Below are 144,179 nucleotides of genomic sequence, written 5' to 3' on the forward strand. Positions count from 1 at the left end.
TGAGAGGAAAAGTACTAATAAGAGTTAAACCTGTGGAACAAGCAGAACAAAGGCGGACTGAAATGTCGCAAATGAATCAAAAGCTAATGTTTCTTTAGACAGAACTCACTCATGTGCGTTGAACCCACACTCGCAGGGTAGTTTCAGTCATTAGTTGATTTGGATCGGCCTTGATAGAAGAGGACGGCTGCTTGTGAATGGCTCATACAGCCCATTCTGTCTGTCTGTCAGCAGATTAGTAGGTGTTTTCAATTAACAAATGGTATTAATGTGATTTTATTTTTCGCCTATCGAAAGTCACGTTTCTCCAGAGGCCCCCTGTTATATGTTACTTGACAGATTAAGGAAGTAGTGTGCTTGAGTTTACCTGAGGGAAATTATCAACTCATGGGATGACAGGCGACTTATGTTGTTTGAATGGTATCACCTCCAAGCAGCTGCTCTCCTGTTGACTCTCCTGAGTCTGAAATGAAAGCATGTAGTCTTGTGTGTGTGTGTGTGTGTGTGTGTGCTTTACATCTCTGTCCTTTTTTGATCTCTTAAGATTTACATTTTTTAAAAAAAATCTTAAATCCAAGGTCCAAGGAGTCAATTACTGGATTATGAAAAGCTTGCCAGCATTTATTTCTATGTCACAAATATTTTTGGGATATTTTACTGATATTTTCATGGTTGATTAGTTAATTTTTGTGGAATACTTCACTAATATTTTTGAGATATTTAACAGTTTTTTTTGTCAGATATTTCACATCGCTTTTAAATGTTCATATACACCACTGATACTTTTGTAAACATTACTGAAAAAGATATCTGACAAATAATCCCTAAAATATTAGTAAAATAGCAGAAAAAATACTAAAACGTGTTGAGAAATATGTATAAAATATCCTCCCCAAAACCGGTCTGAAAATTATAAGTAATATATCAAAAATATATTTCAAAAAATTAAAAAAAAAAAAAAAGGTAAACATAAGTGAAAAAAAATTGTAAAATTTTTTTAAACATTATTGGCAAAATATCAGTCAAATTGCCAAAATATTGAAATACAGTTGAAAAAAGTAATAGAAATATCCGAAAAATTATCAGTAAAAGATGCTAAAACATCAGCATATTATCATTGTTATTGTAAGCATGTGAGCATGTAGCTGTCAGCATTTGATTTGCGGGCGTTAACTGTTGCATTTGAATGAAGCTTCTCAACTCATTTGAATTTTTCAATAATGTGGACCCTCGGGGGTGATTTCTGATATATATTCTATTATCACTGTGGATTTCTGTTTCCTCTATAAGTGAAGCTGTGATGCGTTCTTCGTGTATGAGGGCGTACACGCACATAGTCACCAATTCAATATATTGAAGAGTTCTGCGTATGGATAACCTTCAATATATCTGTAAACATTTGCTATCTTTGAAACTATTACCATTCCCAAAGGCAATAATGTCAAATTGATTGGTAGCATCGTTCCCGTTTTATACTGAAGTGATGCATCATTGCATCCGTGCGCCAGCTAATTACTCTCCACTAGTCTTGGACGTTATTTCCCTGCCGTGTCTTTCCCAAACACAATGTCAATAGTAATTAGAGATAAATGCATCTTCTCATATCTTATTCATTTAGGTTTGGTGACCTCCAAATGGTGATGTTTCACTGTGGTTTTGCGCTTGCTTCAACAAACAGGACATGACTCTCGGAGCCATTAGTACACCACAGATTGTGAGCTCCTCGCATTGTTTCGAGTAATTACTATTTGGCAAATGGATTTTATCTACACGCTCTCCCTGGTGGTGTCACAGTTCCTGTTCTTTGCTTGGAAAGAGCAAATGAGATGAGAACTGGCAGGGTTCACCACGTTTACGCCCGTACGACAGAGACAAACCATTACATTAGAAAGCACTTCTTCTTTAGGATCACATGAAATCAGCATGGGTCTCCATGCTCTGCAATTTTTGCTATAATATCCTGTTTCTGTTTATGGATTCTTGCCTCTGTATTGAGGGAAATTGGGCTTTTATACCCTGAACATAATGGTAGATTGTCTTTTGCTGACCTATAATAGCAGGTATTCATTACCATTTTCAATTATTTTACCAATGACTCATAGAAGCTTTTGAACACTCTGCTGATTTTAGTGTGGCACATTTTATTGGACCATTTTGATCCAAATTTCTTTGCTTTAGATGTGGCAATTTAGAAGAGGGAACTACTACCACTAATTATCTCATTTTACTTCTCATGCACGCTCTGCTCTGGTGCTTTTGCATCATGAAATGACTTTTCAGAGCATTTGCACCTGTGTATCATTAAATATCGGTGTATTTTCTACTCATAGCATCCAGTGCACAAAGAGATAGCAACACGCCTGGGCTGTACTCACTGACAGAGGCCGGCAGAGTGTCATTATTTTCTCCGGAGGCCTCGTTTCATCGGAGAACAGAGCCATCAGACTGCCAGTGGGGAACGAGTTCATCACTGAGCCTCACCCACATTCATCCACCTCAGTACAGCAACAGAGTGAGAAATGTAAACCTCTGAGGTGTGTGTATGTGCGTGCGTGTGTTTCATCAAAGTGTCAGACACAAAACAAGTTCTAAACAAGTAAATACTGCGGTCACATACTTCACCTGTGCACCACTTTGCTTAATTTCACCACCTTTCCTAACATTCGGAAGTCCGTGGTCGTCCATCTGGCTCATTTACACTCCGTGAAACGACATGCACTAGATGAAGCTGTACACTTTCAGAGCTTTGTGGAGAAAAGTCTTTTTTTTTTTGGGTCAATGCTTTCTGTGCAGCCCTTTTAGGACCACGAAAGCCACAGAGGGGAGATGTGCTGCTCTCAGGCAAAGCGTCTCTCTCACGAAACCATCAGATGCACTGTGATCAAGTGGTTTTCTCTGTGTGTCCTCCAAACAGCTGAGTCTCAGCCCATAACCCTGGAAGACTTGGGACATAGTGTGAATATAGGCTCCTGGTTTAACCCCCTCACCAGGGCCAATCAGAATAAAGGCTTTCCACAAAAAAATGTAAAATGACCTCATCGAAAATACCGACTCATCTACTCCTTCTTCCTCATGGAAAAAGTCAGGATATGCTATGGAAAAGCTTAACTAAAAATGTATGCATACATTATTCAGCAAAGAACAAATATCCACAGTGTTGAACAACGTTGTACCTTCAAACAAAGTGAGACAAATTATCAACACTAGAAATGCAATTTACTGCACGTGTGAAATCATCCATAACTTGATTTTTTTGTTGTTGGGGTAACTATTTTTAAAACATGTCTGACCTTCCTATGTCTTCTTCTTCATCTGCCTAAGACTATTGACTGATGCTAAATTAAACTGCGCCTGATTGTTTCTCTCCAGCTTGATGAAAACAGCTGCACCAGATCAATATATCCATTTGTAAAGTAAAATCTAATTGGAAATTGTTGCCCATTTGTGACTGCTCTCAGACACAGAAGCGCACCCTCTGGCTCTGCCTGGCTGACAGGCAGAGCCAGAGGGTGCTTTTGGCGAAACCAGATAAGAGTCGTTTGTTATCTGCCTCATAATGAGAAATCAAACAGATTCCTCTGCTTATGTGGATCCCTCTTCCCGAATATATTGGCAGCGTTTAATTGTGTTCGCCAGCTGAAACCCGCTTTTGAGGTTTCATTCGTCATCAGAGAAATACAGCTGCTCCAATCCGCTTATCAATGTGTGTCTTGGTGATGTTTCCATGGAAACTGTGTTTACTGCCCCACGGTGTTCTAAAAATGGTTCCAAAGTGATAACGGCGCCATACTAGTGAAAGCACAGCAAAGAAGTGACGGACAGTGACGATGATTGACATTGTAACAAGTGAAATTTAAATGTGTGCATAAACCATCCGTTCCAAATGCTCTTTACACTCTGTTAAAGCATCTTCAGTGTCTGCATTTTTCTTATTAGCATTTTAGGATGTCAAAATGTTTGCCTTTGCCCATTTTAGTTGATTATTCAAAGTCTTGAGAAAAAAGGTGAATTAAAAATATCTATTCTTCTGTCTCTGCCACCTCCTTGTTCCTTCTGTATCTCTTTTTTTTTTTCCTCCATCCACTCCACACGAGGCTTGCCGGCTGCTCTGGAGAGATGCTGAATATGTTAGCTGATGAGTACTATTTAGATAGAGGCAAATGAGAAATTGAAGTTGACCTTGTGGCAGTCTGTGCTCAGCATGACGTCTAAATAGTGGAACTGAAAAGACAAGCTAATGCCATTATTTCTCTTTCTTCTTCCAATAATATGGATTTTTTTTTTTTGTTGGCACATCAGCCAAACCTGGACACCTTAAGATATTTCCTTCCATTACATGAGAAGATCTTTTGTGAGTCTGATTATGCACCTGCTGTGCCAGCGGCCTCTTAAAATCAACCTACTGATTATTTTCCATCAGCGCTCTCAGTTGAAGGTGAAGGACATGACTAAAATCATCGAGTAAATTAGCTTTTTTTCAAAAGATGAAAGTAGAAAGATAAACAAACCACTTTTATCCACAGTTGTCTGCCAATTATCTTATTGTATCATGTGTAGTTCTCCATACTATATTATTATGGCAGTTTTTTCTCACACTGCGAATCCTAAGATGTATTTTGAAGAAGACAATTATCAGCTGTCTTAGATGGAGGAGCCAGTTAGAGCACTGTTCCCATGGCAATCAGCTTAGAGGAAATAACTTTGCATTCATCAAGTTTAGAGCAGGATTTGACTATCACTGGGGGAAAGTTGGGCTTCAGCAAAGCTCTGAAATCTTGTTTAATCATTTCAGTGGGATCAGTGTGAAGGAACTCTTTTTTTCTTCTTCTAAAAATCTGATTGCTCCCTCTTGCACCGTATGTGATCTTGATGGGAGGGATTTCTTTTGTTTTCCTCCACATGCTGTTTCGTAATGAGATTTCAATAATGTTGCTAATTAAACTTCTGCTAAATACGTAAATCTGTGATCCGCCTTCACTTGTGGCGGATTATGAATATGGTGAAATTTAATTTGTTAAAAAAGCAGAAATGCTGTTAAATGAGAGAATGCTCTTTCTGATCTTCTGACACTGTGTGATAAAAATGGCCGTGAATGAATGTAAGAAAAAGCTGTTATAGTCCCTATTAAATTATTCATAGATTCTGACCACTAACTTGTCAGAGAGTGAATTCAGTCAACCTTTGACTTAATGAAAATTGAGCTGTTCCAAAGACACATATAAGACCTGGAAGCTGTCAGGTATCGTCTCTGAATATCTCTCATCACTTCACTGGACAATCCGACAGCTCCACATCGAGTCCACCACCCATCGAGAACTAAAGGCTTTTATTCCAAACTGAGATCTGCACCATTTTACTGTAAAATATTGAACACTGAAGAAATTCATGCATCAAAATGTACTCCCTCCTGATAATTCCACACTAGTAGCTAAATCATTACTTTTGCTTATTCAGTAGCACCATTTAAAATGATATAATCAGTTTAAGTCTTATTGCTTTGGAGCGTTTTACATATTTTTGGCATTAGTACCTCTTTCAGGAGTCACCCTTTATTAATAGCTTATACTTTGGTACTAATGGCGCCAATAACTTTTAATAAATCATTTATACCTTCGAGATCAGATATAAACTGATTAATGAGAAAAGTGTTTGGGTTTTAAATGTTTTTTTAGTTAATGATTTATTAACCATTAGAAAGCCGTTAATTACAACGTATGAACATTTTATAACATTGCATAGTATTTTATTCCAATATAGATCTGGCATCTTGAATTGAAATGCTGAAGGTTTGGTCACTGTAGGAAACACATGCAGCAATGTCTATCAGGACATCTCCAGTGAGTGGTGACAGAAGCATCTTTTTAGACGAAGGAGCATCTTATAATCTATAAACTAGTGATGGCACTGGCTATATGCAGTGTGCTGTACCTCAGTCGCAAAGGAGGAGATATGCTGAATCGATATATGGATGATGCAACAAACTATTCATATAGTAACGATGTCTTATAGTATATAAGATATAGATGATACAGATGTCTTATGTCATATAGTAACATTCTTTGTAAAGTCGGTCAGTGGTGATATATTTAAATACAGTATATAAACCAGTCTGGTTCTGTATGTTGCAGAGCCAAAGAACCGGATGCACAAGTGGATTAGATTTTGTAATGTGAATGGTAGTCACATTATGGCACCTAATCTTGTAAATATTAATGAGACATGCTATAAGCGAATTATGGAAAACTAACAAAAACATGCCAATCTGAGGTAGATTTAAAGTTTGAGAAGCGTTTAATGATTAACTCAAGGAAAAAAAACAACCTCTCAGATTCCAGTTTGAATTTTGAAAGAAATTTCAGAGTGAGTGCAGTTGCGACACAGCTGTGAATATCGTGAACCTTCAGTACCTTCTGACAGCTTAAAGCAAGACAAACGTGATGGGCAGGAGAAAAGACATGACAAGTGTCCATTCAAGAAGACACTGATGCCAGATAATAGAGAGCAGCGTTTCTGTTGGCTGTTTTATTTCAGGATAACACGCAGCAGCGAAGCTCACAAGCTGAAAACGTAATGTTTTAAATCTAAGTGGTATTTAAGTTTAAATGCACCACAGGGGCAGAAAATAACACAGACAACCCTCTCTAGTACAGTACGCTGCTCACTTCAATGGAACTGGATTGATTTTGAATGTGACAGTCAGTCATCTTTAATGTGTTCTTCCATTTGACAGGCTGCATGCTAGTCACTTTTATGAAGGCATGTTTGTGCAAGCGCATCATGTCTTGTATTCTAACAGTGAGCCTTTAACTATATAGGCCTACTTGCACACACACCCCTCTATATGACAACAGTCGTACCGTTCCCCATTTCGTCTGACAGACCTGGTGAGATGTTACAACCACTTCCATTTCACAGAATTCTCGTTCCATAGGAATTTCCCGTCCACAGTTTTAAAATTGTCACATTAGGGTGGAATGTCAGCACACATTAATATTCAACACAAGACTCGGCATATAAGAGATTAGTTTCCCCATAAATATCTAAAAAAGGCAAGGAATAAGCGCTGCCGCTCTGCCAGTGTCCTTCTCATGGGTAATTGGTCCCATAACATACGTCTAAGCTCCACTGAAAGAAAAAGAAAACTGATGTAAACCAACTCAGCAATTGAAATTGCATTCAATCTTTAATCTATTCTTGCATCACTTTGACAGCTGCACAACTCCAGTGACAACGCTCAGCGAGACAAGCCTGCAAGCTAGAAATAGATGAATCGTGAGCCAGTGCCAACATGGAGCAGACATTGACCGGGGAAAAAGTACGTGTATGTGTGCTGTTTAGGGTTCGGGTGACTGCACAGAACTTGGTACTCAGGGGAGACGCGCTGACATGCAGATCCGAGTAAAAACATGAAGGCTTCCCTGTCGCTTGAAGAGTAATTGCTTAACAAACTGAACGCAGTCTTAAGCGTTCGATTTGATGTATACATCCTGTAAAAGTGCTGTGACATTTTATTCAGCTGTTTTGGTGTGCGATGGCAGAGTGACTGTGGAGCGTGTATGGGGGGTCTAGACTGGGGATCAGCGGGTTTTCAGTGCTCAGTGATGGAGAAAGCCTCTGTGGCTGTCAGGTTGCTCCCACTGATGAAGCAAAGCTGTGATTGACAGATGAGTCTTACTGAAGACCAGTGCTGCTCTCTTCGCTTGGCCTGAGGGATAACACGACCTAAAGATCAGCATCCTCGTGGGCATTTAGGCTGTTCATTCACCCACAGTTCACAAGACTCTATAGCTCCTATACTATATATTCAGTGGAGCTTTTCAAACGTTTGTCTGTATGTCTGTGTTGCAGCCAGATTGTGTGTAATCTAAACATGTTTATCATTCTCCTGTCTGCCACATAGGCCTCAAAATAGCTCCGGCTTGCTATGACAGAGAGATTATGATAAGTGTGCTGGGTGTTGTGGCACCAAGAGAATTCGCAAATCCTTCCCCCTCTTCAAGAATCCACTCAATAAATCCTTCTGCATTCTTCCTCTGGCATGCTGCGTTGTCTCATCAAAACAGCTCCCACCACAAGTTACCTCTCTGTATCCCTGCTAGGCCCGGGATCAGCTCCATGAGTTGAATTATAGAGCGAAAAAGTCATTAAGTGGGATAAAGATACAAGGAATCGATGGAGCAATAGATACTCTGCAGCTCTCAATTGTCTCCAGTCCAGTGCACATGAGCATCAGGGTGGTAAAGCCTGCTTGTTGTTTCCAGGTGAACTCTCCAGCCAGTCCACAACTCCTCAGTTATTGAGGGAGATCAATGACAACAGCCTACCAAGACTACAATGAGCATCCAAGCTGGTTGCTGCCTACTTGTGTACAAATATAGATGCAAATGTTACAGTAGGCTGAACTGATCCGCATATTAAAGAGAGAGTTTACAAAAGAGGAAATCTTCTGATTTAATTTTAAAGCTATAAATAGTGCTGCAAATCCTTTTAGACAACACAATAAAAACCCTTAATTCCCCGCAGAATAACAGGCAGTAACGACCAATCTTTGTTGTGTGTGGGCAGCTTTAAAATAGCGCCTTCGCCTGTCTTGAGCCTGTAATTTTAATAGCTGTGCGGAAACTCGTGGGACAGACAGTTCTAGTCAAAAGGATTGTTCTGTCTTATTCTTTCCGTTCACAGAAAGAGGCACACTACATCTCCCTCTCCCCTTAATGACACACAGATTTGACTTGTTCTCCTTTAATTATGTGACCCACCTGGCCCATAGTCTTTCCTTATGGAAACTAATGGCCAATTGAAGCTCTGGTTGGTTGTCATTACACAGGCAAGCCAACCGGAGCTGTCTGAGAGATGGGAGATAAATGACTTGAGTGCAAAGAGAATTTCGGCCCTCGCTGGGAAGAAATGTATTCATTAAAGCAACCTCACAAAGTATCTGGTTTTATTCTAAATATCAGATATTATTTTTTGCCTCGGGTCGGGGCACAGTGACATTCACGTGCTGCTCATCATGGCTCTGGCAAGATGACGTCCAGTTTATTTGTTTCCTTTTGTTTTTAAAAGGCAAAACGTGAATATAGAGCTGGCCTGCTGGTGAATAATTCACACCAGGCATCCAGTATTAATGGAGTCAAACATGCCGTAGAACACACCATACAGAAAAACCTCTGACGACACACTAATGTTAAATCCCCAGAGCAGAGCCGGCCATACATTCCCAGCCATAAGAAACAATGTGACACATGGGATCAGCAGTAAATGAGGAGAAAGGGGTGACTCGTCCTCAGTCAGACAGGCCAAGATGATCTGGAAACTGGTCGGCAACCAAGTGTCAGACTAAAGTGTAATATGGCCCCAAGCGTGTCACAGCATCGAGGCATGTGATTTGCTGAGAGTAATCTCACAACAGGACACCTGTGTTTGGTTTGATCTGAATGAGACACTTTTTTTTTAATTTTATATTTTAGTTTAGCTGTTTCCTCCACGGCACATGCCTGTGTGTTCATGTGGAATGAGTCATTCATGCCTGTGGTCCGTGAAGCCTCACAGCCCACTCACATCCTCACTTTGCCAGGTTCTCATGCAGCCCCTTATCAATACCGAGAGCATTATGGAAGAATAAAGAATAATTATCACTAAACCTGCGTGCTGGCCTAATAAACCTCTGTCCCCTCACCCCTGGGCTTCAGCCAGCCTATGGTATATTTCCTGCCTTCTGTGTCTCTGTCTGTCTGTCAGCTCTCTTCCGTCTCGCTCTGGGAGGCCAACCTTTCAGCATTTCCAATGATGTGCCTCGGAAATCTGTTTCCAGGGCAACCGGGGTACCAAATACTCTTCCAGCGGCTTCTCTCCGGCGCGTCCTTTGTTTACACTTTTCATATCTCAGTGAGGATGTAGGTTGCTGCTCTAAACAGACAAGGATGGGAGCAAAAAATAAGCACTTCACCTAAAAATACAGCTAAGGATGATGTCAGAGTATCTTACGTTATACGCCCACACTATTTATCTGGGGGTTTTTTTTCTTCTGATTTCAGCTGAATTGCATCCCTGGATAATTGTATTACTTGCACGCAGTAACAAGTGTACATTTTCACAAGAGGGTGCAGATTTACATGAGACTGCCCACATTATCCATATAATTTCTTGCACTTAATTACACCACTGGTGTACATGAAGCATTTTTAAAGCCAGTTTATCCTGATGCGCAGCTGCGCGCACTCTCCCGAGACGAACGCTGTAAACATTCAAAACTGAAACCGTAGTTATGTAACAGACACCGAAGACAATGTTTGACTGTGTTTCTGATGATTACCTCCCTACGTTTATCGGACTTATTGAAAACCAACTCACGTTCGCCACTTTTAAGTGTTGCGCTTGCGCGTAACGGAGCCGGGAGCTGTCCAAGTGCTGAAATGAGAAAAGGCGTTCCTCTCCCATTCCTCAACAGAGGACGGTCCTCCACCTGCGAGAGATTTCACTTCATAAGTAACAACACAGGCCAGCGGGGTCGTCTTCACAGTGCGAGCTTTTAGATCCGAGCCAACGCCAGAACAGGAAGCCTCCAGCGGGCGCGTTTCGGAGTTTCGTCTTTTCTGCGGTCTCTTCCACAGGACTGATGTTTCTTCCCATCTCCGCTTCGAGAAATCTATTTTTGGGAGTCAGAGTTTCATGAAGCTGAACTATGATCTGTAGCTGCGTTGAGGAATGTCTCCTGTATTTTTGTGTGACACAAGAACACCCAAACGCCCACGACTTGGTCAGGAAGAAAGCGTTTCCCCTATTTGGATTATGTGTTTGACCAATGTAAACATATGGAAGAAATAAAAAAGTGAGCACATGGGAAAACCACCAGGAATGAATCGCTCCTATATTAAGGTTTTGGCAGCTTTATTTACATATTTCATGGAGACGAACAACTTCAGGTAGGCTGTTCTGTTTGGCAAAAATATTCGATTTTATAGATTTGAAATAAATTGTTTCTCCCTTCTAAAGTTTGGGAAATGATACGATTCATTTACGTAATAACAGGCTTAATTAGAGATTCAATGTGAATCGGACAGTGACGTTTTTCTGCACAGACTAAGTTGGTAATCGCTTGAGTGCTGCTTTGATTGGGATTGACTAAAGTTACTCTGTATTTTCAACTGTTTGAATTGTTTTTGTGAGTATCATTTGGTCCTTAAAATATCCTTCAAATACAGAATATCCCTTTCTGCCTGTTGTACGATGACTTTTATGGCGACATTTACGCACGTCAAGGCACATTTGTAATGTAATGTTCGTAATGTGGCATCATGTGGCCATATTCCTGTGATCGCTCGTACAAAATGACAGCATGCAGAGATATTTGTGAGGTGATCTTTCTGTGATGTGACAGAAAACACAGCTCTGTCTCGCTTACAGGAGAAGCCCACGACGTCGAAATCACCCAAGATTCGTCTGATACGCGTGTGCGCTTTAACGCATTTTTTTAGTTTCCCAATGCTTGTCCATCACATCCAGGCAGCTGCTGGGCGACAGATAAGGTTTAAGACGTGGCTTTCAGTGGTGGCTTCTGTGTGATGAAATGATTTTTTCTTTCTCACTCTGCGCGTGTGTGTGTGTGTGTTCCAGAGTTGTGGATGCCAAGGAGCACGATTCCAGATCATCCTCCAACATGTCTCCATCAGACTTTCTGGACTCACTCATGGGTCGCACGTCCGGGTATGACGCACGAATAAGGCCGAATTTTAAAGGTTTGTTTATCCACGTGTCTTTTTGGAAATCTTCACAGACCTCACTTTATTCTGAGACTCACTTTCACCCCCAAACCACATAAGCACCGCCTTCTGTCAACCCTTTGATGTACATGGAGTATTCTTGCATGCAGGATGCTGTATCCACCTTCCCCTGAGCACTTACATTGTAACTGCAAACACACCAGACATTCTAACTATCTGGAGATCCCTCTACTGTTATCTGATTCCAAGACAGTGTGCTGCCAGTCCTTTGATAAGAGCAATCAATCACTTCTTCACACTAACATGCTCGTCCTGCCTTTGAATTCAATCATAAACTAACTCTCCCTCATCTTAACATTGCATACTTCTTTTCATTTGGTAAAATACACTCCATACTTCATTAAATAATGAATTGGAAACCAAAAAAAAAAAAGAAGGCTTGTAAATATCTAAAGTGCAGCATGGTGCAGGGATGCCACCATGACGGGCCAAGTGATGGATAGTGCCCCCGTAGCGAGGCTGCAGGCTAGTGGCTTCCTCTGTTGTTCCTGCTGTGATGCTGGGGGACAGACACAGCATCTGTCACTGGAACGGAGCAGAACGAGGAGAGGCCGGCCCGCTGGGGCTCAGGTCCACTCCCCGCTGGGTCAGGTGCGCTGGGATTTGTTGTGGGGTTTGGGGATTCCAGTTGTTGGAGCAGCCAGACAGCATAGCGCGGGGATTGATCGGCAGGATTCAGAAACACATGGCCCAGATCTTCCCCCTCCTCCATCTGGGAGAAAGAGGAAATGTTGACAAGATCGCTGAAATGGACTTAAGATGGGAGGAGTGCAGCCTGTTTAACACCAGCTGGCGTTTTCAAGGGAGGGATGCAAGGGAAGCAATTGTTTCTAGCTAATGATGAGAGGAGGACCAAATATGGATTAGAAGGCATAAAGCATGATTCTAATACAGCTAGTTGGGCTTGTTTTCTATCTGTATTTTGGGGCGGATGAAGCTTCCTGCCTTGTACACAATCTAGCATCTTATAGCTAGAAAACAAACACTTTTGCATGAGCCCACTGCGATGTAAACAGATGATTCCGGCTGCGAACCTGCTAGTCATACTTTGAAGAGAGTGTTGAACTGTATTTCTGAAGGCTGACCTAGATTTCCTTGCTGAGTTTGTTGTGAGGAGGTGCTGCTTTATTTTTCTGCCTCTGCTGTTAAATGTAGCTACCTGTCGAGAAACTGAGGCAAATATTAATACCGAGTGCCATGCAATATTGATGAGGAAAGCACAGGGGAAGGGCAGTGGGAAGGGCTTACAACTTCGCTTATCAGATAGAGAAAAGAGATTTGCTGTGACTTTAAATGGCATAACCTGCCAAGCCTCACATTTCAGTTCGGGCCACTCTGGAGTAAAAATGACACTTCTCATTAAAGCATGCTGGGTACTTTTTACTCACAGTGTTGGACAGAAAATGCTCTAATTTAATACTGGAACTAACAAATGACTATAGGGCTGCAACTGACAAATATTTTCATCATACAACCATCTTTCTTTACTAGATTACAGATAATCTAGATTACTTTCTCAATTTGTCGATTAATCCTGTCGTACAAAAAATTTCCAACATTTTTTTTTTATATAAGCAACAAATCATAAGATATTCAGTTTAAAATCACAGAAGACCAAGAAATTATTCACATGTTATAAGCTGAAACCAAGTTTGGCTTTTTTGTCTTAAGAATTTAATTGATCACCAAATAGTTGCGACTAATTTTCTGTCAATTGATGTATCACTTGTTCAGCTAATCGTTGCAGCTCTAAATGAGTGTGTGTGTGTGTGCCTGTGCATGCATCTGTCTGTGTGCACGCGCATCCTCTGCTGAATTAGTAAAAACAGGACGTATTAAAATGTGTTTACAGTATGTTAACCACAAAAGATCACCAAACAAGAGGTTATTACGTAATTCTAAAGAACATAACAAGCTGACACAGTTTGATGTTGTCACTGATTATTATATCTAGTTTGAATATAATTGCATTTAACAACATTCAGCAAAATGTAGAAAAGCTCATTTCGGCCTCTACAAAAGCCAAACATGGGCCCTCTCATGTTTTATGTGATCTTATGTGTTTGGTTTAACAATGCATGCAACATGTCAGCATCCACTCCTGCGGCTCTTATAAAATAATAAAAAAGAAAAATGGTGCTTTTTGGTATTAATGCATGCTGACATACACAGTGAAACAGCAGCTTGTGAACCAACAGACCCAAATTTCCTGATGAAACATCTTCATCGCTCCAAACCCAGTCGACCTCGATGATGTGGTTTAAGGCTCTTTCCTGTCATGTCATTGTCATTCCATTTCACAGGTCCCCCCGTAAACGTTACATGCAATATTTTTATCAACAGTTTCGGCTCTGTCACAGAGACAACTATGGTGAGTTCCTCTGGCACTTTGGCTGATTTCTACAATGTGTCAATGTGTTATCTATCCCTCAACCTGCAGGTCCACCAGTTAATGTTACCTGCAACATATTTATCAACAGCTTTGGTTCTATAGCAGAAACAACAATGGTGAGTTGAGCGTTGTGCTTGGTCCTGTTCTAAAGCCCTGACCCCTGCTCAGGAGTTAAGACTCAATCATCCTCTTTATTTATCTACCCCAAACATTTACCATTGCTGTGTCTACCTATTCACAAAAAGATATTTGAAGAGTCTATTGGCGGGTCCACGAGGCACACACACGTTATAAATGAGAAATCTAGCTATCCAAATAAGTATTGGCATCTGCTCCCATGATGCCCTTTATTCACATCTTAGTCCAGGTTTAATAATTCATACAATAAACCCTAACCAGTAAGCCACTTTAAGTACAGCCACTAACTGGGGGTTGGGGCTTTCACACGAGCTGATCAACAATATGTGATGTGATGTGTGAAGGCATGCTGCTGCCTACGTGGGTAAAAATATTAAACCTGCGAGGCTGCGCTGAAACTCATCATGATCAAAGGATTCATAATGAGTGATAATAACTACTTCAATCATGAATGAGGGATGTTAATTTGCACAGGAGCTGGAGCTCATGAGATTGCCAGGGAATTACGCAGCTTTAGACACGCATTACAAATATTTGGAACCGCCAATATGCTGATGAAATGTCAAACAACATAAGGGTCTCTCATCATCATGACATATCAATTACACTGAGCAACTGAGCTTTGTGGCACTCGGTTTACTACTAACTGCGCTGTCAGAGCTCTCCTCATCAGCCACTACATCTTATAAATCCATCATTCTATAATGGCTCTTACATAATTGAAATGATTAATAAGAAAAGTTGTCGTACAGTCAGTGTTTTGCAAATGCAACTTGCAACCACAGATAACTGGTCATGTGAATACATGAAATTTGAGATAATATTGGCACCGAGATGACAGCATTGCTGGATGATGTAGATTTCGCCAAATAGGCATTGAAATTCCTTCGCTCATCCCCCATTTTATTATTTGTCATAAGTCCTTATTGATATTATAGGACTGTTTTTGAAAATGTTTTGTGTTATCACAGCAGTTGGTAGTGAGTGAATGTGAAAATATGGATGTGGTTAGAGAATAAGAGGAGGAAGTAGTATTCAGATCCTTTATTTAAGTAAAAGTAAAGTGTAAGCAGCAACTATACTTAAAAAAATCAAAAGAAAAAGTTCTCATGACATTTGACAATGGACCCATCTGGAGCATTAATGTATATGTTATATAACTGTATTACTTATTATTATCATTTGTGCATTTATGGATAATTATCATTATCCAGTGTAAACAGCATTTTAATGTTGAAGTAATTAAGATAAATAAGTGTGAAAATATAGGCATTTGACTTCTCGGTATTTGATGAATATGCTTGCATGCTGTTTATAATTATTTTGTCTCTGACAAATGCTTTTTGTGCACTGGAATAATCATGAAGATGTGAGGTTACCAATGTAATTCTTTACCTCATCAAAAGGAGGATACATAATATAAAAAAAAACAATATTAACGACAGCAGGCATGCTTTCTCATAACCCCAATCACTGCACTACAAAATATGTAAAGCTGCTTGTCATCTCCGCAGGATTACCGAGTGAACATCTTCCTGCGGCAGAAGTGGAATGACCCTCGGCTGGCGTATAGTAAATACCCAGATTCCTCTCTAGACCTGGACCCGTCCATGTTGGACTCTATATGGAAGCCCGACCTCTTCTTCGCCAACGAGAAAGGAGCCAATTTCCATGATGTCACCACAGACAACAAGCTGCTGCGGATCTTCAAGGATGGGACTGTCCTCTACAGTATCAGGTGGACATGTTAGACGTGAAAATAAGGTTTACAGTAGAGCTGAGACATTAAGAGGATCATTCAGTTAGTTGATTGATATAATATTAATCTGCAAATATATCTGTAAATGTAATCGGTTGAGACAAAAGAAGTACAGAATAATGGTGAATGGACTGTACTTTTGTAGCCCCTTTCTGATGGGACGCTGCCAACCCTGCCATCAGGGGGGAAATAATCATTCACACACACTCACACACTGAAACTGTGTTCAGGAGCAATTTAGAGTTCAATGTCTTGCCCAAGGACACTCCGACATACTGATTGGAGGAGCCAGGGATCAATCCACTGATCTTCCCATTGGTGGACGAACCACTTTTGCTCTGAGCCACAGATGCCCATCAATAATAGCAACAAATTACTGGCTCTAGCTTTTCAAATGCGAATATGTTCCAGTTTTCTATGATAATAAACTGTAAATCTTTAGACTGCGCGTCAGACATGGACTATGGAGATTGTAAAAGTTGTTCACCGCTTGTGCTCAGCAGGCCAAGAGATTAAAAGAGAACAGAATCGAAAATAATGAAAATAATTGTTCGCTAGTTGAAATGTTACAACATTTGGCATTGTGGGTTTGTAGCTGAAGTAGAAGTCTGTGCTGAGGGAAAATTTATGCTGCAGAGAGCCAAACGCTCTGATGCATAGATCACCTCAGGATATGTTCACTTATTGCTTTTCTTACATTTCCTCTCAAACATCAAAGACTGTCAATCTGAGAAGTACAGCTTTAAATGGAGTCTATCTCATTACGATCACTCCTTTGAAATGGCATAATTCACTGAACTACAGTACTATCCCCATGTGAAATGTAGATTTTTAATAAAAGAACACTGATTGCAAGAGGGCAAGCTGATCTCAGCGGCATTGTTGAGAATCCACAGAGAAGATAAAAATGCAAGGCCTTCTCCATGTTGGTATCTCGGCATGCAGAATTTTCGGACTCCATAAAAGCATCATGGAAGACTCTGAAACATGCAACCCTAATCAGATGGGTGACATTTTGCAGGCCAATCAGCACAGAATCTGAGCATAACTCTTTATATATGAAAAAATGTTTCATTTCATTTCAATGCAACTTCAATCAGACACAATATTCAATTTGCTCTGCAATGGTGCAATATCAGGCAGATCAATTTTGAGTCCATTTAGGGAGCAGCTCGAGACTGAGCAGCGCTCAGGTGTGGAGACAGAGTGGGTCAACGAGAGTGATGAAAGGTTAGCCACTCTCTCCATTCATGAAAGAAATGACGAAGAAGAAGAAGACTGCGGCCCACAATGCATCACAGAGACAATAAGCTGCAGTAATGAAAGTGTGATAGGAACCTGGTGAAGGGAATCCTACATGATAAATCAGAGGCTATCACCCAGGAGCAAGAAGCACACAATACAAAAAAAGTACCATAGTTTTCAACCAAATTATTTTCAATGCATGTGTCGAACCACTTGTTCAAGGCTTAATAAATATATTTCTTTCAAAATCAAATAACATATTTGGTGTAGTCTGTTCAGTATATCTTACTGTGTGACTTTGTCGTCGTCGCCGTAGGTTAACTCTCATTCTGTCCTGCCCAATGGATCTGAAGAACTTTCCGATGGACGTCCAAACTTGTACAATGCAGCTGGAGAGTTGTGAGCATTGACTTTGTCTCAGTTTTGTCGCTGCACTTCCCAAGGTGATGTACGCGTACGTCACAACTTTGACTAATCTATTCTTCTCACTCTGTAGTTGGCTACACCATGAATGACTTGATCTTCGAGTGGCTGGAGAACGGCGCGGTGCAGGTGTCAGAGGGGCTCACACTGCCTCAGTTCATTATGAGGGAGGAGAAGGAGCTGGGATACTGTACAAAACACTACAACACTGGTCAGAGGACACACACACAACCATATGCTATTATATAACACTTCTCCTGGTTTGGTAGCTGAACAGCATTTGTGTTTGTTGCTTTTCAACAGGTAAATTCACCTGCATAGAAGTTAATTTTCATCTTGAGCGACAGATGGGATACTACCTGATCCAGATGTACATTCCTTCCCTCCTCATTGTCATCCTCTCGTGGGTGTCTTTTTGGATCAATATGGATGCTGCTCCGGCCAGGGTGGCGTTAGGCATCACCACTGTGCTCACCATGACCACCCAAAGCTCTGGCTCCAGAGCTTCTCTTCCAAAGGTGAGCCTGGTTTAGCTGTCTCAGCAGCATATGTTTTAAATGTACTGGTCTAATAGGGTTGCCTTAATATCAAATATTAATGTGTCAATCTTAGGAAATCACATAAAAAACTGCATCAATAATTGGATGCATTTATGAGGAAATAAGTGGTTTGTACTAAGCATGGCCTCTTGCTGGCATGACTATGTTATGTTGTTGCAGCTTGAGGTAAAAAAAAAAAGTTGCTACCATCCAAATCTTGTGGCAAAAATATTATATTATGTTAAGTTTTGCAGACACATTTGTGAATTTAACAGATGTTGTTATTTCAAAGTGGTCTGAGGGCGACAATTTGAAACACGACAGTTCTGAATGGATAGTACAAATGGTGTTATTTTATCATATTAAAATGTAGAGAGATCTCTCGTATCAGCCACTCCGCCCCAAGACCAGACTGAATTTGATTTCAAAAATACTTTTAAGTCTTTATTTTAAAAAACAAAAAGAGGAATGATGGTATGGTAGAATAGATGAAATGGTAGTATTACCTCTATAGGACAGGCCCATCACATTTCCATTACGTAGGTTCTGACTAATGACTGCTACTTTTGTTAAGGTTGCATTTGCAGTTTGGTTTATGTAAAAAAAGAAAACTAGACCTGTGCGAGGTTAATTAATGAAAGTCTTAAGTCATACTGCACTTAAGACTTAGGATATGGTGCAAGCTTGAACTTGGGTAAAAAGTGAATTCATACACCTATCCACTGACTAGTGATGCCTCTTTCATGTAATATAATTGCTGGAAAACATATGCAAATATACACAACCATGCATATTTATATCCTGGAGATATCACACATTCAGGGTTACTTAAAAGGTCTGTAACACATGTAAGCTACAGAGACCTAAAGACCCAACAGTAGAATAATCAATACATCAATTAGATTTTACAATTTCACCAGTAAGTAACCAGTCCTCGAGAGCTTAAATGGGTGTTTTTTGTTTCTTTCTAAGCGCATGACACGCATTTTCTGTTGTTTTAGAGAGCGCACAGATTCATGACCACGGCAAATATGATGACAAATAAACACTCCAAACAAGAAGACAATGCAAGAACCAGCAATGAATGGAACGAATGAAAAGCCGTTTGAAGCACTTAGAAAGACGCTCAGTTTTGCCTTGTTGAGATATACATTATGTAAAAGCCATTGTATTACTCCAGCGGATAAGTAACACCTCATTTGAGAGACGATTAAACCATAAGTGGGCAGCACTTTTAACCTTATTGGTGCAATTCACAACATTCAACAACAATTTTTCTCAGCAGTGAAGATGTTGCCATCCAAAGCATGTGGACATTACCGACAGCAGTGGTAGTCTATCGGGGTAAATTGCCATGCACATATTGTGAAGGACTCTACAAGCGCTGAGAGTCAAATCCTGATGATCAATCACTCTCCATCGGCGTCAGATTCCCACATAAAAGACACGTATACTGATAAATATTTAAAGAGAAGCCTTTGACGGCTTTGAGACAAGAAAACAATAACTCAATGTGCCTGAAGTGCCCTCAGAAAGCTGAGTTGTTTTCTCCACATGCTAATCAGCTGTCATGAATTTAGGTGGCCACACTGATGAGCAATATAGGCTTTCAACTTAATCCCCACTTTCTCTAAAGAAAGAGATCAAACCCCGTGCTAAAGCTACAAACCAATTCAACAGTTCTCTTTCTATCGGTAATCAAGCCAGCAATTATTCCCTGCTGTTTATGGCTGTGCAATCACTCTGATACACTTGTTAGCAAACATTACCTATAATTACAGTCATTTAGAAGCCTAAGTTATTGTCATAATGAGCAAGACAGAGGGAGGAAAAACAGAAAAAAAAAACTGTTTTTCCAAATCAAAACAGATATATACTGCATTTGAACTGTTAGCTGATGCTGTCACCTTGGAGGCTCTAACAAAGGAAATATGTTTTCTCTCCCAGGTCTCTTATGTGAAAGCCATTGATATCTGGATGGCTGTGTGTCTGCTCTTTGTATTTGCTGCATTGCTAGAATATGCTGGGGTTAATTTTGTATCCAGGCAACAGAAAGAGTTCCTTCGCCTGAGGCGAAGACAAAGGAGGAATCACAAGGTAGGCTCTCAAAGTCTTCACAAGGTTGCTGTTTGGTAATCAAACTTTTTAGCCACAATGACGGTGCGGCTCTAGGGAGGCCAGTGTCTATCAGGTCAACACTGCTGCTCCACTGGAATATCAGACTGGAATATCTCAGCAGCTATTGCATGAATTTCCATTCAATTTTTGTACAGGCATTCATGGTGCCCTGAGGCTGAATCTTATTGACTTGATCGATCCACTGACTTTTCCTCTAGCGCCACCATCAGGTCAAAGTATCTCAACATCACAAAATTTGCCAGATCTTCATGGCTCCTAAATGATGCGCGATCCTCTGGCGGCCATGACGTGTTTTTTAGTGAAATGTTTCAATCTATTGGATGGATTGCCTTGGAAAATGGTTCAAATATTAATGTACCCCTCAGCGTGGATTGTCAAGTCAAGTTAATTTTATTTACACAGCCCGAAATCCCAAATCCCAAATTTGCCTGGCAGAGCTTTACAGTCTGTACAGTGTACAACACACTCTATAATTAGACCTTTGATTCGGATGTGAAAAATCTCCCCCAAAAAACCCTTAATGGGGGAGAAAAGGAAGAAACCTCAGGTAATCTGACAGTGGAGGGATCCCTTTGCCACGATAGACTGACATGGAATAGACCACGTTGCCATGCTGATGTTAACGTGAGCTCCAAGCATCGCTGTGGCTGACAGAGAGCTGCCATCATGGCTGTAGACTCTCATTGGGATATTGAAGCAGTGTTACCTTATCATTACTTTCCTGAATTGAGATTCATCCCCTAAGCAGTCATTCTGAAAGGTTTATCATTAAAGTGCATCAGGTAATCTTGGGGATCTTTTAAATGTAAGTTCCCAGTAACACTGACTCGCTTGTCAGTAAAAAGTAAAGCATAAAATTTAAAAAGCAAGTAAATTCATTCTGCCCCCATGTGTTCTTTCAGGATGATGATATGCGTGAGGGCCGCTTTAATTTTGCTGGCTACAATATGACTCAGTGTTTGCCAACGAAGGACGGCTCAGCTGTTAAGAACGCTGCTCCAGCTCCAAACCCTCAACCAACAGCCCCCAAGGACTTAGAAACCACGAGGAAGAAGTTTGTGGACAGAGCCAAGAGGATAGACACTGTCTCCAGGGCCGCCTTTCCTCTGGCGTTCCTCATCTTCAACATCTTCTACTGGGTTACCTACAAGATCATCAGGCATGAGGACGTCCTCCAAAAGTAAAGACTTTACCCATGACAAATAACATTTATTCTCCATTTCTCAGATTGAGAAATGCTCGGAAAGCACAGTGAGACTAGATGGGACTGTGCATTGAGAGGCACCATGGTGATGATGGTGGTGTTCTTTCAGGGATAATGTATAATGTTGATGCATCATACAGTAATGCTCATGTTCTGATAACGTGAACAGCTCTTGAGACACAGATGCTTTTTTTTTTGTTGTTGTTGTACTGCTGCATAATACTTCCTGATGAGTCTGGTAAAAGGGTTTTAAACTAAAGGCTTTGTAACATGCTGGAGATGTCGGACCAAATTCTTTTTGAATCAATTCTGCCTTGACGTCTGTACAAACAAGGAACAAAGAAACATTCCATGGATTTGTAACTGTACGGTAGCTTAGTTAGACCCGAAAAGACTTTTTGTGATTGCAAAAAGGGTGTTTCTTAACAAGAATGTTTAGGACTGTTTTATAGTGTACTATTGCCATGGCAACTCCTCTCTGTTTATACAAAAATAAAGCAGCACATATTCCAAAACATACAGTCAGAAAGCACATACAGATGCATCCTTCAGAGATTAGGCAGCAGCGCACATATCAGGCATGAGTGTGAACACAGCAGATCATCAACATCTGGAATCGGGAATTGGATACTGCATTTTTATGAAATACCTGAGGCCTTAGATATCAAAGATTTGGTGGTATGAAGTGCTGCGCTTCTCTATTTTTTCAAGCATATCCTCTTGTTTAGTGGTCTATCAGAGCCGAATGCGCCGTTTGAGCTCTTCTACCTGTGGCCAGACATCCAAAGGTACTTCTTGTTGTTTCCTTATAAATAAATCATATATTCATGGCTAACTGATATCACTTAAAATCAGTGTTTTCAAATGTTACGAAGGTCACAAACTGTCCTTTTCATTCTAAAATTATTTATTATATAAATTGTGTTATATTTCACAGGCTAAGCTCATGAAAGTGTAATGGCCAATTTTGAGCAAGTGTATAGGCAAGCCTACAAACTGTGAACATGCACTGCATTACTCAATGTTGTCATATGCCCATACCCACATGAATTCATTTATATTCCAGGTAAATACTCCAGGTATATTAGATATGGTTTTAGAGTTTCAGAGTATGTTTTTTGTAGATTTAGTGGGATGAAATATTTATTGTAATGGAGGAAAGGTTGTTTATAAAAAAGAAAAAAATTTGCTTTCTGTATACTTCTTCAACCTACGCTGTGGACTGTTTCCCTTTGTTGCTGGATGGTGACGTATGTTTGAAGATGGATGCAACAGTGAGGACAGATCTGCATAGCATCCATAGTACAGAGCAGCTAATGGTCCTTGCACTCCTGATATACTGTGGTGAAGAACTCCTTTATTGAATGCTATTTCTGAAAAAGGTTATCTACCGGTCTGTACATCAATAAAATTGACTGTGCACCATATTACTTTGTTTCCTGTATTTTCATTTGACTTGGTTTTGTTTTATATTTTCATAGCATTTGTTTATAAGATTAAACTCAATACTGTTATTTTCTCAGATAAGAAAATGAAAAGATGGAGAGAAAAAAAAAAAAGCAGACAAAATAACCTTTACACACAAAAAAAAAAAAAAAAAACACGTGAGAATGTGTGGTTGCACATCAGATCAAAGAAAGCCACAAACACGGTCTCTTCTCCTCACCGAGCCCATAAGTCCGGGTGATGGCACATGCCATGGATCGCTGGGTGGCCTAGGGTGACACAGATATGATCTGACAGTGGGTTTCCATTAATGCATGATAATGGACTTCACACTGTAGCGTAGAGATGCCATCAGCTGGGCCTTACCTACCAGCTGAACAGCAAATACTGGTGTGGTGTTCAAGTATTATACAGGTTATTAAAGATGCTTCTTAAACTGTTTCCACCTGTTGTTACTACACGTGAGCTCAGACAAAATCCATGAATAATCCAAATATCTCATTCTTTAAGAGGCAGGAGTGACCACATCAACTCTTGATATACAGACGGATATCCTGTAATTACACTGTCCCACTAATAATGCTATTCATTACCACACTGAGTAATGATGGGATCCGTCAGCCTTACATTTATCCTAAAGATTAATATATAGCCTGTGGTAGGTATATTGAGGAGGCTGCATGAATCATCCAACTACTTTTTTTAATGCTCGACACACACAGGGATTATAAACTAATCAATAATACTAATCCTCACATGGAAGCACCATCCATTTCACAGACACAGCCTTATATCACCGTCCATTATTACTGCTGTTTGAATATGCAAGGATGCAATAGCCTTTATGCAATCACGCTCAGTATGACGGCTTATGGAAGGAAATTTATTTGCAGCTTATAATTGTGTTTAAAAGGGAAACAACTTTCCATCGCTCATTAAGGTTTAGGGAGGCTGCTTTGTGAGGTCTGAGAGAGGCAAGAAATGAGGGTTGCCATAGCAACTGAACAGCAATTGAGGAGGCCAGTGTGAGAGAAGGGCGGGAAATTAATGGAGTTAAGAACACTGGAGCATGATTCTGCCACAAGTGTCTCATATGCCTGAACGTTAATACTGCACTAAATTAAACATTAATTTCTGGTATGTTAAAGTAATAATAAAATCAGCTGCAAATTCTGCCGTATTCTGTGAGGTTTATTCAGAGGATTATGCTTCCATGGCACTCTTCAAACTACAAAACAGACACTGTGTGTGTGAAGGAGAGCCCATGTTATGCGTGGAATATGTGCCTTTTTAAAATGCAGCAAAAGCTGAAAAAGCACCACTTCAGTGCGACTAAAATTCCTCCTCGACATCTGAGTAAGTTATCGAGGAGGAAGGCCATAGGCTCTTGCCGAAAGCTGTTAAATGGAGTTCAACAGTCTGTATATTCAGAGTTCACTATATAATTAGTAGCTTGATATAGAAGCATTATTCATCGTGTGTGTACAGTTAGAGATTTGTGGTTTTAATAAAAATGTGTTGCAATGTGATGGGCAAAAGGTATATCTGTATAATATCTGGTGAGATGTCCTGAAAAAAATTAAACTTACAGGATAATTCACACACTTAACACACTTAATTTAAATGCTGCTAACTTTTCTTTTTAAAGCATTACCTCACACATGCTTGCATTGTATATGGACTGGTGCACTCTCTATGCATTATTATAGATATATTCAATGACCTCCTACTTTGTCTGACCCACTGAGTTCCAGAGCCCAGAGATGGAACCCTCTGACCCCGATCAATAAGTCAACTGCAGGCAGAGACCAGACCAGTGCCCTCGTCACGCAGCATCAATATAAACATGGCTTAACAGCACCATTCATCATCATGAGTGTCTCAACACATCATTAAAGGTGCATTCTGTGATCCACATGTAAAAAAAAAAAAAAGGTCAACCTGAAATATTAAATTGGAATATCACAAACAAAAAGACTAAATTTTAACTATTTTGTTATTTTCTAATTAAATACAAAAGCATTGCAGTCCATTCATGTCATGAATAAATATTAGATATTTTTTAAACTTTTTATCTCACAAATTTTACTCACTATCCCATATAATTTATTTATTTATTTATTTTTTTAAATCACACCTAACTTTTCATCCATTATTTTCTTTCAGACATGTTTTGCAGAAATGGGCCTCCATATTAAAGTGACAGTAGATTGCTGACATCCACAAAGGTGTCAAAAGATGCACAAGATGGGGTGTAGATTTTGGTTTCTCCCTATCTGAAATGTTTCATAACAGCAGCAACATTATTCATCTATCGTGTTTTCATTCGCCATGAAAGTGAGGGGACTTCAGCTGAGTGGAAACCCTGCAGCCCTCTTCCACCACTCAGAGTTAATAGAAGTTAACAGGCAATAATGGGATGACAAACCATATATTCTACTCCGGGTGGCAGTCTGGGCTTTAAGGGAACACCAATACAATTGAATTTTCGTTTTCACATGTGGCTCAATCCACACTGGCCGTTTGCTGCTTTTATTTACTGTACAGAATTCACAATTCTTCTTCCTTGCCAAAAGTGACAAGGGCATTTGTCTTGCAGCCAAAAAAAAAAAGAAAAGGTGGTGTTGGGGGGGGGGTGAGATTTGCAAGTTGCCCGTGCATGATTTTTCTGTTGAGTCAAAGGAGCAAGAAAAAAAAAGTGTTGATGTGTCTGATCAACTTGCATGGTGACTGAAGTTGTCTGGATATTACAGAAACTTCTAACTACACAAAAATAGACTTCACACTTCTATAACATTTCATTAACCCACAGCAGTATTACCACATTATGCCTCACCCATGTGAATGGTTAACTTTTATTTTTCAGCTAAGTAAAGGGGAGTCCTGTGGCAGTGAGGCTTTTACTTGCAATGAAGCAGACACATTAAAGGTGTAAAAGAGGGGGAGTTTATTTCTCCTCAGACTCAGAGTACCACACGCAGATAGAGTGGCTCCCGGAACAAACAAAATGTACATCCTCGCTTTTCAGCCCCCACTGGGAGAAGAATAAAAAGATCTCAGCCATTTTAGTAAACACTACTGGTCAAGCTGCCACAGACCTTCCAGCAAAGCCTTTTAAGTAGGGTTTGATGTTTACTTGGACGACTGGCATTTTACTAACAGCACTGACAGCCTCTGCAGCATCATAGGAGAAACAGCATCAAGCACTTTTTTTTTTTTATTTACGTTTCACAGGAAAATAACCGAACCATGGAGGGGAAAATACTACTAAAAGCTTTCAGTCAACTCAAGCCACTGAGCAGATGTAGAACCCCCGTGCTCTACCATCATCTGTTGTCTCTATTCTCAACACAAACAGTTTCTCACTCCACGATGAAAGTGGTCTCTGCTTCCTCCTAGATAACAAACAGCAGCAGCAGCAGACATTAAAGAGTGAAAGTTTGAGCACAGAGGGTCTAAAGGGACATGAACAGAAGAATAAACTGAGCAGAGAGCAGTATCACATCAGTATCAGATTAAGGCTGTGAAACCCAGGAGGTAATCCAATGGAAACTGGCTGAGGCTCTACACAGCAGCAGACACCACATAAGATATAAACCCCAAAAGGCTGTCTGGGCGAGCAGACACACAGCTCAGCACAGACACAACCGAGCCAGCTGTCAGTATAGGTGAAATGTGCAGAGTGTAAATGATAAACTGTCTTTTTAGTTAGAACAGTATTCAAGAGTTGTTGTTTTTTTTTTAACCCATTAATAGTGACTGCTTGTCGAGGAAACGCATTCTCAACAATAAATGTGCAGCGTATTAGTCGGGCAAACTCCTCGCAGTGTCTAAGAGAGCCGCCAAATCGCAATCGAGCTGGACTTTCGATAGGCTTTGTGTCAGCCTACGATACCTCCCCACATCCACCAGGGGGCTCAGCCTCATCCTACTACTGTCCACGTCCCCCTGCCACACCTCTCTAAGCCTCTGGAGGCCCATTACAGTACCTAGGTCAGGGGTCTCTTCCTGTCCAAGGCTCTTCCTCTTCTCCTCCTCTTCTTCAGTAAGTAGCAATGATACACACTCTCGGATCGACACCAGCTCTTTCTCCAATGCCAAAGAAAACATTTGAGCAGCACCCTGTCCTCTTGTGCCTCTGACAGGCTGGATGGAGCAGGACGCAGGGAGGTAAGCCAAGAGAGAGTCCAGGAGCTGGAGCATCTGTAGCTGGCTGCAGAGGAACAACAGAGCCACAATATGCATGTTATATAATATATGTTTTAATAAACGAAAACATGATACTTGGAATTTTGTTTCCTGTCTTTTTTTTATCATCTCTGTCATTTGTCAGATGCCTCACATCCACTGACCTGTTCAGAGTTAGTTTGGGGAATTTGTCGTTTTAAGTGCTCTGCTTGCCAGAGAATCCTAATCTCTTCCACTGACATGCATCCTAGTCAACTTCAAAGCCTTGTCAACTTTGAAACCATTAATATAAACTAAGCAGTGCCCACCTTCTTTAGTTCTTTAAATAAAATTGAATAATTCAAGAGAGTCCCTTGAAGTAGTGTTTGAACCAATGCAGAAAACAATAAAATCAGTTTACAAATTAATTGGAAATTATTCAGTTTTTCTGACTTCATGTGACACATGATCAACTTAGCAGCATTTAACATTTCAAATTATGCAAAACAAATGAAATTCTCCATATAAACCATGAAAATGGCCTCCAGACAATACGATATAACAGTTAAATTAAGGCTTAAGTAACTCAGTGTAGTTTTTGACCTCCAGTAGTAATATGGAGCATTTTTTGTCGAAGTAGCTGTTTTGTTTCTTCTTGTGCACGTGCACAAGGACACATATGCACGCATACATGCGTATGGGTGATGCAATAAATACCCTGCCAGTGGTACACTACCCCACTGATCTACAGGCAGCTGTAATGCACCAACAAATGCAACAAGACACCTGCAAAGGCTGGGAAGAAGAAGACTGGTAGCAAGGAAATATGAATATGGTTTAAATGTATTCCAAAAATCAAGTTTGCAAATCTTTTATTGGGAAGAAGATGGATTCAATCTCTTTGTTCGACCTCAAACATGTGCACAATGTGTTTTAGTAAGTAATGCTGAATGTAAACAGGGGCTTTCTTTGTTTACAAGAAAACTCCACAGGGCACCTTTAAGTTGAAGAGGAAAAATACATGATTTTACGTCATGAACTCATAATATGATCATGGTCAAAACTCAACACTATCCAAACCTATCGCACCTATCTGTGTGATACAGATACTGGGATCTGTAAATAAAAATGATTTACCTGGAGTGGACAGACAGTTCCCCCTGGAAAGGGGTGATCTGATGCCAGTGCAGCAGCATGAGAGCAGATGGTCCTGAAGTATTTATCAGTAGATATTGAGGGCTCACTTCTATCCTCTTACAACCCACTCTTTTCTGAATCCATCCATCTATATCACCTAAACTGTGATCGGGGGAGTCTATGTGGAAGACCCAGCGATCCAGCACCGCCATCAGACTCAGCAAGTCCTCTTTAACCTCATCTGGGCGTAAAAAGAAGACAATAATGAACAACCAGGTGTCAAAATTAATCTCAAGTTGTAGGCATTTGTGATTTTACCTGTTCTGAGTTCTGGGTTTTGCAGCAGTCGGGTTTGGAAATCACTGTGGATGTCTAAAGCAACTTGACCACAATGCAGCACAACTGGTGTTGGGTTGCTCACGCGGGCAACAGCATCTTGTTTCTGGACGTAATGGAGCAGGACACGGCACTTGACACAGCCAGAGTTCAACAGAGGTGTCAGCCTGGTCACAGCAGTCACAGCCAGTCTGCATGTGTTGAGATCACTGGGTCTGCTGGCATTGTGCTGCTTGCTTCTTTTGGCTGCGGGCTCTGAGAACGTTGATGCAGAGGAAGAGGAGGAGGATGATGATGAGGAGCAGGGAGCAGGGAGCCAGAACACTTGGCTCTGGGTTTGGATGACTGCGGGCATTGAGCTCTGGTCTGTCTCTGTCAGGATGGATAAGCTCACGCTGGCCAGTGGTCTGGAACAAAAATAACACATCACTAACAATTAGAGATCACATGGACAGTAGGTAATCAGAGTGGAAATCAGATACAAAAACACAAAGTACGTGTGAATGAATGTGTGGCTGCCTGCGAACTGTTTAACGACACCGATATCTCCAGGGGGTAAAATTACAGCAGCTGTACAAGTGCACCAATCAAAACAGCAATATACGATCTCTTGAGGCGATACTGCCAGTAGTAGTTTTCCTCCACATGTTCTCAAATAAAATCAAGGACAGGTGGACGGAGGAATCTGATAGCCTCTTGTTCCCTCAAAAAGAGCTCGGAGAGTTATTAAAATCACGTTACCATGGTGACCACCTAGCCGCCCTGCAACTGCCTTCGTGAAATTCATATAACAGGGGCAAACAAAGGGGGAAAAAAAACCCCCAAAACATTGGTTCTGTTTGTTGACTGAGATAAAGTGTTAAATAAGACGGCTTCATTGATTTAATCGTGCATAAAAGTAGAATTTTGACCTCACAGATGTGATTTACTTGACATGATCTGTCCACCTCAACGTTTTAGTTCTGACAAATCTAATCAGGCAGCAAAGATTCGGTCTGACAGCTAGACAGTAGGACTTCTCACTTGACTTAAACATGGAGTGCCATATTAATATTGCCTGTATCATTACCATACACACATGGATCCACTCAACCACATGAACTCATTATGCCTCATGAGACGTCACGATAAAATCACTACTAAGTGTTTAGTTAATGTCATGTTCGATTTAAGAAAGCTGGTGCCTTGGCCCCCTCACAGGAAAATATACACAATCTACTTCCATTAAAAACAAAATCATGTTTACACAGCGCTGTCAGTAGTTAGTATCACTCCCACAACCATTCGGTCCTCTGCGACGCGATGCCACAGCTTGTCAACTTGAGGTTTTGAAGACACTGATGGCATGTCTTGCATCTTGTCATCCAAGGCCTCATCCTTTGACTCATCATCACAGTCCCACAGAGCAATAAGGCCTTCCTGAACAGACAGTGTAAAGAATATAATCAGCGATGGGAAGTGCGTGACACCATAGCAGTTTATTGTCAGACATTTCAATTTCGGCATTAGCCCATTTAGGTACAAATGTAGTGGACTGTGATGGATATCTAAGAACAGACAGCACTGCAGTGCTACTTTGCCAAAATGCTGTATAATTTTTCCCAGGATCTGAATTTTGCTTTATTGTGTTTGTTGAATCAATAAGGCCATCAGTTTGTTGGTAGAGTGTGTTAAGGTAAGGCTAGTGAACACAGCAACAAAAGCAATTAAAAGATGAAATGACACAAAGACAAAGAAACATTTGTGGCAATTTATTTTGCTTCCTCACTGCCAGTAGCGGTATCAGGAATGCTGACTACCTTAGCCTTATGTAGATGCCATTTTAACTTAACATGAGTGACAAGTGCTGGAGCAAAACCTGACCACCTGAGGGGAGGAGGGCGGGACCACCAAGAGTAGAGCGCAGAGAGTAGAGTTGAACATCTTTAAATTCCGTTCAAGATGTTACAAAATTCCTTATTTTGAAGATTGAAATAGAACTTAAATGTGTGTCTATTTGCATCATTAAAGGCTGCGAATTAATCATTGTGCTCCAGTCCCTTTTGTCCTCTCAATGTTTTCTGTCCTTGAGCTGAGAGGCGACTGATTAAGCTGTATTTTGTTAGAAATTACCATGTCATAAGATGTCCTATCCCTGCACTATGGTAAAGGCGCATTTTCTATACACTTGTTGCTGCTTTAATGACCGTTACTTATGGAGCCAAGCCCCCTAAAAACATTAGCTTAATACTGTAATGGACTTTTTTTTTTCGCAGAAAGTTGTAGTTGCATATTCCCTTAAATAAACGGTACCTGCTCAGGCTGCGTGAGAATAGGTTTTCTTTGGGAGACCACATCAGTAAGGGCTTGGACTGACTGGTGCAGGACTCTTTCCTTCACTCGAACTTCTCTTTGAAGCTCCTGTAGCACGGTCAGTCCACTCTAAATGACAGATCATATATTACAAACTGAACACACACCGAGTGTCAAAATATGGTACTCATATGTAGATCTACATAAAATAGCCAAATTGATGTTACATACAATACAGTGTCTGCTCATTTTTGCTTGGAATCATAATTAAAATTTTGTAAAAATTATAACAGCATGATTGTGATCATTTGCTTACAATTTCACAAAAAGTCCACAACATTATTTCCCAGGTGTCCCACTTAGAGACAAACAACATACTGGCGCTGTAATAGTTTAGAAATGCTCACCTGTAGTCTGGACTCTAAAGCCTGAAGAGTGAGAAGATAGTTCTCTGGTTGAGCAGGAGGTGTCTTTGGTGCTCCATTGTCCTCCTAGCAATGTTAAAACATGTATTTCCAATTAGTGAATTCTGTCACAAATAAATGTAACTGTGTAGTAGCATATCCCATGTATGGAACAAGATGCCTTACAGCATATGAAAGTCCACAGAGGTCAGTGAGGAGGAATTTTTCCAATGGCTGTCCTGTTACACCCTGATCCTGAAAAATCAGCAGCATCTGGTCTGTTCCACATCCCAGAAAATCATCCACGTGGACAGAGCTGACACCTGACCAGTTAGAGGCAATCTGGAGAAGAGAGTTTGACAAAGTAGGCTTATAAAAAGTATAACTATAGAAAATGAAAAGTCCATAAATACTGAAAACCCATTTTTGTGTACCTGAAATGCTTCCCTCCATACAGCACACACATGCCCCTGTTGAAAGGATATGACCAACAGGCAGCCATTTCTTCCCGTGTTGACCACCTGAATACTTTCAGGTCCTTCAAAGGGGAGCTGACATACATCTTTCACGATGCCATTCTCAAAATAAACGAGCTGCTGATTAGACGTCGCAGCAACCACATCAGATTTCAGCACACCATCCACTTTTTCAGCCGAGAGCACCCGGATGCACCTTGTGATGCAGATATAGGGATGAGGCAGAATCATAGTGCCATCAAACACTTGTCCACTCTCAACAAAATAGCCCAGGGTCTGGCTCGTGGGCTGGTTATTGGAGCACTGATCTGAAATGTTTTGCTGTCCAAGAACAAATACCTGTTCCTTGTGGAGGGGAAGTGCTCCAACAACACTGTGGGACCACTGAATGGGAATTTGTTTCACCTCCCCTGCCTGCAGAGACGTATAGCAGACATGGCCAGCATGGCTCCACAGCACTGTGGGGCCCTGGAGGATGCACACACTCTCTTTCAGTTGATATGGGAGCTTAAACTCAATGCAGGGCTCCAGTCGGTTTGAGCTGCCCAGTGTGAGGAGACTATACTTGAAGCTCTCTCCTCTCTCACTCTTCTTTATCACTAAAACACACGGCGTGGTGACTCTCTTCTGAACATTTAAGGCACATGTACAAGTTACAATATCCGCATGTGTTGATCTTTTCCCGCTGATGACAGCCGCTCCGTCAGCTGCCTTCAGGAACATGTTGCTCCCCCGTTCAAATGAAAGGCTGCAGAATACTAACTGGCTTCTTCCACTGTCATTTGCTCTTTTACAGTTGAATAAGATAACCTTACCGCAGAAGGAAAGCCGGTGGGGATTTCGATACAAATCTCCCTCGTGAAATTTCTCCATTATGTGATAAGGAAGCTTCGGGTTCCTACCAAGTTCGATATCTCCTTATTGACAGCTTGAGTTAGCACGCTATTGTCATGTTGAAGGTCTAACAGAAGTGTACAAACGCACGACTACCTCAGTTGGTTGATATATTTACAAATTATAAAGAAATTTATCTCTAACCGTGTTGAAAGTTTCATAGCGACTGTTGTAGCGGCGCGCCAACTGAAATTGAACACTTCCTGTTAACCCAGGTGCATTATGGGTGACAGCTGGTGAACAGTTGTGAGTTGACGACATTAATTCACTTGTAGTTGTATTTAAACGACTTATCTCCATGCATGATGAGATTGGCGCCTTTCTCGGGATCTTACATACAGTTCGGCACTCCTTCTACTTTTACAGATCAAACAAACAACACAGCAGAGAGGTGTGGTCATAGCGGGAGCCAAAATGGCGACGACAGGACCTCAGTTTCACACATAGCACTGATTCATGTTAGCTAACCAGCTAGCTCAACAAGGAACTGCCACAGAGAAGGGAACTCGAGCACAGTTGAATAAATGGCTGAACTTGAGCAACACGAAGGAGAGCAGGTATCGCTAACCAGTCGCTTTGAGCACATTGTTTTCGCCATTTTACAAATTAATCTGTTGCAACCAAGTGCGAGTCTAACCTCAACGAACACTGTTTTGACAGGACATTGAGAGGAAAATTGAGGAGACGAGACAGAGATTCAAGAATGAGTTCCTTCAAGGTAACACAGTTAATATGGATAAGCTGTCATTAACTTGCTCCTCGCTTGTTTTTGCACCAATTGTGGGTTGTTGTCAGCGACACATGTTCGAATATTGCGGGTTAGCTGTTCACTAGTTGGTTGGTGTCACTTTATCATGTTTCTAACATCATGACCCAAATGCTGAGCCCAGTTGAGCTTAAGCAGATAACTAGCTAATACTAACTCTGTATTGCCATATTGCCTCTGTATTGACAGTAGGTGGTTTAAAACTAATTACAGCCGATGGATATAACGTTTGGCCCCCCAGCTGGACTTTCAGTTTAAACCACAGTCAGGTCATTATGGCCTTAACAGCGTTTCTAAGTAGTAAAGTCAGTGTGGATTAAAGGGAAACCTTGTGCCTCATCTCTTTTAACTTCTTTGTGCTGTGTTTACAGATTCAACAGATAAGTATGACTCCAGAGATGTGGAAAGGCTTCAGAATGATTACGCTCTGGTGGAAGGCTACCTGACATGGAGACTTTATGTTGTTGACGATGCCTTAAAAATGATTGATGAAAGTCTTCAGTGGAGGAAAGAATATGGTGTGAATGGTAAGGAGTCATGCGGAATAGTTTGCATTATGATATGTGTAATTTATCATCACCTATCCTTTTTCAATAACAGCATGTATTCAAAACTGGAAGCAAAACACTTTTATTTATTCATTTCAATTTCTTACAAAACCGCCTCAACTGTCTCATGTGTAAATGTTGTCAAAACAAAAGCGGTTGTCCAGAACTTTCTCCCAATAAAAAGATTTAAAACTGGCGAATTTTTTGATTTAAAGCAGGAACTACATTAACATAGAATAGTGAATCTAACCAATCTTTAAATGCCAGCTTTGGGTGCATTCATGAGTTTTCAACAGCTGGTGCTGTAAGCAACAATTTGACCAGTACTAAAACAATGCTAAAGTTCAATATCTAGTCCTATCTAAAAGTAGAAATGTTGACATTGCCATATTTAGATGTTTGCAAGCTTGCAACACAGATCAGTGGTTGTCTTTGTGCTGCTCTGGGATGAATCCAGACAGACTGTCATTGTGTGTTAAACACCCATATCTCCATGCATAGGCTACCCCTGAGAACAATCCCCACTGTTTCTGTTCTGAGGAATTTTTGCTGCTGCCTTTTATCCACTAATTCAATTTGTCAAGCAGCTGTTTTAAGGAAATTTGATTTATTGAAGTTATTAGTATCCAGTGACATCAGGGGCTATATTGCCCCAATGTTGTTGTTTTTTTAAAATTATTATTATTAATCTATTCAAAAGGGTTGGTGACAAGTGTGTTTTAGGGAAGCTGGGATTTTCAACAGATGAAATAATGTTTGGTGAATTCAGTGCAGCTGTCCCATCTACATGGATGTTTCATACAATTGTATTTTGTACCAATTCAGCAATAGAACAACATGGCTTTGCTGAGCATTGCTTTGGCATGATAAAATCATGAAAAACAGTGAATATTTAGCTGGTAATGATACAGAGTCTGTCGAAAATGTGCATTCAGACAACCTTATCCCTTTTGTCTACAATGCCATTTTCTGTATAGCTAATGTTATGTTTATTATAAATGCCTGTGTGTTTCAGATCTCACAGAGAGTGTCATTCCCAAATGGATGTTTGAGACAGGAGCTGTCTACCTCCACGGCTATGACAAAGAGGGCAACAAGCTCTGTATGTACTGTTCTATTACAGACCTGCTTACAGTAAACTCTAATGCCATATCTTGTCAGACACGATATCTGTTCCATTAAAAGTGTGTAGCCATCACTGAAATTCAACACACGCAAAACTACTGATACTGTAATAATAACTTTTAATCCCTGTTTAATGTGTTTAGTCTGGTTCAAAGTAAAGCTGCACGTCAAGGATGCAAAAACAATCACGGACAAGAAGAAGTATGTTGCCTTCTGGCTGGAGCGGTATGCGAAAAAAGAACCCGGGATGCCACTCACTGTTGTGTTTGACATGGCAGATTCTGGCCTCAGCAATATAGTAAGTCCATGATGATGGTGTTTCAAGTCAGGTTTAACACCATTAACTTCTTGTTTTTATTCATGTGTCATGCTCTAGTCTAGGTTTTGATTTAGCTGAATTTCTCAAAGTAGAATCCAGATTTCCCAAACAAAACTTATTTCCCTTTTTTCATCCCCTTCCTGTTAAATAAGCGTCACGCTTATGTTAGAAAAAGACTATTTCCTTGCTGAGACTGTCATTGAAATGCTATTCAGTATCCTTATATCTCTCTCGCTGTTTGAGCTGTGGTCTTGCAGGGACTGATGCTCTTCAACGGTTTTACACTTTGGAGATTAAAGTAACCTTTAAATCCCATTGGTCAATTTGAGTGGACTGTCTAATCCGTAGACTCACTGTGTCGCAGGCGTTAGCTCCTCGACGGAGCTCTCAGTCAGCAAGTGTATTTCATCAGCTAGGCTCTCTCCTGGAGAAATGGCTCAATTAAATACAAATAAACCAACACAAGCAAGGCAAAAAGGATAAATAGCTATGCAGCCCAGATATGAAATGCATAGATTATAAGATCAGTTTGGAAAGCAGCCTCATTGAGGCTTGTTGAACCACAGTACGAGCTAAAGAAAGGGTAGCCAGTATGATCTCATTAAGGCTTGGGAGAGAGTCTCCTGCATAGCAATGAGGCTTCTAGCCAATTATGGAGCCTAGCCAGGGTAAAGGGCCGCATCTATTGACATATCATCTGTTTGTTTCGTGATTGCGATTAACATAAAGCTGTAAGATGAACATCGTACTCACCTAAAAAAAAAAAAAAAAACAAACAAGTGTGGCAGAGCCTTGGATGTGCAGTTTCTAGATAAGATTTCTAGTGTTTATCTGTTAGCCATGATTAGATTTCCTAGCACTATCTAAAGTGTAGATTAAATTAGCTGTTTGACTCTGAAGCTCTTTATTATTTGTGTGGAGAAAATGCATTTAAGTCTAAGCCATTTACTGTGATCTCTTGCTTTTTTCAAGCAGATTGTCACATTAAAATGATAAAAGTTAGATCTATTTTAAAAACCTGGCAAAATAACATCTTCAGGTCTTTGACAGTTCTAGCGTTTGAGAAGGTTTGCACTGAGGATCACTCATCACTGTAGTGAATGTTGTTTTTCTGTTAAGTGGGCCAAAACAGATCTAGAAGAGCGAACAAACATTCCTCCGACTGAAAATTCATAAAGTGTCTTTCATACAGTACTTGAAGCCCTCTGTGTGGTTCTGCTTTTTAAATATTTGTTTTTCCACATTGTGTTTCAGGACATGGAGTTTGTGAAGTACATTATTAGCTGCTTCAAAATATATTATCCAAAGTTTTTATGTAAGTAACAGAATTTGTTATAAAAGCACAACAAATATTCACTCATTAATAGTTTGTAGGTTTGACTTGAAAATAGCTGTAAAGTAACCGCTATTTTCAAGTCAAACCTGGGAGTTTCTGAACATAATTCTCATGGACAAACTGTCCTTTTTTATCTCATTTCAGCCAAAATGATCATCGTGGATATGCCTTGGATCATGAACGGTGAGAATGAACCCACCCATTCTTAGCAGTCCATACAAATGTTTTTTTGGTTTTTTTTGTCCATCAGTATTTTATCTAAATAATAATCTGATTCTTGAGCATAAACATGTTTCTTTTTCAGCTGCGTGGAAGATTGTGAAGTCGTGGTTGGGTCCAGAGGCAATCAGCAAGCTCAAGTTTGCATCCAAATCTGAGGTCCAGACATTCATTGGCCCCGAGTACCTGCCACCTCACATGGGTGGAACGGTATGTTATTATATTACTGATCATCTTTCAGTAAGATCACATTGAACAAATTCTGAATATAAAGCATTAAAAAATAATTTTGTTACCTTGCAGTGTATGTGCTACCCTGAAATCTTATTATTTATACTCATATTTTTTTTTATTAGTAAAGTAAATGTTTGGCTTTGTACGCTCTTTCCACAAAGGAATATTGATCGGGTTTGTCAAGTCAAAATTATCCACTTTCAATCACATTATTAAACAGAATTTCACTTAGATAAGCCATATAATTATATTCACTCTTATGAAAGTATTGGGACTTTCAGTGTGACCTCAATTTAAATTGACAATGCACACACTTGAAAACCAATGCGTGTAGTGATATGACTTATCTGGCTACGTTCCAGGACCCATTCAAGTACAGCTACCCACCTCTTCCTGATGACGACTTCCAAACGCCCATCTGCGATAACGGACCTATTGTCAGTGAGGACGAGACGGAGAGCAAAGAAGGTGAAATGGAGGGCAAAGATGCCCTTGAGTCCAGCTTCAGCTCTGAGGTTGCAGTAAAACCCAAAAAGGTACATTTTCTTTCATGTTCTTTCATGTTTTATATGAAGTTATTAAAAAAGTAAGTAAGTCTCCACTTTGGCAGGACCATAGAATGTATTTAAAGATGGATGACGTGACGACTCTTCAGAAATAAAGCCAAAACACCTCAATCGCCCACTGGTGGCTCGTTGCAGCACTGTTCATAAATCCCGCCGGCCCAAATGTTAGCAGTTTAGCAAATGGGGCCAGACTATCTTTCTTTAGGAAGGACTTGTCACGCTGATGTATGTTCAAGTGTTAATTTTTATTTTCATTTAATTTCTTTTAAATTAGAAGTTTGATGCTATAAAAAAAAAAAAAAAAAGACATGTGACATCATGATTGACAGCTAATCCGTACCCCGGATTGGGTCGGGCGGTTGCAGGGGTGGGACCTCGATACCACGGCTACCCCGATCACTAAAGCACGGACTCGGGCTTCAAATGATATTACAAGCGAAATATGGCAGCACCCATATTTTAGATTTTTTTGGCTTCATTTCTGTACATTGGGAGGAAGTGGGGACGTGTCGTCCATCTTGATGAACAGTCTATGGGCAGCACACAGTACAAGTATTGGGGACTGTTAATGTAATCTCATTGTCTGAATATGGATGAGTAGTGTTGTATTTTTCAGTAAATGATTTTAAATGTGATTAAATATTGCTGATGTTAAGACTAATTTAGTTATCGGGACCAGCGTTTCTGTCGTTATCAGTGTAGCCGCTCTCATGTGTGATATGAGTTCAGTGCTTGAGTCATGATAAATTCTGACAGCGGTGTCCATCTCTTACAGATGTGACACCCTGCTACTAGTCAAATTAGATGTCCCATGTTCAGAGATTCCCCCTGTTTCATCTTTCAGTCACTTTGTTTAAATTGAGCCCTAGATTACAGCATGTAATCAGACCGCTCTGCGGAGACAGCTGTGAATTAAGTGGCAAGTAATGCCCTGATTTGGAAGACATTAAGCTCTTGCTCATTGTCTCTGTGAAGGTGACTCCTAATGTCTTTGGCTGCAATTAAATCCTGCCAACAAAGCATCACAGCCAGTGCGCTGCATCTCTCATCCTCTCAGCTCTCCTCATATGGTCCACAGAGGTTGTCAAGTCAGTTACTTAAGCTCTTCCCTGCTGTAGCTAGATTTCTATTCCCGCCAAACAGCCGCACACACCCCCAGTGTAACGCAATCATTGAGACGCCCCACAGGCTTTATCTTGAATGTGTCTGCAGCTGCTGTCAGCATCCCTCTCACTCTGGTATCACCGCATTGTACCCCCTTGCAGTCAAGTCTGTAGCTTATGTCACATATTCTGCTCGCTCCCTACAGGACAATCCAGCCCTGGCTTCATAATCTGTTTAGCTTCTTTTCTAGCTACCAGCATGCAAAGAAAGCCTGCATGGAAATAGATGGGGGGCATTAAGGAGGTCATCTCAGGATATGCACAGTGCAGAGTGCCCATTGAATACCATTAGAAAGTTGTGACATTCTTTTGATGCATGTTGTTTTCTATGAAGGTCATTTATTCTTTTTATTTTATGTTGCAGCTGTTATTTATAAATATTTTGTTATTTTGTTGTCACAGTTGGGGAGCAGCAGGCTTGGGCTTAACCCACATTTGGTATGAGGACAACCACATAACTGTGCTTTCATGTATAGCAGCTGTTGATGGTTTCTGTAGCCTACTGCCTACAGGAAACAGACTGTATCTGCTGGCGAAACCTAGCGGTGCTGCATCACCCTAAGATACTCCCATGGGCCTCTTAAGCCCCAACAAACAAACAGTGCTCCCATTGTTAATAAGTTCCACATTGGTCATGCACAACAGATTTAGATTTACAAAGCAGAGATATGCAAATCAGTCAGTTGTTCTCAATAATAATCTACAGGCATGAGTTTGAAGTTTGTTACTGTAAAATATAAACATGGAATCACCTCGCACTCTTCCTGGCATATTTTTCCTGCAACCAGCGTGAACTTGTTCTGCAAAACCCGAGGGAAAAGGTGTATTGACTTCATTTCATCCCCAGATACTTTAGTTTTAGCCTTGATCGTCCCAGAGGGAGATTTGTTTTCACAGCCAGTACAACACAGAAACATACACATACAAACACAGCAGTGCACAGATAAAGACGATGCATAAAATCTCCACATACACATTTATACATCCCGGCTTAACCCAATGACTGCGCTTTAACAAGCACCACAGTCGTCTGAGGTGTCAGACTAGATATCAAAGCATTCCAGTCAGCTCTGTGGGAAAGTGGAAGATGTTTTTCAGGTTAGAAACTAGTTACACAACCACTCTACTGCACAGACAGTATGTTATAATGCAGCATATCTATGTAGGCGTGCTTTACTACAATCTAATAGTTTCAGGGGCTTGTTGGGGAATAATCAGGATGAGAGAACAGTTATTGTAGAAACTCCAACTTTGAAGAGTGAATCAGTCCACTGGCCGAAGGTTAAATACTAATTATAGCTGAAATCCAGAAACTATACAAACCCTCCGTTTGACCAGCAGCTCATTCATTCAGGGCTTTTGGAGTTCTCTAGTATATCACCTGCATAGTAACGTCCTTATTGAACCATAGTTTTGCACAAAAGTTATTGTACAGTTTGAAGTTTACCAGCGATGAATTAAGAGTATCTAAAACAAACACAAGATAACGAAAGGGAAGCTTAAGTACTTGAAGTGAGATGAAAGAAGAGCACTGATGATAGATTAGAATGAGAGCTTGCTGTTTCAGGTTAATTAGCCGTGTCTACTGGTTTCAAATCTCCAGCACTTCTGCTTGCAGGGAGTGGAGCAGCTTTGAATTAGGCTTTATTTCTGGTAACCTGTGACTGTATAGTACTGTGTTAATACACCAGCCTGTCGACACTCCAACCCCGTCTGAATGCATTCCACAGTACTCGTGCTCAGCCCTCTGCATCTGATCCATCTTGTCTAAATAAACAAGAGACTCGTTTCCCCTCCACTACCGCCACCCACCCCGACCTGAATTCTTCTGGGTTCCAGGCAGCGCTGATAACTTAATGGCTTCAGGAAGCTAATTGCCTTTCTCTCTGTTTTGAAACAAGGGCTGGAGGTGGTAAGGCAGTGTAGGATCACACCCTCACAAGGAGTTCAGAGTCCGGAAGATTTCTACAGACTGGAAAAGCAGGTGTACTCACATGACTCTGAATTATTGTGAGTGCACCTCCCTCACAGTCGCGTGATGTCATCAGCGCCCTGGACATGTTCACCCGTTGACCTGTCCTGGACCTCACATTTCAATTTGACCCTCTAAATTGTATTGCACTGTTTTTTGTTTTTTTTTAAAAAAACAAAAAAATTCTGACTTTGTTATCAAGGGAAGTTGGCTAAATGTAGCCTTTGCACAATATCATGTAAACACTGAACCAAGCGAGACACTCATATTTCACAGTAGTAGATCAGGTGGGAAAGTCACTACTGTCCATTACCAATTTCATATGATCTGTATCCTCTACTAAAACTACTAAGATGATTACTGTTATATTACAGTAGAGAAGTTACTAACCCTCAGCACTACTACTTAAACTGTGCATGCCTTTGAGGCATCTTTTCAACAAACGCCTCTGTGCCTTGTCCACTAACATTATCCTTTACCAGGTCTGTGACTCTGGAGAGTGCTAATCATGTAGGCAATCGTGTTTTGTGCCTAAATATGTACTGTATAATCAGTAGACACTCCTTATTATGAGCATTTCACTAATCTTTAGGTTGAGCATGATGTTTCAATTATTTCTTTGTCTTTTGAATTTCATCTCACTCACAATGTGTAAAAATCACGTTTACATTCCCTAACTGTAGATGCCTTTTATTATTGACCATTTTGTCTTTGTACACTATTTTTAGTGTGATTTTCTTTTTTTTTCTTAAAATGAATTGCCATTTATTTTGTAATCTTTTAAAGTATAATGAAATTTGTTTGCATGATACATATATGGCAGAAACGGGGACAATGATATTCTCACCAAAACACTGTGCTTTTAATTCTAAAAGCTGTATGACACAGCCTACTATTTCAACATTTCATTTTTAATTAAAATTTGAGCGTGTTTTTCGACTCTACGTTATTACCTAATTGTGTTAAGCTTGCTCTTTAAAATGACGAATAAATAGAGACATTTCATCAGCAGCTGATTATCTCTTGATGTCTTTATTGTGGCAGTTGCATGACAGCCAGCCATTAAATTAACATGACATGTTGTGTTGCTTATCACAGCAAATGACACACTTCCCCTCTGAGTCACAAATGTTCCCATCACATGCAGAGTCCGCTAACCTTTGCCCCCTTCACTCCCATCCTCCCTGTCTCCCTACTACAATGTGCTCACTCTCCCATCTGTTTCACCAATATGTGGTGCCAGCAACACTGTGAAAGCATCCATTCCCTCACATTCTCTCGTCGTCCAATGCTTATGCAAATGTTTTAGAATTTCCATCCTGTCAGCTGTTGAAGGGTCTTGTGATCTGTCTGAGGATGATTTAGGTCAAGGTTTATGGTTGGATGTTTAGTTGAAGTGAAACTATCAATGTATGAGTGATAGTGGAACCCCTGGCCTGGTTGAGCTATTTTCCTTCAAGGTTCATTGTTTTGTCAGCAGTCACAAGTTTGTGGGTTATTTTGGCTCTGAATTCGACATGCTGCTTGTTGTTTTGCGCTCCATCTGGGAACTACTAGACTAAGAATCAGGAGTAATAAAGGGCGCTCTCAGTGAGGGAATAAAAAACATTTTTCAAGAAAGATTCTATTTCGATAGCATGACGTCACCGTTATTTTAAAAAAAAAAACATTAATCATTACACATGAGTGTCAAGAGCTTCATTAACTGATAGCGTTCACTGCATGAAGGGCAAGGGTCAAACATTTCATTTTCAGCAAAGGAACCAGATAAGGGTCGCGTGATTGCATTATCAGTATTCTTAGTCTTCTTTCTAATTAAGTGCTCTTTGTTGTTTCAGGTGAATTTCCTGGAAGATGGTTTGAGGGCAGAGGACAATGATAAAGGTGACACTAGCGCCAGGATCAAAGGAGCCAGGAAGCCACTGACCACCTTCAAAGGCCCTCTGCTAGATGTTAGGTCGGTCATCGTGCTCGCACCCTTCTCCTTCATGTCGTCAGCCAATATGTCTGCACTTCACTCACAGCTGATCATGGTCACATTGCATTTAAAAAAGACAAGAATGTTTTTTTTTTTTTGATATACATAGAACATTGCTTGAACATTTTGTATCATTTGATCATCTAATTGTTGGTAGAGCTGTTTTTTTGTGTCTGCAAACACAATACAACTTGTTTTTTGTTTACATGGATCAAATGATAAACCACTTTGGTCCAGACTGAAACATCAACTACTGAATGGATTGCCATGAACGATTGTACATATATTCATGGTCCCTAGAGGATGAATCCTGCCGACTTTGGTAATCCCTTGATGTAACTCTACTGCCACCAGCATGATGACATTTTGGGATTTTATTGAAGTGTCTTGACAACTATTGAATGGATTGCTGTGAAATTTTGTGCAGATATTCATGATGATGACCCCTAATGACTTTGGTGAGCCCCCCCATTTTCCCTATTGTGCCACCATGAGGTAAACATATGGGGTTATGAATTACACGCCTCAACTGTTTGAACTAATTACCATGAAAGTTCCCCCTCAGGATAGCCACTCACATGACTGTTGTTGGCATTTGAAGTCACTATCACTTCTGTAGTTTGGTACGGACCAAAAACATTATACATTGCTGCCTTTTTAGTTCCGATCCGGTCCATGTAACTTACTGATAGGTAACTCATTGATTGATTAGCTTTGGCGACTGTCATCCTGTGTCTTCAGTACTACATGGACCAATGTGGGGAAAACAAATTCTGGTGGCTGAAAGCCATTCAGCACTTAAACGCTTCTCACGTAATGTCTACCAACATATATCTGCATGAGAAGGCAGAATCTGTAGGCAAGGGACACAATTTTGTTATGAGGAGCTCTCTGGTTTCCGTGAGTTGTCTTTTTATAGTCAATCCCCATTGAGCGAGCAGGCCTTGTGAAAAGCAAAAGAGAAGAAACGCATTGATTGAAATGCAGTCTTGGAACCCATCGGCTATCATCTGACGACAGTTGGGCTTTTTATTAGTTTATTTATGCAGATATCTATGGAGATTAGCCTAAAGGTTGAAGAGAGGAGAGAGAAAGCCTCACACTGGGTATCCATTATCAATTATCTGGATACTTGCTGGTTACGCCGGGAGCCACGAAACGTTGGCCCTCGTCCCCAGAGGCTCAATCAGACAATAGCCAATGGGTGAGACTGCCTCTAACCCGTACCTGACTGGGGTTGTTTGTGCATACTATCCAGCTTCTTCGCACTGCAATTAGTTTTCATTTGTGTTTGGGAGACATGAGGGCCTGAAGCCAGAGAGGCTGACTGGTCACCAACAGATTGCTGGTTTGATGCCCAGAATTGATGGTGTATTCATTTACTAGTCCATCGTCTGTTCCCAAAAATTCTGCCAATCTCCTTTGAACGACACACTCCAAAGCTTATTCAGGTGTTGCACTGTGGCGGACGTTAAACTCTTCCCCTTCTGAATAAATGTACACTCTCCAGTTTATTATGTACACCTAGCTGAAACAGCAAATAACTGAATAAGAAAACCTTCATGGAGCTAAGATCTATTGCAAGACTGTTGTGTTAAGATTGGATTTATTTTAGCTGGATGTACATAAGAAATTGTAGTAGTTGTCACTACAACTGTAAGGTTGTATATTGAGCACCCATATGCAAAAAGACAAATTCTAATTGCCATGTGGATATCGACAAAAGTCTTCTCTTCGCATATTGGCTCAAAGCCTAAAGTCATTATTGATGTGTTTGTACCTTTATGGCCCAATTGATCTAGTCACATGCAGGCAGGAATTAAGGATGCTACCAATCAATTATTCAGACACTGACCAATGATCAATAGGCCTTTAAGAAGGGGGCACTTGTCATCTCCTGAGCATGTCGTCTAACACATCATATGTTTTAATTGAACATTCATTGAATTGCAAAGTGGTTGACTTCAGACATGGTGCATCGCAAAGTACAGCAATCACACAATGATCTGGTTGGTTCTTGGGTAAATGCTTAGCAGTTAACTCACACACATTTTCATGAATATTGTCCGCTGAGTTCCGTTTTTATGGGGTAGCGGCTTTGATGTGAGGATTTTGACAGCTCTGGGCTGTGAATTATAGTGATAAACAGATTTAAATGAGCCTTAAATGCAATTATGTTTCTGAGCTGTGTTACCCTTAATTCGAGGCTGTGGGCTTTAAGGGGAGAAGGGGACTTTGATCTTGTGTTTGCCAAAGGTTTCCAGAGCCCGAAGACTCGCTGTGAGCTCAACTAAGCACCACACTCCATAGATCTTTTACTGGGGAAAAGAACAGTAAAAGACATGAAACGAAGAAATATATCTTTGTTTCTTAGCAGTTTTAGTCCATGAAATATAACCGAGCTACATCATCAATGATATGCTTTATATATATGAGACCAATATTCTAATCCATTTGCTAGTCTCTTTTTTATCAAAGTTGTCCCCAATGCTATAAGTGTTCACTATTCACTGAGGCTGAATTCATCAAATCAAATACCATTTATAGCCAGCTTGGTTAGGAGATGCACTGAGTGCATACCAACAACGAGCATCAGAGAGCAAGGCACAAGGCAAGGTGGATTTTAGGCCACAGATTTGCTTTGGCTCTCTATTTCACCGCTTTGATGCATGATTTCACATAAAGTGAGATCAGCTGAAATTAAAGTGCACCCTTCTGATGCTGTATACACATCTTCTCTGTAAATCACAAGTCCTGTGCTCTCCTTTGAGACAAAATTAGAAATCTAAAAACGGAAAATTATATAACCTATATTTATTGGTTTCATGAAAGCACCCCCCCCCATTTTCTGCACAGATGGACAACCATACAGCCAATCAAATCCTTTCATTTTCAGCCATATTTGCATAGTCATATACTTTTATAGTCCTAGACATTTGTATTGTCTAAGAGACAATATCAGTCTCCCAACACAAAAGAGTTTGAACAACAACCCGCATTAGCTTTTTTGCAAACCATGAATACGTCTTGCTAAACAAACATTCACTAGGGAAATGTGCATTGCTAAATTAAACAGCGTGTAAACGTACCTTTTAAATGTCAGTGGGTTCATTTACATGCTAGTGTGATCCTCATTCTTCAATACCACTGCTAACAACACACTGTCCATGACTTGTAAGCTACAGCACAAGTTTGTTTACTTTTTCTCTCGTTCCCCTGCCTGTGCTCAGCCTGCCAGCTGTTGTCAATCACGCACAGACACCAGCGTGCCCCTCCAGTCACTGAGAGAGAAAGGGAGCGTTTCAGATTTTTCCCCACTGACCTAAATGAAATGGAAAAATAACATGACTATAAACAGGTGGTCAATAGGGACCTACAACTCGATCTTGCCCAGGGGTAATTCAGTCATGGGAGGTGTTTCATTGATTTCTGACCACATCCCCACATTGAAGTAAACATGCTCGACAGAAATCCTGTATTTGAAGGTGTGCGTTGAATCTTTTTAGTTGCAAAATATTGCTACTGTTTTTGTAGATCCTTCAGGAAAGACTCACTGGAGCAGATCGTTAAGGTGATGTGTAGCAGGAGTCCCAGGATAATCCCACCACACAGACAGCAAGGCACAAGAATTGTAGCAGCCCAATTTGTATGAATAAAATAAATACGAGAGAAACAGCAAAGCATGCAGTGAAGCAAATGGGGAACCCCTGTCAGCATCTTGCAGTTGCATCGTTCCGTACTGAAGTGCACAAATAGGCCGTTTATACTGCAAAATTAGTGTATTTTAAAGACCAGAGTCTCTGGTTTCCACTCAGACAGCTGTCTGATGTAGCTCCTGTTTCACAGTGTGTGTGTTTTCTCTCCCTCCAGCCCCGCGGAGGAGCTCAGCTTCGGTTCTGGAGAGACGGAGAAAAAAAGCCTCATTATCTTGAGCAATGTGACCAAAAATCAAGTGGCCTTCAAGGTGGGTGTGAAGGCGCTCACATGCATGTGTGTGTGCTCACTTACTTACTGTGTTTTAAGTAAGTATGTGAGTGTGTCATGAGTTAAAACAAGTGCTTTACTATTAATATAGCTGCACTAAATTAATGCTAAAATGATTAGACCAGATAGCTATATCTGTTACTCCATCAATATTCAAACATTCACTGGTTCCACCATCTCAAATGTGAGGATTTGCTGCTTTTCGCTATTAGATATCATTATAAATTGAATTTCTTATGGTTTTAGTGAGAAACAAAACAAGCATTTTGAAGATGTTAACATGTGGACAATTGTAATAGGCATTTCCCCCCCCAGTTTCAGACATTTCACAAACTAACAGTTGAATTTATTAATAAAAAGAAATATTGTTTATTAAAGGTGCCTCTGGTGTCTTCACAGGTACGGACCACAGCACCTGAGAAGTACAGAGTGAAGCCCAGCAGCAGCTCGTGTGAACCAGGAGCTTCCGTAGATATAGTGGTGTCCTTACATGGAGGTACTGCACTTTAGCTTTGCACCCGACTCCACAAATAGAAGATGTTTCCAAACTCTGAACTTCAAAAGAAGCAAATGGTCTAGTCTATTACCTTCCCAAAGTGCCAGTGGCCACTTTTCTTTGCCTGACATGCATATTTCACGACTGATAAAAGAATCATCTCCCCAAAACAAACCAGCAGACAACTGACAGTGCTGTGCAAGTAAATCAGCTGTGGGTTTTGCTGTGCTGCTTATAGAGGAATCAGCGATACCTATTTCAGGGTTGTTGTTTTTTCCCTCCTAGCTTTTATGCTGTTGTGTGTGTTTTTTTCCCCCCTCATAACTGTCATGTTTAGCACTGAACTTTTTATAGCAAAGCCCCTCCGAACCAAGTCAGTACGCTACCATCCTTTTATTTATTTAAACAACTATTTAAATTGTTCTTTCACATTTGCTGAATAAAGTAACCCTTCCGCTTTCTATTCTTAAGAAGCATGGGAAGGCAGCAAACAGAAATATAATGCAACAGTTGGTCACAGATACATTCACGCCGTTCACACTCATTTTTCCCGGTATTGCAAGAATTTATCAACCATTAGATTTAGTGCAAAAGTCATTCTCTCCATAATATGGATATTATTCACAATATCCATCCAATCCGCCTTTGTTTGAGGTTCAGTCTGTAACCATTTTTGTGTTACAGATTGTCTAGCTGGCTGCGGATAAAATTTTTAATAGATATTTGTTTTTGGTCAGTTAAAGAGCTGCAACCCTCTCCGTTTCTGTTGTTACGTAATGGGATTCAGAGCAATATTTTCCTACAAAAAGTTGATATTCAGCAAGGACTCACAATCAACAAAATGTTTTGGCAGATGTTATTTGCGCCAGGTCTTTGTTGGAAAGAGTATATTTTGTATTTGATGTATCCTGCCTTTTATTTATTACTTGTTTTATAGTTATTGTTTGAACCCAAACCATTATCTTTTTCTAAACCGTACCAAGTATTTTGGGTGCCTAAACCTAACCAAACTGTGACCAAAAACCGATGATGATAAATTAACTAAGTTTACAAATGAATAAATGAATCCCATTGTTCTGTCTCCCCTGAACCTAAACCATTTAGCCACCACACCCTCATTGACCCATACTTTGAAGTTATTCTTTGTACTGCGTGACCAGACCGGGTGCAAATACCTGAATAGCAGCTGCCTGACTATTTGCACCCGGGTGAAAAGACACTCTGAAACACTTGTCCAGTTGTATTGGCTTGTGTGATGTTTTGTTTTGGTTTAATGTTGCCCTAAATGTTTTTGCACAGGGTCTCAAGCTTCTCCACAGGACAGGTTTTTAGTAATGGCTGCCGAGATGGACAATGCCGGATCACAAGAACTTGCACAGTTCTGGAAAGAAGTACCGAAAACCAAGATCATGGAACACAGGTACATGTGTCTGCTCCTTATCAGGCATATTAGTACGTATGTCAGATAATTTATATGCCCTTGGTGATGGTGTGTAACCACAGGTCTCATTACAGTTGCGACGGTAGGCTGCATATCGCCCTGTTGGCCTTCGCTCATTACATTGTGACACTTCCACAGATTACACTGTCATGTTCTGGAGGGTGTTAAACCAACAGTGGGTGTTCTCAGGGACAGCCCTGTGGAGATGGGGACCAACGGGCAGCAGGAATTAAACACAGCGGTGAGTTGTGGTGGAAGAGAAGCATTGTTCCTCTACAATACTTATTATCTTTAAGTTACAGTCTACAGTATTTGTTCACTGAGACACTTTAGACTACCTTTATAGATTTTGTAGACTGCCATCACTGGTTTATACATCAAAGTATACATGAATCGAACAATTTTTAACAGTCTCTCAAGAAATTAAGGACTCTGAAACATGAATGACACCAATAAAGATGTAATCAACAAAGTTTTTTTGCATTTTTATAGCATACTTTCATGTCATTAAGTATAACCTTTGGCTTGAGTGTAGCAAGCCAGGTACAACTACCTGGTTTATTACGTTCTTAAAGTAATAGTTTAACATTTTGGGAGATGTGCTTAGATGAAGTAAATCCATGCCACTCTCATGTCTGTATTAACCGTGGAGCTGGAGCCGAGGGGAGCTTAGCATAACGACAGGAAAGTGGGAAACGTTTGCCTGAATCTGTCCGATGTTAGAAAATACGCCTGACAGCACCTTCAATGTAAAAATGACAATTTATGGTTTTTCCGGGGAAGTTTGTGTAACTATTTCTCAACAAATAACAGTTTAAGTGCCCATGCAGCACTTTTGTGTAGCCTCCCTGCTGATAGTTTCACAATAAGCTCACTGTGACGACAGACTCTAGCAAGTCACTCAACTTGCTTGTTGTTCAACAGGATCTAGTTAATTCCCCCCTTAAAACAGCCAGTTGTCATTTTTGTATTGCTGTGAATATACATATTAAACAAAATGCAACATGTTAATATGTTTTTAGAGGTGCTGGTAGGAGTATTTGTGGAGTTTGGAGAATCAGATCAGTTGTTTCCATTTGTCTCCAGTCTTTAAAAAGAAGCTAATTGCCTCCCAGCTCCTGCTCCAGTCATGAGTCGTATTAACCCTCTCATCTAGCTCTTTGCAAGAAACCAACTAAATGTATTTCCCAAAATGTCAAACTGTTACTTTAATTTACTGCACGTGGCTAATGGCTTGATTAGTTTCATTACAAAAGTGTCGCTTTGATAAACCAGGTCAGTGATCCAGTTTTTATTTCACCAGCTCATGCGAGTGATGGTCTGCAATTCCCGGCTGGAGCAGAAGCTGAATACGTGCCTGTGGGTGCAGAAGGTCCTCATCGGGTTGGTGCTGCTCCTGGTGGTGTTGAACCTGCTGTGCCTCTTCATGCTGCGTACTTCTCAGCGGCCGTCCTGACCTGCCACAGCTCCCTCCGCCTGCATCTGTCGACCACAGACGACGCACAGACGATTCCAGCGGGGGCCACAGTTGACCACCTGAGGGACGGGCGTCACGAACTCTCCCCTCCCCCCCGCCGCCCCAGCCCCCTCGCAGGCTGCTGTCATGGAGGGGAGGAGGGCCGGCTTTAGGGACACGTGAGCTTTGTTATATGAGGAGATTGTACTCGTCTCTTTTCAGACACTCGATACAGACGCGTTTTTAACGGTAACATCAAATCAGTAATGTACTTTTTAAAACTGATCATGGAAAAATAAGTGTATTTATTGTAAACATCACAATATCTAGGGAACATTAGTTATTTTTGTGATCAGAATGTACAAATTTTTATATTGTATAAATCTACAGAACATAAAATAAACCCCTTTTGTCAACTTAGCTTATCTTGTTGAACATTGCGTTTTTTTGGCAACCATGAGAGAGTAAACTCTTGTAGCTTAAAGGAGCATCTGCACACCTACATCCAGAGATGGGGATGTTTTCATCGCTCATTGGCTGCCTCCTGCTTAAGTATTCACACTCTTTAATAAACCCTCGTTAGTACAGAGGGGACTAATTGAAAACGTTGCAGGGTGTGCGACCTTACTAAACCTCTCCACACTCACACCAAGGAGCCACGGGAGATCTCTGTCTCTACTATCTCCTCTATTTGTTTTAATTACCGTGACACTAGCAAACTAAAAATACCAAAGCAATTACTGGCGAGTGCAAGGACGTGGCACAACCCACTTGTAGTTTGGTGGGAAGCGCTGATATCTATAAAAAGATCCAGCTCGGGACGTGAGCCGGTGCACAAGGAGCGCACAAGGGTCGTCTGGCATCGGCATTGGCAGCTCGTTCACAGTAACGAGTAAATTACACGTAGGCTGCGTTTATTATAAACGCCGGGGATGTTTTGTGTGCCGCAAAATGTTGCTTCCCCTCAAGATCGCACCTTGTAGCTCATCCCATTGTAGAGGCGACCCTTCGTGTGGTTCCCTCTGATCCTCTTCTTATAAAACTTCACCATTAATAGCTGTTTTGGAGAAGGAATTGGATAGTTTTAAGTGAGTCTGTGCGCCGGATGTGAAACTTGCATTACACGTTTCTCTAAAAACCCTCAGTAAGAAATGCATTTTGCGCTCTTTGGGTAGTAAGTGCTTTTGCACTAAAAAAAGGATGGGGGTTTAATGGATTGCTTGGCTCTAGAGAATAAAAGTAAAAGCTTTGGTATCACACATAGGTGAGTTGATTTTAAGTGCATCTGAGTGGCAACACAGTACCTGATTGCACCCGGGAAGTCATTCAGATATGCTGCACTGCACAGAGATAAACGGCACCACCCAGTCAACACGCCTCTGTGGATGCTGTGGAAATTATTAGGGCGGCCTTTTGGCGCTGATCACTAGACAGACTCATCTCACCTGATCGTCTATTATGTCACTAATCGCAGGCGGTGGATACTGCATGACTACCCAGGCAGTTTCATAAGTCATAAGCTCCTCCACAGTATTGATTAAACATTAAACACCAGTTAAATCGAAACCTGGTTGGCCCCGGGCACTCATGCCATTTGAGGGGGAGATGATTTAGTTCAAGTGGCAAATTGGGGAAAGTGGGAGCATTGATAGAGAGTTAATGAGTGGCTGCGTGCGGTAACATGAGATGTGTGCGGACGGGTTAAGCAACAGTCGCTTTTGTCACCAATATATACAAGAGGATGTTGATGCTCACGGTGAACTATGGCTCCACACATATGACCTACTGAAATCAATGCTTACAATACAGTTGTGGTAAACATCACTCACCTCCCACGAGTGTGTGTAGAAACACGAAAACAATAAGGTCCGCAGACTTTACAGGACAAGTTTACTTTCAATTCTCTTTCTTCTCTCATTTCCTTTCTGTCTCTCCTAAACCTGTTTTCTGCTGTGCCTCTTTATGGGGTCCATCAGCCACACTGATGCTCAGATAAACACACAGATTAGAGGTCAGCGAGCCCTTGGAAGTGTTGTTGGTGACAGCTGAAAAGCAACCACGAGCTTTGGAAACACCACCAATGATTACTCTGTCACACTCAATATTTTTGCAATTTGTGTGAACTACTGAGAGAATCAAAACGAAAATACTTATTTTGCATGACGTGTCCCTGCTGCAGGCAGTGGATACACGAATAATTTCCATGAAATCAGCTAGAAGGTACGATTTGGGCCATGGGGAGAACCGGTGACCTAAATAAAACATTGTTTACTTTGGTTTCTCTCATCTGAATTAATGGGAATTGTGAAAAATTATAGATTGCTTCCACTTCTCTGTAGCAGTTCCCTCTCTCCTCCTCCTCCTCAGGTTATTATAATTGGTTATAGTTCACCACAAGTAAATTAGAGTCTAAAAAATGCCAAATTCTTCACTGCAAAGCTCCATTTCTCAGAGCAGCACAGGGAAGAGCATTTGTTACATTGATGTAGGAATTAAAACTGGGTTTTAACATTTTCGTGCATACTTCAGTGTCAAGTTTTATAAGATGTGTTTTGTCTTCTTGCCTCTGTTTTCATGTAGTGTTTGTATTTATTTTTTTTTCCTTTTTTCTTGCTTGGTCCCCACATGCCTTTAAAGAAAAATACTCTCTCGACTCTGGGGAAGAATTTTCACAGAATTCTTTGCACAATATTTCAACACATCCTGCGCACAACCACGAACCCATTACAATCAATTTTTTATAGGGTTTTTTTTTTTTTTCAGGGGGGGGGGTGAAAAACAAGACAACTTTACAAACATGTTTCTTCACAGTCTGTATGCAGATAAACGTTTGGTTCTTTTTAAACATAATCTGTGAGCAAATTACACAGTGCATGTCTTAAATAGCTATACTTTACACACTGTATGCACACGACTGGATGGTGATAACTTTATATTAGCATTTACAATAATGCTTCATTAGTGCTTTATACTCAAAAGCAGCACAATTGAAACCAAAAACACAAACTAAAAGATTAAAAAAGAAAATGTTATTTTATTAGTTTAAACCTCTAGAGGTTTGTGTGCACTGGATGCTGACTCATTGTTACCGGTAATCTAGACTGAATTCCCCGAAGAGAAGCCAACCAGCTTCACACAACATGAAATTTTTTTTTAAAAAAAGCCCCAATGATATAAAGTTCTTTAATTAAAGCACACGTATGAAAAATACATTTGTTTGATCAATCATGTCGTGGTAATCCAGGCTCTCCAGAGATGTGTTTTTCACTTTCACTTTTCACCATCAGAGACACTTTGGACATGACTCAACCAGAGAAGAGTCATCTCTGTTGTCTGCTGATCCACAAACATGTTTTTTTTTTTTTTTTAACTTTTCCAGCACTGAGGATCAAAGATACAAAACCATTTCTGGGAAATGTGCATGAAGATTTTCTCATGAGAGTAAGACCTCATTACAGCAGCATCAAAAACAGCAATATTCCATTATTATTATTATTTTTTTACAATAACAGAAACTACAACATTAACTTTCACTAAATTTATTTAACATTAATATTGCAACATTTATTGGGCCTTATGAGCCCATATTCTCATTTTAAATATGTATATCTTGTTGTTTGTGAATATCTAATGAGACAAACTTGCTCTGAGACTTTTAAGTTTTCAAAGAAAGGTCCAGATTGATCTTGAGAATCAACTCAGGTCTGTCACAAAGGGAGAATTCCAGTTAATTGCTGTCACAACCGGGAGCCTTGATGCAGTCTTCTCACTGCAAGTGGCTGTGCAAGGGCACCCCCTGCTGACCTGGAAGTGCAGTGCTCGGTATTTGGAATAAAAGGGGATGAGTTACTCAGGGCATTAGAGCTCCCACTGGGTCTGACTGGTAGAGAAGATAGTGCTTCACCTCTGTAGGGAGGTGAAGGTTGTGAATCCCACCCAGTCTCTGCTTGCCCACAGTTTTCCTGATGCACAGCCGGCACAGCTGCATTAGAGGAGACGCTCCTGGGCAGGCATCAGGGGAGAGGCAGGAGCCATGATAGAGAGATGTTTGGATTATTAGCTAGTGATTAAGGGAATAGGTTGATGCAAAGGTCATGAGAATCCCCACAGTGGGGCTACTTGGTTAGTTTGGACTGAATACCTCCTGCTTGTCTCAGCAGCCTCTCCACCAGGCTGTTGGGAGGCGCGAGGTCCAGTGGCTGTTTGCCCTCTGAGTTCCTGAGGGAGCGATCGGCCCCGTGGTCCAGCAGGACAGACACCAACTCAGGGCTGGACAGACGGGCGGCGATGTGCAGCGACGTTTCACCAGACACGCTGCTGTTCACACTGGCTCCTGAAGGAGAGCAGAGGCTGATGAGGTGTGAGGGCGTCCACATAACATGACTGGTGAGGAGAAGCTCTGACAGTTCATCCAAACTGAGCAACATTTATCCTCTTTATGGCTTACATAAAACACTTTGGGCCATTTCTTTGATGGACTAGATTTTCTCAGACCGTGAATATTCACACAGGCAGATGAATGTAGTGTAGAGTAAAAAGCAAAACGTTTTCCTATGAATTAAAGTACAGAGCAGCATTAGATAGAAATACTTAAGTAGACTACAAGTCCATAAAACTTGTACTTGAGTAAATGCAGTTGGATACATCCACTGCTCTGCTATTGTATGAATTAAACCAGCTGTCAGTACATAAAGTGGTATCACATCGCTCGATACTGAACTGCTGCTTACACATTATTGCATCATCAATAAGGCTCTAATACTATGAGATGCTGAATGATAAAACAATACTTATACAATAAAGGACCATTGTGCATAATACTTCTGGTACTTTAAGTACATTTTGCTCTAAATATTTTTTGTGTTCTTTTATGTACATAAAATTTGAATTTAGTACTTTTACTTGTAGCTTTTGCTGGAATGAGCTCTGAGTCCTTCTTCCACCACTGCAGACAAGTTGTGATGGTCTTTAATGGGAATATAATTTAGTCCGTAGCCCATGTGTTTTATTAGCATTGGCTAATAACTCCCTCATTATTTGGGATTTCACAGACTCCACCTTTTTACATGTTATAACGTGATTGTTATAGAAATCATAATATTAGATAATTAAACCAAATTAACCCAAAAAAAAGGGATGTAATTATGTTACTATGGTCAGAGATGTCTGTTATTATTATTGATATATTATACACCAATATTGTTGATACAGTTGATGGACCCCTCTTTACCCTAAAAGACTTAACACATTCATTGGAGAGGTTAAAGTTAAAGCTGAGGTCGTCCTTACCAAGTTGAAGCAGTTTCCCCACAGTGCTCGGATGCTGATTGGAGCAGGCAGCGTGGAGAGGGAACCCTGATTGGTCGATATACTGATCCACATCCGCACCGTACTGAACGAGAGGCTCGATGCACTCTGTGTGACCTAGACAGAATCATCACAGCAAGAAGTGACGCATCTGAAAGGATGTGCTTTGAAATCTGCTTGTTCCCGGAAGAATGTGCAACTGTTTTACTTTGTAGGCTACAACAACACGCACTTGATCTTTATAACGCATTCTTCATTTCTTTGAGCTTTTCTGATGTTTTGGCACCCTTTGTGCATGTTGGAGTGACTGACTGTACTGATTCAGCATTGATTATCCATGCCTGTGCAGTGGAATGTGAACTCTAACCTTTTGCTGCCGCCCTGTGAATTGGAGAGCTGTACTGGCTGGTTCCCAGGGGACAGGCTCCATGTTGAAGGAGCAGCAGTGCGCAGGTCACGTGGCCCCGGGCGCAAGCCTCTGATAGGGGAGTCTGTCCATCCACTGTTAATCTGTTTACCTGACATGGGTATGTATATTTTTTAGACAATTCACCAGATGTTTTGATTAAAAATCACAATAATATACAAATCAAGCAAAAGAAATAAGTAAAGTAAAGTGACAATCATTTAAAGTAACAAATGAGAAGCGATGATGAGACGTTATGATCCTTAAATGTATCACAGAATTGTATTGATTATATTTATACAATACCACATCGTCAAACATGCACCGCTCTGTGCCGGTTTGACAAATTCAACTTTGGATCTGCAGATGTGCTGCTGTTCATGCATGGATGTGTCTTGTTTGTGTGTCCGGTTAATCTCTTACTAATATGCACCAACACAAAGTTAAAGCCAGCAATAATTGATATGGTTGTCTCCTAACTAGGCTAGAGCCGGATTTAGGAGTTTGTTTGTTTTTTTTCCAAAATAAAAAGACCCCAGAAAATAGCGTATTCATTTGGGATTGTCTCGAATTTCATTATGTTGACAAAACAGCATAACCAGACAATGATGCCTCACTAACGTTTGCCCCATTTTCCATCAGAAGCTTGGCGCACGCCAGGTTGCCTTGCATACAGGCTCCGTGCAGAGGAGAGACCTGGTCCAGAGTGCTGAGGTTTACACATGTACCCTGTGAACAAATACACAGCACAAATACTGTACATTCACTGAAATACTGCTAGATGCACATCAGGAGGTTTAGCAAGTAATTTACCCACAATTACAATGACGAACACTCACAAGTCTGGAGTCTCTTTTTAAGACAACAATCGTCTCAAGATGTTGGTTTATGTAATGTGTCATATTTCGGCACATATGATCGTTTTCAGATTGCAAAATGATTCCTAAATGGATAAATAACACGCCACAACGGTCTCCTCGTGCAGTATTATATTACCTTAACACTGACTCATAAAATCCCCTGAAATGTTACCTGAGCAATGAGTTTTTGCAGAGCGAGGACACGTCCGTTAAAGGCAGCATCGTGGATTGGAGACCAGTCTGATTCGACATCTGAGGCACGAAAATGAAAGACAACAGTCACTCAAAAACATACTTCCGTGACACGAATGTGCATCAAAATGACCCAGTGAAACTTTCTGTGTAAAGCCGTGGACACACTCCAGCTGGAGAGAGAGTGCACTGAGCCTGCAGCTACTCACCACTCATCAAAGGGTTTGACAAAAAAACAGCAGTTCCACTTTGACATGTAGTGTCTCGCAGAGTCTCTTTGTGACCAGCAGACATTCTTCACACCGGCGTTCCAAAGGTTGTTTTAAGTCCTGGTTGTTTTGCCTCATAGGTTTTCTTTGCGACGGAGGCCGAACTGTGTCCAAACTCTGAGTGAAAACCCATCTGAAAGACATTTGATCCTCATCTGTTTTCTGTGTATTTGCGGCAGGTCTCGGTGCCGTGATGTCATTTCCTCTCACACAAAGTGTTTGCCATGCAGGAAACGGGCTGGTTGAGTGTAGCAGTTTGGTCTCAGCCAATGAAGGTGCAGGGAGAGCGGGAGAGGGGCCTGTTGAGCAGGTCTGTAATTTGAGTGTAATTTGACACTGTACGTCCACACCCATCCGTCCCAGCAGGAGATGAGGGAGCACACTGGCTCAGGGACATGAATCAATCTACTTTTATAAAGTTCTCCAACACTGTGACGGCATTGTGTCTTATTGGTTTGAACTCTTTCCAGGCCACAATGAGTTCCTACATTTTAAAGTAGAATATCTGTTTAGACTGTAGTTCAAACCCGAAAACCCCCGGCAGAAAACACTTTTTCTGTCAATTGAAATATTTTGAGGTGATTCTTAACTTATGTCCTTGGTAAAAAATTTTATGAAAAAAATGTGATTTATAAAAAAAAAAAAAAAAAAAGCAGTTGCTGTACTTAGATAAATAGTTGGGGAAAAAAACAAACTGTTGAATGTGCCTTGGCAATAATACTGACACGTCTGCCGCTGCAGAGATGTCGCATTTTTATTTCCCTCCACTCAAAAATGTGTTTTGCATATTGTACCTTCACTGTGATGTTTGAGTTTCAGTCCGCAGGATGAAAACAGAGGGCTGTTTTCACATTCATCCGATGCAGGGGGAGGGAAAGTTTCTCTGTGCTCATCTCAAAACCCTGAGTTTTTTACAGTGCATTTCATTTACATCTATTTATTTAGTTTTCATTTTTGGGATGGTTATGACAATTTGAAATGTGCAGATATGAAAAATCTGTTCAAAAGGATCTTATTAAAGTATTCTGTGTCTTGTTTGCAGAAAAAAAAACAGGAAACTGAAATATTTTTTCAGATTACACAGAATGTAGACGGACGGCCTAATAATCAGACAGGCCCTACTTGAAGTCAAACAGAGTCTCATTGTTAGCAGACCAGCAGAGGGCAGCAACAGGGAGCAGACGTTTAAACAGCAAGTCAATACTGACTGTGTTCCTCGGGGAGCTGTTAATCCCTGGCAGCAGGCTACAAGCTTGCCATACAATTGACTTTGTGCCTCGTCAGAGAAGGTGCATATGGATTAGGATGCCATTGTATGAATTCAATGAATGCCCTCTGTGTTGCACTGAATAACGAAAGCCCTAAATCTGCTTCAAATGGTCACCCCTTTTCTCAGATCTCTGCCCAGGCTGGCGGATCCAGCGTGACCTCGCCTGTATCTGGACGTCCGCTGCAGCCTGCTGCATGCATATCAAGGGAGAGTGATTTCAAGAATAGTATTATTGATAAAGTATTATAGTATTAATCCTGGTGCATGACTCAGATAGCACATACAAGCAAAGTACGCCGCTGAGCCTATTTTATCCTTATGTCTTCCATTCCTGTGTTTACTTTGAACTCTTTATCACACAGATTTGACCTTTTTACTTTTCACCACCTTAACAAAGACAAAAACCAAGGGCATTGTTAGCTCTGCTGTTTTATCTGAATTAAATGTTGTGTTCATGTGCAAACTTTGCACGCTTTTAAAACTTAAAGTCACTCTTTTGCATCTTTTGGTACACAGTCATCAATGGGTAACGCCCGTCGTGTGCTTTGTAATCAATGTGGAGAAACTACACAGAAGTCCAGCGCTGTTATTCAATCAATCACTCTTTTATTTATACAGCGCCAATTCATAACAGCGTTATCTCAAGACGCTTTCCATAAAGAGCAGGTCTAGACCAAACTCTTTAGTTAAAAAGAGAGAGACCAAACGATTCAGGAATCCAAAGTTAAGGATTCAAAAACCCACACTTGAGCAAGCATTACAAAACATGACCCATAAAGGTGATAAATACATCATCAGGCCCACACGTGACACCCGGATCTCCCATTATTGATGCTGAAGGTCCCCAGTTATCCCAGATTACAGCCACCCACAGTGAGGCTGATGGGTGGATCAGCTAAGACACTGAACTGAGTCGATAATTGTACTGTAGGCTGAAGTAATGGAAGCCTCTTCTGGCTTGTCTGAGCTGCTTTACTGCTTCTCCTGCGGCGTGACGGTAGTGAAACCATCTCTGAACCAACAGGTCTGACAACTCCTTCATCCCCCAACTAAACTCTGTGAAGCATGAAAGCACACGGAAACTCCAACGACCTGTACTGATGCATTTACTTATTCATTCTTAGAGTGTTTTGTTTTACTTATTTACATTTTGGTATTTATATGATGTGTTGACGTGCTTCTGTGTTTTTATCCAGTGATTCTGTTTCCTGCTGCACAACCAGTGATTGATGAATTTATTGATTGATTAATGGTGCTGCTATAAGAAAACTGAGTATATCATCATCTCCATCTATTTCATGTTGTCTTAACTGTTTCTACTTGTGAATGTGCAGGTCATTGAGGCCGTTGTATTGATTTCACTGTATGTAGGTTAATGGTGTGTGATAAATCAGCAGCTGAGACCACTTCCCCTCAGAAAAGAATCATAATTCGTGTATTTTCATCTGAGACGCTGTGCAGACAGCAAAACACTGTAGAGTTAAAGAACTGAAACTAAACTTAAGACTCACTCAGTCACACACACACACACACACACACACACACACACACACACACAACAGCCCTTTGTGGGTTTCTTGTATTGTGGCAAAGTTAAGCTACAACTGCAGGGATTAAATGGAAGCACATGATGATTCAGCCCCGTGATTTCTCAGAGTTGGGTCATGTACCCAATCATTTCCTCTGCTTTTCTTGTCTGTTTTCTTCTCTCTCTCTCTCTCTCTCTCTTTCTCTCTCCTGACACCGTAGCCTACTTCTCTCCCTCTCTTTCTCCCTCTCTTCCCGTCTCTCCAAGGCCGTCATGGCATCCCCTCGGCTGGAGACCTTCTGCTGCCCGAACCGGGACGCGGCCACGGAGTTCGTGGTCTCCTTCCAGCCCGTCCTGTTCGGGGCTCTGAGCCTGGGCAGCGCGGCGCTCAGCCTCCTCTTCGCCGTTTTACAGGTTCTGCCGAAACGCAAAGGCTACAGGAGAGTGGGACAGTATCCGCTGCCGAGGCCCGCGTCCTCCTCACGGATATTGTTCATCATCAGCATCTGCGACATACTGGGATGCACAGGTAAAGGAAAAAAGTGGGAGAGAAAAAAGGGCGAGTTCACTTTGGCGGTGTTGCTTCCAGGATCATTACGCACGCAAATATTTGGCTTTTAACCCTTTTGTTGCACCACATTTGCCTTTCTGACTTATTCAGAGAGAAAACATAGAACTTTTGTGCAGCTATTAAGAATGTGATTCATCTGCCCCCCCCCAAAAAAACCAAAAAAAAAAAACAACAACAAATAATTACAAAATATGAAAACATTTGTGTTCCAGATCAGTGGGGATCTTTAGGAGGAATGTGATTCAGGCTTGAATCAAAAGAATGACTCAGGGTCCTCTCATGTGAGCAATAACGTGACTCATGACAAAAAAAACCCTCTTTTTCTGATCTGGCATGTGTCGATTTGAAAGCAGCGTTTGTTCTCCAAAAGAAAGCGAGTTGTCGTTACGCGTTTAGCGGCGCACAAAAGGCCGCAGTCTCGCGCCACATCAGACACCAAGAGCTGCTCATCATTCATCACTTTACCCTTCACTTTTTCTTTTTTTTTTTTTTATGATCAGCATGTAGGCTGCATCACATTAAGATTCTGGGAGAGCTCCCATTTTCCCATTCCACTGTGAAGTTCCTTGTATAGGAAGTGGAAACTCCCTCATAAAACACACCTGGAGGCAGCTCATGCTTCCATGATGTAAAGCTGCTATTAAAAGGACTCCATGAGTGAATCTAGTTCATTAACGCACTTCATAATAGGCTACCCAGTGAAAAATAACTTGAATGTGTTTTTGTTTTTTTTAAATTTCCCATCCTGTTTGTTGTTCCTGGCAAAGCAGGAGTTGTCTCATTTGCTCTGCAGTTACAATTAGAGGCCACATGTGTTCTTCTGCTCTTCCAGGTATCATTGTAAGGTCATCCATCTGGCTGGGCCTGCCCAACGTCATTGAGCACATCTCAGTGGCCAACAGCACTGATGTCTGGCCAGAGGTCTTCTGTGTTGGCAGCGCGGTATGTTCGATTGCTCTTTGTCCGGTTCAGTTAGGTCTCTGTGTGAGCAAACACACAATGTTCTTGTTTGAATACCGTTTTATGCTCGACTGATGGCAGGAAAAGGGGACGATAGCTGAAAAGGAAACATACCATTTTGTTTTATACACCATGCTCGGTCCTGGAAATCTGATTTCATGGATATTTAATGCATAATGAATGTAAACTGTAAGTCACAATGTACCTTTTGGAACCGTAAAGGCACAGATAACAGATTATCCTCAAAAACCAGGCCACTCACTCATCAGAATTATTATAGTTTATCACCTGTAAAGTTTATTTATCGCTTCCAGTGTGTGTGTTACAGATGTGGATCCAGTTGTTTTTCAGCGCCTCTTTTTGGTGGACCTTTTGTTATGCTGTTGACGTCTTCCTGGTGGTGAAAACATCTGCAGGAATCAGGTGCTGTGAAGCTCCACCCTCGTATGCACCACAATTCATTATCACTTCAGTATCTCCCTCTTTAGAAGCGAGATGATGATCCGGTGCTGCGTCATTTACACTAAGCTGGCTGCGTTAAATGGAACTCGTCTTCTCTTCCTTCTATAGATCTTATGCTTCATTTAAACCCCATAAAACCCCCAGTTTTGTGGAATACATTTGTTGTCTGGACAGAGAGAAAAATCCTGGAGATGTAGAGCCGCAGCATGTGTTGTGAGCTCAGTCTCATGACTTGTTTCTCTCTCCCCATCAGCACCATTGTCCTCTACCACATGATTACGTGGGGTCTGGCTGTGCTGTTGTGCGCTGAAGGAGTGGCCATGCTCTATTACCCATCCATCTCTGAGTAAGACTCCTTTTAAGTACAACATCAAGCCCCTTTGAGCATTTGAGGATCATGTCAGGAGATCAGCAAAAGACATTATTGTGTGAGAAAAGACTGCGAATAACATAAAAATGTGTGTGAAACCGGGTAGATGACTCTTGTTTCACAGAGCGTCCCTGTTCTTTGGCCACACTGTTATTCTACTTTGTCAGTGTTGATGGCGTCTCTGTTTGGAACTGTGTGCCTGTGCTTTCCAACGCTGATTTCATTGTTTCTTGCGTTTTTTTTTTGTTTTGTGCAGCTGTGAGCGAGGCCTTCAGCACGCCATCCCTCACTATGTCACCACGTACGCCCCGATGCTGCTCGTCCTCGTGGCCAATCCCGTCTTCTTCAGTCGGACCGTATCTGCAGGTGGCTTCCTCGCCCTCCTTGTCCAGTATTTCATCACTCGTGGGGCATGTGCTTAAATAACCACCTCTCTCGTCCCTCTCTAATCTAGTGACGTCTTTACTGAAAGGACGACAAGGAATCTACACAGAAAATGAGAGGCGGCTGGCAAATGACATCAAAATACGCTTCTTCAAAATAATGCTGGTGTTCTTTATTTGGTATGTTTCCGTTCTTTGTTGGAAGGATAAACTTACGGGAGCATGTTGGGAAGTATGCCTTTTTCGGTTTCTTGTTGAGAAGATCGATACCACTCTCACGTCTGTGCAGCTTAGCGTGAAGTCTGGAAAACAGAGGCAAGCAGCTAGACAAAAACCGAAGCTTAAAAACATGCTGCTGTTTTACGAGGGGTTACATCAGACTGTCTTGGCGAGGTGCATTAGACTTCCCGGTGTCTTAGTTTGCTGGTTGCCCGGCAACCTCATAGTGACAACAAGGCTCCAGGAAGTGACTGTGCCAAGAAATAATGCAGCAAACCCTAATGTTTTTGTTGGCCATTTTAAATACAGGATATACAGACGTTGTGCTCCATGTAGCCACTTCCTGGTTTCCATTCCTTTCCATAAGGTGTGAAAATGAACGGGCAGACACTTGAGACTCTCCTGAATTGTCTAATCCAATTTTTGTTACGACATTGATGATAGTAATGAAGTTAAAGGGCAGTTTGACTTGACAACTCTGTGCTGAATTACCTCGTGAAGGTAAAGTAACTTTCACAATAATTAAAAGTGCAGACACGGCGCTCACTGTGATGGATTACACCCTCAGGTCTGTTGATGGATTTTTATGTCACATGGAAATGAATGAAAACCGATAGACGCTTGGAAAAGAATGCGTTCGAATTTGTAAAACACAGCAGCGTGGTTGTAAAATGATTAGCTGTGATGTGAAGTGTGCGTAATTTGTAGCAAATGCAAAACCACTGTCCTGACCCCTTTTTCTGTAATGTCCGTGTAAACACGTGTAAACAAAATGTGTATGTTAGAGATTTTTAATAGCTGCATCTTGCTGCGTGACTCTCACGATGCACTTGTGAGAGTCACACCACTTGTGAAAATGAATCATTGTTTTCCATGGCTGTCAAAATGATCAGAGCTGGATATCAGATGCATATCAATCTGATAAAAAGAATGATGTAACATACAGCTGTACTTTTTTAAATTTCTTTTGGTTAAAGTACGTTACTGACACATGTTGTTTTTCCTCTCTTGCTTCAGCTGGGTTCCCAACATCATCAATGAGAGCCTCCTCTTCTACCTGGAGATGCAGACAGACATCAATGACAGCAGTTTCAGGGATGTCAGAAACGCTGCTCTCACCACATGGTTCATCATGGTGGGTTAAAAAAAAAAAAACAGGATGCAAAAACACTGGTTTTATGAATGTCTAACTGTATTATTCTTTTTTGCTCTTTCAGGGTATTTTAAACCCCATGCAAGCTTTTCTCAACACCTTGGCCTTTCACGGCTGGACGGGCTTCGATGTCGACCTCAGCCTGCAGCGGAGGAGGGAGCTGCCCTGGGACTCGGTCTCTACGTCAGTGCCCAACGCCGCGGGCCACAATGGCATGGTGGGATCTACTCTGCTCTACCAGGGTCACGTCCAGGAAGTCAAGAAGAACATGAATGGCAACGGGCAGCACCACTCCGACGCCATCAGTGTCCTCTCAGAAGGTAATTGGGCTTACAGTGGCAGCGACAGCTCGCCTGTATATCAGGGCTGGTGACGCTCTAAAGCTGCCGTTTGGTGTCTCCCGATGCTGTGGCTGGACTGACTGCTCTTAATATGAAATATGTATTTTCTTTTGGATGATAGCACTGAGGAATCTGCTCCGGACAACTGTTTGTGTAGCGGAGAAGGTTTTTATAGGTACAATACTTATTATGATAGTCATATTTTTTTACCAGTGTTGCTGCTGACTCCTGCTGGATGCAACAATGAAGCCTGTAATGTTATCGAAGCCTGCAGAACTGTCTGTGTTGATGTACAGAGTACTGTACAGTACACTACTGTGAAATCGCACTGGTCGAAAAAAGTTACGCAATTTGTTGATGAGAGCATATTAGAAAGCGTCATTATTGACATGCGTGAGATGATGTATGAAGAGCAGAGGCAAAGCCGATGAGTTCATACACTCAGGCGCCAGTTATTAGGAACACCAAGCTAAAACTAATGCAGTCTAATACAACAGCCCTGTAATAAATCTTCATGTTGGTTTTGTTGAAACTGTGATCAAAAGGTGTTCAACTTCAGTCATTTTGGAGGCTTAAAGCTTAAAGCTTGTTGATGTTAATTTGTGTTGATATACTGGTGTTCCTGATGTTGAGTGTACATTATAATTATATAAATGTGGGGGAAATTCTGCTGGAGAACACCTCTCAGTATGACCCTCAGGATGGGATTTGTTGCACAGTTAAGGTGTACCTAATAAACTGGCGACTAAGTGTAGATTGAACGCTGATGTTAATTTAGGGGATTAAAAAAAAAAAAGGTCGATATTTATTCTCTCATTTTTGTAACACTGAGTGATGACGGGGCTTTTAAACACAGGACATTTTGACGTCGCAGTAGGAAAGTATTAATACTTCCATTAACGATGGCTGAATTTCCATCAGCCACTTCAGTCTCACCGGCACTTGAACAGATCAGAGCTACGGTTAATGATATTAGTAACACTTGTGCTTTTTCCTCAGTCACAATGCCTGCTGTGAAAAGGCCCTGCTGAGATGCTATTAAATGTATTTTGGGATGATTTTGTAAAGCACTCCGATACGCCATTTTATACAGTTCTGTGGTTGTGTTTGTGCACAGTGTAGATCACAGCAAAAGGCTGTTCAATGTTACAATTCAGTGTTGCTGAAATGACAAATACTTAGAAATAAAGTTAATCTTTTAAATGATTTGTTTTTCCATTCAATTTCTTTTTCTTTTGGTCAGATGCAGGTGGAGAAAAAAAGAATAAGACAATTCTACAAAGCAGTACATTTAAAATTTCCACACTGAAAACTGCAACTCCTGGATATGTAGATGTTACCAAAATTCCCAAAATACATTTGTGGATCAGTGCACATGTATGAACACTGGCTGTGTCGTGTACAGTAACACCCAGTAACGTACCCTCATTTTGTCTTGCTAGGTTCAGAGACTAGTACAATTGAAATCCACATTTCCAGTGAGCAGCAGGAGTATGACGACGTAGACGCTGACGGAGAATCCTTGGAGAACTCTGTGAGGCACTAGCTGGGCTGATCAACAACCCGCCTCCCTCCCCGCTTTTTCCCTGTGTGACATTTTTCTTTCAGTTATTTTGTTTTTGATCAGTTCCTGAGCCTCTATTGTCCTGCTGACATTTCCCCAAATATTAGCTGGTCACGAGATTTCATTAGTTGGTAGACAGACTAAGTCTAATTCATGATTCCAAGCCTTTTATTTCCTCCTAAGCTTTTTAAATCTGTCTGCAGTACAGCACAGTGTTACATTACAGACCCATCAAGTGTACAGCAGCTCAACAGTCCCGCAGCTACTGTACCGTCTCTTGTAGCAGTCAGTCAGCAAAACAAACATGACATTTTCTTATTAATAACTGACCTTTAAGAGTGCCTTCAACGCTTTAGGGAAATTTTCTCCTGGCAAATTCGTTGAATTAGATGTGCAGCGGTTTTATGATACACACTACGCCATTAAGCTCCCAAAGCACAACAGAATGTAACAAGCTGAATAAGCTAATTAGTGTCATTTGAGTGAGGCTGCAGTATTTCCAACTGTCCTTCATGTATTTTTGCACGTGCATTTTATACTTTATTAAATATCCAAAATACTTCTTAAGGTTTTGTTGGTGACGCCGTCTTAATGTCTTTTGAGTGGTTGCAGACGACATGCAGAACAATTCACCCCCCCCCCAAATAAAAAAAAAAAAACAATATTCCTGAGCAAAGACAAAAAAAAAAAAACTCCATTCAAGACACAGTCTACATGGTTTTTGATATCAAAATAGAGTGATTTATTTGAGACACTGAATGACTTCAACGTGTTGTCTTGAAAACAGGTGGCCGCACCCTGGGCCAGGGTGCGAGAGAGATAGTAGCTGTCACAGCACTTATTCCATACTGGGCTCCTTAGCATGCCAAGAACGGCCACCAACCCACAGCCCAATTCTCAGTCTGACACAGACAATAATGGCTCTCAAATTAAAAAGTCAGAAAACGATGAACCACCCATTAACATCCAATCGTGACATTGAAACAAAAAGGGGAGAAAAAAAAAAAAATAAGAGAAAAATAAAACATTGGCTTTTCGCTTCCAGCAAAATCTGAATATTTGCTGAACCCACCATTACAAAAAAAAGGTGCACTTCACATTGCTCTAGCAGAAGTTGACAGACAGGAAAAGGAACCAGAAAAAAAAAGGCAAATCGAAGTTGTCGCAAGTTAGTTTGAAGGTAACGTCTTTAACACGAGATCCCAGTAAGCAGAGGAGGCAGTTCGGTCCACAACACAGGCATTTCAAATGTGACCAAATGTGATCGGCTGGCAGCACTTGGTGGGACTTAAGACCAATCAAAGCCCCTCTCTCTCTCTCTCTCTCTTTTTTTTTTTTTTTTTTTAAACCAACAGCAGGACTTTTGCTTGACCTCCACCTTCTGGTCAAAATGTGCTCTGAATTTTCAGTAGATTATTCAGAGGAAAGTGCCAAAGAGAAACCAAGGTAATGCTGATTAAGCTGTAGTTGTTTTCCCGCTCTGGTCTGCGTGATGCTCTTGACATTAATTCTATGATGTCCTGTTCGACATCCGACGCAACGTAAAAGCAGAAACCAAGCAGGAGACTGTGATGACTCTCATATTGTTGACCAGATAATTCCCTGAATGCAGGTAATAAGACTCGCGTTTCTTCCACGGCTTTCAGGGACCGACATTGGAAAGCAAAACCGCTTAACACATCTGTGTCAATGCCATATGGAAAAAAGAAAAAAAAATAACTCGATGCATTGGATATGATTGGCCGAGTTGAAAAGTATTAAAAGAAGCTGAGACACGCATTTAAAGGGGTCTCGTCATGTATTATCAGCAAAGATGTGACAGCTCTAGTCATTAATGAGTCCCTACAGGATGGCAATAAAGTGTACTGTATATAAACATATATACACAGTATATAAGTCTGTGTATTAATCTAATTTACACATCTTTACATTCTTAAATTTACATCCAAAAAGGGAGAAAATTCTCTTTGTAAACCGCACTTTTCACATCTTGTCCACAAAATGACATTTTCTAATCTCGCGTGAATTGAGCAGGTCACTTTCGGAGGTTAGGACTGTTTCTTGGCAGGTTTTCCTTTTGTTGACCTGATGTTAAACGTGAACTAAGAACTACCTTGTAGCGGCACATTCTATTTTGACTTTCAAAAGTCCATCTGTGGAAAATAGACAAAAAAAAGCAAGAAGTACTCTTGAATCGAACTATTCTCCACTGAGAAGAAGTTAAGCACCCAGTAAACGGACAATACCAGTGCTTCAGTATTAACGTTACTCTTATCACGTCTCCAGTTAGTTCACTTGGACGTGAAGCAACATTTGCTCAGAGGAATTCTAAAACCACAACCTTTCTTTCGTAATTTGTTGCCTTTCACAGCCAAACACGTGTCTCATTAACACTTTTCTCTTAATATAAAACTCATCTTTGTGTTTCCACCCTTACAACCCGATAACAGCTGGACCAGTGGCCCGGAGGGAATCACAGCACTTCCTCATTAGAAACCTTTTAAAACGTGGATGCACCGAGGGGGTTGGATGCAGTCCAGTCTTGGGGATCTCTTGACCGGATTCCATTATGTGTCCAATAGGCGTCTCGTAAAACACACGTCAACAAACTGTAAGGTGCACTGAAGTCAGTTGGTGTTGGCTCCTCAGAAGCTGCTGCAGTAATCTGGTCTTACTCCTGTGAGGGCTTTGTTTCACTCCACCTTACAGATCCTCTTGAGCAACGAGAGTGTGTTTGCTGATGTCAGAAGAAGGCAATTTGCTGCACATTCCAGGATTCATCATCACAGTCTCGAATCGGCTATTTTCGGAGATCAAGAACACATACCTGGAAGGCAAAGAATTAAGTAGAATTAATAATACATTTCAAGCAAGAGCAAGCATGTCTTTTTTATGTCCGCTAGCTTTCCTGCCATTTTCATTTGCATGCACCAAACCAAAAAAGTAAATGAAGAAATAACCACAGCTTACCGAGCCATCTGACGCGCTGGCACCGACTTTGTCCCCAGTGCTGTTCCAACACACCTCAAAGATACCGCCAGTGCCCCTGTAGCTGTGCACCAAGGCTCCAGTCTGAAACAACAGCGCAAACAAATGTCCAAATCCACCGATTTAGCAATCAAAATAAAGTGTCTCTGCGGTGTGGGACAGTGTGAATCGGACGCTCACCGTGGTGTTCCAAATGTGGACACACTTATCGAAGGAGCCGCTAGCCAGGTGCTTGCCGTCAGGGCTGAAGGCCACACTGTAGACGGGTTCCTGGTGCTTGGTCAGCGTGTGAATGCACACCCCTCGCTCGACATCCCACAGTCGTACTGTCGAGTCGAAAGAGGCGCTGTGGGTGCGGAGAAGACAGAGTGAACAGGTCAGGTATGAAAGTGTGAATATGATCCAAATTCTAAATGTATCTGTGACAATCTATTGAGAAAAAATGACTAAAAATATGAGTTTCTGTAGAGACAATGGCATATTTTATCATTTCCATGGATTTATTATGAGCGAATGAACCCCCAAAATCTCCTAAATAGAAACAAAGGGATCAATAACACATCTTTAGAAGCTACAGATTATTAGTTGTGTGTCTGTAGCATCAGAACATCTTGTCCAAAGCACTTTCACATTACAAACACGATAAACAACAATATAAGACATCTCAGAAACATCAACAATCACTGCTTCTTTAAAGAGAAAAGGTACAATAACAAGACCCACACTTCACAATGCGATAGAAAAAAAAAGTGTGAACTTTTTCTTAAGAACATCTGTGACACTGAAACTGAGACTGTTGGAAGCAAATGATGATAAAAGGGAGGCTGATTTCAATTAACACATCTTCTTCACCAAGATATAAATAGACGGTGGTAATCTCCTACGGGTGCCCTTGGCAACAAATGAAAGCGAACTCAGAAGGATATTATGGAGGGAGCGAAAACTGAAGTCAATTAAAAATGTATTACACACGTACTGTTCAATGGTGGCATTTACTTAAGATTAAGAAGCTTCTTCTAAGCGATGGCGATAATGGCAGACTTATTTCCAATGTGAATTACAGGCAGGTATGCTGGGTTGTCAGAGAGGGCTGTAAATTCCTGTGGTATTTGAACTAGAACATTTACACATGCATGCACATCTGGGTCAGGGTTTAGGGCTGCGGGCCACTGACAATAACTAGGACTGGGATTTTGCCTGGAACATGGTTTCTCCTGAATGCCAGGCTATGACAAGTGTCCCCTTCCCGCACATACACACACACAGTTTGTTCTGAGCACACAAATTTGGACTTTTCTTTCAAAATTGAACAACGTGGGTGGTTGAACCGCACAGTACTAAATGAGAGTTATTTCCCACCTGGCGAGCATGATGTTGGAGTTAGGGTTGCTCGTTCCGGGGCCTGTGGGGCTCCACTTGATAGTGTAGATCTCTTTACTATGAGCCTGGAGGTCGTGGACACAGGACTCCTGCTTCATACTCCAGATCTGTGTGTGAAAGAACCAGCAGCAGGAAAATATGACTGAATGCAAATCGCCACTCCAGGTTTGTTCTGTTGAAGCTCCAAGACTGAGGACTGGTCTTACTTTTAAGGTCATGTCATCCGAGCAGGAAGCCAGCAGCATTCCTGATGGATCCCACTTAATGGCATTAACTTCATTCTGCAAAATGCGAGAGTGGTTAGCTTGACTGTCAAGGGCGCAGGCAGGGTATCAGGTGAGCAGAGCGACATAGAACAAGCGGAGTACCGTGTGGCCCTGGAAGGTCTTGAGGGGCCGGTCGCTGCCGAGACGACATACGTGGATGCACATGTCTGTGCTGCAGGAGGCGAAGGTGGTATTGTTCTGCCAGTCGACATCCAGTGCTGGAGCTGTAGAATATTTAAATGTACAGGTCAATATTTATCAATGGTTGGGAGCCCACAATATAACCACAACTGAGCCTATTTATTATCTCCAATGATAAGCTTTTATTGTACCGGATACACAGTGAACTCGCTTTACCTGAGTGAAAAGGGAACTGCTGCTTGGCTTCTCCTGTGTGTGCATCCCAAATGATTGTCGTCTGGAAAATCAAATGAAGCATTTAATATCATGAATGCAACTGCAAGGTTGCAAATGTACAATAACCGACAGAGAGGGCTTGAAAAAAAAAAAAACATCCGCCATCCCACAAAATAGTTGGACACAGTAAAAAAAAAAAAAAGAAAAAATAACTGATGCAGCTAGTTTTATAGTCATTGTCCTCTGTGTGTGCTTTTGTGAGTTCACCTTCTTATCCTGCCTGTTCAACTTCTATTTTGTTTCACTTTAGTTTCAATTCAATTTGGTTACATCTTACAATGATGTGAAATATATAACAACATATGTTAAACATATCAAATCATTTCAGGGTTCTCTGTATCTTGAGTTCATACTGTGGGAAGATTTACAGTCTGCACTGCAGTTTATGGATATCAGAAAAATTATATTAGAAATTTACACACATCTGCTGATAATACAAAGGGACTACAAAGTAACAAAAAGAAAATTGGTGAGGAGAGTGAGGGAAAAATGGGGTTATTGAAAGACATGACATACCTTATCTACACCAGCACTGAGAATAGAGTTCCCCTTCTTGTTCCACTTGAGTGCAAATATGGGCCCTTTGTGCTGTCCCAAGGTGCTTGCCAGATTTCCTAATGGATAAGAGCCATATTCATTTCTATTAGAAAAGATCCTTCAAAAGTCACAGATGTTACATTATTCACAGTAACAAGGACATAAACCTAATGATCGGGGAAACACCACCATGCTGGAATGATAGAGGACATACCATCCTTTGTCCATATCCGGGCAAATCCATCATACGAGCCCGTTGCCAGGAGAGTCCCATCGCTCTGTAGGGTGGAATGATAACAGAACTGTTACTTAACCATCTTCAACTGCAAAGCCTGTTCGCCACATGGTCAAAATGGAAGGTGAAAGACGCGGATGGATGATCACGGGAACCTACATTCCAGTCTAGCGAGGTCACGTCTTTGTTGCTGGGGACGTCCTGGCCACCTTCTCGGATACAGTGGCGCAGCACCAGCTGGGTGGAGTTGGAGTTGTTATTCTCGTTCAGGTTCCAGATCCTGGCGGTGGAGTCCCCCGAGCTGAACAGAATACCAGCGCAGCAGGAGGGGGGGGTGAAAAGATTGTTGGAATGCAGGCTGTCAGCGACGGATTTTACGAAGCAATATATCTTACAAAATAAAAGCCAAAGCGTGGATACAATATAGCATGACTCATCCGGCTTGAATTAAGATCTGTTTCGGCGCAGGCAGAGACTCACCCCGAGGCCAGCAGATCGCTGACAGGGTTCCAGGCACAGATGAACACTTCAGACTCGTGGCCTCGAAGCACCGTGGCTTTGCTGGCTGGTATCTCCACGTCTACATCCATGTCCATGGCCTCACTGTGGTTATCTGAAGAGAGTGGGCGCAAACACAGATGGACAGACACACACACATAATTATATATTCAACACATACGTGCAAATATACCCACACTTGTCAGCAAGCTTACGAGTAGTATAAATAAACTGCGGACAACGCCATCTCTGATGAATATTAATTATTACCAAATGTTTAAGGAGGTGTAGGGTAGTCTTTAAAAAACAGCATCAATGATGTGCTTCAGCTGGTAATATGTCTGTGCTATTTTTGTTGTTTTGTACTGACACACTTGGAATGCACACAAATATCACAGTACAGGAACTAGCCTTAAAAAGGTCCCATATACTGCACATTTTAAGTTCCTACTTGGATATATAGGTCCTACTAGAACACATTTATGTGGTTTAATGCTCAAAAACATTATCAAACCCACTATTCTTCTCATTGTAGTCATGGCTGCTGCAGATTTGCAGTTTTCAGCCTCTGTCTGAACGCTTTGTTTTAGAAGAACAGAACAACCTGCTGCTTTGCTTTTGCCTTCAACATCTTCGTGTTATCAGTAGTTGGTGTTGGTGAGGAAAAAACAATGGCGGACAACGAGGCGGGGACAGTCGGCCTGCTGAAGGGCAGCAGGAGGTCACATGATCAACATAACTGCATGATTATGACATGATGTCATAAGAGCCAAATCTTAACAGCATGTTTTCACACCCATTTACTGAAAGATGGAGCAGGAGAAAAAGCTCTTTACTCAGAGTTTGTCGGTCTCTATGTTGAGAAGGCATTAACAAGTGCAATTTGCATAATATGGGACCTTTAAAAATATGTGAAAGCTTTCAATTCATTTCTACCCATGTGAAGGCCTCCATGTATCCTCTGACAGTGAAACCTGACTCTTGACTGACTCCTCCTGTTGCCATCCACACGCTCACATTAAATTCCAAGGGGATGTACCGACACAAACATCCACTACTCTTCCTCTTGTGTAGAGCCCCACCTGATCAACACCTCTCTGGTTTCACTCCCAGCTTAACAGTGATCTGCGAAAACCACACGGCCGCTGTTCGCTTCTCTGTTTTTACTAATTGTGACGTGACATTTGAGCCAGAAAAAACGATGATTTGGTAAGCACAACTGCTAGGCTGCTTCCTAATGACAGCGCAGAGCAAAAACACAGAGCAGGGAGAGTAACTCGTGCCAGGTCCTTTTTTTCCTCTCCCACATACATCTGCACTATATTATGAATCCATGTTTTGAAACATTGAGCATGCACTGTAGTCGGTGTAGTACATGCTTTAATTAATGAAACTTCGGTTAATAAAACTACAATTACTGAGAGTCAACCTTATAATTGAGCCATGGCCATGATTATCTGGCTTAAAAGTAAAGAAATAGAATATGATTATGATGAATATTATTTTGAACTTGAGGGTTCATTTAAGTCAAGGTTCATTCTTGACCATCTTGTTGGGACGCTTTCAGTCTTATCTTATAATTCAATCAAAATAAAGGGTCTAGAGACTAATACGGTAGACAGACCTTTTTTGTACTTTTAGAGATTCAACTTACTCATGATGTGAGTACCATTCTCCTCTCCGTTGATGGCGGCTTCTCCGTTCTTTGGTACGTTGGTCTGGTGTCCCGAGGTTGAAGCTGCCATGGTACAGGCCGCCTGCTGCTGGGCTAACTTGTCGCGGAAGGCCTGCTGCCGTGTCTGCACCACGTCCGGCATGACTGCGTCAATGAGCGACAGCGACTCAATCGGCCGACCGTCGAAGACTGTACCATCCTGTCAGGACAACAGCGGTTAATAACACATCATGAGGCAATGTGATTTTTAATTAGTGACTTGTTTAGAGTCATGTTTCCTGGTAATGATCAATTATAGAGGTGAAGAGTGTTTCTTAATTTGCATTCATCTGCAAACCCTCAGTGTTTCCTCCAGTAAATCTATAAATACTGAATGCTTTTAATATTTTTCGCACGTAACCTGGCGTGTTGTCATAGAGCTCAAAGTCTTTGTATCATTGAGCAATAGAAAACATCTGGGGGTGTTAGCAACAGCTGGTCTGTGCCTTTACCTCATTGATGCTGATTTCTGCCTCCACATACTGAAGCCCTTTCTGCAGGATGGAGATGAGGGCTGCAGGGGGCACTAGTGTTCCATTGATGTTAGACTGGCTGATGTGGCTCTCAATGCCAAAGGTGAATGCTGAGTGTGAGAAACCTGAAAACAAAACACCATTCACATTCATTAACGGGAGAGAGAGAGAGAGAAGCACAAGATGTGCACAAACACGACACAAATAATCACAGAAAAGTCTTGTCTGATCCAAACAAAGCGAACAGCATTCAAACCCAAAAACCGAATGGCCTAGCTAGTCGACATTTGAGAGTATAATACGACACGTCACCGACAACCTTTCAGTGCCACTAGTAGCTTGTATTCTGCTAGATGGCTTCAGACAGAGTATCAATAAATGGCAACAAAAATCAGCCCCTAGAATTTAAACCATTGATCCAAATCCTATCTGAAAGTGAACAGCAAAATGACATCTAAAAAGCAAGATAATATCCTTTGTATCGACAAGGTGTTCGTGTTACAGCGGGTGAATGGCCTGTTTATTACAATCCAGTTTAGGCTGAGGGGAAAAAAAAGAATCTTCATGCGAGCAGACATGCAAAGCTTGGCAATGCATAGCATACACAACTTGCAGCATGTTAGGTGATTTGTCTTTAGAAATTGATTATGCATGATAATTGTATTCTCTACACAGTGGTCAAATCAGATGTGCATAGTTAGCGAAACCATTCTTCTATTTTCAGTATCAGTGTGTCTATTAGTGAGACAAACCTGATTCTTGGAGGTATCTGTAGACCAAGAAGTTCACTTCGTCACTGGTAATACTCATCTTAGCCCAATGAAAGGGATGAGGTATGATGGAAGGCTGGGCTCACTCCTGAAAATATCAAAAATGGAAGATGAGATTACTATTTGCGGCTGTGGTCTTTCATATGACACATTCTTAAGCCATTCCAATCTTTATCACGTTCCAATGAAACCAGATACAAATTCTGCATGCCGCCCAGATCTGAGAGACAGTGACATGCCGATATATTCAAGTAGACACACATACACACACACACACACACACATACATATAGGACAGCCCTGACACCCAGCTTCCGTTAGTAACTCACTCTCACTCTCGCCTTGCATGATTCCATCCTTTGACAATGTCAATGGCTGGGTCACTTAACCTGTGAATCCATGTCTGGTACTGAGTGCAAGTATTTCCAGCCTCTCTCCTCTGGCCTAATGGGAGTGTCTATATCCATTTGGCTTTCACTGAGAACTCAATGGTGCTTCCCATTAGTGACCCAGCCAACCATCTCGATGGAAACAGCCCTGATACAGCAATAAGGATATTAAATGCCTGTCTACGACCCATCTAGTGAATTACAGAAGAGAGCAAGAGGCGAATTATTCATAGCAGCCGGCCTAATCTTCTCCTCTGAGTTATTTTCAACAAATAGTGTTGTTTATGTTGACATTTCAATTGAGAAAAAATGTCAAATTTGACGGGGGCTTAAGTAACAAAAAGGCAATTACATGAAGTCCATCATATTTTTGTCCTCAGGCTGATGAAAACTGCAAGAATACATACTGTAGAGTTCATAATTTCCCAAATGGCTCAGCCATATGCTTTATGAGAGCAAGGTAAATGGAGTTAGACCGACTATGTTTATACACCCACAATCTACACATACACAAATTACAGTACACACAAAAAGACAATGCTGGGAGCAACAAACTGCAGCCCATGAATGAGTCATGGCAAACTCGATAACTACATGCAACTATAACTGTTTCCTGCTCGCCCACTGGGAGATAAAGGGACAGAGATGTCAGGTATGAAGACTGCATGGCTGTCCAACTTTCATTCCAAACACTGTCCAGGCCCACTCAAGTTCCCCTTTGGTAGCATAGCAACAGGAGAGATCGAGCAAAACAGACAGAGAATGGTGTTGTCCCAATTACCAGTGGGCACAAAGCCAGAGGGGTTGAACATGTTACTCAACATGAATTATTCACTCTTTCACCTTGGTATATTCTTTCAGCTGAAGTCTGCCTTTATTGTACCACAGCAGACATGCTAAGGGATGGAATTATAACATTATCTGCAACTGGTGCAGCCACAAAACAAAGCTTTTTATATTTTCAAACACAAATAGAGGTGCTATTAAATGGTGCCCTGTGGACTTTTCTTGTAAACAAACAAAAGTTGCATTTACATTCACCAATTCTCACCAAAACTAATTGTGTGTTTTCTTGCAGTCAAACAAACATGTTGTACGGATTTGTATTGCTCATTAAAAAAAAAAAGGAAAAAAAAAAGAGTAACATCAATTTATTTTGCAACATTTAAAATCCTGTATAGTTTACATCAATGCTTACCAGCTGGCAGCCTTCTCCTTCTCTACCTTTGCTGCCGCAGGGCTACGTATGGGAGCACCCATGTGTGTGTAAACATGCATGCATGAGACAAACAAAACAGGAGCTCGTTCATTAATAAACAGCTCCAACACTACAAGTGGTTAAAAAAAAAAAATCCACAGGTAACCTTAAGTTACACCTGGAGTGAAAAAACAATCTTGCAACAACTGCAAAAAACAGAGCAGAATCTCACAGAAATATTAATAAACTTCAGCAAATACTGGTTTCATCTCATTATTTAATAGATTCTTAAAACCAATTGCATCCAAAAACAATTCACACTCACAGGCACATGCTTGATCCTCTGTTCTGCCAGAAAACACAACCGCACTAAGTCTTTCTACCTTATCCACCATGCTCCAATTTGTCCACTGCCACTGCGTTTCTCTTCATCTTACATATACGACTAGGAAGGGGTAGTCACATCACAGCATGGCAGCCGCCGCTTCCAAGGCCGCTACAGCATATACCAAACGAATGGAAACATAATTAACAGGCAGCCTGGAGGGGCTCAGGTCCCATCGGTGCGGAGCAGCAGCAATGATCAGATGGGTTCATGATGCCACCATCCATTCAACAACTCCCTGGGCATCCAAGCCTCCTTCAGCCAAACCAGACAAAATGCTAACCTCTGCAGTGGATCTAGGGTTTATCCACTGGGGTAGTAAGTGGAGGCAAAGTCTGCAGATATGATCCCTCTGAAAAAAGAAATGCATCACACAAAAGGAAAAAAAAAAAATACTCTCTCTTATATGGCTGCTACTGCAAAACACTGTTTACACAGCACAGATCTAACATGTAGAGGCAGTGAACAATACTGGCACTTTGATATAAAAACACACATCCTTAATTCTGGTTACTGTAATAATGTGATATTCCAGTTTAAAAAAAGAAAGGTACAGGAAACCTGATTTAGAATCATGTTATACTGAGAGGTGTTTCTAATATCTAGTCTACTCTCTGTAAAATGGGCTGGGATAAAGTGCTAGAAACACCTCCTGGTGTAATACAATTCAACAGCACCACGAGCTGCAGCCTCCAAAATGATTATACAGTTGAATCAACACCTCTCTGAAACTGTTTCAACAAAAACTTGACACTAAAACTTCGACGAAAGTAGGATTTATTGCAGAACGGCTTGATAATGACTGCATACCTGTATAAACTGGGATGTGAGTGTAGGAATACAAGTGATTTTCTGTACAAAGCTTAGAACCGAAGTCTTAAATTACTCAAACACGTACAAATAACACATCGTGTTTACCCCAACATTTCTAACAGAAGTGCAGACGCTGAGATGATATGGGCGGATGTTTTAGGAAGATGCAAAAAAAACGAAAAATCAACAAGACCTTGTAAATAATACAGTCAACCTCCAAGCCTCACACAACTATTCTACGTGGCTTGGGTTGCTATGGCAATATGAATCATGCCATACAGTGTAAAGGTTACAGAAAAATCCCATAGCCATTTACTGCATGTTTGAGTCAGATTAACAACCATCAAACACCACCTTCAACTCAACAAGAAACCAAATTAAAGTATCAGTACATCTGAGGAATGAGAGCAGATTATGCATTACATGCACCCAATCGATTCAATCCCACCAGCATATTGTTCTCACTGAGTATTTGAAGCAAAGAGGGATGTGATAATTTAACACTGTTAACACAGCTGTGGCGCTGGGCGAATGTATGGCGCTAAACAATGTAACGCTAAAATATGTGTCAGTTAATGTGGAAAAACTCACCCACAAAATTGCAACAGTGGAGCCACAGTGTGCCACACTCTGCACTACATCTTATTTACCAGCCCAGTTTGCTTTCTATCCAGTTCTGGCTAAAATTGGCCCTGCATACAAATAAATCTGTTTTGTTTGTTCTCTTTCCCCATCTTTTATGTCTGAGGTTTTATATTGAAAGCTCCTGCCAAATGAGCAGGTTTCTCCTGTGACGGTGCTTGCATTGTTATTAGCCGTCACTCTCAAATAGCGGATTAGACTAATGACATGACAATTACACATTAATAAACACCGAACATGATCCTCGGTGTGCCAAAACAGTGCTGCGACAGACCAAGTGTCCGAATCCACAACACAACAGCCTTTATGTACAAAACCAACGGGGTAATAATCAGTTATTGAAGCATTTCAACTGACTCAGCTATTAATTTCAGACTTGCACCTTCCTGTAGTTTAACAGTTGTGCAACAATTATTTAAAAGCATGTCATACCCAGTATTATAGGTCATGTATAATGTGTGCTGTGGTGTCACATAAACACCCTTTACAAACATGCACACAGATGACTGCAGAAAAAAAAAGCCAATTGATAGGACAGACAAATGGAAACCCTAATGTGTCAATAATGAGAACCCCTGCTGCTCAAAGTGTTAAACTACACCACCAGCTTGCCAGGCTTTCATCCATACGTGCATCATGTCCTGAGGCTCTAGTACAGATGCATTTAAAATTTAATCCAGTCTGTCTGCACAAGCTATGTATCAACTCGCACTTCACTCACACAATTGCCATCAAAAGCATATTTTTTAGGCTTCAAGTCATATTTTCTTCTAAATTACTTGTGTAACTACATGAATAGCATACTGGGCTGTGAGCACTGTCACTTCTGAGTGCACAGCAGTACTGTGGCTGAATCCTTATAGTGTAGAAACTGACAACGCTGCAGCTCTCGCAGACGTGCTGCTTTCGCTACACAAGTGATGGAGACATGGTGTACTACTAACTTAGGTTCAAACAGTTTGCCTATGCCTTAGAGCATGATCTTATCAAAAATATCAAACTTGATCTTTTAAAGTGTGACCGTGTTGAGTTCTGCTTTGGCATCGAGTTGTGAACATGCAAGAAAATATTACAGGACCCAATTGAATGGCACCTGACAAATACCAGGTCAGTCTGTGGTTCACCACAAACACTGTATTCATGTAGACGTTTGACTGATAAATGTGGCTATGAAATGGAGGACAGCTGTTGAGCTTTGAACTTGAAGTGTAAAGCAAAGGTTGTGTTGTGTTTTGTATTACATGCGACTGTACAACCCCATCACATAATGCGATTTTTGTTTTTATAATCAAACACTAATTTAAGCAATGCTGCTACACTTTCTGCTGGTGTTTGCATGTTCAAACGTCATCACAGAAGCACAACTAATGAAGACAGCTCATTAATTAAAACTGTTCAAGTGTGCTTGGATAAGAACTGAGATGATTATTCATTTAGAAAATATTTGATTTGTAGTCAAGCAGTATGTTTCAGAGGTGTGTGCACATTTCAAGGATTGCATGACAGCACTTTGATGCCAAAGACAAATTTGCATACGGTCTTATAGAGTGAAAAGCAAATACTCTGAGATTAGAAATTAAGATACATTAACATTTAGTTGACACCAATTCTAAGGATGAATACGGAGTTTTAGATTAGTGGAGAGCATGCTGGGAACACAAGTTAACAGTCACTGTAAACCAGTTTGACCAGAGACCCGCTCAACCCAAGGGCTTTTTCATCCTAGCAAATACATAATAACTGAGCCATTTGCAGAGTTAAACTGATCAAATCTGGTTAAAAATAGATCTCAAAAGAATCACCATTGATATCATATATGCAAATAAGAATTAAAAAAATTGATTGGAATAGCAAAAAGCAACCCCTTTTTGGTGGGCCAGTTTAAAGACCATTTTGCTACCCTGGTCAAAACAAACATGCCACTGACAGATCTAAATATCCGTTTGCTGTGTAAAAAGCATCCATCCATCCATCGCTGAAATCAAACAAATGCTTCTTGAACACGAACATCTGAATGCAAAAAATAGTGGAGCAGTGAGAAGTGCACAGCCAGCCATCTCCTGCACATGCAGGGTTTGAAGAGAGTGATGCTGAAAACTAGCACGCCAGGGACCCCATTTTCTCCTGAACGGTCACCTCCTGACAGATGTGCAAACAAGACCTGGAAACAGCAGCCATTTTCTCTTGAACTGCTCTGCTGAGTAAAACCCGCCTTTGAAGCTTCTGGTTGGGCTGCAGTCTTGATGGGGGAGGGGAGAGAGAGAGAGTGTGTGTGTGAGTGTGTGTGAGTGTGTGAGTGTGTGTGAGTGTGTGAGTGTGTGTGTGTGAGAGATAGTGGGGGAGGGGAATCAGAGAGGGGGATGGTGGAATGGGAGCAGGGTGATAAATAATGATCCTCACACAGGTAATCACAACAACCATTTGGGCATTATTCTTTGCCCCTCTCAATGAGTCACTTAGCGGCAGCCAATGTAGGTCGGCAATCGGTGGGGGATGGAAGCTTTGGGTCCTCAGGGGAAACACTTCTCCCACGCTTCCTATGGGTGGCAACACTTTTAATGTTTACCAGGGGCGGCCCACCATGTGCCATGAGACACAACAATCTGCAGGTTTTCATCCCGAACCAAAGACTCTACCCACTGGTAAATCCTCATTTAAGACGTGGGGATGAAGTCATATTTGAAATAACCTGCTGATCAGGTGGAATGAAAACCTGCAGACTGTTGCATGCAAGTGCACGCACATGGCTGGCCACCCTTGGAAGGAGTAGGCCTAACCTGCTGGTTCTTCTCAGCAATTAACAATGAACAAGGTCATCAGGGTAACACATTAGTGTGGCTATTTAGTGCAACTACAGCCACTGATACTGCAAACAGGCCCCAATGTTATGATCCTCACACACAATACAATAGGTAAAATCTCTGATATATGCTATGATACGTTTGCAGCAAAATGAGCATTTGGTGTTTATTTTTCTCTCTCAATAGAGAGTTACCCATTAGACCAGCGCTACTATCAAGTACGTTTTTTTTCCTTGGGGAATGAATGGGGGATGGTGACAGACAGTGAGGAGGATCACTGAGAAGATTCATCATAGTCCCTTTCTCACATTCACGGCAATCCCAAACTCATCTAGACATTACCCAGAGGAGCGCTGTACGTCGGAAATCAAATGTGTGAATCAGCTAGACCGGACATTAAACAGACTTTACCCTGCCAGCTCCCTAGAACAAAGTCTGTGTTATGTCCGATTGAGCCCATGTGTGAATACAGCAGGTCATTGTCCTGAGAATTCACAGCAAGCGGGTGGGTGTGTTGCCGACATTTCTATCGCCACTGGCATTTATACAAGAACGCTGCTCCAATCGGGAGCATCAAGACCAAAGATTCATCCTCATGCTGAACCTATTAGCATCAAATTGAGATAACAACGACTTGCCTATTGGTCTCACTTGGTATTCTCTGCGGAAAATAAAGGATACCAGCAGTTTAAAACGGTTAAAAGAAGAGAATTACTATTGAGTTCTTATTGTAGTGAAAAACACATAACACAAAAGGACCAAACATCCCTAACAATTATATCAATGAGTGCATGAGCAAAATTTAGAGGAAATGAGAATCTAAACAGCATAAAGTAAAAACTGCTTTTTTCTTCGTCTAATTATTACATACAGTAGTGTCTTCCTCTATCCTACATAAATCAGGAGTCACGACTTGCACTGGAATTAAATTAAAAATGTGTAAATTAGACGATTTACATAGCTGCCCCCTCACTACAGAACTATTATCTGTCGTGCGGTGCTGTAGAAACTTATAAACCACAAAACTAAAGGATGCATAATACCAGCTGGTCTTTCCGGATAGTATTGCTTCCCTGTAGCTGTATCAACATGCCCACACCAATGCAGATGCTTGCAATTTTTTTAACCTAATGGTATTTTTGGTCTAAACGGCAGGTAGTTTTACTGTCTCAACTTCAAAAGGTACTGTACAGATTTAGCATTACACTCCTACAACACTGTCATACCTATGACATTGTCTCTTTCTACCTTATCAAAACCTGGCACCTACGTTACCCACAATGCAATCCAAACATCGTCAGTTCGGTTCTAAAATTCAGATGTGTTATGCGAGCCTCCAGCCTCAAGCAGAGACGAGGCACAGGCTACAGAGGTCTGTTAAGTTCACTTGTTTTTAACTTCATGCCCCCAGATTTTTTCCCATTTTCAAACTTAAAGTCATCAGCCCCAACAAACGCCGAGTTCAGTGGCATCACTTGAGGTATTTTACGATACTTTGTGCAGTTGTTCTCCTAAAGACGTGAAAACTAAATTCAAGGGAGTTGCTCTTTGAACATTTGTTAATCATAGATTCGGCAGATGAGAAAACACATTGTTGGAATGGACATATCGGTCATTTTGGCAAAGAGAGAGAAAAATGTGCCCCATGCCCGTCATGTAGCTATGAGTCGTCAATATGGCAGCCTTACTTAAAAGATGTAGCACAGGGGAGGGAAAAAATCTGATTATTGAGCAGCTACATGTAAAGACTGTTTTTAAAGTACCCAGGTTGTTGCAGGGTATGTCAACACTTTTATTTTCTGCTTTAATCTGGTTTCTCCAAATAACCTGGTTTCATATGTGCATGTAAGCACGGAACAAAGAGCCAGTTGCTGTAGGGCATGCATGAGTATATGGCCGTGTGGAGGTGGGCGGCAAGTAAATACGTTGTGTGGGGGAGATTGTGGGACACAGAAAGCTCTTTTGATGCTCGGTGCAGCACACATACATACAGAATCAAATCTTCGTCTCTCCTAATGCTCTTACAGAGCAGGAAACCTCAGACAGACATTCTATGTGTCATTTGTTGCCTCTTACTTGGACAATGAATAAGAACCTCTCTTTCAATACTGGCCTTGCATTCATATCAATTGCATGTATACATTTGTATAAGAGTTTTTTTCTTTTCATCCCTTTTAACCCATCAAGGATACCGACGTTTGTAAAATGAGGCAGCTTTAAATCTATGTCAGTGCATACTTAATGTTTGTTTATGTTACAAGCTATGATTAAGAGCTACAAGTCGCCGTGTCTCTGAAATTGAGAATAAATAAATTAATATCTTATCAAAAACTATAAATTGAATAATCAAGAAAACAGTTGGCAGTCTTCTGGCTATCCTGACATATTGTAGATGCAACCATTACCTCCACCACTGACAGGAACTGAAACTATTGCATCTTTATGGGAACACACACACACACACAGTAGGCCCTCGCAAGTTTTTTTTTTTTTTTTTTACAAAAGTGTTATTTCACTGAGAGGAAAAGGAAAATGAAAGATTTTACAATTATAGCAATTTTATATGATCAAGCAAATTTATATTTCAACATTTGTTCAATTGGAAGAAAGACCTAAGTGTCTTTGAGAATGCAATAGTCCACAGAGACCTCAGCCAGGCAATTTGTTTTCCAGCAAGATGAGGATTGCACAAATAAGCTGTAAACACAGAGACACGCCAGTGTGGGCAATACAAGTGTTGCTATGGTGACCAGAATATCTTGCTTCTCTGTCAACAGCTGCTCATGCCACCAAAACACCCCCCACTCTCCTTGAGCTTTCCTTCCATCTGACATTAGGGTCAAACAAACAAGGCAGACAAGTGAGCTGCAATACTGATCTTTACTCTAAGCCGTCCCTTGACTGTTTCTTTACCTAGCATTTACAGAGCGCGACACCAATACTGCAAACCAAAGATTTCCCTTTGCAGTGTGCGTGTCCTCTTCACAGCATCTATTCTGCCAAGCAATAGACTGTACACATCCAGTTTCTTCTTGCAACTAAAAGGCAAGAACTCAAGAGTGTACACGCCAAGTGATAACACTGCAGGTACTGTAGGCTAGAGAGGTCAAAGATTTACCTAAACGTACTGCTGGCTCTTGCGCACATAATTATAGACATGATATGATATCACTGTATGATGATATCATTGGAAAGTGTAGGATCAAGTAGTCTAACTAGGAGAGCCATGGTTTGCCCAACTGCAACTGTATCATTGTTGGAAACCATGATGCACTTGTGCATTCTGGATCCACCAGAGTAGCTGCTAAAAGCTTCTCCGGCATGAGAGCAAAAAGGCGAGGAAGCGGGGAGCGTAGAGCAAAGAGGAGACCTCCGGGCCACAGCCGGTTGAGAGAAGTCCTCCACTGCTTGTGGACGAGTTTGAGGTTATGTGTTGGATAGTCAAAGCTCAATTTCTAACCAACCCGCCACAGCCAGTTATGCCAGCACATTTTCTGATATGACTATACATGCAACTTTGGAGGTCGACCTACTTTTACTGTGTTCTCTGTGTTGGTGCATAGAATTATGTTGTTAACATAACATTGTCCTCCATGGTTGTTAAAACAAGTGTGATAGTTGGTCAAATATTAGCCTTTCCTATGTGCACAGTTGTCTGATTTTGTTATTTTAGAAACTGTAGAAAATTTAGAGATCTCCATATCTTTTTACTTTAACTTTTAACTTTTTAAATTAAGTACACTCCCTTCTTTCTGCACCCATTAATGGCCTCACATTACACCTGTATTGAAATCTGTTTTTAAGACTTCCTGCAGCTATCTAATAAAAGGCACTGCCTACATTATTTAAATAAATCATTAATCAACAATTTATATGCAATTATCAGTACAAGTGTAGCTGGATTAGTTGCATGTATTACATTTACCAAAAAAAACGGTGTGTGCCCTTTGGTACAGGAACATGTTTACCACTGGGCCAGACTGTGGTATGACGTTGACAAGTTTCAAACTACAAGAAGGAGGAAATTACAAACTGCAGTAGCAAGCATGAAACTTTCACTGGCATTCTACAGATGGTTGTTTCGTTTCCGTAGCAGTGTGCTCGCAGCCGCAATTGACAGTTTTCCTGAAAGAGCATACTTATACCACTGGCCGCCCAGCCAAAGCTACGTACAGATAAACACAAAATCTATGGATACATAGAGAGATAGATAGACGGATGTACTTTATTGAAGCCAGACTGGAAAACTGTATTACATGGAGAACAGAACTTCAATAAAACTCATCTCTGCAATGTTTTCCATACGTTTTAAAAGACATTTTCTGACTTGCATGCAAGTGTGGAACTTAATTCATGTGCAGTTCAGAAATATGCAGTGATGCTTGAAGGTGTGGATAGAGGTTTGCCACCCTGGAGAACACATTACAAAAGCATAGAAAATATATCCAAGTGAGCCAAATACTGACAAATCAAGGTACGTCATTAGATGAATATGGCAATACTGTAAATCCAATACTGCCACATCAGAGGGCAAAAGTGTTTACAGCTGTTCCAAATAGCCACAACAATGGGTCTCAGACTCAATCGTTTAAATATGGAGACACACAAATGCACACATTTCACATCAGCCTGTCCCGGATGGTAAAGAAAATGGTTGTAGTCATAGTAATGTAAAGAATGGAAAATGGAATGGAGCCATAGGAGAAAACTTTAAATGCTGTTCTCTCTCTTACACGCACCAAATTTGAGGATTAGGGGCGCGACGATACAAATATCGCATATTGAGCCGATACTGACTCAAATAGATGATGGAGATGATAAAGGAGCAGATCTATTCAATTCAGTTCTATGTTTATATCTACGGGCGCATTTTATGTCATGTGTAAGCTGCTCACAGGTAGACTCACTCTGATCAGAAACACCTCAAAACTACTCTGTATTAGCTTTGTATTAGAAGAATTTACTTTGAACAAGTCTGTCTGAGGAAGGTCCTTTTCAGAACAGAAACCTCGCGTAGTGACTGTACTTCCGTGCTTACATGCAAGCTAGTCAAACTGGCTTTGTGTTGGCTAACACAAACATTACCTAGCATCATTTAGCTCCAGATGGGTAGACAGAAAGACAGTTGGGACTGGATGGTTGTAAATTACTGGTGCGGGCGTCAAAACTGTCACGGCTATACAAGTTCACCACACAGAAGTTCCCATAACCTCAACTGCCAACCATACGTCAGCCAGCAAACCAGCCAAGGTGTCCGTAAACAGAGACAGACAGGGTAGGAACAAGAAGAATAGTTCCTGACGCTACCATCTACAGCCAGCCATGATCTTTGACCGTCAGTCCTGCAAATAAGTCAGATAGGTGCATCCCTATTAAGGATTCCTTACATTTTGATTATGAGACTGTTGTGACTGGGACATATATACAGAGATAGAAATGTGCTGAATGTGCTTTTACGGTTGAAAATAAAACTTGCTCTCAATGTAACCGCAACCCTGTTTCTACCTTTCCTCAGACATGCCTGTGGCCTTTCTGTACTGAAATGTCTTGTTTCCTAGCAGCCAACATATGCACTCATTCAATATATCTGTGGTAAGCAAATACTGGCAATTATTACCTACATATTTTCCCTCTTAGGAGAACTATAATAACCAGCATTATTACAGATTCCATGTCTGAAAAGGGCTTACATCATCACATCACCAAACCTTATAATGAACTATTTAGAAGAAATGTTGCAAAAACTACCAAAACATTGTCTCAATATAAGCGTTTTTAAGAGAGATATCATGTATCATGAGAAGTATCATAGCAAGAAAGACACATCTGTCCCACAGAGCTGCCCATTCATTTTGAAAGATAGACCCAGACAGTGAAAAGACAAAATTTCCTTAAGTGAAACTGTCTCTCACTCAGGCATGTGTGTGCTAGCACAACTTCCTTCACAATCACCCACCTACAGTAATAGTGCTCCAAACGCCTTCCATCTGAAAATCTAGTTAAATTTTCTAAGCCTGCGTCAGAGGCACACTAGAGTGATTGCAACACAGATCATAATCCTTTTCTACAGAAAATGTTGACTATATTGAGAAATTAGATTAACTGTTTGCACTTACAGACTGACCTTAGGAAAAAACGCTTGTGTCTGTTGACAGGGACTAAAAAGTAAACATGCGCCATTGACAACAAATGCCAAGTATTTACAGAAAGAAATCCGGATCATTAACTATGATGGGTTCAGACAATAGAAACAGGAAGTGATCTGCCGCTAACATTTAACACACCCTTAAAGGCATGTTGCTTCCTCCCAACTGTTTTCATTTAAATACACACGAGGACAGCGTCAAGGCACAACAGACACTAGTTCACACAGCCATAAACAAATCCGAAATAAATCCAAATAAATATCTATAGCCTTCAACTAGCCAGTACTTGTATGGGTTTTATTTCAGAGTAACCACTAGTCTGCCAGTTGGCTGGTAGCCCGTGCACACTGTATGTCTCTTTTGCAGAGAGAGAATGGATCACCTCCCCCCATGGCCTATTATAAATAAATACTGCTACAGAAATATTTGGACAGCCTGATACAAAGCTTCACAGCACCACAAGGCTGACATGGGCTTTCTCAGGGACTTCCTTGCCCTACTTATGAGCTGAGGATACATTTCTGTTTTGAACGCACAGTCTAACACAGTGTACCTTGGATTCGCTGTCGACTCTTCTGTGAATCAGCTCACAGAGTCTATAGTAGTTACATCTCAGTGATTTATCAAAAATCTATTTGGAGCAAAATGAGGGCCGACTACAGGCCATCAGATTAATTATGACTCTTCACATATTGTGGGTCGTCCACTTTTCTTTCAGACCTGAGGCCGCATACAGCACTGAAACCAAAGACAATATGTCTCATCTAAAATCCTGTCACTGAGCAGGAGGTAGACGGACAATAACATGTAGGCCAGCAACATTATTCATTTATGCCCTCTGACGATTCAGTACAAAGATAGCCGTGTCCATCTACTGAAACACCAAATCAAATGAAAGACAGTAAAGTCCACGTGAAAAAATATGTTAGCTAAGAATGATTCAAAGTCTATGAAGCACTGAGAAAACTTACAGCTACCCACTCTATAAAAATGAGACCATCTTCTCTGTCAGTGAAAGGTAGTAGGGCTTTGGACAATGACAATAAAATATTTAGGTATCAATAAACGAAAAACGGAAAAGTCTGTACCACGCAATTAGGACATTTTAAAACTCCCATTGTTCTTTAAATAGGAGGCACTAAATCTGTTTTTGTAACCACTGCACTTAGGGTTGACCACAAGTCCTTGACTAAACTGACAAAACATACAGCAGGGCAAGAAAATGTGGCTGAAATTGATGTCACTATGTGACAATGTACCAAGTAAATGCTGCAGCTAAATATAAATGACAGTAGGTAAAATACATGCAAAATCACATCAACTTGTGTTCAATGTAACAGTGTCCAACGTATACGCATGAAATCCGGCAAAACTCTTCAAAGCGTGGAGAACGGACTTATTTTGTTCCCTTAAACCTATAGTTTGCTTCGAATCATTTGTGTGTAAAACAGATTTTGTAAAACAACATTGCCTTCGTGTCACTTTTTACCCAAAATTCTAACTACCGTTTGAACGTGGGAAAGAAATTACTCTGTAATGGTGTGTTCATATCCAAAACCCATAGTATGCATGACAAAATAATCTTGACCAATACATTCACTTACAAATTGTGCTAAAAAAAAGGGCTAAAATACTGGATGCTCTGATCTTCATCGTGTCCTGCGACCTCAAAACTTGACGCTCTCTCGATGTGAGCGCAAAATTGAGTAAACTACCAAGCCAATGGCGAACAACCAACCATGACAGCGAACCATCTGAGAAGAAAATGTGTGGAAGCATTTTGGATTCCACAGCATAGACACAAAACATTGGCTGGTAAAATGGGATCCTTAAAGTAACCGTGGTAATCTGTTGGGGCTGTGACATCAACAACGGAATAGAGAAGAACATAAATGAATGTAATATGTACGAGGCTATGTGGGTTGTGTTCATATTTAGGCTTCATCTTCTTCTTCCTTGACATCTTGAACATTTGACAGCTCTATTACATAATCATATTGTCACAATAAAATTTCAGAGAAAGACTAAAACCTTGAATTATCGCCCAGCTCATACAAACATATTCTTGCTTTTTTAAATCCATTTAACACAACAGTATCTCTGGTGTGGTCGCATAAGTGTGTTTGGTGTCATCCAGCTTGTGACCAATGGGTTAGTATTTGAAAAACTAAACACAGAAAGGTGGCAGTGGCAGCCAAAATGTCAACTCAAGTCCTGTCAGGATCACCAAACAGGTTCTCTCCCATGCAACTTCTTTGTTAAAATACCATCATGTGGTTTCAGTAGCCAGATATTGTGAACAAACAACATACAACAGCCACTAGGTCAACAGGAAAATTGGGGCATCACTTTGGCATTAATTATTTGGGCCATTGAAGTAGAATCAGGTTAAGACAGCATTCAAACAGCAGTGTGTTTTCGCAGTTATTTTCATCCCAGTCCGTCTAGTGTCTTGCTTTAATGGAGATAATGAACACTTTGATGCTCAGAGGATGGGCGAGACATCTTAACTGAACTGTGTCTGTACATGCTGTATCCCATTATTGTATGAACTGCAGAAAACAGCCAGGGCTGCTGACTGGAAAACAAGAATAATCCATAATAGGTCATTTCTTAATCTCCCCATAAAAGTAAACTGTTTTCAGTAAGTGTTATGTGTGGGATCACCATGTCCTCAAGCTTCATATTTAGAAGTGTTTCTTTAGAGATGCCTGTGTTGTGTTTTCAGTCTTAGTCAGGAAACAGCTTTACATTGTAGTTGTACAGTAACATGAAATGTCCCTTGTAGACTGGTGGCAATTTCTAGTATGCCTGAATGTCTCCCAGCCCCCACTCATGAGCTTCCCAAGTCTACATGGCAATATAAATATGCATCATTCATATTTCAACTTGAACAAAATGACTCAAACTGCACTGGTGCAACTTATTGTGGTGGAGGTTTTCTATTGTGCTATAATTAAAAGGCAATGTAGAAATCATAATAATTCATTCTAAAAAAAAAAAGAAAAAAAAAAAAAAGAGGGCAGCCATCAACCTCTAAAACTTAGTGTATTTAGTGAAGTAGTCCTCAGCATCAGAAAAGTAGGTTGTTGGGATAACTAGCGCCGAAAAGAGAGAAAATTACAAAAGACACAAGCAGGAAATTTCAACACGTGTGGAGTCAAGGGGTGACTAAGCTCTGTGCCGGCAGCCTCATAATCAACGCCATAATCACCAATTTCTCAAAGTCATTTTTATCCACATCGCGTACAAACACAAGCAGCAGCAGCAGCCTGGACGCGGTGCAGCCTAAAAAAAAAAAAAAAAAAGAAAGAAAGAAAGAAAAAGAAAATCCCACGCCACCCGACTTTTACAGGCTTACCTTTTTTATTGTGAGAGTGAACTCGTGGTTGTCCGCCGCCACCTCTTCCTCTTCCACAAGGAGAGCCTCCAACTTCAGCAAGCTAGCAGCGACTTTCCTCCCATTTCGCTCACCGTCATATCTCAAGTTCCGACCGCCGCCGTGTGACTCACTGTCGGCTAATTTGGCGTGCTAACAAAAGCGTATTAGCTCGGACACACACACACACAAACACAAACACAGAACTGGCGCTAAAGTTGGGATAAACCCGTGTGAGAGTGTGTGTGAGTGTGTGTGTTTGGGGCTGCGGGCTACTCTTGTGTTGGAGTTTTCCAGCGTTGAGCACTGAGAGCAGCGACGTGAAGAGACGGCAGCAGGGCGCTGATCGGCGGCGGCGGCAGAGAGACGTAGACACAGAGTGGGAGAGAGAGGGGTGGTGGTGGTGGTGGTGGTGGTGGGTGAAGGCTAGCTGACCTTAAACCTGAATACTGACAACACTGCGGGCTAATTAGCTAACTCACTAATAGTTCAATATCTTGTTTTTCACTTCCCTGAAACGCCACTTTGTAAACATCCACCAATTATCTCTATAGTACGTTACTTAAAGAGATAAACCTACGCTTGTCCTATTAACTGTATCAACGTAGCTACCATATAGCTACTGTATGTCAGCTATAGCTTAAATATGCAGCTAAAATGGTGGTGAATGTGGCTCAAATTTGACTCAAATACACACTTGGTGGCGCAGCTTGTACCGTCAAAGTCGCACACCCTCGCCAAAGCACCTAAATACTTATATATTTAGTTTTTAATACAATCCACAGTCTACCATGTTGCCTATCTGGCCTCCGAGCCTCCTCTCCCCTCCCCCACACTCCGCTGTTTTTCGCCTGCCCCGTCACACGCAGCGGTTGATTAATTCTCCTTTCGCCGTGCTCAGTCATTCAGATTTGGAAAGTAAATAACAAGTTGACATCATTACGGCTCTGCACTGGTGTGACACATTCCTCCGGCTACCGTACTCACCGCAATACGGGCGCACGGACATGTTCAGCATTCAAACATTTCTTTTATTGTCATTGCACTTTGCAGATATTTATCTATGTTTATATATGCATGCAGCGAAATTGCCTGTGCGCTGCCTGAAACGATACTTTAAAAAGACTTTAGACATATTTAAAGGAGAACCACGCATCACTTCACAATGTGCAATTCTTTTTTTTTTTAATATATTCCCCCTATGTGTATTATGTTGTTTCTATTTTTATACTTCGTCTGTCTGAGCTGCACATATTTTTTTATATCTTCTCCTTGTTTGCTGTGACATTGTAAATTTCTCCGCCCGTATCTAATCTTACCTTATCTATGTTCACATTTGCAACAGTCACACACAAACACACAACTCGCGTACTATTATCATCATATGCATATATAAAAAGTAGAATATGTTATAAAGTGTGTTTATGAATAATGATAGCAGTTGTTGCGCATAGACAGTGTGTATTGCAGGAGAGGCTGTGGCTCAGATAGAGTGGGTCGTCCATCAATTCATCAATCAGAAGGTATCTGGTTCGATCCCCGGCTCCTATGAGTGTCCTTGGGCAAGAGACTGAACCCCAACTTGCTCCTGAAGCATACTGTCCTGAAGCTTCAGTACGTGAATGTGTGTGAAAGAATGGTCTCCTCCAACGTAATGAATGATGTGTGAATGGGTGAATGAGGATGTAATGTAAAAGCGCTTTGAGTAGTCGACTAGAAAGGCGCTATGCAAAATACAGACCATTTACCATTTATTGCATAGATTAGAATAAATAAAAAGATATTGCACAGGTTGAAAGCTGGGATCTACAACGTGACTGATTCTAGTGCACTGTTCAGTGTGGTGATAGGTTGGGGGTAAAAACTATTCATCAGTTGTGCGGTCTGTGCTCTAATTGACCTGTATCACCTCCCTCGGAGGAGGGGTTCTTAGAGGAGGACATGTGCTCGGTGGAGGGAGGATACTTTCAGTGAAAGTATCCAGCATCATTACTTGAAACTGGAGCCTCTCTCCACTCCTGTTTATGTAGAGTGGCCGATGGTCATCCCGCCTCTCCTTGAAATCCACAATAAATTCAATAATCCTTCAATAATTCCTTGCTGTGAAGCCACAACAGCTCCAGCTTCCACTGCATGTACACTGTACTGTGTGCTTTTAGTTGCGTGGCCTTCAAGCTTTTGATGTTGCATCCAAGAAAAAAGATTTTTGTTGAACTTAAGACCATATTACCAATTTGGTAACCAATTCTGTTCTTTTTTTTTTATATCTTACTGACTACACTGAATACTCTTCTGTTAAAAATGTACATGTGTATTTTATGTGCTGATTTTGGTATCTTTAGACTTTTACTGAATTTCAGGCCAACAGAAGCTAAGAAATATATATCCATCCATCCATCCATCCATCCATCCATTGTCTGTACCACTTAGCCTTAAGGGCAGCATCTGACATTGGGCGAGAGGCAGTAGCCAGCCAATCCCAGTGTAGAGACAGATCACCACTCACGCTCACACTCACACCTGTGGGCAATTCAGAGTCAGTTAACCTAACCTGCATGTCTTTAGACTGTGGGAGGAAGCTGGAGTAGCCAGAGAGAACCCACGCAAATATAGGGAGAACATGCAGAGAGGCCTCAAGTTCAAACCTGGATTCGAAGGCAACAGTGCTCACCACCGCATCACCGTGCTGCTCAAGAGATATATATGAATTGGTATATAACATTTGTAGAAAATATAGCTTAATTTAACATTTAATCCACTCTTCAAAACGTGTTGAACGAAAACTTCAAGTGACTCATTTTTATACCTTGAATCTACCTAGAATCGATCATTTGTGCAACAGATTTTGTAAAACAATAACATGCCATTTCTTACTCAAAATTCAACCCAATGCTGGAAAAATTCACTCCAATGATCTGTTCAGTTATATTCAGCCTAATCATGATCAACTTGATAAATTATGTTAGAGACCTTCTATTGGTGTCTGTTATAAAGTTTACAAGAGGGCAGGAGTACTTAGTGTGTTTATCATGGGGGATTTTCACCTGAACATTTCTGTAAATGTGGTGTAAATGGTGTATGTGGATTGACTCGAAATAAAGTACCCATGTTTATGGATATGAGGTAACATTCATCCCGCTTAGTATTAGTATTAGCATGTGCTTACTATTATTAGTTTATGGACAACATTGGGGCACAGAGGAAACAAAGAACAAAGCTTTGGCCACACAGGTAATACTAGTGGGACAAAATCATTGTTTGTTTTGATCTGTTCGTGGGGTTTTAATGCCGATGAGACAAATATTGAATATCATTATTTTCCTGCATGTAACATTAAACCCATTATTTCAATTGTTAAATATGATTTTACTCTGTGTCTTTGCAGAGCACTTTTTTTTTTCTTATCCATTATTCAAACCATAATCATCTCAGGGTACAGGTACATGTAGGAATTCTAGCTACTTTAGCTATTACGTTCTGAATAAGAGGAAATGAAAATAAACATGCATAGTTCACAGAAGACATGCAGATGTCGGGGAGTCTCTGATGTGCAAATGTCTGAGGCCCATATGCTACAGAGAGAGTCCTGTCAGAGCTGTTCTCCAGAGCAATCCATATTTGATGAGAGCAGATAAGTGGATATTTGAGCTCAGCTCTCCAGCTTGCCAAACAACAGTTTCAGCGTCCTTTCTTCACAATACATTGTTGCATAGATATCAGTGAAGGAGTAAGGATTCTCATTTACATTAAATTTAACAATTCCTGTATGTTTCATATCTGATCCTTTCCTATTCAAATATGACCTACCCATCCGCTGTGCTGTATGCTCCTCAGTCAATCCTTTGCCTGTCACCCCGCTATAACGTTCTTCCCCTGAATTTCTGGGTTTGACATACTAAAGTTCAGTGACATTATGTACACTATGGACTTTTTCAGTAGTGCCATAACCTTTGTTCTGAAAAGCCTTGCGATACACAGCGTAACTGAGTTGCAGTTTCACAGTGGTTGAAGTGCAAAAAACTAGTGCACATACCGCACTGGGGTGATGAATAATAATTTAGTGCAGAAGTCAAACTGAAGCATTATCTTTAAATTCATCATTGCTCCTTTGTAGCGAAGGTGGTGCACATACTGTACGGCCCCGGTGTTTATCTTATATTAGAATGATGTTTAGAAGTGACTCTTTCTCAATAAAATTGCAGTGATTGCAACATCCTTGCCAACACTGAAAGATACAAGAAATATGCATAATGATGCAAACTGCATTCTACGAAATTACCATTGAGTTAAATCAGACAATTTCAATTGAAAATTAAACATTTTATGCTTCCCTAAAGTACCGTAGTAAGGGCAACTGCATTTGCTAGTATGGCATTGTCTGCAAGTGGGGTTTGTTGTTTAATTACAGTTTCATTAGAAATTAAACAGAATGTTTAGGATGTACATAAAAAGCTTTCCAGTGCTCTGTCAATTTTCAATTATTATTGTTGTCACTAGTCAAAGCTTGGAGCAATGTGGAGTTTTAGAAATAAAAGTGAAAGCTTTGTTTTAAAGCTCAGTTTTATCGTCACAAACATGGTCCGATAAACAGACTATTATACTGCAGCTGATTCTATTACCTCAATTTACCGTCACTCACAAATTAGACCTCAAGATACCCGAATTCCCTCACTTTTAGTATGGCTGCACTCCGTCACCTCCATGGAGTATTCCATGGAGGTGATTTTATTTCTAGAAAACAACCATCCCTTGGGCTTTTAGATGTGCTGATCCTGATCCCAACCCTGTCACATGCTTCAAACCGCCTGAGGTTACAGTCTGATCAAACTGAAAGGACAACATCATCTGCAAATAGTAGAGATGCACTTAAATTCTGAAGTTTGCTGTGCAGCTTAGTAGCTGGTCCCCCTGAAGGAATACTGCCAGTCCATATTTATTTTAGTATATTTGAATAAATACTATTTGGTTATTGAAATAAATTAAAATAAATGCTAAAATTTATTTCATAAACCCTTTAACTGCCACTAACTCTCCCCTCACAACGTCATGCTTGTATAAATTTCATTCAGACATTTAAACCAGAACTAATAAATGCAGAGGTCAGGCCTGAGACTGGTTCACTTATTTTTCTTTCTGTACACCACCAGGCTTGTGCCATTTTAAAACCACTGGAGCTGCATTTGTCAAGCAAGCTTTCCCACTGTGCTACGTGGGCCTCGCTTGCTTGCTCTCTGCTGCATGAATGCTCAAAAACTCAAGCCAGTCGCCACTAATCCCTCCACGCTGCCTTCTGCCCCCTCTGCACTTCTATTAGATGCTGTATGGTAGCAGCGCTTCCTGCCATAGAGCTGGGGCTGACCTCCTAACAAAGAACAGGTTCAATCTGCCTCCCCTCCCCCAACTCGGGAAGCTGATGAGGGTCACATGACCTTTCTAGACAGCACTGAGGAGCAATGGTAATATGTATGGGTGGGGGAAGGGTGCTGCGAGTCACACGACTCTTGTTGTGTCGTTATTAGGCCGGGGAAGCGCATGAAAAGCTCAGTCTGTAGCAGGGGAATATCCAGTTGGGTATCTATTCCTCATTGTGCTCCGGTGTCCATTGACATATTGGATTTAGTTCCCTAAGCCGTGCTGCTTTATTTACACTCTAAAGATAATAGGAGCATGGGGGCCAGGCTGTCAGAGCCAGTCTGGAGAAAAGGGCTTCTATTTCTATGTGTGTGTGTGTGTATTTGTGCATGCACATATGAGCTTGTGGCATTAGAGAGAAAAAGCGAGCCTTGTGTACTCACTGTACTACACCACCCCCACTGTCTTCCTCCCCTCCCCCCCTACAACCATCTACACAGGCTGGAGATGCAAAAGGCTTTCTGTGGTACATTGTTATGTCATAGCCTACAGACCTATTTTCCAGACAAAGCAAAGCAGAGCAAAAGAAGAAAAAAACATCTCAATTTTGAGAATAAATGGTTTGGTTTCACATGAGCAAAGAGAAGTTAACATAGTGGAGGTCAGACGAACTGTATGTCAGCTGCTGCAAACATGGTGCTTATATATCACACTTGCTCACTGAGTCGTGATCATTTTCTCAGTGTTAAAAAAAAACGTGTCACTTTTGGAAGCCACATTCCTCCCCCGCCATAATCAAATTCCTTTGACAGAGCAGGGGGGAGGGAGAGAAGGCGGGAAAAGCAGACAGATGTCAGAGATTCAAGGGTCGAGGACTGAGGTCAAGGGTTGGTGACCTGGACACCCAACAGACTCGCCTTCCCTTTCCTCCCCCTTCAGCACAATGGCAGTCACTGACTTTACAATGCTTTTTATTACAGTGACATTTAAATCTCTTAGTTACACAGTTTAGTAATGCCATCTCAGGCTGTAGATTGCTCCGAACCTACATGTTCCTCATGCTATCAGTATTTTAGAGTATCACTTCAGGGATTAGATGTTAAACTAATTTATTTACATTAAAATGCCACTGGACAAACATTTCTACAAAACATTAAATGATTAATGATATGTTCAGTTTAGGAAATACTTTTATCCATTTCATTGCTGAGAGTTAGAAGAGATGATTGATACCACTCCTCTATCTGTATGGTAAATACAGTATGTAGCTGGAAGAAGCTACCACTTAGTGAAGACCAGAAACATGGGGAAAGCTTTACAAAATAAAGTGTACAATGGACTTTTCTTCCTAGAATCTGCACTAGCTGCCTATCAACTGCTCCTTGCCAAGAAATAGCCTGGTTCAGACCCCCCTCATAAAACAGTGAATTGTCATTCATAGTTTTTTTGTATACATATTGAATGAATGGTAACATGTTAATTAGTGATCTTTATAGATGCTGGGAAGCTAATTTTGTTCCCTTTGGACAGAACCAGGCTATCTGTTTCCAGTCCAGTTTGCTGAGTTAAGCTGACCAGCCACCTGCTCCAGCTACATATTTCCTGTAGAGATATGAGAGTGGTATTAATCTTCTCAGCAAAACTGTGAGCCAAAAAAGAAGGTCCCCCCCCCCCCCACAAACTGTCAAACTATTCCTGTAGCCAATACAGTTAAGTTAGAAAAGCCAGACCGCTTCTATAATTTAAAATCTAAATTGCTGGCTGTCTTCAGCAGTTCGTTTATTACATCATATAATTTGGACATATCCACAGACGGTGTGCTAATAATGCTGATATGTCTACTGCACATATGTCACAGATCGGTTTCCATGGAGACCATTGTATGAGCTCCAATCTTGAAATGTTATACATTATGGAAAATATTCTTGCTAGGTATCACAGTGTGATTATTAGTCATTTATCTAGATGGCGTGGTGCAATAATTCTTTTATATCCAGATATTTACATCTAAAAACATCACCTTTTTTTTTTTTTTTACTAAAAATAGCACCATTCACTCTTGGGACGTGTTTCTATGGTGACCATGCAAGGGTCAACTCAAAAATGTCCACTCTTAAAACAAACAACATTTACCTGATGCTACAGCTTAACTTGTTTCTTTGTTTTTTCCAGATTCGTGGGATTTACTGAGCTACCTCACAACAGATCTATAGAAACCAGGCTTGTTATGCGTAAAACATAAGGCGGGGTTCGCTTTCTGTGTACAACCCGGGGGTGTTTTGAAAAATTCCTACTGTATTATTTCAAGCCAGGTGAATCTCACCGAGGCTGTGATCTCCCAGTGACATTGTATTGTTAGCTCAGAGGTTGGGGGATGGGCATGTCTGCTGTGCAGTGGATCACTGGTTTCAGCCTCCTGCTTTGCCATAGCAACATAATGCTGTGTAATGGGCCTCCGCTCAGCTAGACGCCCAATACAACGTTGTGACATGTCTCTCTACATAATCGCTCTCCTGACCTACAGGTTCAGGAGAGGACATTTTGAACGAGGCCGTCATGGTTCTCGCTGTTCCTTCTGGAACTGAGTGATGATGACGAGAAGAAGCGTGGAGATTTACATGTGGCTGAGAATAACGGGATTGTATAACAGACAGGAAAGAACAAACTGTGCTCTCACACATCCTGATAAAAGTCATTCTATGGAAAAGTCAAGCACCTAGTGATCTGATATGTAAAATAAAAAGATTCACAGAGCACTAACCAGTTGTTAACATTTCCCTATCAAATTAGATTATAAAACATTGATAAATCCTTCTCCGCTATGTAAGAGTTGTGTGATTTGAATGTGTGTCTATGTGCATGCATGCGTGTGTGTGTGTGTGTGTGTGTCACAGAGACAGAAAAGGAAGGATTACATTGAGTTCCCACATATGTTCTATTTTCCATCATATCTGATAATTGTTTGCCTCAGACGAGAGAACAAAATCCTCCTGATAAATTCCCCATTGTTGGGTATTAATGCTGGATCATCTGCTGGAAAATATTGTGAGAAAAAGAGAGAGAAAGGGAGAGGCTCATAGTGCTTGTGTGGACCTAAAATTTGTCTGTGGACACATTGCCATCTAGTGGCGCCAAATGGTACATTATGTAAAAAAAAAAAAAAAGAATTGAGATCATCCCCATTTGGATAACATGTTTTCCTGTCTTCATGCTGTGAATAGATGGGGTGTAAATCAGGACGTCTTCATAAGTCCATCCTCCTCGTCTCCTTTTTTGTCTATTTATTACATCCAATCTGAAAATAAACACCAGCACACTGTAAAACGCCACAGTTCTTATCATCCCGCTGCTAACAACCACTGAGGGACACTCAGCTGTCAGTCAAGCGTCACTGTCTAAACTGAAACCAAAATGTAACTTTAGCTCTGAGTGGGTGTTTTGTATGTGTACAGCTTGCACTGGACTACCCCCCACTGTTGCACAACGCTACATTGTTTTGGGGACATAGTAAAAGAAGGAAAGTTTAAAAAAAAAAATCATGCAGGCATCTATTTAGAAGTCATCTGTGCCAAGTAGGTTTTTCCAACCTCATATATAAGACAAATATTTTCACAGGGAATGTTAGAAAATTCTTGTGAACACACCAGGAGCGAACAGACTTGAAATTATGAATAGACAAAAGAGTGACTGTACAGCTGAGGGTTTTTTTTTATCAGTGAGACAGCCTATTTAGAGAGGAAAATAGCTTCCACACACCATATTTCATCTAACGCATAAAGTAGTAACTCAAAATAAATCAACTAATTGACCAAAACAGAGAAGACGTATAGATGGCACGTCCAGATTCAAATCACAAAGCACACTGCAAATCAATATTAGCCCCTTTCTCGTCTGCAAGAGATGCAAAGACATTTATTATTTATTAAATTATTCTCCCTGTGGCTTACATATCAATACTCTCTGTTAAAAGGAGTAGAGGAGTTAACATGCTCGCAATGCAAATCAGCCTCCTCAAGTTATATCAACTAAAGGGACCAGAAATATGAGAGGCTCACTGAACCTTTTCATATACTGCCTTCATTTGAAGCCTGCTATTGAAACTGTGTGGTACCATGCTGCCTGACTTGGTAAAAGGAACAAAAGAGAATAAATAAAGGAAACCATCTTTTAAAAATTCTTTTTTTTTTCTTTCTGCATGTTTGTGTGCTACTTCGAGAATAGAGATTTGGCGTGTGATGAAAGGTGTTTGATCAGTTGCTACATGATTACTGCCTCGGGCGTGACTTCAGTGTTTGCTGCCTCTACCTGGTGGATGACACTGTAGTAGATATTGGCTGCACTGTCGTTGCAGTAACTTCCTCTTACTGATTTTTTGTATATAGCATTGGCTGCTGATTTGCCTGAAGCTATTTTCTTATAGTATCATGTTGGAAATGTAATCTATATTAAATCATAACATGTGCAGATTAAGCAGTGATAATGTCAGCTGTGGGGGAATTATAGACTCACAGTTTGGGCTGTCATCAAATGAGAGATCTTTGAACTTTGTCTTGTCAATTAGCGGGTATCAACCTGTTCTGTAGCAGATGGTAAAGTTTGGTAAACAACACCGGTAGAAAATCTATGTGCCCAATTATTTCTTTGAGCCCTTCCTTAACATGCTGCTTGTGTCCATGATAAAAAAATAAATGATAGATTCACCGTTTAATCCGGAAATATACATATTAATGCACTCCGACAATTATATCACTATTGCACTTCATAATACTTAAATTAACCATGTTGGAATGCTGCCGCCATCTGAACTAATCCCCTTTCCTTTTGTTCACCAGTGTTCACAACAAAAGCAGGGGTTGTCTGCTCTGATCCGGGTGGCCTCTCATCAAAGGTGTGAACTCTGACTCCACCTGCACCTTTAAGGATCAAAGATACTCAAGTGTTTGATCACCATGCGCCGGCTTTCTCAAGAGTATGCAGGCTGAAAACTGATATTGAGTGTATTATCTTTTTTCAAAGCCTTTTGTCAGATCCTGTGCTACAAACCCATATTTTTGCAGCTCTTGGACTGCTGCTGGTCCACTGACCACCTTTCAGAACACCACCTAATGAGGGAGCAAAGAGGGTGCAGTGTAACCATGGGTGCCCCACCCACATAAGGGAGAGCAATCAATATCATAATGCATGGAAACTAAAATTAATGTATCAGTTCATCTTTAGACGGGTTAGCATTGGACCTGGGGATACTAATTGGCTTTTTTTACACTGATTTTGACGTTTTTGTGAGTAATGAGCCCCAAAACTGGGGTCAGATCAGAGACAGGTTCCAATTGAGAGAGAGGGATTACTGGAAATAATAATTTTAAAAAGCAATGTTAAGCCACGGGTTTATTTTCTTTGTGTTATGAAGTAATAAAGACTGGATGCACCATGCTGGAAAAAAAAAACTCTGCATAGAACTGTATGTTTTATTGGACCTTGATATGTTTTATGTACACGCAGGTTTGTTTACGTGGGTAAACACATGTTGTTAACGGTGACTCACTGTAAATATAGGTGTGAATTAATGCTGTGACGTGAGTTAGAGATGAAATCCAGCCCGACAAGCATGCCATCTCCGGATAGGTTTATAGAGTTCACAATTGGCAGAGGCTTTTCCCAGTCAATGAAGCACGCATGGCGTCGGAGGGATACGTGTCCCACAGGCTGCAGGAGACATGAGGACCGCACACAGACACTGTGTTTCCTTCACTGCACACTATAAAACCCCCCAGCACACATGGCTGTAATAAGCCAACAAATTAAGCCATTATACTGTTTTTAAGGTACACAGACATCCGTGTTTAAATATTTTAAGAGTAGCAAGGGATCTCTCACCCCAAGTTACATTGTATGTCTGAGACCACCAGGGAAATGAACACACATCCATATTATCATTAGAGAGCTGTGAGATGACACGGGTGATACATAGTCATGGTTTTCGCAAAACTATAACAGGCCTGCGCTCTCATTACACTGCTCTGCTTAGTCTCAACGAACAGGATGTTAAGTGTCCGTGAATGACATGGGAATTTGTCTCTGATGGGAATTCTTAGTTTGATTTCATGATTCATAGAGACAGGATGTGCTAATATGGCCATATTACCATTTCAGCAGAGAGTCATGGGTCAAACTACTTGGCACAATGTGTAATTGGCCCGGGGCAAGATGGCGACTTAAGCCAAATCTAATGATGGTGTGTAAGTGTGTGTTCACTCCCACTCTGCACACAGTTTAAGAGCAACACCTATAAAACTTCATTATGCTGCTGCTGTAATGGGGTTCAGGGAAGTACTCCATGAGCTGACAAAAGCAGGAGTGTCTTGTAAAAACCTAGAGGGAACTTTCTAATTAAATACTCACTCTTTAAATCCAATAAATTGCAAGGATTTCAAGGTTTTCCTACATGTCATATTTTCTCCATACCTCAGGCTATGAAATGATGCCAGAAGTTGGGAGTCCATCTTGAGGAATTTAGGCAGGATGGTTTTAATAGTTTTCCAAGTACAATTGTTTTTCCAAGCTACTGTTAAACTGGGAGGCGAGAGGTAAAGGGAAAGGGCTTCCCTGGGATGTTGGCAAACTTCACCAAGGCCATATGTGGGAGTTTGATATAGAAAACCTGGCCTCTCCACATTTCCGATGAATTGTGTCATCAGTAGATGGCAGTAACTCTAACCTTCCTGATCATATTAGAGTGCACCTGGCTTTCCATTGTACATTTGGGTGCATGAAAATAAAGAAACAAATGACAGCAAGAAAGAATAATAATAAAATGGATCAATCAATCAATCAAAGCAGTGATCTTCCTTTTTTCCTCCTATGTTTTTTGGTGCAAACATATTTTTATCATAAAGCTAGTGTTTGTCTGTTATTCGCCTTCAACTAAAATCTGTCATGTCAACATTTATATTAAAGGCGCAGTTCACCGATTTTGCAGAAGCTCTGTTAACTCGTCAGGAGGAGTACCTGTCAGCGTGTGCAAACGGCGTTACAGACTGGAGGTGCGAAGAGTGCTTTTAGGAGGCAGATGTGTGTAATGAAAGATAATATCAAGGTGCATTATGGGAAATGAAGGATTCCCACACTGGGAGGCTAAAACTCAGCATATCTTGGCCTCTGCTGCTTCGACTTTTGACCATTCCTCCTTTAATCTGCCTCTTCTGAGTCCCCCCAAAACTTTGTGGATGTGAAATACTGCGTCGATGCAGCATGCCTTTAACTGTGTCATGTACTTTTGCTGTAAAATTTCAATCGCAGAACAGAATCAGAATTGGTCATCCTCCACTTATTGGTTACGTGTATGGACGAATTACACATAGATGACCACACAGACCCTGGAAGATAAGTAGAAACAAAACAATGAATTAGAACAGCACATTTCTGAGAATAGACACTTGACCAGTAAAAAAAATTTGCAGTGCAAATTCTCCACTGCACAGCAAGGTGCTGGATTAAGTTGATATTGATTCAAATATAATGATCTCAACAATAATTTATCAGTTTCTATTCATACTGGAGCTCATTGCATTGCAAATTCTGATGATACCACAAATTCAGATTATAGATCATAATTTCCATTCTTGCACCCTTTCTCCTTCCTCCTCGTAGGCCTCCCCACTAAACAACCTGCTCGTGCCTCTGGACAGTGTGCAGGACTGTGCGCCGCTCTACCTGCTTTAACGCTCCTCACGCCTGTCACTCACCGCGGGATCCTCCAATCGCGTGGCACGTGAGCCCCGTGACTCCTCCCCAGTGTATAATTGAAGTTTCTTTAGTTTCTCCGGCGGAGCCTGCACGCAGTATTGTCCGATCAGTGCTGGGATTAAATACACAACCGCGGGACCATGTTTTCCAGGAGCCTGAACGTGTGTGTGACCCTGTGTTTGTGGATTACAGCGTTAATGAGCCCGGGAAGTGTGTCTGCGAGGAAGCAGGACGACTCTTTCTTCACTGCCAGCATTTACCGAGCAAGATGCGCCTCGAGATGCCTCAGCCTGCACATCACTCGCATCTCTGCTTTCTTCAAGCACTCCCAGGTACGAGCATGCGGTCCCACACACTCCAACTTCAGGCGATGTGTTGGAAATCAGAGCTAAACGCGAGTGTTTTGCTTTACTTAATGAATGAATGTGTGCAGGTCGATCCTTCCCACGTTAGTCAAACCTGTTTCTGTTGAGCCCCAGTAGACAGGAGCAGGTCAATAATGGTGCTCACATACTTTCTTCACTTTTGGGTTTTCTGTCAGGGATTAGAGCTGACACATGGATGGTAAACCTTCCTGGACGGGAGGTGCCAGCAAAATAAAACACACCAGTTGCAGGAATAAGCACCTATGTGAAGGTTTTGAGTTGCTCTCAAAGTTGCCACACACAGGACATCTCTGATCGCCTCAGTGTGGAGAGTGAGAGGCTTTCAAAATCTAATTAACACATTGCAGTCATTTTTGAGACTCTAGAGATGATTTTCAGCTTCTCAGCTGAACCAGTTTCCATTCATTTCCCTGATTACTGGAATATGAGACGCCTGTTTCTGTTAGTACAAATGTGATGGACTGAACTAGTGTTACATCTCCGGCCCCCCACTTTTTTTTCTTTTTTGTTTTTTTAAGGCATCTGCACTCCTGTGACATGAGAGGAGCCGCTGTCTTGTATATTCACAGTGAGAATTTCACACCAGCACTACCCCACAGAGCACGTTGTGATGCAGACCGTGTTTGAGGCTACTTATAAATTGGCTGTGTTCTTTGCGAGATTTGGTATGTGGTGTCAGAAGTCGTCTTTTCACCCTCCACTGGATACACTGTTTTCTCCCAGGACTCCAGAGAAAAGGACTGGTCACTGATCCCTCTACCCTCTGCTCCTTTTCACCGGCTATCTGTCCGCCGACCGCCTTTATCCTCACTTCATTTGCATTTGCAAGGCTTGTCTTTCTCAAGGTGCATTAATGAATCCCTAATTGTCAGGAAACACTGTGGTGCTTGTGAAATTTGTAATTAGGTATAATGAATCAACAGAGTGCATTGTTTGTTTCTTTGTCACCAATTAACTTTTCTTTGAAAGCACTTATTGATCCAGTGCAGCGGTCCTCAGTGCGTGTCCACAGGGCACAGAGACCTACTGCGGTTAATTCGAGCAGTTTTATTGCAGGATAGTATACACCTGGGGTGAAGGATGAATTCAAAGTTAACTGAAATTAACATCCTTGTAGGGGAGAAAACGTGAGAAAAACGTGCTGCATCCAGAGGACGCAGATTGAAAACAGCGTTTCTTAATTCACAACTTGGCAAATAGTGTCAGGGGTTTGTTTTGAGAAGATTCCAAGTATATATTCCTACTCTGGGCTGCAAAGTTGGGGAATTATATTAGTCACCAGCCGAGTGGGAAGTTAAATAAGTGATGGAAGTCTCACCTCTAATGAACAGCTAATAGTCTGTATAATTGACAACAGAGCCTCAGAGTCTGAGCCCTATTGAGTGAGGGGAAAATGAGAGAGGTATTTGTCTAAAGAGAGGAGCATTTTTGTGGTTAGTGATAAGCAAGGTTACTTGAGCAAGCTTGTGGGTCTAAGAATAGAAGCCAATTGTTGACAATGTGCAAGGACTGTCTTGTGCACTGTGTTCTCAACAGTCCTTTCATGTGAAAATGGGGGGTCTGGTCAGCTGCAAAAACATATGGCCCCCACCCCCCCCACCCTCGCCCTCTGCCCCCTGGCCCTGCCAATAAATGCCAGCATCACACCTCGTAGGCATGTAGAGGATACACACCGAGCTACCGACGCCGCTCCGCCGAGGTCACCTTCCTGCTAAACGCTGGCGCCCAATTGTGCTAAATGTGATAAGCTCTAATGTGCTGTTGCCACAACACTGGAGCATGCTCCGTCAGCACAACCTACAGGTGGATCTGCTTCCTCTGCCAGATCTTATTACAGGAGCGGGCCGACAGGCAGCTCGGAGCCCCACTCCGCTGATTGAGACGACAGACCTCTTAATTCAACTCGGACATCCTTCAAGGGTCATTTAATACTCGATAGGAAAACCAAGACATACAACGCTTTCCATTTTAATGGAAATGAAATGCCTGGGCTGTATCTCAAAGCAGTGACTTTTGCCTACTGTTTCTTCATATTTTACTGTGTCTACTAAATATCTAGTAACCTATACGGACCACTACTTATTTTGGTTTTGTATCAAAAGATAATTTGTCCTCTTAACACATTTCGCAGCTGGAATTTAAAACCCTGCTTTTCATATCAGCTTTAATATGATCATTGTGCGAATGCTGGAATGATACTTGGAGAATTTAGCGCTTGCAGATGTTATGAACACCCACGCGTCTTTCCTTTTTAGGTGGCTGAGTCAGAGAGCAAATCAGAGGCTTTGTTGTAATTGTCGCAATTATGAATTAGTGTGAAATGGAAACAAGCATGGAGTTGCAGCGTTAGGAAACCCATGGGTCGTCCATTGGTTGTCAGATTTATAGCAACTGTAGATTTATTGATGTAATAGTATTTCCAAATACAGATTTATTGACATTTTACTCCACATTTGGGGAACTTGTCACCCCAGTACAATAGACAGAGGGGAACACCCAACCATAAATATTAGCCTCGGACACTTTAAAATATTAAGAGCGCGCTGGGAGCCCTGCGCAATAATGTATTCTGAAAGCATCAGCCTTGTAGTGGATTATTTATGTGGGGACCTGTGAAGCCAAAAACAAGGTGTGTCCATGAGGTCTTGTTATTACATTCAAAGCAATAAAAATCTAACATTTTAAATTCAGTCATTCACTTCTAATGTGCTGCACAGTAAAGTCTAAGCATCTTACTTGAGAGATTTGTGTTTTTAAGTGAAGGGAAGAAAAAACATTGGAAAGTAGTTTCTCCGTGTCCCCTTGTTTTCGCCTTTGATATTAAATAACCCGCGGTGGAATCAAACCTCAGCCAGTGCTCGTCTCATGTGTGGAGTTTTTCATTAGTGAAGACAGCGGATGAATAGGGGTCTATGTAGCTTGGCCTCACCTCTCTGTAAATGCTTTTTAAACCATGACAGTCCTGTCTGTAAATCTCAGCGCCCAGTGCTGCTACACCCTGAGCTACCTCATTTGACAAACACCCTTCATGCCTAAGCAGGGGCAACTTTACACCAGTGTTGTTTTTGATTTCTGAAACTCCCTTTTATGTTAACATTGGATGTGCGCTGAGCACATTAGCTCACTTTCAGAGCCCCTGTCAAATAATTCATATGAAGTGAATAATTGATGAGTAGAATGACCACAGCCCTCGCACCCACTCAAGTCAAAGCCTAAATCTTGAGGCCCTTTATTTTAGTGCTGCATATGTGCCCTTAAGGATCAGTTATTTTGGTGTTGCCTGAGGACCCCTGGGCTGTCAAAGGACACACAGAGACGCCAGTCTGTCCTTTGATGTCTCCTGTACAAGGTCTCGTAGACCGCCAGTATTTTCCAGTAGTTTCATGCTGGAAAACGTATAGGCAAGATTGAACGCAATTCAAAGCCAATTCATCAGTGTAAACTGAGATCCATTTAATCCAAATCAGAGGCTTACAGGAAACAGAAGATTTCCACTTTCAAAAGGTGGAATGCTATCCTCAAAGATAAAAGGGGTTTTTGTCCATGTTCCCTTCAGTTGTCTAGACAATACAACACGCCCCCGGCCACCTGCTCTGACTTCTCAGCTGACAACAGCCATAATGTATCTCTGTGATAAATCCCCTGTTTACATGACTCCACCAGTGTCACTAACAAAGCAGCGAGCTCACCTTAGCCACACATACGTAGGCCACTGTCTGGTCTCCTTTCCGTCGACCCCAGTCACACAGGAGGATATCTGGAAAGCATTCATGCACTGGAGTCCTTGACGCTCCTCAGCACTGCATAATGTTCAGACTGCAGAGGAATGTCATGGTGAGTCAGAGGGATGAAGCCCTGACCTATAATTATTCCCCCGTTGGTCCCTGACATGGTGGGGTCAGGCCTGGACAGCTGGGGCAACATCCTGCTGAGCTTCTCTGCTGCAGGGATGCTGTCACACAGCAAAATTAGCTCCTCTGTGGATCTTTCCCTGTCGGCACTGATGGATGGGTGAAGAGAGGTGTCAAAAACAGGATTGATGATTTAGGACACGGCCTAGAGTTGTGACAATCTGTATAAATTATCCCGAGGCATTGGCTGCCAGTGTAAATGTCAAGGTTTTATTTACAGCATGTCACCAACATGGGGTTTGGCTTGGTTAGATTGATCCTACTTTTTTTTAATAAGTTAGCGAATCCACAAGGATTTTAATGACGCACTAGTGAGGAATGATAGAAATTTTAATCGACATTCGGCCTAACAAACAGAATAAAGGTGCTCTTTTACATAGAAAAGGGCAGAAACCTTCCTGATTCACACTTAGCTCTGCAGTCAAGTTAGCGTTCATTTCCACTTCATTTGGAAACAAAATGAAATAACTATTCCTAGTCTCCTTGGCGCTCAGACTCATATATTTTTCATCTTTATCTGCAGTTTTTTGTTGAAGAGGTTCTCTTAAGACTCGACCATACAATCATGGATTCCTTTTGAAGCCATTTGACCATTATCCTTGACACTAAAAGCTCAGCAGTTACTGGTACTGGATGTCAAATTAAACCCTTTAATGATAAGTTCGCTCCTAAGGTCTCATGGGAAATTTCTTTTGGATTACATTGTGAGAACAGGCTTTGAACTTGACATTGAACTTAAGCAGACTTTTTGCCCTCAGACCCCTAAAGTTTGGCTGTATGCTCCTGCTTCATTGCTTCCATTAAGAAGCGCAGGGAACATCCAAAAGTGAGCTCAGCTTCAGGTCATTCAATAGAATGGATTCCATGAATGAAGCTTTGAACTCAGAGCCTCCAATAGGAATATGTGCATTTTTGGGGGATTTTTTATCATTGATCCTCAGGTCATAGGCTGCAGTAGATATACGCCATAATCAATATTTTTATCATAACACTGGATAAAATTACAGATATCGCCTGTTGTGATGAACCCTCACAGATTTAACACCCAATTTGAGTTTGCCGTATCTTTATGCAGCTTTTTAGTTTATTTTAGCTCATTTTTTCACCTCACAAATGAACTGTTTTGGTTTACTCTCTCTCCTCTTAAAGCATCATTTTCAGCCACACAGCAAAAAAGTTCCAAAATAATAACTTTACCTGTCCACCAAACAGTGGACAAACACTTAGTTATCACCTGGTAAACAGAGACTTATATTTCCCTAAGAGAACAGCAACGACTTGAATTCAAGTGGCCAGAAACGTGACTCCAAAATCATGCTAATGTTTTGTCTATACTAGATGTATAAACAAGATACTGTTTGCTGAGACATTCACCACATCAGCCCATCACAACATTTCCAAGCAAAAGGGGCCAAAGATCAGTAACTGTTGGGTTAAAACATTGACCTGAATGTCCCCTCTTCTCATACGGATCACATTCAAAGATGTCTTCTCTTTCATGTTGATCAGGCGGTTATTTATTCTGAAGCACTAGCCTTGCACCCGCCATGCAAGCACAATTATTTTTGCAGAGGATGACAGCATAATTCTCCGCCCTAATGGAATTCAGGAAATGACCACTTGCACCAGCCATTTACCCCCACTGGTCCTTCACTCGACAACTCTCCGTATTTATATACCCTCTCGTAGAGGGTATATAAATACACGGCACTATTAGGACCAAATGTTTGCCTCGTTGGAGCGCAGAAGGTGGCACTTCCACAGCAATTAGAGGAAATTGGCAGTATCTGCAGTCTACACAGGAGTGCTGACATCAGTTCCCGCCGGAGTGACCTTGGGGACTGTCTGTTGAGAGATCAAACAGGTCCTCAGAAAAGCTGAGGTCACCATGCTCCGCTGAAACTGACCAGAGGCTTGCCCTGGCCCTGGTGCCGGTGACCCCACTTTCCTGCTTAGGTTACATGCACTCAGCACGCAAAGCTGACTCAAAGATTGTTTTTGAAATTTGTCCACAGTTAGCATTATTCTTACTCAGAGAGGCCACGTTTTTAAGGAAAGTCTTATTAAGATGCGTTGCGGGAGAGGTTCAAAGCGGCGTTTGATGGATTGATAACTGAACATGTATTTTCAACAATATCTCTGATGACTGATGAAATTTTTCCATCTCTTTTCACAGAATAATGGATCCTTGGTGTGGTGCCAGAATCACAAGCAGTGCTCCAAGGTAGTGTGGTTTCACTTCTTTCATGAATGAGACGCATGCCACATACATACCTCATTATCAGAGGGTGATACAACATAAAGTGTGCGAGTCACGGCAGGGCTAGTTTTGTCATGCCTGCAGGAATCACTTTGAGAGCTGTTGACATAGACTATCATGAGAAAAAACCTCTTTTCTTTTCAGCTCCTCCTTTGCTAGATTGCTTCTGCTTTCATTGATACTCATTTGCTCTGGTAAATGGGATACAATCAAATAGGATTTGAAGAGGTTAAACGCTTGTCGATTTTATGAAAGCGAGGCATGAGTGTTTTTCCTGCTCTAGTCATTTGGAATTTCAGTCGGATGCATTACGATACCCCTCCCGCAGGGCTTGTTTGTGTTTCGTGCCCTGTCCCAAAGAGGGTTGATACAAAGCTGGCGTTGACAGCTCCTCTGAAAAGATGGCGCTGACATACTCTCTCAGACTCTCCTGGAGCTGTTGACAAGGCCCCTCGGAGATGTGCTGTATAGACTGTAGACAGAGAACACTATAGAGCTGAAATAAGAAGGATGATACACTCTCAGTCCAAGAAGAAATCTGAACACTGAATCCCAGTTTCATGGTCCGTGTGTGAGGAGATGAGTGCCTTTGACGGCTACAGAGAGCAATATTGTTGGCCCATAAGGACGTAGACAACACATATGGAACACTAGAAATATGTTGCCGTCCAGGTGATGACAAATTAAATGTAGTCTCTGCGTGCCTTTTTATTGTTTTTTTTCCTCAAAAGTCTACAGACTGTGGTGCACTGCATGCCGAGACTTTGGGCAAATCACAGTTTCTAATCATGGTGATTAATTGGAAATTAAGGAAAATGCAGAGTGGTCGCATTTTTTCTTATGCTTACTTAACATGGCCTCACATTTGGTGTACATATTAATCACAATCAGTGTCTAGTATCAACTGCTTCTCAAAATGACCCTTTGTGTTTGATTTGTAGATTCCTTTTTTTTTTGTTGTTTTTTTGAATTTTAAATTGTTTCCACGACAGATTGCGTTTGCCTGAGATACAGCAGGGCTATTGTGCTTTAAGCTCTCTGCTACATCTGCAAAGGTTGCAAAGTTCCTTTTCCCCCAATTTAGCAACCGTTTGCAACATGTTGTTCCGCCACACCACTGAATGTGTCCAAATCCGTGCGTAAAGTGTAAGACGTTGTTTTATTGTGTTTCTAATTATTACGTTTTATTATTCATCTCTGTGTGCTCATTTAAACGTCTGCATGCGAAGCACAATCAACTCCGGTTTTTCTGGCACCATTCTTTTAAGCGTGCTGTGACAAGTTTAATGTTAATGTATATGTAGGCGTTTAAGAGGGCAACCCTCCTTTGTTTTCACCATAATGCTGTGAAACTTGTTTCTCTCCTTTCCACTGTGATGGCCAACATTGGCTCTTGGCACTAGTCATTCCCCAGTCATTCGGCAGAGTTTTATGTTTGAAAAAGGCTTTTTGCTGGCTGTGAGTCCAAGCATAGCATACTGTTTTCATAATCAACCCGCTAACATTGCTGAAACTCTGAAAAAGTCCAAAAAACCCTTTAATGGACTTCTTGTTTTCCTTGCTAAAACACATGTCAGTTAGCACTTCTTTATCCTACTTGTAGGCTGTAAATAAATGAGGCTGGATTTGGTATAAGCCCTTAAAAATAATGATATGCTTGTGTTACTGCTGTGTAGCCGTGGTGCTCTGCCGCTCTGTCATTCCTAATAGCTTCAAGGGCTCTCAGAATTCAATTGTATCCAAGGTTTTGTTTCAGCCATGCAGGGTGCAGGCTAGGGCATGGTGCTGAAGTTTAATTTGTGGCCAAAAGTCAATATTTTGGTAGCAAACATCACCACACTTCACATCCACATCAATGACTCGAGTGCACACTCAGTGCTTGCGTGTAGTGTGTCAAAACAGCTATTGTGGCCACTCTAACAATTGTACCAAATGGGCCCATGCTGTACAGTGGTCCTCTGTGAATAGCTCTACAGCCACTGATTAGCCTCTTCACTTCATGAACGGCACACACTCAAACAGAAGGACAAAGGCAGTGGCTCCCGGGGAGTGCGTTAGGGCAGAAGGCCTTTCCACCCAAAGCTCCGTTAAAGAGCCTCGGAGAGCTCCCCGCCTGTGAAGAAAATGCGAGGAAGGGCTGCCTAATAATTTAGACAAAGATGCTGTGACCCCGTCCATCTGTCTGCGTTTTAGGAAATCAAAGACTCCTGTTTCCATTTGTGATGAGAAAGTCATCCCGGTCATCTCGTATGCAGTGTCCAGAGTCGGCCCCCGCTCTCAGTGTCCCCATTGTCATGGTAATTAACCCGCTTGCCCTCTCTCCAGAGCAGAGCGAGGTGGCATTTGGAGACCCGGGGAGTCATTATCATGCCACAACACTGGACGAGCAGACAAACTCCATTCAGCAGGGAGACGCCAGGAGAACCGACAGCAGCAGCATTTCTATGAGCTATTGTCATATTGTCTCCCTACTGTTAGAGCTCCCCTCTTGAGAAGTTTGGATGTGTTCCCTGAAAGTGTTTTTTTTTTTTTCAGGGTGTTCTCTTTTTCTGCTGGTGCAAAGAAAATAGATTTCTGTGCATGCGCATGGGAGAGTGTGCAGAAGCTGCCAAGAAGCTTTCCACATTCAGAGCATGGCTGATATTAGCGGGGTTTGCTTTCCCCCATGGGTGTGATCCAGGCTCCAAATCAAATGCTAGGATTGACTCAAGGCAGGCACTTAAATGCCGGCCTGTAACAAAGCCGTGCGCTTCATTACTCAAGCTTCTCTCAGGGTAGGAACAGAAGAAAGGACATGTACATTATGCCTGGATAAGTTGGCCTGTGGTGAGTCATTGGAACGTGTCTATCACTTATAGTTCCTGGGGAAGAAAGTGTAATATTTTTCTTGCAGACACTATGAATATCCTGAACATTCTTTGAAATCAGTATACTTTTGCCTCTATTGAGAATGATCTGTCAATTAATTACACTGATTGTTGATTTTGGAGTTAAAACACCAGTCTGTCATAATCTTTTAGAAGAGGAGATGTTCTCTTGGACTTACCAAACCAGCCACATTATTTTGTCCTTTATTTTTCAAGAGTTTCCAGGAGGAAAAGCGTCAGAAAGCAACATTGTCTGGTCGCCATTTGACGTCAATGAGCCGTGCACGTCTTTTCATAGATGTCTCACGTATCCCAGGTGGCTCTTTTGGAGCGATCTCTCCTACCAATCACACCCTGAGCTGCACATACCACGGCAAGAATGAGAAGTGTTTACCCTTTTTGATTACATGCGCCTTCGTCCTCACATGTTGGAAGCTTTGGAGCGGTTTGCCTGAATAACAATCACTGGAATGCTACTATGTCTCATTCAAAAGTGTCTTTCAAAGCACACTGTCACCCCCCCCCCCCCCCCCCCCCCCCCCATACCCTACCAACCCCCACATTTTCTCACGCCAAAATAAAATGGTCAAACTTCCCATTAGTTGTTCTTTTTTTCAGGGTCAGTTGAACCTTTACAATTAAATCAGAAGCATAGCCTCATTCTTCAATCTTTATTACAACTAGAAATAAAAGCACATTTACACAAATATTATTTTCGCTTGAAGCTTTGAGGGAGTGTCAGTGCAATTTCCAAGTCTTTTGTGTGGTCATCTTTTCCTTGGCGGGACGTAGTATATTTTGAGGCGCACTGAAAAGATGTAATGAAGTGGATGCTGCTCGGTAGTTTACGGCTGGGCATGGCTGGGACCGTTGGGTGCTCGGACGGACTTCAAAGCACCTTTTGGTCATGTTGAGGCCAGACTTTCCTCTCACCTCCCCTGTGAGAGCCACATTACCAGCACCAACACCTCAAAGCAAGCTGGACAAGAAATCAATATGTCAAGTGGGCAGTGTGTCTGGATTTCCTGTCAGTGAAGCCGCAAAGCTAAGAGAATCCGAGAAACAGCCCCGACTAGTTTGATTGAATTGATTTTCTAATTTCGTCTGTATGTGGAAGAATTCTGAGGTGGCGGAGATCCTGTTAAGAGACATCTCTGTTGTTCCTCCGAAGCATTTCTTCTTGCTCTTTATCTAGTTTGAAACACTGTGTGTGTTAGTGTGTGTGGGTGGCGGAGGAGTGTGAAGCAGGGCTGGTCAGTCCCAGCAGGAAGGACCTGATCTTGACATGGTTGTTAAGTTTCATTGGCTAAAGGGGGGGTCGCTTCATTGGCTGCTATCTGTGGAGCTCATTATTCACATGGTGGGTGGCAGAGAATGAAAAACCCCCACAGCAGAAAACCAAAGACGTGGCCACAGGAGAAGAGGCGAAGGGGCTGTGGGACTGCAGTTTAGACTTCCTCTCATCTAAAGCTGCTCTCTGCAGTGCTGTCTGTTCAATATCTGAGTGCTGAGCACTCCAGGAAATCTTCCTTGAGGAAATGCACTCACTAACTGACACCAACCTGTTTTTTTTTTTTTTTTTATTGATCCTGCAGGACTCGGTGGCCTTTTTGAATAGTAGCCATCTATTTTCTAAGATAATCAACCTTTGACAGATAGCCTGATTTCACATCTTCACTGTCAAAAAAGGATTTTATTCTCTTGGAGGATTAATGTAATCAACGCTGCTGTGAAATCCTCTTTTAGCAATAATAACCAGTCACACTGAGACAATCTGCTGTCGTCCAAGTTGTTTATTCTCATTCTGGGGATGGATTGGTCGAATGTGATCGATTACAACACACCTTTCATGTCGACGTTGCTCCTTTGCTTCTTTCTCCTTCCCGAAACTCACGTGTTGAGAGGTGCTAAATTACTCCCTGGCTTTATTTAGCGTCTATATTAATTTGTCGTCGCCGCAGTAAACATGCCAACAGTCACAGTGACGAAGGGAAGATTAGAATTTAAGAATCTTAAAGCTGATGTGCTTAGTAGATGTGGGTTTATCAATTTATTCCAGCTCCACTCAAATCTGCTGCACCCTGCAGATAAATCCCATAGATTGTGTGTGACAGTTACAGGATGATGGAAAACCAGGATGTGTGTCAAAGACTCAGTAATCGACAGTTCTCTTAATCTTTTGACTCGGAGATGACTACTTCAGCACAATCTTTTTTTTTCTTTAATACTTCAGATCTCCAGACTGTACATGTATCAGAGATGAAGAAAAAACTAAAACTGCCTTTTCTGGTTCTTTTCTTTGCTTTCTACGTCAATATAAATCCAAGTCTTCCTTCCAGCTCAGCTTGCCCAGGTTTACCCTCTCTTTAATGAAATCCTCAGAAAACAGAAAAATCAATCACCGCTGCAAGAAAATAGAATGCATTACGTCTTATTATTGGGCTTGGCACATTATTTCTCAATCTGTAGAAAGATTTTGAGCAGAACTGCTGGTGTAAGAAGTTAGTAGAGGCTGGAGAGGGCAAGTAGGATTAGTGAATTTCAAGTGTTTCTGAAACTCAAATAAACAAGTGGAGATAGTGGAGGAATGTGACTGCAGCATGGGATTAGGACGGCTTTACTCCCCTCAGTGGCCTGTCATGTTTTACATGTTGTTGGCCTACATTGAGACAGAATCTCCAGGTCTCATTTCATTTGAGATGAGGAGGGGGCGGGGATTGAGGCAGCTTGAGTGGTCACTATAAGGACAAGCCAGCGCTGTTGACCTCCTTTATCTTGTTTACCATCGCCTCACTCCGCAGTGAGTGACGTTGCCATGACATGAAATGCATTTTTCATCCTCTGGTGGAAAATGCGAGTTCATTATCGTTGCTGTAAATCAACTGTATAGACAGTTTGAATAAATGGCTTTGGCTCTGAGGAAGTGTTTTATCATGTGAGGCCATTTTCAACTCTGCTCCCATGCGTCTGTCATGATGTCATTATTCAGTGTGATGGTGTGGGAGTAAATACAGTAAATCATGCTGTTGGGCAGGTCTGACGTGGCTTTCAGAGAACAGTGGAGAGGGTTTGGCTTTCCCATGCCACGTCACAGCTGGCCTCTTTATCACCAATCTGACCCCACATGATGGATACATCCTGTTGAGTCTAATTGTCAAGCAATGTAAACTGAGCCCAGAGGTAGGTGATAACTGAGGCTCTAGTTACAGCCACTGTAATTTTGACTCTTGTCACTGCAGAGCGAACCAAAATGAGATGGCAGAGGACCTGTAAGAGAAGGAGCCCTCACAGAGGAGGAGGGCATCAGTGTGTGTGTGTAGAGGGAGGGGGGGCAGTGTCTGGGTAAAACTTCAGAGTCATTAAGTATTAAGTGACCTGCTATTGCATTCCACGGCAGACAAAGCACAATTCTGGCTAAGCTGTGTGGGCTTTATGCTCATAAATAAGGCAGGCACCTCTGATTGTGGGGTAAATGTATAATTCATGCACTGCCCCTCTTGCTCCTCCTCTTTTTCTTCTCACTTTCTGCTAAGCTATTCCTTTTCAGCTCTTTGTTGTCTGCGCCCTCAACTGCATTTAAATTAATAATTAAAGTGATGCTCAAAGAATGTCTGTGACACCACCTGCTGGGTTACTCACCGACTCCCGACTCTGGTTTCGGAAACAAAATTGAAAGTCTTGAACCCTATACGTTTCAGTTCACCCCGCTAGAGCTGGAATATTACAGTGTTTTAGTTGGTTGTAAATATTAAGGAATTATGACACTGGCAACGGTCACAACATACGTCCCTCTCAGGGCTGTAAAACACTTGGAGATTTGGAAAATGTGCCATTACTCGTGTAAAAGTAATTTGAAGAAGTCTGTGTCAGTCTCAAATCTGGATTGATTAGCACAGCCATCACGACTGTACCTTGTATTACTTACAGTTAAGAAATGTAGTTGATGAGTTGCTACATTAGTAAGAGTCTGCCAAGTTGCCGGCAGCCCCCCACCTCATTCCATTTTTAGACGATCATTTCTACTAGCCATGGATAAAATCTGCGATTTTTGTATTTCTCAGGTGCTGCAGCTTTAACAAGCTCAGATTAGCTAAACCTAAAGTGATACATAGACTGAGGATTGACAGCCAACTAGCGCACCTTGTGCCGAATTGCGGCACATCTTGGATACCTGTGCCTGCACAGAGAGTAGACAGCCACCAATTTGCTTCATATTCACAGACTACCTGGCCCCCCACACAGACGTCTTGTACCTCCAACACTTCAGCTTTGGGAGCAAATGAAGCGCAGGACCATCAACATGCTGTGGTTGTTGTCTTTTCTAGCTCTGAGTTCAGCAATCCTCCTCTGACACTGTGAGCTATGCGGGTTTCCTGTTAGTTTGCAGAGGCTTATGTAATTGCAGAATAGAAAACCCCACAGCAACCACTGCGGTATAATTTAATCTGTGCCCCCCCCCCCCGAAATATCAGAGAAAAACTTTGTATGAATATTTACGACGCACTTAAATTCACAAACACAGTTTTTCTAACTAACTGGGAATAATTCCAACAGCTTTAATACATTTCTTAAATTAAATGTTCACCACTCTTTCCTTCCTGATAAGTGTGGCGATTAGATAAGCAACCCTCTGCTCAGTGGAAAACCTCATTTCATATTTATCAGTACTCATGCGAGCCTGCTGCGTATAGAGTTGCAAACTCGCATCTTAAGTCGAGACACCTTTAATCTTTTTGATCTACCTAGTGCACCCCACTGTCTGCTCAACACACACCTTGAACAAACAAATTGAATAAACGCTATCTCATGGACTTAATAGTCTATAAGGTCACATGAGGTTGAGGAAATAGTGTGTCTAGACTGTGTAACAGCTCAGGACAGGGATATCTTCTCCCTGATTTACCTGCTAAATTTTTTACAGACCTTTGAAACCTAATGGCACGTCAGAGGCCTATTGGAAAGCCTCGCTAGTGTATGATTTTACACTAGATCACAGCTCCTGCACTTGATGAAATGTTTCGGCCTGGTTAACCTGCAGTCATAGTCTCTGTGGACATTGTCTGAACAGCAGCTGCTTTTTTTTTTTGGTCTACAAAAAAAGATTTATTTAGATCAATTTTGGATGAAAGTCTAGCTGATTTTGGACTCCGTGAGGCAGCTCGAATTAAGGCTTGTATCATGGATGAGAATGGGAGAAAAAAACAGGGAAATAATCAAGAGGAGAGGTGAGGGTAAGAAAAGGCATGGCCACTTTACATCTCTAAAGTTTTTCATCCATTTGATAAATGTTTACCATTCACGTTGAAATTCCAAGAGAATTGAACAGCAAAAGCGTCTTTGTCTTCCTCCTATATTTCTGGTAGCGGTGAACTATTTCATTGTTTGAAATTTGGACAGAAAATGAGTTGACTGCACTGTTTAGGCTGAGTATTTAATGCTTTTCTTTGTCATAAATGACACTGGTTTTGGGTGGTTGGTTACGTACAGCAAGCAAGCTCTGGGAAATTATAGCCATTTTTTGGGGCATTTTACTGATTAAGTGATTAGTCGAGACATCTATTGTCAGTTTAATGAGTAATGAAAATAATGGCTAGTTGCAGCCTGATTTTAAAGCTTTTGACAGTTCTGACTCACTCTGTGGTTATTTTGTGGCTAAGAGTGCTCAAACACTCAACACAGAAATATTTTTCTGTTCTGTTTAAACAAATAAGTACAGTATAACGAATACATTTCCTTGAATTCTTCATGCCATTCAAGGCTAACTGCAATAGTAGTGCTTATTTTGAGCATGCTGTGCTTTCTGCAAAGACAGCGTTAGGTAACTGGCAGTTGGAGCACTTCTGAAGGGTAAAAATCTCTCCCAGCCATCATCAGTGCAAAAAATGAGCGCCAGCAGTGGGGAAAAAAAACCCTCCTGTTCTTTGATAAAATGTCAAAAGTATGTGGGATATGAGTGCGTGCTTGCAGTCATCCATGGTGGTACTGTTGCTTGCATGTCCAACCTCAGCTTAATCCTTCCTCTGCTTCGGCAAAAATCAACATTTTCTGGATTGCATAAAACTATAAACTGAAATCCGGGCTGCAAAATTTCTCATGAGAACTTGTTCTTGTCTTGTCTGAGATGATATATTTCATTAGATAACCTTTTTATTTGCGATGATCTTACAATAGTCACAAAACATGTGTCAGTGACATCACCTGCATTGTGTGGTTGCCTACAGGCAAGGAAAAAACAAAAAGATCACAAAGAAAAAAGTTGGAGGCTACAGAAACACGGCCTCATAACATTGCTGGCAAGTGAAACTGCATTGGCCAAGTTTGTAAGAGATATATCGCACGATAAAAAGCTCAATCTTTGTCTGAACTGCAACGTGAGCTTGGTGTTTTCAGATTTATCTAGTTTGGACAGACTTTTGGAAAACATCCATTTTTTGAGTATGATCGTGTCGGCTTAGTTGAAATGGAAGGCCAAAGCAGAGAGAGAAGATGAGTTTTAAAATGTGTCTGGATTAGAGCGACATGGTCTGAGAGTGAGAGAGAATGAAAGGCAGATAAGAACTGAGAAGAAAGTGGGGAAGTCGAAGACGGGGAAGTCGAAGACAGCGAAATAAAAGTGAAATAGAGTGAGAAGTGAGTGAATACGGGGAGTTAGTGCCTGTTTCAATAGAGGAGAGAGGAGAGCAAGGCGACTTGCTGTTGGATGGGTCGATAGATATGAGCAAAGAGCTGAGAGCTGCTGGAATAATTGAGTCCGGTCATCCGGGGTGTGAAAAGCGCCAGGACAGCAGAAAATAGCCATAACTCAGTGAGATTGGAGGTGAGATTTACAATGAGTATGATCAACAACAGAGAGTCCTCCATATCTGTGTCTCCCAGAGAAGCAGAAAGCTGCGGCTGCTCCATCCCATGGGGCTGCAAAGGCACCTTGTAAATATGTGTTGGCACCACTCAGGCTTTACACTGCCGTTCAGCGCTGGGATCGATATGCTCAGCTCCCAGATGTCGTCTCTAAGCTTTTCGGGATAACAGAGAAAACACACTGGGGGAAGTTAATATTGCACATTGTATAGTTGCATGGAAAGCACAGGTACGCACATGTATCGGTCTCTGAAATTTCATTTACAAAACAACAGGATCAGTCATAGCTGTCTCGCTCATCACCCAGTGACTGTACAAATATGCTCTTGCAAAATGGAAAAACGGCATCTGCATCAGTATGAATTATGGCCTATTTGTTATTTTGTATACACAGTGTATTGTTAAGCCTGGGGCGATCTTGACTAGTAGCAGTTCATGCTTCATTACGTAAAACAAAACACTTGCGTGACATTTTATATATGTACTCTTTCCATTGTTTATGTTATTTCAGTGACTCATTCGGGCCAGTTAGTGTTTTTATGATGGGTGGAGATAACCATGCGTCTATGATGGAGAAATGCAGTTCTAAAGCAACCCCCCCACCACCAACACCAATCATCCCTCTCCTCCCCCATGTTCCTCCACTTCTCTCCCTCCACCTCCCCTCTGCCTCGTCTCAGCCATGACAAAGTGAAGATGGGCTGTGGCATTGGCTGCCATTCAGCCTGACTCTCTCATCGGCCCCACAGAATGCCTTTCAGGGTCCCCCAGAGTAACAACTGCTGCGTTTTATTACAGCGTGAAATGGGGAGTGAAAGACTGCTATGGATGTTCCTACTTAACCATGCAGAATGTGTCACTATTGGGTTGGAAGATAAATGGACAAAGGGGAAATCAGCCGCTCAAATGCTTTTGTTAAGACTAACAGCTAAAGTCCATAGAAACAACCCCGTGCTCTTGTTTACATCTCAGAGCAAAACCATTTGTCTCTTTTTAGGTGAAATTTGTCCAGAAATATGTTAACATCACATAGGATAATTACATGCATTCCTTACGCTATTCAAACAGATGGTAGCTGTGCTGCCAGCTGGAGGGATTTGCTCGAAGAAGACCCAGACGTTGGCACCCAAACCCAGCAGATACACTATGTCCAGCCCAATTACGTTCTCCACTCCAGCTACATGGTGCATTTTCCCAGATTAGATCTCAGAAGTCAAACACTAGCATAGCTATCGATGATGCAAATGTTTGAGGCCTCCAAGCCACAAGGGGACCCGCTAGACACTAAGTGTTCGACCACACATCTCATGTTGTAACCAGGAAGTTTCACGTACAGTAGAATTCCTACCTGCGAAGGCCAGAGCAACACATTTTAGTAATCTTAACATGTGTCAAAATATTGCACAAGAGATTATAGAAAATATGCCATGGCATGGTTTTGACAGCATCAGTACTGTGGTTTAGATGGCGCACCAAACTGTGTAAATAGGAATCAGGCACTTGATTGATGAGAGCGCCTTTGTAATTATATACAGCCGTCCTATTTGCTTTGGCAAGACATCTGTCGTCGGTCGTCCTCTTCCCTACTTAAATGTCAGGTTGTGGGTGTGGCTGGAGAGAAACGCTGACAGATTGTCAGTTTTCAGCACACCTGCAGGGAGCTCTCACTGCCTTGACACAAATGCTTATCTCTTTTTTTTTTTTTAAGAGTTCCGTTTATGATATATCCGCTCATTCAGCAAAAGTAACTGTCCTGGTAATGAAAATGTGAAATACAACTTCCTTACAAGAATTCAGCAGTTTTTGTTAGTTGGGAAATTTTGCCCTGAAGAGGGCAAAAAAAACAAAAAAAAAAAAAGTAGAAAAACTGGGACTCAGAGGGTGAGACAACACCAAACACACAGCCAGCAGTCTGAACTGTGTTGCAATATCCTCGGTACGCAATGTGCTGTGTTAATTCATGCTGCTTGGCATGCAAGCCCGAGCATCTCGGGGTAATGATGATTCTATTTTCACTTGTATAGTTGTGATTGTGCTGAACTAGAAAAAGATTCATCCCCAAGAAAAGCCAGTGGAATGCATTCAGGCCGTGCACACAAGATCTTTCAATGAGTAAAATGAGCTTGATCCCCCTGGCTTATGCGTGTATGTTCAGTGATTTGTAGAAGGGATTTGGGGGCTTTAACATGTGCGTCTACTGGCAGAATGTCCTTTAGACACTGGTGCAGCACACAGTTATTGCCTCAACACCTCATTGTTCCAGCGCGGTGCTCGTGTGAGGCTGGGATGCTGAGGTTGCTGCTACTGCCCGTCTTCGCCGCAGGCTGTTCTCTCAGAGGACACAATTGAGAACAGAATTAATGACATAAGGTCGCCATATTATTAATAGCAGATGATGATAAAGCTGCATAGACTCTCTGGACGGCGAGGCATAACTTGGACAGTGCAATAGAGCTTATATGTCATATTAAATCTCAGAGGTGTTGCAATGGTTTCACCTGATCAGCTCTGTAGAAACCACATTAGTTTCTTTGGAGCTCTCAGCTGTCATAACTACGTGCTTTCTCTCCAAGGTGTCTAATTTTCTCTGGCACGTCATATTTTATATCTTCACCAGAGAGATATCTATATTGCTATGAAGTCATTAAGAAAATACCTTCTCTCCCAACCTCCTCCACCCTTTGGAGCCAGCTGTTTCACACTCAACACGCCGTCCAGACAGGGCCTCTTGGTTGCCCGAGACGAGGCTGGGCAAAGCCGAGAGCCGAAGCTCGGTGTAATTGAGCGCTGGCAGGCGTGCGCGTGGTCCTGATTGCAGCATGTTCCTCCAGAAGCAAGGTTTATGTTTCATCATGCGCCCGTCCACCACACTCCATAAAAAGCAAATAAACTTTTCACTGGCAATGGCATAATAATGACAGAGTTGGCTAATGAGCAAATTAAAGTCATAAATACAACCCTGGCCCCATGACTGAGGTGAAATTTCTTACATCAACTTAGTGGTACATACACTCTCCACAGTAGGTGCCCTCATTTAACCACTCCTCTCTACTGTATCTTACATAACACCACATGTTGACATGATCTTTTTTTCTTTTAGGAGTCTCTTATTCTGGCCATAAGTGGACCTCCGCTGATGCCATCATATCTCCCTCTCCCACTCACCAACACATTGGACTGTACTAGATGAAGAATGTAGGCGAATGTGTTGAAAATGTTCTGCTGTGCCTTGTCTTAGTGCTGCGACTGGTGCAGGAGTCTAAATTAAATGGAGTTGAATGAGTGACTTTGGCAGGTCTCTGGTTGGTGTGGTTTGGGCTGCTCCCAGTGCAGCACAGAAGCAGCCTGGCAGTGGTTTGACTGTTTGACTGAGCTTGCTCTTCTCTTTCACACTAGCTCTCAGTGGCCAGCAACGGGAGCACATAAGACCCGAGCTTCTCTCTGTCCTGTTCCCCTTCCCGTGGCAGCATCTGCCTGATTCTATTGGACATGCATGGACTTTTGTGTTATATTACATTTGCTTTTATTGAATTTGATTCATCCAGGGTGAGCTGTAGTTATTTAAAGCAAGAGGAGTTTGACTAGATTGGTTAACTTTCATTTTAAATTTTATCATCCCATTATGTTTGGCAAAGTGGCTTTGAGCTGCACTCACACTCAGATTTTTCTTTTATCCCACCCCTATGCCAAACATTCAGTAAATTTGTTCCACGTGCTAAAAAAAGGGAATCCCAAGAACAGTAAACTAAGTGTATCATTTATTAAGCGCTCTGTGTACAGAGAAGGGAGTCTGGTGCCAGTGCCAGAGTGTATCAGGCCCAGACATGAGCACAAGTGGCAGGATGAGAATGAGTAGTAGACAGCATGTGAAGCTAGTAGTGTTGAGGCATGAAAAAGGAATCTTCCAGGGCACACCAAGCATACCAAATCCAAGCATCAGTAGATTATTAAAGACCACACAAGGGTGTGCCTGTCTACTCATAACGGACAACCCCTTTGCCCCATGTTTGCTTTTGTAGAAGACTGTTTATGTCCTTTGAAGGTATGCCGGGCATCTGTGACAAAAAGAGGTGTGACTGCTTGTTGTGACTGTGCCGGGGAAGTGCAGCCAGCGCTGCACAGAAAGCACCATCTCCCCGGCAGTGGCTCTTTGATGTGGCTGGCTCTTTGAAGAACTGACACCCTTCTCCTTTTCACAGTGCCTGGAGCCCTGCAAGGAATCCTGGGACCTGAAGGAAAACCAATGCCAGGATTTATGCGAGGTATGTCACTACCACAAATGCCGCCGTTGCCCAAGTGTTTGAGCTTTTCATACTTAGTGGGAAAATTCAATGAGGGGAAAGTTTGAGAGGAGTGTGAAGTAACTCTTTCTGCGCAGCAACGACACTCTCTGTGAGGCTGAATCAAAGCCGTTTAATGCACTCTCCGCTCTAGTGAGTCATAAGCTAAAATGTAAACAGGACAATCCCTGTTAGCTCACAGAGCTGGCTGTTTGCAGCCCAGGCAGGTTGGTCTTAAAAAAGTAATCTGACATATATTTTCCTTGTTGTCACCCTCCTCCTACTCCTTAGCCCCTCTTTCCTAAGAAGCACTATGAGTGTCTTACAAGCTGTGAGTTCCTGAAGTCAGTAGAGGGAGTGAAGCAAGGCGACTGTCCTGCCCCAGAGAAGGCCAGCGGCTTTGCAGCAGCCTGCGTGGAGAGCTGTGAGGAGGATGGAGAGTGTTCAGCTGTGAAAAAGTGCTGCTCCAACGGCTGCGGTCACACCTGCCAGCTGCCTAAGAACCTCTACAAAGGTAACACTAAAGACTGAACTTGCATCACATTGTATACAATAAAAATGTTTTGCAGAAACAAAGTGTTTGTTAAATTCACGATCCTTAAGGTTTCAGTCCTGTTTGATTTTGCAACACCCGCGGCCACTGTTGTGTTTTGATGAATATTACAGCAAACACACCTTGAGCAGTTAGAAATGCAATAGAAGAGCAACTGGGCAATATGTTTACAGCACATCCAAAGAAACTCACTGTGTTTCATCATCAGCAGTTTTCCACACAACTTCAGGGCAGTTAGCCTGTGCAGCATGTCGCCTCTTCATTCAGCAGCTCACTGGGGCTGCTCCTTTACGTTCTGTTACTCCCTGCAATAAAAACTGGTCTACTGTCCAAAAATGCATTTTGATGAGCGATAGCTGTCAGCTCCCACTTCGGTGACAAATACTTTGCATTTCCTGCGACTGCTTTATAATAAAAGCCTCCTGTGTTTCTGTAGCTGAGTGCTTTGAACATGAAGCAGTACCAGTCTGAGAGTAAACAGTAGACAGAGAAGCTGATATCCGTGAGATGAAATGAAAAACAGGAAAGATAGATTACATCCATCCATCATTTGGTGCGAATCCCTCATGCGCGTGAAGGCAGTTTGAATGTGTTGAAAGCGCGTGAACGACGGAACAGTGAAAAGATTAACCGGTCATTTCAGAATGTAAATACACTGAATGACTATTTCAGATTCAGATTAATACATGACAATTATCATCAGTATCTGCTTTAGCGAAATTTGTCTTTGATTTGGTGAGGAATCGAGATAAGCATGAAACTGCAGAGTACAATCATAGACTCCTTAACTTCCATTTTCCCCCAAATTATCTTATTCCATTGCAGTATACCATCCACTGTACACTACCTGTGCAGCACCAAACAGCTGACAGACACATTTAACGACAAGTTGGTGACATAGTTTCCATATAGCAGCTAGAAAGTCAGCTATCTCATTACCAAAAACAGAGCTACAGGGACAGTGAATATCGGACTTAGATCCACCAGGTGGACAGAAACATGACTCCAAACGTCACGCGGTAACAGCTGGATGTGCGAATAAGTAAGCGCTTGCTAACAAGTTCTCCATATTTTCTCAAAAGGTGACGATATGATAGCAAAGTACACTGATACAATATGATGGCGTATTAGAAACATCACAACATGATATTATTAATTAGAGGAAGAAGGTAGTTCTGCAGAAACCCATGCTGACAGACTAGGATGCATTAAGTGTCGATACGTATAAGTATGATAATGCAGGCACCGATACAGCTGCTTTATTGTCCGTGCACTCAGCAGCTCATCTGTTTATTTAATTATTGCTGAGCACTGTTTCTCCAAGAGGGACCATATTAACACGGTTCATCAGCTGAATCATGGAAACTCCCTCCCTCTTCATTTAATCCATCATTCAATAAATTATGTTGCATATCTGGTAATGGTCCATCATGTTTTTAATGTGATTAGCTGCCGCAGTTTGCATCATTTTCATAAATAGTGTTGAACCAATTAATCCCTCTCTGTCAAAACATTAATTTTAAATGTCAATGACGCAAATTGCAGATTATCTTGAACAATTTTTTTGACAGCTCGCTTAGAATCATAAATCTTTATTTCATCTCCTTTGTATTGTACCTCACCCACACGTCCCTCACGCTGTGTCTGCTGTAAGTTGGAATATATCTTCATTCTCGAATTGGCTGGATAAGCTTGAGGGTTTCACAGACACAGATGTACCCAGGAATCTTTGCTCCAGTAAAACCATTTAATAGCGCTGCCCAAGGCGGCCTGATGTTCTGAGGGTGCTGAGTCGTTATGTGAGAGAACCAAGAGCCTCTGAACTCGGAGATGGGAGCTGGAACCACGTTATATACACTATCAGCACACAATTGCAGGCAGCCTGAGGCCATAACAAAGTTGGGGAGATGTTGAAATGGGAGCAGTGGAGGCTGAGCCTAAATGAAGCTTTGAACCGCGGCAGTGATAAATTGTGACTGTGTATGCCTTGAATCACACTGCAGTAAGCGTGTGCATGTCTTACTGCATGTACTGTATTTATTTGAGAAACGCTCCTCTGCATGTGATTTTGAGTTTGAGCTTGTGCACACAGAAGAGCATGCTAGTATTTATATTTGATTTGGACAAATCCCAAAGGACTTCATGGCGGATGTCATGCTCAAAAGGTGAACAGCGCGTTAAACGGGGAAAGATGAAAGCAGGCGTAACCTTGAAAATTTCAATACAGTGACCCAGTCAATAAGAACCATTCACCGCACTGTGAGACCTTCAAATCAAGCGGCCTGCCCGCTGATTTAATCCAAACACTGAACTCGTGACGGTTCGCCATCAGCACTGCGTTTACACTGAATTACACTGAGCGTTTTGGTGAAAGTCTGGATGAAATTCCCGTCCTGGTCCTCAGTGTTAAAGGTCTAATTAGCCGCTCATGGTTTGAAGAGCGTAATTGTTTCTATGTGTGCGCAAGTGTGTATGTAGTCTTTTTGCGATGATGAGCCATGATGCTGGAAGCCATTAGCAAACACAAGCGGGGAGAAATGGAGCGTTTCCCCCACTGAGATCGCTCTCAGATGTGTGTGTGGGTGTGCGTCTCTGTGTGTGTGTGTGTGTCTTCAGGTTAGGGTCCCCAGCCCATGTGTATGTCCCTAATAGAGAAAAACTTTTGTATTTGCGATCTCCTCTGCCCTTTTGATGTGTAACAAAGCCCCTTACTTTTTTCACTTCAACAGAGCATGATGCTGTTACACATCATCTACTGCTCTGTGATACTGTCTCAAAGATGTATTTGCAGAGGGATGCCTCAGTGAAATATACTGTGCACATATGGAAATGGATGGTTTATTATGTATTATGTATTAGTCTTTCGTTTCCCTATCTTTTCCTCTAGTTTCTCTCATTTTCTCTTCCCTTTGGAAGAAATAACACCACATGTGATGCAACCCAACTTGTTATACATGTTTTCTAATCAAAAGCAGTGCACAGTTCTGTGCTAACCTGTGAAAGAAGCTGCAGAAACTGCTGGGGGGTTACAAGAAAGAATATGTGAAAAATGTAGATGTCAGATTGAAATTAAAGTTGGCGAGAGCTAACCTCACACTGTCACAACAAGTCAGTCAGTCAATCGGTCCATCAGCCATGCCAAGTTCACAACAAGTCCTTGTGCTACAAGCAGTATTTGTAGTGCTTTCCTCAACCCGCTGTAATTAGAGCAGTCATTATGACAGTATGTGCGTGAGTATTGAGAATTATGTTCCTGGAGTGTAATTGTTGGCATGATTAAGACATGAATGGACGCCGTAGTCTTGATCGTGCTTCAGCAGCAGTTACATCATGGTTTGGAGTAAGCGTGTGGCCATTGAAAAATGAATGCTGTATGATTCTTGGACCAAACCTGACCCAAAAGTTATCTTTGGAAAGAGCAAGCTGAGAGAATGAGTGTATTCGTTGCCCTCCTACGTATTGCGTAAAAGAGAGGTTGTGTTGTGTATGCGTGGTTTGTGCTTCGCAGGGGTGCTCGTGTGACTTTTTGGGAAGATGAGCTAAGACGGAGAGGGAAGAGGAATGCTGCGGTTACCTTGGTGTTCATCATTGCACAGGAAATGTGACACGTTTGTTCGCACACACACACGCGGGCGCACACACTCCGAGCGTGGAGCTGTGAAACCACAGCACAATGACCCCCAGCTGTTAGTATGCAGAAAGCTGTTATCAGCGGGACAAAACAAAGTATTGACTCCATATGCATGTGGCTCAAGGACCCTCCTGCATCTTTCAGGATTTTATATGCATCAATCAATCACTTGCACATAGCCTGTATGAAGACTGAATAGAGATATAAGTAGATCAAGCACTCTGCATACAAAACGCAGCCTTGATTATGTTGTTTACCGACACGAAGCGCAGTAGCCTTGAGCGCGTGTTGATGCTGTTTATAAATGCGGAGCAGCAGTGGGCCGCTCAGCAGTGACAGAGGCCCAACATAATGCTCTGAAGTGCTAGGTGATTTATTGAGAACTGTGGGAAGTATTCAGCCTTCTCCTATACTTCCAAACTTGCTTTTCCAATCTCCATCTCATTATCACTGTGCCCAACGCTCAATCAACAACTCACTATGTCTCCACTGCAATAAATTCACTTGAGAGAGTCAGTCTGACTTGGCTGAGCATTTGGCCCAGACCTGCACTTAATAAATCTCTAATTTATTGCACATGGCCACATCGGCTTTGTCTGAAAGGCTGAATGTGAAGTGCAATGATGCAAATGAACTTTACATACAGTACATGTGTGTATGTTTGCACTGGTGTATTTTGTGTCTGCACAAAGAGAGAGAGAGAGACATTATGCGCACCATCTCACATACCTAAAGGCAAACTATGTGTATCATTACTAGGAAGCAGAGCTACTAAAGCACATCAATCTGGCCAGGAAATATTACTATCTGTCACAGTAGAAAGATGATGCTGTTGACCCACAGCATGTATTAAATCTATTGCGGTGAGGTCATGTCTCATTTTCAAATCTGTATCTGTCCAACTGTGATGGTGTCATTTATCTTTCCACCCAAGAAATGAAAACAACAAACTTCATGTTGAAGTTCACCTAAAATGTTCCGCACAGTGGTGATATTAACTCCAGTCACGGTATCGTCTTCCTTGCTTGCACTTTTAGGAGTCCCTCTGAAGCCGAGGAAAGAACTGGTGTTTTTGGAGCAGCCGTCGGGTCATCTGGAGATCCGCTGGTCCTCCAAGTTCAACATTTCCGTGGAACCCGTCCTGTATGTGGTGCAGCGCCGCTGGAATTATGGCATCCACCCCAGCGAGGACGATGCCACCGAGTGGCAGACTGTGGCGCAGGTAGGAATCCACACACCGACCATGCATGCTAAATACCGCAGAATGCCAGCGAGGTGGAAAGTTTTTGTCTTTAGATCCCATCAAATGTTGTTATGTGAATGATTCTTTTGATCAAACATTGAGGATTTGTATCACCAAAAAATGTCAGCCTGGCGTGTCCCAGTGTACCACATGCTACAGCTGTGAAAGTGCTGCTCTGCGCTGACAGATTGTTGCACGCGGTTGCACATTCCTCACAGTCACAGTGTCTTTGAAAGTTTGGCAAAGAGAAACACACAGATGACTGATGTGGCAGCAAACTCACATGGGGCTGTGACCCTGCGCGAACCCTGACCCCTGTGGTTTGCTCTCCCCCCCATCTGTCCCTCAGACTGCAGAGGAACGCGTCCAACTGGCCGACATCAGAGCCAGCAGATGGTACCAGTTCAGAGTTGCTGCAGTCAACGTCCACGGGACCCGCGGCTTCACTGCACCCAGCAAACACTTCCGCTCCTCCAGAGGTCTGTCTGTCTGTCTGTGTGTGTGTGTGTACTTATGCAAGTGTGTGTGGCCTTGCTTTGTGACTAAGTTCCTGTTTGACACCCACTGCCCTCCATTTGTTATGGTTAAGACCTTGGAACAGGTGGAGCCTTTGAGAGGAGTTTGAAACCTTAACTTCCTATCCGACCACATACAAACCAAGTGTATGTGGTGAATATTCCCTTTGCATGTCGGCCAAGCTTTTATTTATCACTCACTCAAAGACATTGTGTATTTTATTCTAAAAAAAGATCAGATCAGAAGTTTTCATCCACCTGCACTTTGCACCTTACATCCCTGACACTTTCTTTGAGTGAGAACTGAAGTTAAGTTTACCTTTTTGTGTGATTCATTCATAAACTGTTCAAGCTCATTGCTTCACACAGCAGCAGCAGCACACTGATTATGACTGAAATATGATTAGTAAAGCATACATATATCACTTCTGACAGACACTGCACAGATGTGATTATTTAGAGCTGTAAACACGTATTTAATTATTTTGTTTACCTACTTAGGCTGAATTGTAAATGAATGTCTCCCCTCCACACTTCCAACACATTTACCCAGTGAGCTAAGTGGAAAGGTAATTCATGATAATGGAAAGTAATGAGGAGGGACTGGGTGCACAGAACATTTCTTTTTAGTGTTGCAACCAGATCTTCATTTATGCCTTCAAAGGAGGGGTTTCCCCCACTTTACAGTCATATAAAATGTAATATGTCTGAATTAGTCAGGATATTGCAGGTTTCAAATGAATGCAAGTGTTGTCTTGCTTCCAGAGGGAGTGACGTAACGTAGGCGCGCTTCAGATCTTTGCCACAGATTAGCGAACAAGCTCTGATGGCATCCTGCGTCGCTGCTCAACTCCTCGACTCGGCACTTTCAATGCTGAGTGACACTAAATGGTTGTGTTGTGCGTCAGATGGCATTCGTTAAAGCAAAGGCCAGTTGTTGTATGGTTCCCAGGGATTGCAGGTTTGTGAAAATGATATTGAGTCTAGATTGAGTCGGATCTAGATCAGATACAGTGTGATGTTTGACATGTAGAGGCAAAGCAATTTGCCTACCAGTTCAGTCTCAGGCAGGCCTCAGTTCAGTGTCATGTAAGATGGTATCTGCATTGTGTTGACCGATTCACAGTGCAACATACTTGACCGAACTTGTGTTGTTTACTCATTATATGATATTATATGAAGTTGTTTGGTAGTAGAAGGCTGGCAGAAGTCCTAAGTACTTTCCATGTTCTGCCAAATACTAAAAACCTGTGCTAAATACAAGAGTTATTAGTGTGTTTAGTGGTGTGTGTGTGTGCGTGCTGACCTGTCCTGTCAATCCTTCGTCATACATTTACTCCCCAGAGCGTTCTGGATGGCTGTCAGACAGAGTCAGACACCAGGTGGGAAAAAGATTCTGCTGCAGGGATGGAAACCGATCTCCAATCAGACCAATCAGTGCCAGAACGCTGATAGATTGATGGGAGCTGTCATGGTTTTGATGAGCTCCTGGCCATTTTGTCAGGCCATTGTTATTTATATAGTTGGGCCATCTCATCTGATTGCAATTTTGCACTACTATACTTTGTTAGGGCAATTTGTAAGAACTGACTGCTTATTTGTCTTGCACGGCCAGCATCAGCTGGTGAGAGCCGATGTGTCCAGTTGTGTTTTTGGACTGGATTAAATGTGTTTCAGGTGGGAGAGGGCAGGGGAGAGAAGAGCCAACTGGGCTGTGGCATGAATCATTTTCTCATTACAGGGCTATTCCCTCTGGTCTGGCGTCTGGCATGTGGCCCTGCCTCTCCTCCTGCACCAGGCTGACATCAGCAGCCGGCAGTAGGCTGGGTCACAGCACATGCGGTTAGGTTCAAAACCAGCTTTACTCTGCACAAACACACATTAGTTAGAGTACAGGAATGTTGAGTGTGGAGCCAAAGTGAGCAGCATGTGTTTGTTAACCCCTGACCTGTGCTCTCGGTCCTGCCGAACGCTGTCATAGACGTGACATGACACCTGTCATAACATCTCATGGCAGATTGTCAGTGGAGGACTAATTACTTTACATAGTGTCATACTGGTCCCCCCCTCCTCAACTGCAACGCTAACCTCAAGTGATGAAAGGTGTCTTGGCCTCTACGTTCAACCTGAAATTACACCAGCAAGGAAACTGCCTCGGCCCAAGATTTGTCACATACAAGAACCAGAGGCCCTATTTGTCTTCCTCTCTAAATGTCTACAGATGTACTAAGATCTGTTTCCCACTGACAGTGTTGTTTCTTGTTGTTGCTATGTCCTCAGATCCATCCGCCCCTCCCAGCCCAGCGAGTCTGCGTGTCACCAACGTGACGCTGGGTGACGAAGGCCTCGTGACAGCCCGTCTCAACTGGACCCTGCCAGAGGAGCCTGATATCCCCATACATCACTACAAAGTGTTCTGGAGCTGGACTGTGCCCACCAAGTCGATGGTGCCATCCAAGAAAAAAAGGAGAAAGACCACCAACGGGGTAATCTTCTCACCCTGTCTTAGTGATGTGTTCTTTCTTCTTCTCTCCTTTTTCCTCTCCCTAAGACTCCAGATTCTCGTCCAGGATTATCTCAGCATTGTCTCATCTCATCTCAACACATCACTGTCAGTATCTGTGTAGGCCTGCAGTGGGAAAAAGGATAAACATGGAATAGGAGTTGCATTTATTTATACTACATGTACTTGCGAGGCTATCAATCACACACAGATTGATACAATGTGTTCTTCATTGTTTTGATTCCTTATACTGATGAAAGAACCCTTATATGCACTGTTAAGCTCTGAGAGAAAACACATTAAGTGTGATAAATAGCTCTATCTATGGTGATAAATCATGATTTCAAGGTCTGCGTTTGTTAAATATCTCAATTTGTGTTGTCCACATTTTTTTGCACTTGGTATTTTGGAGCTTTTTTATTCTCTTACCCAATTTTTGATTGTGTGACCAAAGCTATTTCTGAAGTGGTACATGGGTTTATTCAGTTTATTGATCCTGTTTTTGACACAGATCTCAATCGTTTCAAAGTGGAGTGGTTATATGACTGCATTCACAATTCCCATACATTTATTTTACATTAATGCTTCCAGTATATTTAAACTAAGGGGAGACTAACTAAAACAGGACAAAGCACGTTAAAAAAACACATGAAAAACATCCAAAAAACACTCTAATAACGACATAAATATCATGTTTAAAGGAAAAAGGCTATTGATTCCCACTGTTAATGCTTTGGAATAGTTTAGATTGCATACTTGAACACGCTGAACTATTTGCAGCCTCCCCATTTGCGGTCACACAGAAAGGATGAACACAATTTGGTTACGAAAGCTTAAACAAACAGGCAGCTTAAGCGCTCACAAAGTTAGATTTCATGACAACACAGAAAGCCACAAACTAATATTTTGATAGTATTGCATTTTTTTCTTTTGCTTCCACATAAGGATTATACAGTAATATATGCAAGCACTGAGTGAAATGTCACAGAGTGAAGCAATGGGTCCATAAGCGCATTTGAAATGAATTGACCTTATAGATAAATCGTATGACTGGGTCATTAACTCTCCTCATAAATCACGCGCTCCTAGATGCGACACTGAATAAATTTGATACTTAAAAGTTTTATGAGCCACTCGCACAATAGGTCCGGTAACATGTGACCTGATAGCACATATCCGTGGCTCAATATCCGTGCAAAGCATTTCATTAGAGACTCGAGCAGAAAGACAGATTGTCTAGACAGTCCACGCACACCTCTATAGAATCTTCTGCTGAATTAGTTTATGAAATGCATAGCAGATGTGGCACAGAGGACATAGAGGTGGGAGACACCAGACACCTATTGACACATGTACTACTGGTTTCCACTTTGGCACCTCGGGGCTTTGAAAGGAGCCTGCTGCTAGAGGAATGTCAAAACACGCACAGTCAATAACAAGAACTCATCAAGCTCACGCTGATGATGGAATGCTGCAAGTCAAACACAGTGAGGAAGCCCTGGGAGGCTCTGATAACATGGCTCCCTCACAAGGCCCTGAAGGCTATCTCCTCACCATGATGTCTTCCCCAGCTCCACATGTGTTGTTAATAAGCAGGGCTTTCCCACAGGCCCGGGTTGGCCCAAGCTGAGCAGAGCTGGAATTGCGACTGGGACAGTGACAGGGCTTTGAAAGCAGCCTCAAGTGGCAGCGTGGTATCATACAAATGCCAGCATGTAAGTGTTTTTATGTTGTTGCAGGCTCAGAGCTGGGTAGATCTGGAGGGACTGCAACAAAACAGCAGTTACACCGTGGAGCTGCAGGCTGTCACGTACTGGGGACAGGTGCGCCTGAAGAGCTCCAAGGCCTCTCTCCACTTCAGCACCACTCAGAATAACGAGTCAGGTAAACACTGGTACCAATTTTGTTTTGATCATTCGGCTGTCAGACTGTTTCTTAGGTGACAGTTTTGGTCTGAAATATCTCAACATGTACTTGATGGATTCGCTCTGTGAATTCATTATTCCCCAGACAATGTATCCTAATGACTTTGGTGAGTCAATGATTTTTCCTCAAGCACCATCGTGAATTTGGCATGTGTGGCTTTTGAGGGAAGTGTCTCGTCAGCTGTTGGTTGAAATTCATTGATTCGGACATTCGTGTCCCTCTCAGAATAAATTATGCTGCTCAAGTGATCTTCCGACTCTTCATCTTGCACCATCATCAAGTCAGAACCCACCTACCTGAAATCAAACAAAAACCCGGATAGAGCGGCGGTTTTGTGATTGCAGATGGAATTATCTGAACCAATTTGTGGAAATCCAATTTTCTTCTTGTTTGTTTGTTTTTCTTGAGAGTTGAATTTACCTGATTTACCAAGAGTCTTAAGGTCTTAAGTCATTGCAATTGCAAAAAGCAGGAACGGCCAAAGTGCGCTGACAGCACATCTGCATTCAGTCGGAGCTCCTGTGTGTTTAGGAAGCACAGACCAAGCCACAGTGCTATGAGTGTGTACATTCTAACCACGTATGGCTCTAGAGGGAATTGAACCTCTAACCTTGGCGGTGATAGTAAAGCGTGGACCCATCGAGTTGCACCGCATTTATGCATAAAGGACATGTTGTAAGTGCTGTGATCTTACAAAGAAATAATTGTGTTGCTGTTACCATGCTGGAGAGTTTGCCACAACACAGGCACTGTCGTGTCTTAGCTACAGCAGCAAACATTTCTCCTTTCTCTTCCCAGTCAAATCAGTGCTCAAGTCAAAGAAGGAGGAGATATCCCCTCCTGGTTCGACCATGGCCAAACGCCCCTCTGGCGCTCTGGAGGTAGGCACGCCCTTCTACCAGGATGGCCAACTGCAGGTCCGTGTCTACTGGAAAAACCGGGGAGGTATGCACACTACTGTATTGATTTATAGCTTTGTTACAGTCTAATTAGCAGTCCATTACGCACATCAATCACCATTACTCATTTACACTGTAATAAAGTGTTATGACTGATTCTCAGTTACTCAAACAATGGAAGATTCCTTTTATAAATGTGGTATCAGATGTTGTAAGTGGGATAAATGAAACAATGTGTCATTGTGAGAGCTGAGTAATGTGAGTTCTGGGCAAATTGGTGTAAACCTGCACATGGACTGGTAGAGCGGAGCCACCGTTTAGTAAAGAACAATAAACACAGAGAGCTGGAGCCGTGCGATGGGATTTATTGACAGCTGTATTTAATAGATCCTCGCCCTCGCATTAGTGTCGAAGCGGCCCATTTTGTTTTACAAGACCTGATGTCATAGGGAACAGAAACAGTTGTGGGTTGCAGCACCGCAAGGGGTTAAAGCCTATAGGAATGCCTGTCCCAGCGGCGTCCATTCCCCAAACCTTCTGTTAATACCAGAGTGGAAATATGGAAACCTTGAAAGCCATGCTCTCAGGGTAACCTGTCAAGTCCCATTCACTGGTCTATGTTATGTTACTAATATATGTCATCGCCTAAGCCAAACTCCACATCTTAGAGTCAAGAATGCAAACCCTGGCTGAAGGAGGCCTGGTGAGACACCAAGTGCTGAATCAGAGTGAGAGAGAGAGAGAAAGGGGGAAGATAGAGTTGGCCCAGAGCTGTTAGTGAGGTTGGCCTGGACTGAGAGAGCTGAGTGATGCTGACGGGGATCAAGCATGGCTGGGGAATCACAGTGTTGCAGAGCAGAGTTAATCCCGGTCCAGCGTCTTTTTTCTGTCTCTTGTTTGCAGTGCAGGTCTGCTGTGTGTGTGTGTGTATGTGTTTGTGTGTGTGTACCGCTCATTAGTCTGAGGGATGACCCCGGTTTTGACTCTTGACAACCTGTGTTCCACTATTGTAAACATACAGATGTGCAGATGGTCTGGAGAGTTGGAGTCTCTGGACATCTGGTTTGTGTGACAGACAAAGGGGACAGGTTAACTGAACCGCGATTCAACTCTCACTCATTGTCTCTGTGATCCAAAGCAGCCCGGCCTCTGGGTTGTCTCCAGCAGACGAAAGAGAACCTTACTGTACACCAGCTCAGATAATATATCGCTGTCTGCCCGACACCCAGACAACAGACAGCAGTCCGGCGGTGGCGGCACTTCTGAGGCTCGCTTCCAGTCATGATTTATCGAACACTGCTGAGGTTCTGTTCTCTACCTGATTTCCATGTCCTATTTCTTGTTTTACATACCACTTCCCCTCTCCGTCAGACCCGGCTGAGCATATCTTGTTTATTTTTTTCCCGATTTCCCGGTTCCCTGTAATTCCTCTCTTCTGCTTCCAAAGAGCTCAGGGGCTCCAAGTGCCAGATCTGTGTCTAAGCCTTCAAAGGACCCCTTTTATCTCCCCACTACAACCCAGGCCCCCGCCGTGGGGCGAACATAGCATAACTCAATTATTAATCTGAGAAGTATTTCACATATCCAAGCGACACAGTTGAGAATGAATAATAAATCCAGTAACATAAGATGAGGGTGATGGGCAGATAAACACTTCTGATGAGCTCAGGACGAGCTACTGTATAGTAATGAAGTGAATGTTGCTGCTGGAGTCTGCAGCTGAGAGAGCTTGTGTGTCCCGGCATGACCAAGGCTGCCACTCCACTGATGAGAATGCAAATCCTTAAAGTTGAAGCAGAAAAGTTTGCGCTGGGATTTGAGCCTTCAGCCAACAAAAGGAAAGGTTTAGGAGACAGGAAAGATATGTTAATAAACTAATGCAAAGATAAAGGAGGAAGTGCTTTCAAGTTTGCTCTGTTTTTTCCACAGATCTAAGTTATCGTGATCACCAATAATGGAAATAGTGATATCATATCTCAGATAGGGAAAGTTGTAATTCGTGTGATGCCCATCAGTTAATCATTTCAGCCTGTTGAATTGTCTTTTCATATGTGATTAATTTCAAGTTCAATGGGTACGGTGGTGTAACGTAACCATGTACAGTTACTCAAGTACTGTACTAAGGTACTTTATACTTTTTCAAGTTAAACTTTTATGCATACACATACATTGAGAGCAGTTCAGTGTCTTGCTAAAGGAGTCTTTGACATATGGAGGAGAAGCTCGGGGATTGAACCACCAACCTTGTGATTAGTTGCTGAATTGCTGTTTCCATTGAGGCACAGCTGCTTGTTACTAGTGACTTTGCTGATTAAGATTTCACATACAAAACCAGTGCAGTTTTTACAAATACTGTGATTATTCTAACTTATCGCTAATCATCTATATAAAGTAGTTACAATTGCCTCCAACACAGCCTCATAATAGTAATTTCTGGTTAAACTATGGATTATGAGTTCTTTCTTTGCTGTGTGATGTGGCATTTTCTCATCTCATCCTCCTTCTGTTTCAGACCCCACTGTGAGTCGCTACCACGTCCAGTGGATGCCGGAGTACTGCAGCCACAACGAGACCAGAGGACCCGAGAAGTCTGTCACACAGGTTAGTAGTCTCCAGCAACCATTTCACACACCTTTCAGCTGAGGGTCCCATCACAGTGTGTGGTGCACAGAGCTATGGCTTAATCAGCAGCTCTGCGCTATGCAAAGCACGCGTGCAACCTTTTGTCTGATGCTTAGAAAGGACAGCTCCGCTAAAGAAAACAACTCCGCAGAGTGAGCCCGAAGCCCTGGTGCGTTGGATTTGCACTGGGCAAAATCACTGGCTGTTGTTTTGAATATTATGAGTCAGTCGTGTGGTCAGGCATGTGGTGTGTTGGCCAATAAAACGCATTTACTTAAACAATGTTTCCCGGAATGGGGGATCATTCACCTCCAATGGCCCCAGCCATGCTTCTGCTTGGAGCCTTCTTTTAGGGTGCAGTAGGGACTGTGCAGAGGTGGGGAGACTCTGGGGGTGGTGTGTGTGTGGTGGGGGGGTTAACTGTTGGGGCTCAGGCTGATACAGGATGGCAGAGGCCTGGCAGTCAACACATTCTTTGGGGACCAGTGCTCTGGTTGCTAGGAAATATACGTCCATTTTCTATAGATCACTGGGAAGGATTCCAGACTTGTGCTTTTATGTGAGCACAGCGCCTCATTCACTTTTAATCAAAGCTGTTTCATATCAGAGAGAATATACTCACACCCTTTCTCAAGGGACTGCCTATTAATGTAGAACCTCTTTATTACAAATGCACGATCTAAATCCACTAGTCAGCGGGATTTTATTTTGTTTCCTCGAAAAGAGATGAGAAAGACGTTTTCTTTTTTTTCCTGTTAAAATCAATAGATGATTAAAGTTAGAAATGAGTTTAAGTGTAAGGCTGCTGCACAGAATTCATTAACATGGATTTACAGGGCATTCTCTTTTCAAATTACACATTAATTCTCCTTGGTTGCTGCTTCTTAATTAAGTTCTTGTGTTTATACCACATGTGGAAGCTATAAAAAATCATTTATATTGTAAGATGAAGAGAAGAATAGTGTTCTAACCCCTACCATGTGAGTGTTCAAAGTGGTCCTGTAATGTGGGGCATGTTCCTGTGGCCTGAGTGGGAATGTGATCTGCCCCGGCGCTGTGTATTTAATTATCTCTGAAGCTCCATGGGACCTGACCTGGGTGACATGTCAAAGTCATCAGGGCTGAATAATGTGTTTCTTGGCTCAGGAGAACTACATCAACCTCCCGGGCCTGCTGTTCTCCTGCAAGTACAAAGTCACTGTTCATATGCTGAAGTCCAAGAGACGCTCCAAGGACGAGAGCACCACCTTTCTCACCCCATCCTGTGCCACCATCCGGAGCAAGACTCACAAACACATCCCCTGCCCAGGGGAGGGAGGTGAGTATTGAGCTTTGATGTGTAAAGGGTATTTCTAAAATTGATCGGCGTTGATGCAGACACAGTAATCAGACTCTGCAGCACATTATTATCATGATGATATACAAAATCTATATGTTCTCAAAGCAATCGTTCAACAGATAGGGCAATACAGTCATTTGCTTCCGCCAACATCATTATATAATGTGTTAATTAGAGAGCTTTAGATGGGAAGGTTGGCTATTTTCTTTGTTTTTTATTCTCATTATTTTGTTTCCAGATGAGCTGTTTCCCCCCCCATTTAGTTTGTGCTAAGCTAAGCTATTTAGCTCCAGCATACATAGCAAGCATATGAACATGACACTGGTATAAATCTTCTCATCTAATTCTCTGCAAGAAAGCAAACAAGTGTATTTACCCAAATGTCAACCCCCTAACTGAGACAACCTCTCTCCTAATAGCCCCGGGGCTTCCAAAGGTTTTGGCTAAGCCAGAGAACCTGACTGCCTCTTTCTCCATCAATGAGGGAAACATCACCGGCAACTTCCTGTGGCGTGTGTCCAGGGTGGCGCCCCATCAGCGAATCACGGGCTTCCAGGTCACCTGGGCCGAGATCACCACTGAAAGTCGGCAAAACAGCCTGCCCAACAGCATCATCTCCCAGTCCCAGATCCTGCCTCCAGTACGTCTATTTTCATTAAAATAATGTTCTTATATTCTTACTCCCGTATTAGCCACAGAATAAAGGCTGTTCTCAAATGTTTCTGTAGACTACAGGGGCCGTGCTCAGCCACGTTTAGTCAATAAGTTGTCCCTTGCTGTAGGAGTTATATCTGTTCCATCTATCAACAGCATCCGTCAGAGGTGGTTATGATTTGAGGATAACACTGTTGTGACCTCTTTGCATGAATCTTGTGATAAGCGGTAGACAGACACAGGAATAGATCTGAGGAAGTGTTGTGTCCTGCTGGAAGTTCTCCTCCTCTACCTTTTCATCTGCCTTCACGTCTTCCTCTTTCATCCTATGTGAGAGCTCTGAAAAAGCCACTCTTTGACATAATCTGCTCCATCAACAACACGTTCCGCCTATCTGCACCTCCCAGCCTCTGGAGCTCGTCTATAAATAAAACCACCCACTGCACACTTTATCAAGCTGGCAGCGAAAAAGAGAGACAGAAAGCCTTATGAAAACAAAGTCTTTGTTTTTGTCTGTGGCTTGCGCAAAGACAGCTATGCAGCTGATACTCCCCTGGTTTACAGCCCATTCAAATTGAAGTCCTGTCAAATTCAAAGGAGCGTTCTGTTGTATTTCAACTGATTGCATGTCTTCTGCTGCTCTCCTCCCTTCACTTGGCAGGATCATAACTTGCTTGTGGTGTCCAACCTGCGGCCATCCACTTACTACAGACTGGAGGTGCAGGTCATAACAACTGGCGGAGAGGGTCCTGCCACTGTCAAGACCTTCCAGACCCCAAACGTATTACCAGTCATTCAACACCGTAAGTACTGCGTCACTGTCAGCTGATGCTATGTCATGCTACACGTGGGGTTTATGAGCTGTTCCGTAATTAACGCAGATGAAATCAAAATCTGTTGGATCTGCTCAGTGATGAGAACATTACTGTAGCTCTTCCATTTATCCTTAATGTAAGTTTGTGACATTGTACTTTGTTCATTTGCTTTCTTACAAGAGTTAGAGGATCCATCCCACTGTCATATGAGTGCAGGGAATATAAGGCTACAGCCAGCAATTAGCAGCTAGTTTATCACAAGAGACTAGAGATGAGGAGAAATAGCAAGCCTAGCTCTGTCCAGAACAGAATCTTTCTAGCAGCACCTCAGAGCCAAGAAATAGTCTTGTCCATATTGTTCCCAAAATGTCATACTATTCCTTAAAGCATGATCAATATATATCTTAATATCAGCAATGGATCACATGTGTACTTGTATGTGAAAGGGGGGAAACTTTCAGCTCACTGTTTTGGTTTTTCCGGCCCACGACTTAACTCTTTTGGTTCACTCTCACAGCTCACCCAGCACCAAACAGATAGCTCGTGAACATAGTGGAGCTCAAGAGTTACACAGTTCCCTTGAGAATTGGTAAAGAGCAAAGCCAAGCTAAAAGAAGAGCAGATATTGATCTCACATCCATCAGGTGTCCAAAAACAGGACTTATAAATATTAATGTTCGAATCTGTTGGATCTGTGTCAGTGCTTTGCTGCTCCCACGCTGCTATTCGCATCCGCAGTTTTAAGAAAAGATGCTGCGCTTCCGCCACATTACTTTGTGTTAGACAGCATAATTTTAAAGTAAAAAGACACAGTTAGCACGTGTTGTTAAGATCAGCAAAAAGGAGAGGATGTAAAAAGTATTTGTGACCTAGATAACAGGTCACAGTCTGCTAAGCAGCAGCAACAGTAAATAGCAAAACAAGCACATTTACACTTTATGAAAAAATCTATCTGATGTCTAACAGATCTCTGATGATGTGTGTTTTCTAGGACCTCGGCTCCGGCAGCACCACTCTCACCACCAGAAGCCGTCAGTAGAGAGACACTGAGTAACAAGTCGAAGCAGCCCCATTAGGGAGAAGTACCAGTGGCTCCCTGCTCCTGTCTGTGAGGGAAGGAATGTGTGGAACCAAACAGAAACAACCGACCCCCTTGCTCGTGAAACATGGGTCCATCTTCTCCAGGCTCCCCAACACATCAGCTATTCCCTCTCAGCCCCTCTCCCTTGACTGATACATGTCACCGGACGGGTTGGTCTGTACAGTGAAATTTATACTGCAAGGTCTCATATACTGTGTTGGTTAGCACACAGCTCCCCAACACATCCCCAACTCATCAGGAAATTATGAAATTCCAGGCAAAAGCAAGATCCAGGAACCCTTAAAATCGTTGTGATCCTTCTGTTGTTGTGCGCAGCGGCACGATTTGATTGAAATTTAAATTCTATTTAATCAGTTGATTCATGACAAGCAATTAGTTCATGGCTTAAAGAAAAACAATTATTCTGAAGGTGGTTAACGGTGGATGGTGGGAAATGCAGAACTTTTAAACATCTGTTTATTCATGACGAATGAAAAGCAGAAATTCATCTATTTATTTTGTGTTACCCATTAAAGAGGCGCTTAGGCATACAGTCAGTACTGATGGATAATGTAACTAAAGTCATTGTTGTCTAACCCAGAATATTTCACATAGTATGTTGCATGTAGTACATTTGATTTTTGAACTGTAAATAAATTACTTGCTTCAAATTGAAAGCTTGTAATGGTTTTGCATGACAACCGTTAGCATTCTGTTGGCATGAAATAATGTCTGTGTTACCTCTTTTCAGTATGTTAGCAATATTTCATTAACAGATTAACAAAGAATTATATTGGGAGTAATATGTAATGTTTATTAATGAAATTATAACTTTTGTGGAAATGATGAATTGTACATGTTCTTGGCTGTAGAAATATTTGTCGTGGAGCAGTCAGTGAATGTCTATATTTATTTATGTGTGTATTACAAAGTTTGGTTTGAATGTGTGTGAATGTGTATGTTTTGTGTGCTCTAGTCTCAAGTTTTTGAACCGGCAAAAAATCTTGTAAAGACATTTTGTAAAAATGGAATTGTAAATACAGTCTTATGTTACATGTTATTTTTCCATGGTAGAAACTGTACAAAATGCTAAGTAATAAAATAATCCTTAACCAGTTCACTTTGCTGTTTGTTTAATTGACGCCGCTGTGAGCAGTAAATAGACATGCTTCTCCTCCCAGAGCTCAACTATTTGGCAGTTACTGTTGCTTATTTTGGCTGCAAAACCCGTCATGGCAGACTCTGTACAGCATATTCACTGATCGGTCCTGGAGCCTGAGACATGAGCTCTGCGTGTCCAAATAAACAGGTCATCTCGCTCAACAGCCCGAGTGAATTTACCATCGCTGAGGTCGGGCACCCCTCAACATAATGCTGTGCTTCTCAGAGTGCTTGAGTATTTGAAAAGCATTAAATCCCTCCTCTGCTCTGCAGCCTTTCACCCTCATGAAATGGAAAGTGGAAATGTTTACAAGGAA

At 41.7% G+C, this 144,179-nt stretch overlaps 7 protein-coding genes across 7 annotated transcripts; 4 read left to right on the forward strand and 3 right to left on the reverse strand.

Moving 5' to 3' along the window:
• The first annotated feature begins 10,839 nt into the window (after nt 1-10,839).
• Nucleotides 10,840-21,602, forward strand: glra2 (glycine receptor, alpha 2). Its single transcript, XM_070837849.1, has 9 exons — nt 10,840-10,925; nt 11,617-11,738; nt 14,224-14,291; nt 15,828-16,051; nt 17,634-17,716; nt 17,814-17,951; nt 18,044-18,258; nt 20,227-20,376; nt 21,321-21,602. The coding sequence occupies exons 1-9, from the start codon at nt 10,840-10,842 to the stop codon at nt 21,600-21,602; spliced, it is 1,368 nt and encodes a 455-aa protein (XP_070693950.1).
• Nucleotides 21,603-25,967: 4,365 nt separating this feature from the next.
• fancb (FA complementation group B) lies at nt 25,968-32,769 on the reverse strand. Its single transcript, XM_070838269.1, has 8 exons — nt 31,839-32,769; nt 31,591-31,746; nt 31,408-31,491; nt 31,001-31,129; nt 29,955-30,127; nt 28,691-29,115; nt 28,373-28,613; nt 25,968-27,281 (listed from the first exon to the last, which is right to left on the reverse strand). The coding sequence occupies exons 1-8, from the start codon at nt 32,751-32,753 to the stop codon at nt 26,873-26,875; spliced, it is 2,532 nt and encodes an 843-aa protein (XP_070694370.1). The 5' UTR covers nt 32,754-32,769; the 3' UTR covers nt 25,968-26,872.
• A 460-nt stretch (nt 32,770-33,229) lies between these two features.
• On the forward strand, nt 33,230-50,782 carry mospd2 (motile sperm domain containing 2). The gene is made up of 15 exons (XM_070838483.1): nt 33,230-33,331; nt 33,435-33,492; nt 33,912-34,067; nt 35,104-35,190; nt 35,357-35,511; nt 36,787-36,847; nt 37,013-37,051; nt 37,173-37,297; nt 37,684-37,857; nt 42,861-42,979; nt 46,871-46,964; nt 47,384-47,480; nt 48,780-48,900; nt 49,060-49,162; nt 50,225-50,782. Exons 1-15 carry the CDS (start codon nt 33,299-33,301, stop codon nt 50,375-50,377), a joined length of 1,575 nt encoding a protein of 524 aa, XP_070694584.1. The 5' UTR covers nt 33,230-33,298; the 3' UTR covers nt 50,378-50,782.
• A 2,764-nt stretch (nt 50,783-53,546) lies between these two features.
• On the reverse strand, nt 53,547-57,591 carry LOC139208458 (ankyrin repeat and SOCS box protein 9-like). Its single transcript, XM_070838145.1, has 7 exons — nt 57,352-57,591; nt 57,123-57,202; nt 56,712-56,819; nt 56,052-56,202; nt 55,667-55,801; nt 54,519-54,710; nt 53,547-54,379 (listed from the first exon to the last, which is right to left on the reverse strand). The coding sequence occupies exons 1-7, from the start codon at nt 57,434-57,436 to the stop codon at nt 54,228-54,230; spliced, it is 903 nt and encodes a 300-aa protein (XP_070694246.1). The 5' UTR covers nt 57,437-57,591; the 3' UTR covers nt 53,547-54,227.
• A 2,830-nt stretch (nt 57,592-60,421) lies between these two features.
• On the forward strand, nt 60,422-66,756 carry gpr143 (G protein-coupled receptor 143). The gene is made up of 9 exons (XM_070838218.1): nt 60,422-60,738; nt 61,613-61,722; nt 62,069-62,163; nt 62,456-62,548; nt 62,829-62,938; nt 63,027-63,135; nt 64,192-64,309; nt 64,392-64,647; nt 66,111-66,756. Exons 1-9 carry the CDS (start codon nt 60,483-60,485, stop codon nt 66,212-66,214), a joined length of 1,251 nt encoding a protein of 416 aa, XP_070694319.1. The 5' UTR covers nt 60,422-60,482; the 3' UTR covers nt 66,215-66,756.
• Nucleotides 66,757-66,950: 194 nt separating this feature from the next.
• On the reverse strand, nt 66,951-91,397 carry tbl1x (transducin beta like 1 X-linked). Its single transcript, XM_070837827.1, has 15 exons — nt 91,246-91,397; nt 75,493-75,598; nt 74,720-74,865; nt 74,208-74,427; nt 72,536-72,668; nt 72,215-72,356; nt 72,035-72,098; nt 71,800-71,897; nt 71,224-71,284; nt 70,969-71,090; nt 70,807-70,881; nt 70,580-70,707; nt 69,401-69,566; nt 69,203-69,304; nt 66,951-69,059 (listed from the first exon to the last, which is right to left on the reverse strand). The coding sequence occupies exons 2-15, from the start codon at nt 75,548-75,550 to the stop codon at nt 69,033-69,035; spliced, it is 1,542 nt and encodes a 513-aa protein (XP_070693928.1). The 5' UTR covers nt 75,551-75,598; nt 91,246-91,397; the 3' UTR covers nt 66,951-69,032.
• Nucleotides 91,398-104,483: 13,086 nt separating this feature from the next.
• Nucleotides 104,484-143,722, forward strand: LOC139208508 (anosmin-1). The gene is made up of 14 exons (XM_070838213.1): nt 104,484-104,690; nt 110,832-110,879; nt 124,840-124,902; nt 125,212-125,434; nt 130,142-130,326; nt 130,697-130,826; nt 133,143-133,348; nt 135,105-135,249; nt 136,090-136,236; nt 138,703-138,791; nt 139,959-140,130; nt 140,571-140,791; nt 141,467-141,608; nt 142,612-143,722. The coding sequence occupies exons 1-14, from the start codon at nt 104,499-104,501 to the stop codon at nt 142,668-142,670; spliced, it is 2,022 nt and encodes a 673-aa protein (XP_070694314.1). The 5' UTR covers nt 104,484-104,498; the 3' UTR covers nt 142,671-143,722.
• Nucleotides 143,723-144,179: the final 457 nt, after the last annotated feature.

This window comes from Pempheris klunzingeri, chromosome 10 (genome assembly GCF_042242105.1).
Source record: "Pempheris klunzingeri isolate RE-2024b chromosome 10, fPemKlu1.hap1, whole genome shotgun sequence".
In the NCBI taxonomy this organism is placed as follows: domain Eukaryota; kingdom Metazoa; phylum Chordata; class Actinopteri; order Acropomatiformes; family Pempheridae; genus Pempheris; species Pempheris klunzingeri.

What these genes read in the sequence shown, in the direction of transcription:
- fancb (XM_070838269.1), bottom strand. Translation starts at nt 32,753, where the DNA reads ATGGAGAAATTTCACGAGGGAGATTTGTATCGAAATCCCCACCGGCTT. An exon ending in CTAACTACTGACAGCGCTGT is followed by an intron (nt 29,116 to 29,954) that starts GTAAACATGATT and finishes TTTTTGTTCCAG; the next exon opens with ACCACTGGCCAGCGTGAGCT. An exon ending in AAACCCAGAACTCAGAACAG is followed by an intron (nt 28,614 to 28,690) that starts GTAAAATCACAA and finishes TTTTACGCCCAG; the next exon opens with ATGAGGTTAAAGAGGACTTG.
- mospd2 (XM_070838483.1), top strand. Translation starts at nt 33,299, where the DNA reads ATGGCTGAACTTGAGCAACACGAAGGAGAGCAG. An exon ending in TATGCCTTGGATCATGAACG is followed by an intron (nt 37,052 to 37,172) that starts GTGAGAATGAAC and finishes TTTCTTTTTCAG; the next exon opens with CTGCGTGGAAGATTGTGAAG. An exon ending in GGCCCTCTGCTAGATGTTAG is followed by an intron (nt 42,980 to 46,870) that starts GTCGGTCATCGT and finishes CTCTCCCTCCAG; the next exon opens with CCCCGCGGAGGAGCTCAGCT.
- LOC139208508 (XM_070838213.1), top strand. Translation starts at nt 104,499, where the DNA reads ATGTTTTCCAGGAGCCTGAACGTGTGTGTGACCCTGTGTTTGTGGATT. An exon ending in CCCCTGCCCAGGGGAGGGAG is followed by an intron (nt 140,131 to 140,570) that starts GTGAGTATTGAG and finishes CTCTCCTAATAG; the next exon opens with CCCCGGGGCTTCCAAAGGTT. An exon ending in ATTACCAGTCATTCAACACC is followed by an intron (nt 141,609 to 142,611) that starts GTAAGTACTGCG and finishes TGTGTTTTCTAG; the next exon opens with GACCTCGGCTCCGGCAGCAC.
- LOC139208458 (XM_070838145.1), bottom strand. Translation starts at nt 57,436, where the DNA reads ATGTCTGCTGGTCACAAAGAGACTCTGCGAGACACTACATGTCAAAGT. An exon ending in TGCAAAAACTCATTGCTCAG is followed by an intron (nt 56,820 to 57,122) that starts GTAACATTTCAG and finishes ATTTGTTCACAG; the next exon opens with GGTACATGTGTAAACCTCAG. An exon ending in GCTGCTGAGACAAGCAGGAG is followed by an intron (nt 54,380 to 54,518) that starts GTATTCAGTCCA and finishes ATGCCTGCCCAG; the next exon opens with GAGCGTCTCCTCTAATGCAG.
- glra2 (XM_070837849.1), top strand. Translation starts at nt 10,840, where the DNA reads ATGGGAAAACCACCAGGAATGAATCGCTCCTATATTAAGGTTTTGGCA. An exon ending in TACAAAACACTACAACACTG is followed by an intron (nt 17,952 to 18,043) that starts GTCAGAGGACAC and finishes GCTTTTCAACAG; the next exon opens with GTAAATTCACCTGCATAGAA. An exon ending in CCAGAGCTTCTCTTCCAAAG is followed by an intron (nt 18,259 to 20,226) that starts GTGAGCCTGGTT and finishes TTTCTCTCCCAG; the next exon opens with GTCTCTTATGTGAAAGCCAT.
- gpr143 (XM_070838218.1), top strand. Translation starts at nt 60,483, where the DNA reads ATGGCATCCCCTCGGCTGGAGACCTTCTGCTGCCCGAACCGGGACGCG. An exon ending in TATTACCCATCCATCTCTGA is followed by an intron (nt 62,549 to 62,828) that starts GTAAGACTCCTT and finishes TGTTTTGTGCAG; the next exon opens with CTGTGAGCGAGGCCTTCAGC. An exon ending in CATCAGTGTCCTCTCAGAAG is followed by an intron (nt 64,648 to 66,110) that starts GTAATTGGGCTT and finishes TTGTCTTGCTAG; the next exon opens with GTTCAGAGACTAGTACAATT.
- tbl1x (XM_070837827.1), bottom strand. Translation starts at nt 75,550, where the DNA reads ATGAGTATTACCAGTGACGAAGTGAACTTCTTGGTCTACAGATACCTC. An exon ending in AGCGATCTGCTGGCCTCGGG is followed by an intron (nt 72,357 to 72,535) that starts GTGAGTCTCTGC and finishes TATTCTGTTCAG; the next exon opens with CTCGGGGGACTCCACCGCCA. An exon ending in GCAGTTCCCTTTTCACTCAG is followed by an intron (nt 71,091 to 71,223) that starts GTAAAGCGAGTT and finishes AATATTCTACAG; the next exon opens with CTCCAGCACTGGATGTCGAC.